Source organism: Pseudorasbora parva, chromosome 10 (assembly GCF_024679245.1).
Source record: "Pseudorasbora parva isolate DD20220531a chromosome 10, ASM2467924v1, whole genome shotgun sequence".
Taxonomy (NCBI): Eukaryota; Metazoa; Chordata; class Actinopteri; order Cypriniformes; family Gobionidae; genus Pseudorasbora; species Pseudorasbora parva.
Window position 1 is genome coordinate 10,199,428 of NC_090181.1, and position 121,896 is coordinate 10,321,323.

A 121,896-nucleotide genomic window follows, 5' to 3' on the forward strand; every position below is an offset into this window, starting at 1 on the left:
CTGAGCTGATTTCAGAGCCAATACTCTCAGTGAGCCAGCGGCATGAACAGTGAAGCTCAGAGCTCAGTGTCATGATTAAGAACAGAATAATGACGCAAGACACTCCTTACGGCTCACAGACTCCTTGGAATCAAACCAGCAGCCCAGACATTTAACTACTGGTATATTCGCTCTGTGCACTTAATCTTCAATGTAGATAAAGGCCACATGCAGAAAAAGAAAGTAGTTTAGTCAGTCGATTAAAAAATTACTAAATCACATATTTGTTCTCCAAATTAATGTAGAAACAACATAAAGACGGTATATTTTAAATACTTGTTTAATTGCATCTTTTCATGAAAACCACTATTTTATTTATTTATTTATTTTTAAACAATAATTACAGCCATTCAACATTACAGTGTAATAGAAACCTTGTTTAGCATTTATTAGGCTTCAAAAAATATAACAACTTTTAAATTATGTGAACTTAAAACAATCCTCACATGAACCCATTATAAATGTCAAATACCTGTGCCCTTCCTACAGAAATATACAGAAATTGAAATTCTCTTTTGACTCGCGCTTGAAGGATGACAGATGCTTAAAGTTAAACTGGAAAAAGTTATATTAAAACATTATATCCTATGTGAACTGACATACAATTGCTTTAAGACTGATTGATTATACCTTCTTTACTTTTTTCTACATCTATAGGTGATCCAACACAATAACAGAATTAGTTAATATCCAAAAGTAAACAAAAATGTCCTTAAATGCAAATGTTTTTTGCATTTAAACATTTATACACTATATTGCCAAAAGTATTGGGACACCCCTTCCAAATCATTGAATTTATATGTTCTAATTTCTTCCATGGTCACAGGTCTATAAAATCAAGCACCTAGGCATACAGACGCTTCTACAAACATTTGTGAAAGAATGGGTCGCTCTCAGGACCTCCTTGAATTCAAGCGTGGCAGCTTGATAGGTTGCCACCTGAGCAATAAGTCTATTCTAGAAAATTCCTCACTATAAATATACCACGGTAAACTGATAGTGGTATTATAATGACGTGGAAGCAATTGGGAACAACAGCAACTCAGTCATGAAGTGGTAGGCCACGTAAAATCACAGAGCGGGGTCAGCACATGCTGAGGTGCACAGTTCTCAGAAGTTGCCAACTTTCTGCAGAGTCAACAGCTACAGGCCTCCAAACTTTATGTGGCCTTCAGATTAGCTCAATAACATTTTACATTTACATTTAATAATTTAGCAGATGCTTTTATCCAAAGTGACTTACAAATGAGGAGAGCAATAGAAGCAATCCTACCAGCAATGGGCAACCACATGCAAGTCTCTGTTAGTCTAGCACAGTACACAAGATTTACTAATAGAATAAACTAATAGAATAAGTAAGTGCTAGTCTTTTAATTAGTCAGGTGTGTAGAGAGCTTTATGAAATGAGTTTCCATGGCCAAGCAGCTGCACCCAAACCTTACATAACCAAGCAATGCAAAGTGTCAGATGCAGTGGTGCAAAGCACGCCGCCACTGAACTCTAGACTAGAGCAGTGAAGACGTGTTCTCTGGAGTGACGAATCACGCTTCTCTTTCTGGCAATCTGATGGATGAGTCTAGGTTTGACGGTTGCCAGGAGAACTGTACTTGCCCGACTGAACTGTGCCAAGTGTAAAGTTTGGTGGAGCGGGATTATGGTGTGATCCCTTAGTTCCAGTTAAAGGAACTTCAACATACCAATACATTTTCAACAATTGTATGCTCCCAACTTTGTGGAAACAGCAACCCTTCCCTTTCCAGCATGACTGCACACCAGTGCACAAAGCAAGGTCCATAAAAACATGAATGAGCAAGTTTTGTGAGGAGGAACTTGACTGGTTTGCACCTAACCTCAACCCAATGGAACACCTTTTGGATTAATTAGAGCGGAGAATGCGAGACAGGCATTCTTGTCCAACATCAGTGCCTGACCTCACGAATGCACATCGAGAAGAATGGTCATAAAATCCCATAAAAACACTCCTAAATCTTGTGGAAAGCCTTGCCAAAAGAGTTGAATCTGTTATAGCTGCAAAGACTGGGCCAGCACCATATTAAACCCTACGGATTAAGAATGGGATGTCATTAACGTTCATGTGCTTGTAATGGCAGACCTCCCAAAACTTTTAGCAATATAGTGTAGTACTGTAGGCCTAAAATGCATAATTCCACAATTTCCAAAAGTGCTAACTATTGTTACTATCAATAGGTTTGGTGTCTCTTTTGAATTATTATGATTATTTTATTTTTTTAACAATGTTTTATTCTCAATGCAAGTGATTGTAATACAATCTGTATTTTCTTTTATCTTGTGTAGTTGTATTCATGTATTTAATGTCACAACAATTGACCTGCCTTTGGCTGCTTCATCTATTCTAAGTCAGAGATAATTTATTTCAAAATACTGCAGCTTGAAATTACCTGAATCTGTGATGAACACGACAAAAGATATGAAGAGCATTTAAAAAAGAAGCTATTTTTGCACAATTGTTATTTCATTATTTGCATTTAGCACTGTTATCTGCAGAGACTGTAAAAAAATATTATCTGCTGTCCATGTGTGTGTGTGTGTATGTGTGTGTGTGTTGTTTGCTACAGGCAGAGGGCACCAGTGTGCAGCGTTTTGGGGAAGACGTACAGCAACGCGTGTCTGCTTCACAAGGAGGCCTGCCGCAAAAAACGGCGCATTGGCAAGGCACATAGTGGAGCTTGTCTGGGTAGAAAGGCACTTGGAAAAACAGCTTTAACTTAAGTTTCCTTATATTTAACTGCACATTTATGAATTGTGTGTTGTGGTTTCTCTGTCAGTGAGCGGGGCAGAGTGTTCTCAGGAAGAGTTCGGGCAGTTCCCGTACCGTCTGCTGGATTGGTTCTTACTCCTTAGCAGAATGGGAGAGAGATACACACCACCGGCACCTTCGCAAAGATGCCTCACACACACACAGCGAACCCAGCTCGCACAGGTTACACCATTTAGATGATACATACTGCATGCAAGCTGCTTGCTTTTTATACAGCTTCATCTCACACGCACTACTCAAATAGTACAACATATGCACTAATGTGGTTAATGTTGTGTGTTTATGTGTATGTCTGTGTGATGCTTTAAAAAAGTAAAATAAAATAATATAACATAAAGCAAGAAAACTGATATTGGGATAGACATAACAGACCCCCAACAAGCAAGAACCAATGATGTTCATTCTTGTGTTACGCAGCACGTTTGAGATTCAGCAAGAACCAATGAGGTTCATTCTTGTGTTACACAGCACGTTTGAGATTCAGCAAGAACCAATGAGGTTCATTCTCGTTATGAAGCACGCTTAAGGGTGCGTTCACACTTGTCATGTTTGGTCCGATTAAAACAAACCCTGGTTCGATTGCTCGTTTAGTGCGGTTCATTTGAACATATGTGAACGCTGCCATCCGAACCCTGGTGCGCACCAAACAAGTGGATTGGGTAAAAAGATGGGTCTCGGTCCGCTTCCAAACGAACTCTGGTGCGGTTCGATTGATATATGAACGCAACACCGACCAAAGACATGTAAACAAACCAAAAACAGGACGTAATGTCACAAGATGCGACGCATAGTCAGCGTATTTGACGACACGGAAAGATCGGTGTATCAAAAATGAATAATGTACGTTAGCGGGCAAACGTAAAGCAACGAGGAAGTGCCTCATCAACATTTGGTCCGACGAGCACGTTTCAATAATGCTAGAAAAAAAGCACGAAAGGTTCACCTGGTTCTTCTCATCAAAGGACCTGTGTTGCCCATTTGACGGTACAGACAAGAGAACTGCCGTCTCTTTTGCATAAGAGACGGCTATCTCTTTTCTGCATACAACGGAGGAAATCCTGGTTCTGTTTTGAATGTTTTGAACATTTTATGAGCTCTTTGTGAGTTCTTAGCTGGTAAAAATAATGCCATATGTACACGCATAAAATGATCGCATTTAATCCAGCACATAGCATTGTTTTGAACGTTCGTAAGCAAGCTCCTACGTCATATAAGCCGACCAATCAGGTTGTGACCGTCTCCCTGTGCCTTTGATTTGGTAACTTTAGGTTCGCTGTTAAAAATGCCAGTGTGAACGCTAAGCGGACCAGGACTATATGTTTTGTTTTTGTTTTTTGGTCTGGACCAAACTAACCGAACTACAAGTGTGAACGCACCCTAAGCTTCAGCAAGAACCAATGAGGTTCATTCTCGTTACGAAGCACGTTTGAGCTTCAGCAAGAACCAATGAGGTTCATTCTCGTTACGAAGCACGTTTGAGCTTCAGCAAGAAACAATGAGGTTCATTCTCGTTACGTAGCACGTTTGAGCTTCAGCAAGAACCAATGAGGTTTGTTCTGGCACGTCAAGCAGGTTTGGTTGAGCTTCTAAAATTCAATCAGCTTTTTGAAATTCAATATGTTCATCATATAAAGTGATCCTCCTAATCATGGCCAAATAACAGAGATACCGATTCGCAGGGAACTACTATTTTCACAGTACCTCGGTTGGATCAGATTTTATTAGAAATATCTTCATTTGTGTTCCAAACATAAACAAATGTTTTATAGGTTTGGGACAACACAACGGTGACTAAATGATGACAGAAGTCTAACCCTTTAAATAACCTATGTCTTCATAAAAGCAGTTTATTCAGTATAGTGAAGCATCTCCTCCTTAAAAAATGTCTATAATATGACCTTGAGCTTGAAACGTACTAGATATACTTCAAAAGACTTTATTAATTGAGAATAAATAAAACTCAATGTGATTTTCTATAATTTATAATAAGGCACCAAATCGAGCACCAAATTATAGAATAGGGTATCTTCTTTTCAGTGAATTTGTGATAAATGCATCAAGTCCTGATTTTTTTTGTCTTTTATCTCACATGGTTTCTTCTTTTCTCCCATTCTCTTTCAGAGGAGGTTTGTTCTGTTGGATCGTAACAGGGACGGGAAGTTAAGCAGGAGAGATCTGAGAAAGCTTCACTATAAGCGGATGCCACTGGAGCACTGCGCTCAAAGATTCTTCCAGTAACACACACAAAGAAAATGACACCAATGCCTATAGACACACACAATCACCTCGCCACTGTGATTTTGTAGTGTTTTCTCCTGTCTGACCTTCTCTGTATTTGCATAATATTACAGCAAACCCTCCCCAGCATCCTTCTAAATTATAGTACACATGCCTTTAGGATGTCACCCACCCCTCTCTCTCATCCTCTTTCAATCTCTCTCTTCTCTCACTCATCCTCTTGATCTCTCTCTCTCTCTCTCTCTCTCTCTCTCTCTCTCTCTCTCTCTCTCTCTCTCTCTCTCTCTCTCTCTCTCTCTCTCTCTCTCTCTCTCTCATTCAGAGCTTTGAATGCTTATTGCCTTCCTACTGTTCTAATGTGAGTGGTGTCCTTTACGGCTGATAGCTGCAGAGAGAGACGTAGAGGAATGGAGAAATCAAAAACGAGACATAGCGGTAAAGAGAGTCCACTTGTAGAATTCAACAATACAGTATATTTGTGTGTGTGTGTGTGCAGGTCATGTGATAAGAACAAGAATAAGAAGGTGACCCTGAGGGAGTGGACATCCTGTCTGGTTAATCGGTCAGAACGCTGGTTTCAGGATTTCATGTGTAAGTCTATATAGTTGCATCTGAATATGAGAATCTCATGTGTAAGCATGCAAAAACTTACACGCACACACATCATTGTGTCTGTTCTTCCTCTTTCAACCGCAGCCGTGAAGATGGGCTCACCAAAGCTGTGTCCTGCTGTCCCAGACAACAACCTTTAAATGTAGATGTTTTATCTGTGTGGAATCATATTTTAAAGTAATGATGGAACAGAATCCTGATCCAGTCCATTACTGATTATCAAAATGATGATTATCAAAATATTCAATGATGTTTTTCTATATAATGATTATAAATCCTTTATACAGTATTATTTAAATGTACTCATTTATGTTAAATGGAGGTATGTAGGGAAAATATGAAAAATGGGGAAACATAAACCTTATCTGCTTGACAAATGAATACTAATTAGGTGGCATAACATTTATTTATTAATACATTTATTGGTATTAATAATATTAACCATTATAATGTATTTTTGCAAGTGTATATATGTGGCATAGCATTATGACCACCGTCATAATATTGGGTTGGTCCCCATTTTGCTCCAAAAACAACACTGACCTACTGAGGCATGGAGTCCACTAGACCCCTGAAGGTGTGCTGTGGTGTCTGGCACCATGTTAGCAGCAGATCCTTTAATTCCTGTAAGTTGCGATCATACTTGCTTGTTCAGCACATCCCACAGATGCTCGATTGGATTGAGGTCTGGAAAATTTGGAGGCCAAGTAAACACCTCAAACTTTTTGTTGTGCTCCTCAAACCATTCCTGAACCATTTCTGCTGAAAGAGGCCACAGCCACCAGGGAATACCATTTCCATGAAAGGGTGTACATGGTCTGTGACAATGATTGTCAAATTAACATCCACATGGATGGCAGGACCCAAGGTTTCCCAGCAGAACATTGTCCAAAGTCTCACACTGCCTCTGCCGGCTTGCCTTCAACCCATAGTGCTCAATGTTCCCCAGGTAAGCATTGCAGAAGCACTCGGCCATCAGACCAGGCCACCTTCCATTGCTCCGTGGTCCAGTTCTGATGCACACATGCTCACTGTTGGTGCTTTTCCCATAAGCAACAAACTGCGTTGTACTGTGTATTCTGACACTTTTCTATCAGAACCAGCATTAAGTTCTTGAGCAATTTGAGCTACAGTAGCTGGTCTGTTTGATCGGACCACATGGGCCAGCCTTCACTCCCCACGCGCATCAATGAGCCTTGGCCGCCCATGACCCTGTCGCCAGTTCACCACTGTTCTTTTCTTGGACCACTTTTGATAGATACTGACCACTCCAGACCAGGAACACCCCAGAAGAGCTGCAGTTTTGGAGATGCAGTCATCTAGCCATCACAATTTGGCCCATGTCAGTCTCACTCAAATCCTTTCACTTGCCATTTTTCCTGCTACTAACACATCAACTTTGAGGACACAATGTTCACTTGCTGCCTAATATATCTCACCTACTAACAGGTGTGTGATGAAGAGAATCAATGTTATTCACTTCACCTTTCAGTGGTCATAATGTTATGCGTGATTAGTGTTTGTATGGATATAGTACATGCTTGCTAAAAATATTTATGGGTTGTAATAGTTGCTTCACCCTTGCTATATTTAAAGTCTGATCAAATTCTAACATAATAAAAGTCTAAACATTCCTGTTACTTTTTTGTTGCTTTGCACATATTTGTCTGTGTGTTGGGACTCACTGCTGCAATCTAGTCAACAAAAACTGCTTTTTGAGGGACAGCGTGCATGTATCACACAAGCAATTACTGCAGAGAGAGAGAGAGAGAGAGAGAGAGAGAGAGAGAGAGAGAGAGAGAGAGAGAGAGAGAGAGAGAGAGAGAGAGAGAGAGATTGGGCTATAACCTTAAACAGAGGGATAGAGAGCAGATTAATTGAGGGGTGGTGTTTAATAGGAGAGAGATGGAGGGAGAGATGGATGGCCCACGAGAGAGATAAAAGACTACGTGAGCAGGGATGAGAGGAATAGATAATATGGCAGAGTGAGACAGAGAAAGTGGAAGGACACCAAAAGAGAGAGAGAATCTTGTAATGCACTCACAGAATGGGACAGGGAGGGGACAAGTTACAGTAAACCATTGCAAATGGAGGAGAGAAAATAGATTGAAGCATGAAAAATGGATCAGAAAGAGAGAGACGGTGGGGGAAGGGTGTGTGTGCGAGAGAGAGAGAGAGAGAGAGAAAGAGTTGCAGAAGGGTGTGATAAAGGGTGGGAAGAGATTGTTAGATGGAAAGAGAAAAAGAGGAGAGTAACTAAATGGCATCCCACCACAAAGTAACTTCTCCTTCCAGTACATCACTGATGTCTTCCACTTTTCCAAACGCTAAACGCTTCCAATCATTTCTGCCAAGTGTGAAAAATTGATTCTCAACATTTGAAAACAAGTAGATCGAGTTTTCCATGTATATACGACCCCAGGAAGTGCAGCACAATAATCAGATCTCATTACATTTGCAGCTTTTAAAGTGGGTTTGGTTTCCTGTAGCTGTAGTGCAGTCAAGAATCATCTCATCTGGCAGCCTCTTCTGCATTGTTTTTCTTTATGGTGCGGTTTGATATATGTCATCGTGTTGCCTGATCATTCTGTGTTGTGACATTTTGGGGTTATGATGTCTTTAATGTGTGCTGTTTTTCTGTCTTTGTGTTCTTAACACGCAAGTTTGGTCCTGTGTTGTCTTAGGAAATGTACTGCTCTGTGTAATACCTGCTGGGCAATGACAGTATATACTAGGCTATATTTATTCAGATATATACTGTATTTATTTCAAGAAAAACACTGTTGATAGATCACCAGGATCTCAGAGCATGAAAACTGTTAAGAGACAAAAATCAACTCAATATTTCATGTCCATATGTATATTGGGTAAGAATGTGTATGTCAATGGCACAATTGTCCAAGCAGAATAAAGTATAGAAATGCATAATAAGGTGTGCTGCCTGGCACACTATATCTATATCTATATATAGATATATATACTTTATCTCTCACCTACTGTAAATACATGTGTGTATTATTGATAAAACAATTTCGACTCTCTTGCAAAATATTTTGAAATGTAACTACAATTTGAAATAAGTTTTCTATTTTATTATATTTTGAAATGTCGAATTTTCAGCATCATTACTCCGGTCTTCAGTGCCACATGATCCTTCAGAAATCATTCTAATATGATGATCTGTTGCTCAAAAAATATTTCCTATTATTATCAATATTGAAAACATTGACACTTTTGTTTAAACCGTGATTTAAAATTATATATATATATATATATATATATATATATATATTTTTTTTTTTTTTTTTTTTTTTTTTTTTTAAATCACGGTTTAGAACGGCTGTTCTTTTTCTATATATACAGTTCAAAAGAACAGCTTTTTCATGCACTGTAAAAAATTATTTTGAAAAAAAGTTACCTGGTTGCCTTAAAATTTTGAGTTCACTGAAATTAAAATTTTGAGTTAATACAATGACAATTTTTTGAGATTCGACAACCTTTATTAAAATATTATTAAAATATTTTGTAAGTATTTTTGGGTAATTGTGTGTGTTTTATTTCTGATGATGCAGTGAAACATGCCAAATAGTGCTATTTTCATGATTTATCAAATTTTTATGTGGTTCAGATACAATAATATTTTGAGTTTCTATTTATTAAACAAATTTCCTTCATTGTATCAACTCAAATTTTTAATTTCAATAAACTCAAAATTTTAAGGCAACCAGGTTACTTACTTTTTTAAGTTAAACCAACAAAAAACAACCAAAATTTTTTACAGTGTACTGACCTCACACAAAAAAAATTGCTGACAGGAATGCACTTTTAATTAAAGTCTATTGGAACAACTGTATGTTTGCCCCATACACTTCCATTCCAGTGCAATTTTCTGTGCTAATGTCAATAGAAATTAACTTGTATTTAACCCAGAATATTCATTTAAGGGTGTGCATGTGTTCAGGAATGAGTCCTGTCTGTTTAAGGAGATAAAAAATCATTTTAATAGATCTATTTTCAGCAAGGTTTCAAAGCTTGGCAGATCTTTAATGAATGTGTTTCTAAGTCAGAAAGAGAAACGAGAGACAGCCTTTTATCTAAAAATTAAATGAAATGTGGTCTAGTGGGGAGACACGACCCCTGGGGTCAAATCAGACCCCCCTCAGCCCTCTTGGGACCCTCCCCCTCAATCAGCTTTAACTGTTTCAAGGAGAGACACATACATACCATCTCATTAACAGATCTATTGTCACATGCTCTGCTTCAGACTGTGACAGCACACTCACACACACACGTTTAAACCTTACACCCCATCTCTGGTCACATCTCTAGTGTCTCTCTGAGGCCACACAGACAGATATTTGACTGCTGTAATGGACGCAGATGCAGAAATAACAGTTCCTTATGGAATTGTTGTATGGATGAGATCATGGACATGTGTCATGTGCTAAACTCCCATTGGACGGAATATCATAGTGACTCTATGACCTGCCACAGTCATGACATCACAGGCTGGGAGGTCAAGCTAAACTCTGGGTAAAAGTGACGTGTTGATTGGTTAAAAAGACAATGTACATGACAGCTGAAGATTCATGAGTGATTTTTCTTATTTCTTTTATTTTCTGTCAAATGCTCTTAAAGGGATTAAATAAAAAAATTAAGATAAATTGATTTAGTCAAATTAACAGTAATTTATTAAAGTGATTTAGTCAACTAAAGATGAAAAATAATGCTAAATGTGCTAAAATAATGACATCATACTATTTTTATATAGCCTTCTCTCTCTCTCTCTCTCTCTCTCTCTCTCTCTCTCTCTCTCTCTCTCATTCTCTCTCTCTCTCTCTCTCTCTCTCTCTCTCTCTCTCTCTCTCTCTCTCTCTCTCTCTCTCTCTCTCTCTCTCTCTCTCTCTCTCTCATTCTCTAACTCTCTCTCTCTGGAGAGAATCCAGTTTTATATGGGCAGATGGACAACAGTTTGTCATCTGCTGTTAAATTTAGGATCACTATCAACAGACCACTATCACATCTTTCTCCTTTCTGTCTTTTTCTCTCTCTCCATCAGTGTTGTGTTATGCAGGAGTTTGCCCTGAGCTACAGAGATCTTCTCGTCATAACCACTGAACTGGAACAATATTGCATTTAATACGCGTACGATTGCGTATTAAATGCGGACTAATGGGCCGTTTTTTTTTTGAGCCACCTTTAACCAGCTCTGAATAATTGATAAAACTTGAAAATTCAATTACCTTAATTAAAGATACGTTGTAGGCTTGTGTGTGAATGCATGCTCAACGGAGACAGAAGCATCTAGCAAATATGGTGAATGAATTATTAAGAAGAACACAAGAGAACAGAAATTCTGCATGGTCGGGAAAAAAAACTAACCAGCAAAAGAGACCGACCGAGTAAGAGTAAGGAACACAGAGGAAGAGAAAGCTGGTGTGTGTGTGCTTTCATGTACATGTGTGTCTTTTTTAGTATTTCTGGCAAAATCCTAAAGATTAATCAGTTATAAATCAAAACTTCAAAACCCACGGCAATATCAGAGAGAGCCAGACTTCAGGCAGTTCAAAGGGATTTTGAAGTGGGCCAGACCCATTTAAAGCACTCACCCAGCTCTCCAGGGGGGACAGGAGTATGGGGCCCACCTCCAAACACCCAAAGATTTTGCACTGGCCCGAATAAAACATCACATTTTAAAATATAGATCTTTTGGGTAAGTTGGTGAGAGTCATTCCTGAAATATTGAAATCCTAAAGTCACCATGAAATCAGAATAGACTCTTTTGATTGTTACTTTTTTATTGAATATTGCATAAATGATTTATAGTTTATTTTTAAATTCACGTGCCCTTGTAAACTTTAATCAAAATATCCTCTGATGATGCAAAATGTCGAGGGGGGGGGGGGGAGCACGATCATTTGAAGATTTCTACTGATACAAAGCTAAAAATGCTAAATCGCTGAAGTAACCCTTTAAGATTTTGGTCAATTGGATCAACTGGGTCAAGTGGACAGCGCTAAATACAGCTGTAATCGGGGGCTAAAACTTGAGCTTGTCCACTTTTGTCCACAAAAGACCTCCTACTCTTGCTTAATGATAGACTAGAAATCTAGACGCACCCTAGCAGCAGCAAATCTAATCTGCCCGCGAGTGTCGTCGAGCAAATCTCAATACCCTTCTGAGCTGTAAACGCCAAACACTTGCCGGACCAATCACATCGTGTATAGGGTCGGTGGGCGGGGCCATAATGACGACAGCCGAGTTGCGTTTGTGTGCTTCTAGTAAATACAGAAACTGGCGAATTGCGGTCTTTCGAATCAGCTTTGACCGCGACTCTGGAAGACTTGGAGTTAAGCTTTTCTCTGAGAAAAGAACAAAGAACGGCACTGAAGTCATTCTTAAAAAGGGAAGTTGTGTTCGGAGTTTTGCTGACCGGATACGGCGAATGTTTAATCTGTCAACAAGCTCTGTTTCACCTCCGTTGCTCTGGTTGGTTGTACCGCTATCCTATCGCGTGCAGAGGGAGTTTGAAAGACAACCGTTTATCCCGCCCCTCGGATTGAGCCCTGTCTATGGTGAGTTTCCAGACCAAACATCTTGATGTGGGTCTGGCTTGTCAGGCTAGCTTAATGGCCTACTGCATAAACATTATGGGGAGTGCACTAGCCAGACAGGATTTAAACTTGGATTGAAGACCCAAGTATGGTTTGAAGATGAAAAACCAATGTTCTCTCACCATTCCTGTTTTCTAACACACACTTACAGTGTTCGCCATGGTCTTGCATGTTTTTCCATCGTCTCTGTTCACATTCATAAACTGCTCAAGCTTCTTTCATCCATCAAATCGAAAGATCTGAAAACATACACATACATTTACCCGACCATTGACCGAAGAAATCAGGACAGAAGTGGTTGAAAGTATAGACAAATGAGACAAATACCAGATGTAGTGTCTCCCTCATCTACTAAAGATGCGTTTGGTTGATTGGATTGCAATACCAGGTGTAAACTAGGCCTCTGATGATGTGTTTACTGGTGCAAGGGGGAAACTGTCGCTCATATGAGATCACAGCAATAGCAAACCCCGTTCAAATCAATTCTGGTTGGACAAAATCAACACCAATGTATAGTGTCATAAGCATGCAAAGACAATTGTTGACTTTTAAGAAACCTTCTTTTGGCAGCACTGTATTATTCACAGAGAAGGCAATCCCAGAATTCATTGCATCAAACTTTTAAACAAACGAACGATTCAAAAAGGCAGATGAGTCGAGATGTTGAATAGCTTAGTTCTATTTCATTCTATACAAAAAAAAAAAAAAAACAGAATGCACTGACAACTAATGAATAACTGATATAAGATTCTACAAAGTCTTTGTCCCAGCAAACAATTTTGCATTTAAAAGACGTCTAATAGCCGCCCAAACACAGCCCTGAGGCAAGATTTGGGGTGTCAGTAGACTAGTCATCTAGAACATGATCATGTAAAAGAAATGAAACTGAACACCTTGTAATCACGGTTGACTTCGCTTACATGATGGAATATCATACATCTCGCAAGTTTTTCTGGCAAAATGACAGCAGGTTATTTTGGCTAGAAGTGGGTTACTCATATGAGGTCTATAGTTAACTGAGATGGTGAAATGACGGCTATTACTTGCTGGGTTTTTAATATAAATACATTAGAACACCAAAAACAAATCATTTTAAATACTACAGATGAATTTAGGCATCACAGTAGTATAATGTAGAGTATGGAAAAAGATATTCATGTTGAGATTTGCTAAAGATTACATTTAACACTGTTATTACATTATTAGTGCTTTTAAAGATTAACTTTAAATGAGTGTTAGATGATGGATTGCCAGTTTCAAAGTGATACTGAGAGAAAAAAAAATCTAATTATGGTCTCAAAAGGGATCTAAAATGACAAATGGAACACTCTTGAGTTTCATGGACTATCATGTAAACCAATCATCACAAGTTTGCAACACAGTAAGGGCTCATTCACACAGAAGCAAAAAAACGTGAGACACGGGCAGTGCCATAGGGGAAAACCCAAGGTCTCGAGATGTTTTTTTAAAAGTTGAATTGAATTTACCTTGAGCAAAGTCCCTTTAAGACAAGTAATTTCACTTGGCGGCCATCTTTGAATGGGCATGCAAGTGCAGATCCTATCTCTTTGAATTGGGAAACATGAAATTCTGCAAAACTGTTTGCCAATCTTACGATTAAATGTTATATTTGAAATCACCAATGAAATCTGACAACAACTGTCTCATGAATTTTGTTTCTAAATGCTCGAATCATGACAAAAAAACTGCATTTTTCAGCCTGGACAAATGCCGTCTTTGTCCTTATTTGTCTTTATTTGTCATATTGGGCATTGCACTTTCTATTATTCATAAGTAATCAGAGTACACAATCTTCCTATATAGGCTGCATCTGAAAACCTAGGCAGCTGACTTCTTGCCTCGCTTCCTTATCAGGCAATGACTTGCAGGGTGGGAAATTCACTTTTTTGCCCACTAGCCACAGTGGCTGGTGGATACCCAATTTTACCTGCCACTTATATTTTTTACTAGCCACTTTTTCCAGAGTTTAAATTTATACAAGTGCATTAGCATAGTATGGGGTGAATTTGGGTTAACTGGGACACTTTTCCCCAGTCATTTCAATGGCAGAAACTCTCAGAATCATGAAATGAGTTACTCGACAAAGGTGCATTATTGTTACTAGTAACATCATTCTTTGACAAAAGCTGTCCAATCCATTACAATGAATGTTTTAAGTAGTAACTAAACAGTAAAAATATGTTCACTCCGTTTCCACTCCACAGTATACCGCCATTGTGGCTGGTATACTGTACATGGCAAAGTCACCCGCAAATTGGATAAGTAAGCAAGTTAGCAATTTACTAATTTCCCACCCTGCTTATTGTGTTTGCACACAAAAGCACCTCACATAACTGATTTCAGACAGACTTCTGAGGCAGAGTAACAGTTTTACGATCTACAGCGAAAAAGCGTGAGCTTTGGTGGCAATTAAACAAATATTTAATTAATACAGTAATAATTTCCCACTAGAAATAGCCAAAACATTGGTCAAAAACGTACATTTACACAAACTGACCGTCAACTGCAAATTTCAAACGCCATCTTTTCTTTTTCTAGTAAATGGAACGCACAGGATTGTGGGATATTAAAGGCAGCAAAGGATACGTCTATGCTACCTTCAAAAATCCATCAGATGAAGGTATCTCCGGAGGCAGGAAGTGGATTCGGATGTGCCTTGGTGCCTTCCCAAGGGGGTAATCTAGCGCTCGGAAAGCGTTCCACACCTAGGGGCTGCCATTGCTAACTAAGCCATCACCTGCTGTTAGCATCCCATTGACTCCTATTCATTTTTGAGTCACTTTGACAGTGAATAACTTTACATCTGAGACGTTTAAAGACTCCATTTGTCCATTGTTTATTTCTAAAGAAACACGACAATGCATAAAAGGCTCCGTTACCTTGTATCTTACACTATCGCCCCGCAGAAGCTGTTTTTGTAAAAATAGGCTAACGATTGCGTCATAACCAACGCGACTCTGTCGCACAGTTGAGAAATTACCGTATAGACCTGAGGAGACGCTCGCAGGCAATCTTTTACTGTCTATGAGACAGTCGGGGGGACGTGGAGACATAAAGTCTGATAAAGTCAAGGGGGAAGAATGGGGAGAAGCCCATAGTGAGCCAAAAGCAACGGGAGAAAATATTTAAACAACGTGATTCAGCTTTCATTTTCCACAACTACTAGAAGACCTACAGCTGTCAGACAGGCTGCTCACGTCACATCTACGTCGTCAAGCTCAGTCTGAGCCTGCGCAGTTCGCTCAGCCATCAGGAAGTGAGTGTTCCTATACTGACATCACTTAACGCCGTAGAAGTCAATGGGATCGCTCTGTCCATTTCTTTTACTGTCTTTGTGCCTTCCAACCTTGAAATGTGTCCTCCGCAGGCAGCATTTTTCAGTTTTCGGACGCAGCCATAAAGCCTTCTGACTTGTCATGCGCGAGATGCTGCAAAAGACGAACGCGCAACAGTCATGCACGTCCATGTAGCACGTGTTTACATTGATAAACAATGGGAAAGTAGCGCAGTAGAATGGAAAAACACTGAGTGAACATAGTGAACTAAGTGTGTCATTTGGGACAGGGCCATACTTCATATAGGCAGCTGCCGGTGTAGGCTGACAGAAGAAAGCATGGCAGCTCACTTGTTTATTCTCACATTTACCTATACTGAAAAGAGTATGTTGGTCTAAATGCAGGTTAGAAACTAAGGCCAAAGTTTCACTTTACACATCTCACCACTAATGACCAAGCATTATAACCCACGTTCCTGCAAACACTCTCCTTTTTAGAGCCAAAGCTTCCTAAAGCTGGGAGCGAAAAAAATATAATCACCAAGGACAACATGAATTATAATCTTACGGGTTTTTAGGTTGAATTTCCTCTTTCCACACTGGATTTAGCATGACTGTGACTGTCAAGAACATTGTAGATTCATTAGGACTCTGATTGTCAGGCATATCAGGTTCCTCTCGTCACTGCTGAGCTGCTGTCCTGATCTGAACCAAATCCACTGATGGCGACCAGCCACAGAAATCACTTTTTACTGGCCAGACATATCTATTGGTCAGGGAAATCAAATCCTGGATGAGCTTTGATTTTACTTGTGAGCGATGCTGGATCTGGGGCCACAAACATACACACACACACACACGCACGCACACAATGACCAGATGGGTGGAGTGTTCTCATTACTTCAATAGCATGGCTGAAGCACCCATAGAATACATTCAAAAAGGCCCAAGAGACATGCTTAACACACACACACAATGCAAATAGCCCTTTTCATTCTGCTGTGAAGGATGGACAGAATGTGAGGGAGGGGTGGAAGATGGAGAGATAGCATTGTGTGGAGGAAAGAGGCACAGTGTCGAGTTCGGGAAAAACACTTACAATTACATGTACATATTCAATCTCTTTGAGAAGAGCACTTGACCTTTAAAACAATACGTACACAAACGCACACACACCCACGCTTCAGGTGTGTGCTACGGAGGGACTTTATGTTCTGCGCTGATGTATTTATGACAAATATAGGCCAATATTTATATATCTATATCTCTAGTTCTGATAAAACAACTTTACTTTTATGAAGTCTATTTCAGTTCATATTTTCTTTGCATTATAATGTAATTTTTATGACACTTACACACATTTCCCCCCTAAATTCTCATGTTGAGGAACCCAGTCCCATGTCAAGGGCTGTTCTCATAAACGTGTAATACAGTAATTTTTAAAGAATAAAACAATTATATTAAAAAATACACAATTTTATTTTAAGACTGTTAAATTAAATATTAAATTAAAACATAAAATGAAAGAGTTAATAACATTTTATTTGCTGTGAAATATGACCCAAAGTTTTATTATTCATATCAAGTATATACTTATTGTTTATAATGAAGTTTATGATTTGGGTTTCTGAGAATTAATGGAAATTATGTATATTGTGGTTCCACAAATGTAATTAACACATCCCTGTAATCTTCAAAAACACACACGTCTCTGAACACCCTCCCCAATTCTCTCTGCAATTACTCCACACACACACACTATCACCCCTCTTGCAACGACAGACCTCACCAAGAGACTTTCTCCATCCTTCTATCCATCATCTATCTCTTTTCCCCTCTCTCTCTCTCTCTCTCTCTCTCTCTCTCTCTCACATACACACAGTTCACAGGCGCATGTGTCTGTTTGACTAGCGCGCCTCAGTTATCAGACTGCACTGATCTGGGTCGGGGGGAGAGAAGAGAGGAGAGAAAAGGAGTGGAAACGAGAGAAGAGAGAGGATAAGGGAAAAAGAGGAGAGGAGAAGGGTGGGAGGGCATTTCTTTTTTCTTTCTTTCCCTCTATCCTCAGGACTCCAGCAGGACAGGCGAGTTTCTGTGACTCTGAGCACCAGTGCAGAAGACATCAGACCCGTTTACTTCTGCTCTTCTTCACCTCTCCTCCATTCTTTCTTCAGAGTGGAGTTTCCCCAAGCGCTGGCTGAGGTAAGTGTGTGTGTCTGTGATTACATATCAGGGACTCAACTGGTAGAGCATGGTGCTAGCAACACCAGTCATGGTTCGAATCTTGAATGCAAGTTGCTTTAGATAAAAAATAAAATTGTTTAGTATTATTCTAAGTATTGTACTTTTCTTCAGTCTCTATCACTTTGTTACATGAGACTGTGATCATCCCCCGTGTGTCTCTTACTCATGTCTCTTTGACCACTAAATAGCCCATAAGTACAGCAGTGCAATAGTGTGTGGTTTGGGATGGTGGTTCAGTTTCGTGGAAATCCAGAACAAGGCAAAAAAAAAAGAAAGAAAAGAAACTCCTCACAGCGCAGATGAAAGTTAAAATGAATCAAAATATTATATATGAACAGTCACATTCAGTAAGAAAGAATTTTTGATTGTTTTCTAATTTGCATTTATGTAAAAAAAAAAAAAAAAATATATATATATATATATATATAGATAAATTATGTATATTAACACTATGTAAATTATATATATTTCATATATACTGCATATATTACATAATTTATATATATACATTTTATATATTTTTTATTTTAATATATATTTTATATATACATATATAATATATATAACATTAAAATCATTAAAAATTAAAAAATATAAATAGTTAAATATATTACAGAAATTGTACGTATTTAATATATAGCATATATATAGCATATAGCATATATATATAGCATATAGCATATATATATATATATATATATATATATATATATATATATATATATATATATAAATAACATTACAATTAATACAATTAAAAATATAATATAAAATTTATATAAAAAAATATTATAAATATAAAAATTTAATTTTGTTTATGATAACGTATATTCGGTACATATTGGCATGATATTGCTATGGTATAGTGTCCGTGACAGTCATGCATCTCAACTGAATTCAGCTTAATTCAATTTTGAGAGTGAGAGAGAGAGAGACTGAATAGAAAGCGAAAAAGCATGTTACTTGTGCAATGTGTTACTTGACTTTACTTGACTTGCAAAAGTCGGGCATTACATCTTGTGTTCATGGCCATATTTCCACTCTTTCCCAATCTTTCACTAAGCCCTCTTTCTCCCCATCTGAGCACATCTCTGTCTGTTTACCCCCCTACGGCCCACATATTTGCTCGAGTTCTCAGTTTTCATTCTATACCATTCAAGTTTGGAGTCCCTTTCTGTCTTTCCTTCTCTCTTTTCTACCTCTCCCCCTTCTTTTCTCTCTTGCTTTATATCTGGCTCCCCTGGGAGCAGTCAGGACCCCTGCAAAGAGCATGTGTCACATGACACCACAGCCACCAACGCCATCAACAAGCTCTCGAACAGATCGAGAGCGCGTGAGAGAGAGAGAGAGAGAGAGAGAGAGAGAGAGAGAGAGAGAGAGAGAGAGAGAGAGAGAGAGAGAGAGAGAGAGAGAGAGAGAGAAGAGAGAGTGTGTACAGTAATACGAGCTCGCCGAACACAGTAAACACAAGAGATTGAGAGATAAAGAGAGAAATAAAACTGGTGTGAGATTTACTGAACGGGCAGACTTAGTATAGAGACATGAGGAATAGTCAGAAATTACATTTTGCATAAAGAAATGAAGCTGGTTTATAGGACAAATCATTTTTTTTGCATTATGACTTTTCCCCTAAGAATTCCCATCATGTGTCCAGGCATCCCACTCCCATTATTTTCAATGGCAATTCTCAGCACTGTAATAGCCTACATTGTTTTTATTTTTTATTATCTTTTTTTTTAATTATTATTCATATAAAATTAAGCCTATCCCACAGCAAACACTGCCATAGTTTAAAAACACTTTGAAATAAGTATTTAAATAATATAATTAAATAATTTTAAAAACATTTAAAAGATAATTACAATTATTTTTAGCATTGCATATTGTTGTTTTTTTTCATTACTGAAAAATTGGCAGAATATAGCGTGTAAAAGTTTTACAATACAAACAAATTATTATTATTTTTAATGTAAAAAAATTATTTTGTCTTTGAGATTAAATACAATTCAAACATGTTTTTGACTTGAGATTCATGGAGGATTTAAGACCCATTTATTTCCTCTGCTCTTTCTCTGTATGTGCATTTAGGCAATTAGTCTTCCATTTTTCTTCTCTTCCTTCCATCCCTTCCTCCTCCTCCTGTCTTTCTCTCTCACCTCCTACGCCCTTGTTCGGCTCCTCCCTCCGTCACTCTCCATTTTACCTCTTTTTTCCCCGTCCCTTCCGATCCCTCTTTCTCACCTTCACTGTCTTTTTTCACCTTTCTTAATCCCTCTCTTCATCTTCCTGGACATTTTCCCACTCCAGTCTCCTTCTCTCTCTTTTCTCCTCTGTTCACACTTTCCTTGCATCCTTCTCTTCCACCCCCTCCATTTCTTCTCTGTTTCTAATGAGGGCCTGTTCAGCAGTCATAATCAGAGCAGGGGTTGGGTGATGAGAGAGCGCATCGCGTCTCATGCGCGTTCACTCCACCGCCAGTCATCTGATCTACAGGGCAACGTTTCCCCAGCGACAACCATGCATGTTGTTATGGGGACACTTTTCAGCACGACGGCTTTGATCGCTGCCTCTCTCTCCCCGGGGACGTGAACTCACATCACTGGGCCCATCAGCTGCAGATAAACACCGATTGAACATCTGAGACTTTCAAACTTCCTCAACTCTCCCTCACAGACGCCGTTCGGCGGTGTTCAGATTACCTCCAGGTGCTGTTTTGGTCGGTTTTGTTCTTTTAGTCGATGGGTTTTTATACTACCAAAGCAGCCTGCCGTTCTCACATAATGAGAGGAGTTGAATTCTATCTCCACAGTAAACCAATTTGATGTCGCTTGTTAAAAATAGAGACATAAATTCAAGCGAGTGTTTGCCAGGCGTCGCTGAAGTGCCGCTCTCGTCTCGCAGGCAGCGCGAGGCTTCTGTGTGGAGTGTCAAAGCAGTGTTAGCGGATAGCAAATTTTCTTTGCTCATATAAATAATTCCCTCTGAATAAAGGCAAATGTTTCTTGCTATCAATGAATCATCAGCTGGGATGAGGCTAACACTCATCTCTCTCTCTCTCTCTCTCTCTCTCTCTCTCTCTCTCTCTCTCTCTCTCTCTCTCTCTCTCTCTCTCTCTCTATCATATCTTGCCCTCACAACAGATGGAGTGTGAGAATCAACTGATTGACTGATAGCTCTGTTCTTCGCTTGTCAGCCATAATGAATAACCTTTGTGTTGAATGTCGGTTGAAACACCAGTGAGTTTGTCAGCACCTTGGAAGATAAATAACAGCACTGTCATCTATCACATCAGCCCCGAGTGCAGATGTGAGTTTCAGCCGTCAGAGTTGGATTTTGACAGGTTTTTAGAAGATTTTAATCTTAATTTTAATTTAAAGTTGGCAGTTTATCTCCAACTTCCACATCGAGGACAAGGCAGATGTTTTAAGTATGATTGATTAACTTTTTTGAAATGAGATAAAGTCAAAATTCTGCTGAATTATCAGCTCCTTTGAAACTCCCAGATGTCCTCATTTGTCTCAGAGCTTTCATAAGCCAAGGCATGGGACGTTTGTAATCTAAATAGATGGACTGACTGACAAGATACGGTAAATCAACGCTTCACTGCAGTCTGTAGTACGAATAGTATGCAAATCAGTGTGTGAAATGAATAGAACACTAGCAGGGCGAACAATATCTGGAAAATGTACAAAAATACATTATCCCAAATGTTTCCAAGAATGTTTAAATCTAGAGAAATAAGCGTACCTTAATTGTCTGTGCGTTGTCTATCAATAAAATACCCTCAATTTACGATTTTATCTAGTAGAAACTATGGAAACACGGCTTTCAGCCCCACCTTGCTTCATACTACAGTAATGTTAATAAATCTTTATTACATTAGCTCATCCATGAATATGATTTCTGCCCAAGACCTGTCAGATTCTTTTCCACCGGCTGTAGAGGTGAAGTCAACAACTCCCATGATTCCGAAAAGTCAAGGCATTATCAAGCTACGCTTGAATTTCGCGCTACACCTCTAGCAGCAAAAAATACATACTGTGCTTTTAAAAGCTTTCAAAAGACTAGTGAAAAACATTAAATTACATTCTTTATTTTCCAGGCAAGCGAGTGGCCGTTTTTGTTGGACAAGGATGGCTCTCTCCTGGTGTCTCTGCCTGGTCATGGCCCTTTTTTCTGGTCCCGACACCATCAGTGCCCTGGCACCTGAAAATGAAGTGACATTACACCCAACCACATGGCTGAGTGAAAACAGGGTCACACCAGTACATCTGCCTAAAGGACGCGCCCGCAGGTAAAAGACAGCTTGTGGGTCTGGTGGGACATAAGACAATAAAGCTTTTAATCAATAAAGGGAAGTTACACTAAAATTGGACCAATCGGAAAGGAATAAAAAAGAAACACTGGTTGTGTATGTTTTGTAGCTTCTAGCTCAACTTGAGAAGAAATTGAAGAGTAGAAGAGTTTAAATCAACATTTTAGTCTTCAAGAGAGAGAGATTTCTATAACTGCATAATCACTTAGCAGGGAATCAACTCGTCTAAAAACCACTGTAAACTGATATCTGTCCTCAAGAGCAGGGGGTTTCAAACACCCAGGAGGTTGCAATGGGGTAGAAAATGGTGGGTAGAAAAATATACAATATTAACTTAATACAAAATAAATATTTCCTGGTATTCATCACAGTCATGTTCTCACAGTCTTGTTTAGTTTTTAAGTTCTATTTGGACTGTGATAGTTTCTCAACATTCACAGGGGCTAGTCTGTGATTTTATTGAGGTCCATTAAAATCCCCGGCAGAACTAAAAAATACCCACAAAAAATACAAACACCTAGGTTGTGCCGTAAATTAATTACAATCCAAATCCACATCTCGGACTTCACAAGAAGTGATCAATTACAAAATCAATCGAGTCCTTTTTGACCACTGCCAAGCACCATACGATAACTGTTGAGCTTCACTATAATTCGGATGCATTTTAAAGATCTAGCCTACACTTTTATTACTGAAAGGCTGGAAAGTATTTACAAGAACAATATTTCATCACTTCTCAAAGGAAAAAGAGAAGATATTTGAAATGGGCCGTTAATATGGATGCTATTATATAGAGTGCATCCAGAAAGCTTTCACAGCACTTCACTTTTTCCACATTTTGTTGTGTTCCAGCCTTATTCCAAAATGGATTAAATTCATTATTTTCCTCAAATTTCTACAAACAATACCCCATAATGACAATGTGAAAGAAGTTTGTTTGAAATCTGGGCGAATGTATTAAAAAAAAAAAAAAACATGTACATAAGTATTCACAGCCTTTGCTCAATATTTTGTTAATGCACCTTTGTCACCAATTTCAGTCTCAAGTCTTTTTGAGTATGATGCTACAAGCTTGGCATACTTATTTTTGGACAGTTTCTCTCATTCTTTTTTGAAGGACCTCTCAAGCTCCATCAGGTTGGGTGGGGAGTGTCAGTGCACAGCCATTTTCAGCTCTCTCCAGAGATGTTCAGTCAGGTTCATGTTTGAGCTCTAGCTGGGCCACTCAAGGATATTCACAGAGTTGTCCCGTAGCCACTCCTTTGTTATCTTGGCTGTGTGCTTAGGGTCTTTGTCCTGTTGGAAGAGGTACTTTCGCCCCAGTCTGATGTCCAGAGCACTCTGGAGCAGGTTTTCATCAAGGATGTCTCTGCATTCATGTTTCCCTCAATCCTGACTGGATCTCTCCCAAGTTCCTGCCACTAAAAACATCCCAACAGCATGGCCAGCTCTAGGAATAGTCCTGGTGGTTCCAAACTTCTTCCATTTACAGATGATGGAGGCCACTGTGCTCATTGGGACTTGAGCACAGGGAAATTTACCCTTCCTCAGATCTATGCCTTGATACAATCCTGTCTCGGAAGTCTACAGACAATTCCTTAAACTTCTTTGTTTGTGCTCTGACATGCACCGTTAACTGTGGGACCTTATAAAGACAGGTGTGTGCCTTTCCAAATCATGTCCAATCAACTGAATTTACCACAGGTGGACTCACAATCAAGTTGGAGAAACATCTCAAGGATGATCAGTGGAAACAGGATGCACCTGAGCTCAATTTTGAGTGTCCTGGCAAAGGCTGTGAATTCTGCGGCTTTCCAGGCAGGTTTTTCAGTCCGTAAGTTGCGACTTCAAATCACAACTCACGACTTTGTAGTGTTCCAGGAAAAGTCACGCCAAACTGCCTGAGTGCCAGGAATTGCGGTAGCTTTAAACAAAGCATGGTTGACTGTATGGGGTTTATGCTCATTTACAATCATTTCTATCGCCAAAGGTTCAACTCCTTGCTTACTTGAGGGGAAAATTAGGAGAAAAAATGGTGCATAAGGCAAGAGAAGCTGTTATTCCTTTTATTTTATGTTATTTGTATATTTGGAAATGTTTTTGTACTTAATTAATTGCACTCAATGAACTAAAAACTAGCTAACACTAGTAAAGCTGCTGATAATGCATAACATTTGCAGATAAATAACGTTAGAGCAATAGGCAGGCTACCTTATTTGAATAAACAATTTGGTTTTTAATGTATGACTTCCATAAACACAGCAAAGGGGCTGCCATTGTTGTTTTGCGGGCTATGTGACTTCAGAACTCGTAACTGGAAGTGCATTGAGCTAGTACGAGTTCACGGGTTTGACTGCCGTTTTAGTGCACTTTCACAGGTAGAAGGTAGGAAAAATACCTGTTACAGGTTGCATGGAACGCAGCATATTTATGTACATGTGATAAAATTGCAAAGATTTTGAAAAAAAACTTCTTTCATGCTGTCATTATGGGGTATTATTTGTAGATTTTTGAGGAAAATAAATGTTTTATAAATTTTGGAGGCTGTAACATAACAAAATGTGACAAAAGTGAAGCACTGTGAATATTTTCGGGATGCACTGTACATTTAAACCAAGCAGCTTTATGTTTACTTCATGTAAATATGAATTTATTCTTATTATTCCAAACAAATGACATTTTATTTACAGCAGACAATCATGCAACTGACAATGTGAACAGTGCATTCCCGGTTTAGTAGGATCACAAAACTCACTGCTCCACTGTGAATTAATCGCCAGCCGAATACATTAGTTTATCACTGCCATGCAAATCCATAGGTCCACATGATAAACCATTATCGTTCAAATAGGGCTTTTTTCATTGGCGGAATATTTGTGGGGACCATAGACTGTAAAAAACAAAAAAAAACAACAATGATTGGATGACACACCTTCACTCTCTTCCATTGAAGTGTGAAGCCACCAGTGTCCCAACATGGCGCTGACAACTTGGCTTTAGAGTCTGCGCAGTAGTGTAGTGAGCGCAAAGTGGAGCCGCGATATCACACTTCTGCCTAAACAATCACACCCATCTCCAATCTCCTAATAAAATGACAAAAAAAAATCACTCTCACGGACATTTTGCTGGACCGTTCCCACCTGGTGGAATGAATTGCCGATTCGTGCTCAATTCGTGCTGCTGAGTCTGTAGCCATTTTTAAAAAACATCTTAAGACACATCTTTTCCAATTGCACCTGACCAATAAAGAATAGCACTTAACTATATATATATTTTTAAAAAACCTGATCCAGAATATGTTTTACTTACAAATGGAAGCCTAGTCTATGTCAAAATACAATATTTCCCTTGTAAACAGTTTGTGTTTCTAGTACAATGCAGCATCATGTCTGTAGTAGAGACATTCATATTATGCTAGATTTTACTAGCAACACAAACTATTTTCTTGACTTTCTGAAATCATTGATGGGGGTCATCATTTATCTCCTATCTGTTTTATTCTTGTAAATGGTCTTAAAATCACGAAACAGATTTCCCAGTTCAAACCCAATAGCTAAACCCAAACCCAGCAGCTAAAACGTCAGCTTTTTTTTTTTCCATTAGCAACACTAGCCAGTGAGAATCACAGTGAGAACTGCTCCCTCACCCGTAACAGAGGTGGTGTCAGGCTTCAGACCGAGCGCAAGAAAGAGAGAGAAGAACAGAGTGAGTTTCAGTGCACAGCCGCAGGGCAGGAGTTGCTGGTCATAAATCAAATTAATTAATCTATTAAAAGATTGTAACTGTGCCTTCCACACAAAAATCTCACTAAAAATTGCATTGAAAGGGTAAGGGATAGACACACCTGAATTACACCTGCCAGCAATCCCTCAAACTAATACTATGACCCTTTATTTCATTGTCAAGGTCAAAGTTAAACCCGATTACCAGAAGAATGAAATCAATATTATGATAATGTGCTATGCTGGTAAGCCAGCCGGCATGCAAATAAGAGATCCAAATCGCATTAAACAAACGCGAGTCTTAAATCTAATGTCTGACTATTTCCATAGAAAAATATAATGAGCAGTTGAAGATGCAGAACACCATTGACTGAAGGGAGCTAGCCACACACGCTTGTTTTCAAGGTCAGAGGAAGTGGCGGCTGCCAAATGGCTGGTGTTACCAGAATGCACAGAGGGAGGTTCACCAGATTCTGCCCAGTGTGATGTTATTCACGGAGGGGGAATGAATGCGTTTCCTGCTTGAGTGAAGCGCTCTACAGTGATGGTGCACCTGGCATCAGCTGTGATCTGTAAACATTAGGGTTTGTGGAGATGCATATCTAAACGGCGGTGATGGATCGATAGAAGCTTATCAGAGATCAGTCATTCTGGAGTCATTGCTTTTGTTTCTCTTCACCTTCATTAGCAGATCAACCTGTGCAAACAACTGCAGTCAAACAGTCCCCAAGGAAGCTCTGCGGCTTGTTATTTAAGGGCGTCGTCATACACTTTTTAGCATGACATTTCTTTCCCCTGAGGTCCGGTTAAATAATGTGTTTTTTGTGTGCTCCAAAACAGTCATAATTTAGCTTTAAATAACAACGTTTTACACACTCTCTGAAACTTATTATTAAAGCGATAGTTCACCCAAAAATACCCTCATGTCATTCTAAACCTGTATGCATTTTTCTTCTGCAAAACAGAAAATAAGATATTTTGAAAAACATTGGTTTGAAGATCAGTTTTGGTGTCTATTGACTTCCACTGTATGGACAAAAAAAAAAAAAAAAAAAACTTTACAAAACAGACATTTGAAAATATGTGAATTTTCAAGCGGAAAAAAGTCATACAGGTTTTGAACAACATGTGGGTGAGTATCTAACAACACAATACTCTTTTTTGTGTGTCTTTAAACAGCCTTCTACTCACAAGCGGTTTTGCTGGCAGGTACAATATAGATGCCAAATATTCAGGATACATAGACACATCGCTCAAACTATAAATGTCAGACTGAAATGATCAGGGAATTCGTTAAAATAAACTTCAACGTCTAGTTTCTAATGTTGAGATCCTTCTGAATCTCACAGAACCAGGAACAGCAGAGGATTGGACAATTGATACATCTTACCCTGGTGTTTAGAAATGATAATATGACTGAGCAAGTTTCTGAAAACTGAATAGGGGTTTACTTATAGGTCTTTTGAGTTTCTGATGTCAGAATCATAAATCTAATGGTTTTGTAACAAGCAACCTAATTATAATTGAGTCTTTTATGGAAGCCTGTTTCTGCTTCAGAGTAAAAATAATAAAATGGGTATTTTTAAAAATTAGTCACAATTGTGAGATATTATGTCACAGTTACACAGCTTTCCACTAATATTGGCACCCTTGATAGATATGAGCAAAGGCGGCTGTGAAAATAAATCTGCATTGTTTATCCCTTTGATCTTTCATTCAAAAAATTTACAAAAATGTACTTTCATTAAAATAAACCAATTTTTCTCTAGTTTACGTTGGCCACAATTATTGGCACCCAATTATTGCATCACCCTTTTCCCAAGATAACAGTTCTGAGTCTTCTTCCGTAATGCCTGATGAGGAGAACACCTGACAAGAGATCAGAGACCGACCGTTCATACAGAATCTCTCGAGATCCTTCAGATTCCTTCCATTGTCCTGATGGAAGATCCAGCCACAGCCCATTATAAGATTTCTAGCAGAAGCAGTCAGGTTTTGATTTTTTATCTCTTGGTATTTGCTAGAATCCATTGTGCCATGTATTGGAACAAGATGTCCAGGACATCCAGCAAAACAACAGGCCCACAATATTAAAGATCCAGTGTTATATTTAACCATGGGCATGGGGTACCTTTTACCTCTGTTTGCACTAAAACCATCTGGTGGGTTTGTTGATAGAAACAGGTCCCTTTTGATGTTCCAGTTTGACCACTGAATATGCTGGAGTTTGTTTTTAAATGAGTGAGGAGTATTTTTCCTGAAACCCTCCCAAACAACTTGTGGTGATTTAGGTGCTGTTTTTTTTAGGCTTTTTGACCCCAAGACTTAACTAATCTCTGCAATTCTCCATCTGTGGTTCTTGGAGTGTCTTTGTCCTCTCAAATTCTCCTCCTCTCCGTGCATCAGGACGATATAGACACACGTCCTCTTCCAGGCAGATTCGTAACATCTTTAGTTGATTAATTAATTATTCCTCTAATGTTGGAAACGGGGATTTTCAATGCTTTAGCTTTTTCTTACCACTTTCTATTTTGTGAAGCTCATCAATCTTTTGTGCACATCAGAACTATATTCTTTGGTTTTACTTATTGTGATGAATGTGTGACAAATTTGGCCTTTGCGTTTCTTTATTTATACTCCTGTGAAACAGGAAGTCATGGCTGGACAATTGCATGCTCGGTAGCCTACCTTTTGTGTGCTACAATTTTTTAATTTCTTTTTTTACACATGAATTGAAATATATCAGAGATATTTTACTCATAAGGATATATGTCAATAATTGTGGCCAACGTGCATTGGAGAAAAACATTTATTTCATAATGTGAGTTTCCCCCCACTTTCAGTTCTTTCAATATAAGGTTAGAATTTTGCACATTTTTTGAATGAAAGATCAAAAGGATAAACAATGCAGATTTATTTTCACAGCCGTCATTGCTCGTATACCAAGGGTGCCAATATTAGTAGAGGACATGTTAATCGATTTTCATCTTAATGCAAATCTAAAGAGTATTCTTGAATGAGACATGATTAGGTTGGTGCAAATTGTTAAAGTGACCCTTGTCTAATACACACAGATATGGTTCTGTTTCAGACTGTATTTCACACTAAAGAAGAAAGCTGATTTGCTGTCTGTTACTGTGAGCCCCTGTGCAGTGCCCATCGAATGGAGCTTGGCTGTTCGGACCTTGAAGGATAAACCACCTAAAAAAGCACACTGTGAGTTTGTGTGTGTATGTATGCTTATTCATGGACTTGTGTCTGCTTGAAGGTATATTTGTGCATGCATGCAAACACGTACTTGTGTGTTTGGGGAGTACTGGCATAGGCCTAACCAGGGCTAACAGACAACTCAGGGATTTTGTATCCAAAGGGCAGACGGGTTACATCCCTTCAGAGGCTCTAATGAAGAAGCGAAGCAGTCGCTTGAGGCTCACTGATTTAATTAGCAGGTGTAAAACTGCTGTTGTGTTGCTTTAGGGCCTCTGTGGACAGAATATTCTCCTCTTATCCATCTCCAAATCTCCAGGCTGTTCCCTTGATGAGAAAGTAAAACATTTTCAAACAGAAACAAAGAGACAACATATGCAAGCACAGTCTGGATGGATAAACATTAACGTCTGTTCCTAATTTTAACAGTACTTTAATAAGATTCTAATTGTTAACAATGGATAATAATGAATTGGGGTAAACTAAAATACAGCAATAAACTATTAACACAGTAGCATTTTTTTTTATAAATATAAGTTAACAGAGAAATTAAAAAAATAGGTCTAATGTGGTTTTGAACCCAAAAACACTGGAAAAAGATTTTCAATACTTCTTTCATGTTCCACAAAAGCAATAGAAAAGTGATACAGGTTAAAAATAGCATTTAATTTTGAACAGTTAAGTTAATTTTCAAGTTTAATTTATTTAATGTTAATTAAAAATTCTGTAGTTCATTGTTACTTAATATTTGTGCATGCTAGATATTCATTTATACAACTTTTAAATTTGTATGTTAAATTAACCAAGACTACCTAATGCATTAACTAATGTTAACAAATGAAACATTGACATTATAACAATTTAATAAATATTTATTATTCATTCATAATGCTAGACAGATTGCATTTTTAAACTATTTTGTTGCAAAATGGATTTTACAATTATCTCAAAAAGGTGTCATGAACTGGGTTGTCTGAGGTCAACTAATGATGTTTGTGTGGCTTTTACATTTAAAAACATCATAACATTTTCTACACTGGTTTTGAGGCCCTCTACTGAACGCTGGGTTCTGATGGGCATGCCACACTGGAGACTTGGAAGTAAACGTCCACGGCTAGGATTGGATAAGATTAGCATATTTAATGAGCTTCTGCTCCCTTGTCAGTTCAGTTGACATGAGGGAGAGGAGAGAATGTTTTGAAAGCGGCAACCGGAATGATTCTCTCAATCACAGGGTTGGTAAACGTCTTTATCAAACAAGCACAATCATTTTTTTCTCATTCATCCGTGATTGATTGGAAAATTATTTTTGTACCACTTGGCCCGCCCAATTAGTGGATATAAGCGCGAACCACACACACATACAAGTGCCCGTCTGGAAAACACATAGCCCTGGGACTAATGTTACACTGCAAAAAAAAGCTTTTCTTACTTAGTATTTTTGTCTTGTTTCTAGTCTAAATATCTAAAAATTCTTACATGAAAATCCAGAAACATTTACTAGTCAAGTAAAAAATTATTGTTTTGTTTTGGGAAAAATTACTCAAAATTAAGAGAGTTTTTGCTTAAAATAATATAAATAATCTGCCAATGGGGTAAGATAAGTAAACTGAAGATTTGCTGAAGATTTGCCATATGCCCTTGCTAAATGTTGAAAATGAATGCTGAAAGGGTTAGTTCACCCAAAAATGAAACCAAGCCTATGATGTACTCAACCCTCAAGTCATTATAGGTGTATATGACATTCTTCTTTCAGACAAATACAATCAGAGTTATATTTAAAAAGTCCAGGCTAACGTTAATCCAAGCAGTAGCCTAGTTGTCGTTGTGTTTGAAGTCCATAAAAAAATGCAGCTGTCCGTCAAATAACGTGCTCCACACGGCTACGATGGGTTAATAGAGCCTTCTGATTCGAATCGATGCGTTTGTGTAAAAAAAATATCTATATTAAAAACATTATAAAGGAAACCTGCAGTGAAGTCTTCCATTGAAACCCATGGCTGTTTAAGCCACAAGATGGCGCCAGCGTTAAGCATAGAAGAAGTACCGGTCAAGATAACTCGTAGTACCCGTATGAGCGGGTGTTATCTGGAATGCGCGATTGACCAATCAGAATCAAGTATTTTACAGAACCGTGTAATAAATAATAAATAATAGTTTTCTGTTTGAATTAAGATAATTTTTTTCACCCCATTGGCAGATTATTTATCTTATTTTAAGAAAAACTCTCTTCATTTTGAGTTATTTTTTCCCAAAACAAGACAATTACTTTTACTAGTCTAGTAAATACTTCTTGTTTTAAGAATGTTTAGATGTTTGAACTACAAACAAGACAAAAATACTAAGTAAGAAAAGCATTTTGTTCAGTGTACTATTACATATAAAAAACAAAAAAAAAACGGTTTACTCACATAAGTGTGCTGCACCATTCCTGTCGGATCCAATATAGAATGCAGAGCATTGTGTTTTAATCTCAATATGACTGCAAATCCAGTGTTGACCTGAGACGATTCCGCAGTGAAATGAAGCAATTGCGAACACGTGAACATGTCTTCCCCACGTGAGCTGGAACTTCATTAAAAATAAATTAAGGATCACATATTCCTAATATTATGAACCGCTCATCCGAAAGAAACCTATGCAGTGACTCTGTTCTTCCACAACCAGAAATAGTGCAATATCTTGCTATCTTCTTCGGCATGTTTATTGCTGCTAGCTAGCGTGATTCGAATGGCTCCATGAGTAAGTGGGCAGGGCTACAGAATTACACCTGCTTATTATTCTGTAGAGGCGGTGTTTCGCCACACTGTAATGTCTGGGGGCTGCGCATGATCGTTTGCTAAGCCTGGTGTCTATAAAAGCTTTTCTTTGACTAACAAGGAAGTTTTCAGCTCTGAAACTTACAGGATATTCTTATATTACCATGACCTTTTATATATATCAAAAGCTCAAGGGAAAGTTGATTTCTCAATTCATCACCCCTTTAATTCATATTTGGAAGACATCTGTATCGTGTTTTTAACAGTAGTTTTGTTTTATGACGATATGTCTCTGCACTCTGCTTTCATAATGTTGCGCATATACTGAAATGAAGTGGTAGTCTGGCAGGCAAAGCAGCATTATAAAGTCATAAAGTGACATATAAATCATTTAGACTGTGAACTCAGGGGTCCCCATCTACACCTTTAAATTATTCACTTTGATTACCAAATGTTTCCTCTAAAAGTGTGCTGACAAAAGTAACGATGGTTTGCATGAAAAACAGGCTTATGTGTGTATGCAGCCCAATGTTTTTTAGCTCTCTTTTGATAAGAGCTTTTGAATATGCTTGATCTTGATCTGAAATGCTTCGTTTCTGCAGGGAGCTCGAAGAAGAGCATGCCTGAGGTTTGGTGGAGAGGTTCTGGAAGAGAGGTCAGGATTTACACCTACACCGGCAATGCTGTAGACACCTACACCGGTCCTGCCTTCGCTCCAGCATCCATCTACATCCTGCGGCTGAAATCAAACGAGCATGACACGCAGGTTTCGGCATACCTGCACGAAGGTCATGGTCCCTCGGAGGCTTTCCCGGATCTGCCGCCAGACCCCAGAGTACACACACTCGGGGTGGGCATGACCAGTGTCACCTTAAACTGGGCTCCGAGTTCATCCATAGTTCTTAAAGACGGTCACCCACCACACCATGAATATTGCGTGTTAGTCAACCACAAACACAACTACCGAAGTCTTTGCGCTGCTCGAGAAGGAATCCGAAAGGAGATGCAGATTGTGCAGAAGAGACAGAGGAGGGACAAACAAAGCAAGGAGATTGTGTGGGCATCGCTTAAAGACTGGTGGTGGCGGCACCCGGATACCCTTGAGGATCGTGAATCATCCACAACTCACAAGTTTGAGGATCCTGGATGTGTATGCAGGGATGTTGAAAGTGTGTGCACGGTCTCTGACTTGCTTCCGGATACTCAGTACTATTTTGACGTCTTTGTAGTGGACAGAGTTAACGGCACGAGTGCGGCCTACACCGGCACTTTCGCCCGCACACACGAGGAGGCTCGCCCAGCGGTCACGTCTTTGCGGGAAGGCCAAGTCAAATGGGTCATCTTGAGCGGGGACGCAAGCAATCCACAGGGGGATCAGTTCCGATTTAAGCCTCGTGGGTGGCAACAAAATGGCCTCCTTACCTTGCACACCTGTAACGGCACTAGTAAAGTCAAGGTCACCGTCTCTACTAAAGGACGGACTTTGATGTCTCAAGAGGTGGGACACCAGCTGGCTCAGATATGGTTGCATGGTGCCCCATCATACCTCATCCAACTCCAGGCCTTGGCTCCAGGTCCCTCATCATCAATCCCTAAAGACAATTTCGGGAAGTCCAAATTCTGTCTCAAAATGCAAGCATCATCGGCGTACCACCGCCGAGCTGTGCCGGTGTTTCCCAACACACTGCAGATTAAGTCTTTCAACAAGTTGCGGACCTGCAACTCCGTCACTCTCGCCTGGATGGGGACTGAAGAACGGAGTCTATATTGCGTGTATCGGAGGCAGGTCCCACCTGGCGGCAAACACATCTTGACTGATCGCTGCATCGACCCGGAGTCTCGTCCAGCCAACGAGAGAGTCCTCTGTAAGTATTTCCAAGAGTTAAACCCCCGTCGAGCGGTCACTACGGCGGTGATCGGTGAACTGGAATCAGGGGTGCTATACGTGTTTGACGTTTACCTTATGAGACGCTGGGGGCTTCCAATTAAGTACCACAGCAAGACTGTGAGAACCAGGAGCGAATGTTGAGCGGGCATCTCAGAATCTTGCTCTCAGTGGAGAAGGACTCAATGGAGAGACAATACGCCACAGGGAAGCCAATGTTAGGCCAGAGAGGGAAATGTTGGGGGCCTAGATCTGGTGCAGTGGAGGTCGAACGTGACCACTGAAAGACATAAACACATTAATATGTCCACACAGCCACACAAATACAAAGAGAGGTGAGACCAAGCTCACACCAGCAAAAACTAATTTACTTTACGATGTATTAATGTTTGTGTCGTTGTTGTGCGTGATGCCGTCTCTGTTGTTAATTATACTGTATTGAGCGTCTGAATAACAGAAACTCTCTCGTTTCTTACACAAAAGAGGACTGTGCCAAAATATGCAAGAGAAACAGCCGGAGGGCTTTGAACACCAGTGCTAACCAGAGCTGTATCAGATCTCTCAATCTGCCACCAGTATCAGAGAAAGACACCAAGTATGGGAGCGGTGAGAGAGAGAGAAAGGAGCTGTGTGAAGTCAGTGTGTTGATTATGCTCTGCTAAAGCATGCAGCAGGGAAAACGCGTTAGCAATTCGCTTCATTGTCTGTGATGTGATTGTTGTGCTGCGCTTGTGCGCACTAATAAAAATGCAGTTACCAACCAGACATGAAAATGATCTGTAGATGTGTCACATTGTGACATTCTTCAAGGGCAACGGCTGCTCATATTCCTGAATATAAAATGAGCTGAAATGAGGTACACATGAAAGCAATTCAAATGAGACATTAGCAAAAGGCCATTCACCGCTGAGACAATACAAAAGTTTTACAATCAATAATATTGAATATAAAAATAATCAACAGACATCGAGAGCTCTTAATTTATAGAGAACTTATTATTCTGTAGTTCCACAGGTATCAAAAGTGCTCCAGTGGCTCCCTCTGCTGTTCAAATGAGGAAAAAACAATGGGACAGCTGCTGGATGTCCCCCAAAAGAGTGGTTGGGATTTTGATCCAATGACTAGAATCCAGTTGATTCACAAAAACATTAGTTCTACAGGTAAGATCATTACGCCAGGGATAGTTCACCCAAAATTGAAAACCCTTTTCCAAAGAAGAGGAAAAATTCATAGCGACAGTTACTGAGGATGATGTTTGGGTGAATAAATAAAAAACATTTTATTGAGCACATTTTTGGGTGAATTTGGGCAAAGTCAACTGAAACATTAATATTCATTAATAAAATGTGTGTATTCAAACCTACCAGAAGACTCTAGAAAGAACCTGTGCATTAATATTTTATCTTCATAAATCAGACATTAGCAAGCTATAGGAAAGAAAAAAAAATCCCTAATAAAAGTTGAGGTTGAATGTCATTTTGGACTTTAATAATTCTCCTTCACCTTTCTGTCCTTGCTGCGAATGACTGGCCATAGGGAGGCAACACAATTGATTTAATTAAACCAATTCAGCAAAAATATAAAACCAAATATGATCAAAAAGTTGTTTATAAAATAGGCTGTTGTGGCTTTATTGTTCACTTTTTCCCCCCAACAGCTATAGCAAAAATATGTCAAATATGATAGAATCACAAAAAAATGATTCTAATTTAAAGGCGTCATGAACTGAGAAAACAAAATTGCATTTCCTTGAGCTTTTGACATAAAGGTAATCATACTATAAGAACATCCTGTAAGTTTCAGAACTGAAAACTTATTAACCTTGTTAGTCCAAGAACAGGTTTTATTGTGACCAAGCCCAGAGAATGACTCCTTGTGTAATGTGCTGATCTAGACAGATGAAAGATCGCCTCTGCAGAAATGTACACCTACTTCATCTTTGCAACTTTGACCACGCCTACTGGTGTGAGTGAGTGAGTGAGATGATGAGGTGAAAAGAGCAATACAGGATTATAACTAAACATATTACCTTTTAAAAAACCCTAATGCTTTGAATGTGGTTATTTATTATTAACAATGTGAATGTCACAGTTTATCATTATTTACTTTTTATTGGGTGCATTTCACTGTGGTAAATCAGTCAGAACTTTGCAATCAGAATTTTATGATGTGAACTTAACAGTAATGCGACATGTAAGTAACTCTGTAAATTCGAATGCCTGATCCGTGATCAGTGATTTCTGATATATAATGATTCATGTACAGTCAGATGTTCTTTGTCTATGTGTCAGTAAATCAAACCAGGGACTAAACTCCTTAACTTCACATTGTTGCTCAGTAGGGTCAGGATGAAAATATTCAGTTATTTAAACTGTGATTAAATTATATATAGAACGCTTCCTTCGCAATTGCTGTCAATCAAACAGTGCATCAGTGGCTCGCACCTAAACTCCCATAACAGTCAACGAATCTCTTATTTAAATCCTGTTTGCACGGTAAAGCCGAGTGCACACAGTGTGATTTTGCCCACGATCTGGCCGTCTGAGACAAATTTTGCAAATCCTAAAAGATTCCTCAGATCCTAGGCTAAAATCTGAAGTCTTTGATCGTTAGTTTGACATGTTCACCGGCAGCCGATTAATGACCGCTGCGATCAGATTTTACCTCAGACGAAATTCTGGCAGTGTCAGAAGATTTGGCGCACAATCCTGTAGTGTGACAAACATTCATTAGTGTACAAAAAAATCGAGTTACAATGACGAGATTGCTGGATTCATGCATAAAATGTCTGTGATCGGCTACAATGCTCATCACCGCAAACCTTTCATTCCACGATTTCAATATAATGCAAAGATCTAAATATAATGCTGTAATAAACACTACTTGAGAGATGTAAAAATCATGCTAAAAGTTTGAGAGCTCCACAAATGCTGCTTAGCTATTTCATATGCAAAGATGTCAGCCAATCACAGCAGTGGGCATTTACTGAAGTTTTACAGCATACACGCCCCTTCAAACACAGCATTCAAACCAGAGGATAAAATCAGGGTTGGAAAAATGCCCTTTATTTCTAAATTATGACAATTTCTTATGTACAAATTATACTAGCATTATAAGTGCACCACAGGAAACAAAACCAAAATGCAGTTCATGACCCCTTTAAATTTTTAAAATGTTTTCAAATGAAATTTGGACTCAAAACCATCTAATTACTGCGATACAGCCACATGAATGTACAGTACTGTCTGTTACAGTGTCAAAGACAAAAAGAAAGACACCATATTATTCAAATAATTACCTTTATTTTTTCAATTGCCATTCTCATTAATGTTACAGAGGTAAACATTTAGGGGGAATCTTAGATACAGCAGTGCTACACCTGCCAACAGCGGTCACTTCGACACACGCAAAAGCAAACACACCCATCCAGCACTGTCATCTCCACCAGATTCAGAGCAGATAAACCATTATTTCCACATACGAAACATGTCCCCTTGCAAAAGATCTGCATTCGTATTTAAAAGACCAGCATGGTCTGTCGATTTAGGAGACATGGCTCTTGAAATCTGCCCACTCGAATCAGCAGCAATAAAACTCAGACAGCAGAATGTCTACTGGAACTCTAGAAATCTCTGTCGAATAACAAAGATACTCTAGAAGTCAAATATGGCTACGACTTCTTCAACTCTAGATTGTCCTTGCCGAGCTGAGTGAAGAATAGTTGGATCTGTCTTAGAGGCGGAGGCGTTAGGCTGGGGTATGAAGAGATGTCTTTCTGCGACATCCCTTCGGTATGGCTGTAGAGGAATCTATCTCTCTGATCATCAAACATTATAATGTCCTGTACACTCATAATACATGCTTTGAGCTTGGTTACTCTCCAGATAGAAAAAAAAAAGTCAGTTAAAAGCAATACTCACTCACTGAGATCAACACGTTAATCAAATCTGAGAAATGCAAATGTTCAGTTAGAGTCGGTACAATTTCAATAAATGCTGTTACAGTGAAGCTGCCACATCAACATTACAAACCTGTAAGAGCCACATTCAATATCTGCCAGTAAAAGGGTACGTCAAAATGTGCTTTACCAGTCAGAGTTAAATATTTAAGGATTTCCTGGCACCAAAGGAACCAAATGGCCATTTAAAAAAACTAAATGAAAGAAATATTCCTGTGAAATCTTATAATAACCCTGTGAAACGCTGACACACAAAAAAAACGATTTTTACAGTACGCTTGTTTGAACAAACCCTGAAAGCTCTACGGTCTTTGTGTGCGTTTCTGTATTATATATATATATATATATAAAAATTAATATACAGTCCTGTCCATCGCTTTCCGAGCTCTGAATGGCTCACATGACTGAAGGTGCGGTCACATTTACCATTTTTTTTGCGGGCGAATTCGACTTATTGCAATAGAAATCTGTACAATTGTGAGTTTTGCGTGAGGGTGGGAAACTTCCCCATGCAGGTGTAGCTCATGTTGAAGTCGGTCACACAAATAAACCCTGCAGACCAGCAGAAAACGGCTAGTCTGAAAGCAAGTAACTTCGCTACAGGATTTACAATGGAAAACCGACCCACATAATTTCACCCAACTTCCACAAATATGCCCCCACCTTGAAGCGAATTTTCACAATAACATGTTTTAAAACGAAACTTTGAATCCTTTTTGCACACATCATTATGTAGGCTGTACTATTGTACTGTCCCGCACTCGTATTGCAGATATACTTCCAGAATTTCAGTGCATCTCTGAAAAACGGGGTCATGGAGGTTCTACACTGAAGCTCTGCTGGGAATAAGACCTTGGAGTCAGTTTGAATGCCATGATCACGGAATCATGATTAAAAAACTTAGGAATTCTTACACACCTATCGTCTGATTGTGGATTTGCATCACGATGGAACATCCGTCCGAGATACAGACAGTATAATCTTCCATAGCAGGTTCCAAAATCCAATAGTCTTGAACAATCCGGTGTGGGTGACATTCAGGCAATTTAAAACCCCTGCTTGTATGAACCTGCATAGAAACTCCATGTAGGCCTCATAGAGCCGTCTTTAGGGAAAACCAAAAGTTGTTACTCCATACAGTACAGCATGTACAGTACATCTACAGATGTAATGGATAGACAGTTTCCTGTATTTGGCAGCCATATGAAAGCTGAATAGTCCAATATACAAAAATAGGGTTTTAGAAAATTTCAAACAACAACATGAATAACAATACTATTAATAATAACAACAGTTGTCATAAATATAGTCCACGCCCAAACGGCGTGTCATACAAAAGTCCAGCAGACGTATAAAGCATCTGTCAGTACTGAAGAAAGGTTGCGTCAGTGCTGAGGTGAGTTTGGTTCAAGGAGGGGAGGGAGATTGTGTGTGTGTGTGTTTGTGTGTGTGTGTGTGTATGTGCATGCTTTTGTGTTAAAGCCCTGGTCTGCTACTGCGTGCCGTCGTACCGCCTCTGTTGTGGGAACGTGCCGGAACAGACACTGGGAGTAGTGATAGAGAGAGACAGAGTGTGAACAGAGTGTTTAAAGGTACTTTTATACTCTTAGTTGTTGCTTTCTTACCAAAATGACTGGCATTTTACGCTATCCATGGTGAGTTTCTAAATACAAACTTTGTAGTACAAATGCACTGCAGGTCTGTAAGGAATATTTCCTGTGAGATTTGTGTAAGGTTTAGTAAGTTATATCTAAAGAAAAAGTTTTGCATTTGAGCAGGGTACTTAATGATTAATCACTGATATTAAATAATAAATTGACCAATCTGAATATTAAATTACTTCCCTTCTACATTTCAGTCTTTCATCATTATTATTCAAGTAAAGAAATGATGTAATATTGATCAATATAAAGTACTGAGAATGTGCACATTTGTGAAGCCCAAGCATCCCAGGTAGAGAAAAAAAGCATACTTCAATGCTCTAAAAATACTTAAATACAAGCACATTTGTAGTACATTCTTATTTTTTGTGCTAAATAAAATTGTGACAGTTATACACTAATTAAAAGTATATTTCTACTTCAGTAGTACTTTAGTGCATTTAAAAAATATATACTAAATACCACTAATACTTAAAGCTACACTGTGTAACTTTTTTAGTTTATTCTTAGCTAAAATCACTTAGTTCTTTCAAAAATATATGTGCTTATTAATGTATATTTACTACTTTCGAGTAATAAAGTATTCTCGTAAGTTTATAATATGCCATTGAAAATACATACGGGTGAGGGGTTCGAATGCTGGTCGCCATGTTGCCCCTCCATCTTGAAAGTACATTAGCCAAAGAGGGACATACCCGTAAATTCAAGCTTCGCCTTTCGCGTTTTAACACTCAATGGCACAGTGTCGAATGTGAAGAGGGGGATTGCCGTGTTACTCTTGGACTAAATCGGCCACCGTAGGAGTTAAAACGAAATCAGAATTGAGAGGAACAGAAACTATTATTCACTGGATGGTCATATACCTTTACACCGCTAGATGGGGGAAAATATCACACAGTGTAGCTTTAAATAGATTTTTAGTGTATTGAAATAAAGTATACTATCGCAAAAATATACAGAGGAGTTTTATTAGTGTCTTAAAAGTGTGCTTAGACTTAGCAGACTTTTATATAGTAAAAAAAGGTTCAATTAAATTAATTGTTCCCAACTGTGGTACTTAAGTACACTTAATTAACACTTAAATGTATTTAAGTATAGTCAGATAAAGTAAACTTAATTAACACTTAAATGTATTTAAGTATAGTCAGATAAAGTAAACCAAATATACAGAAGTGTTTTATAAGTGCATTACTTACAAGTGTGCTATGAAAAATATGTGGGCAATTCATTATACATACATTTAGTATATATTTATATTCTTATAAATATTCTTTTTATTTATTTATTCTTATATTTTAAATATTTCATAAATCTATTTTCTATGTCTGATGTGTATATTTAAAAGTCTATAAATGATGGGTTCACGTGTACTACAAGTGGTAACTAAATATATTTTTAGATACAGATATAGTATGTTAAAATCACATTTTAGTTCATATTCATGGTGTCTCAAAATAGCACAGTTGAGTACACTTAGATGATCTCAAGAACATCTTAATATGTTCTCTTAAGAAATACTAAAGAATACTTTTTAGCATAATATACAAAATGTGTGTGCGAAAATAGAGCACTTTATAAGTACATTATGGAAGTGTACTGAGCATAAAGTGTATTTAAGTGCATTGTTTTTTTTCCCACCAGATATATAAATCTTATTACGGTGGAACGGCTGCTATTATATCCTATTGTAATTTTTATTTCAACCTTTGATGAATTAATCTTAATCTTGAATTATGATTCATCTGCTTTTCAAAAGTATGGGGTCAGTACAATTTTGTTGAAAAATGTTTTACACTTTCCACAAAATATTAAGCAGCAACTGTTTTAAAAATGTACAATAATTAAAAATGTTTCTTGAGCAGTAAATCAGCATATTAGAATGATTTCTGGTTGGTCATGTGATGGGTTTTGATCTTCTTTCAAAAACATGAACAAATCTTTTGAACAGTAGTGTATTTGTAAAATGAATTGACTGGTATTTACTTCCTTGTATCTATTTAACTATGTATTGCCACATTTTTTGTACATTACAAAGTTAATTTACAAAGAAAAAAAACCTACAACCTAAGTTTATCAGACTTTTGATGCCTTACAAAGATCCCTGTTGGTTTCTTCAGGAAATGCAAATCCAGTTTATTTTGACAATATACTATTATGTTTTTACTGCATCATTATTTTTTTACCTTTATCTTGTAATGCAAAAAAGCTGATTCAAACCGATTCCCACTTACCCGAGGACGAAGCTTTTGCATCTGGCTCCTCCTCATGCTCAATGGGGAAGTGGCCTAGGGGATGATGGGAAAACGAGTCTATGAAGGAGGAGCTGCTGATGCCCAAACTGATTCCAGTCACACCAATTCCCAGAGAATCTGCGCTCACGCACCCAAACAGAGTCAATGGGACAGGTTATAGAACTGTTCATCTACCAATCTGAGGTGTGTTTGTATGCACCCACCTACACCGACAGACGCTCTGCCAGGTCGTCCCTGTCCGATGTTGTCTATTCCAGTAAATGATCGGCGATAAGGGGTGTCTGACTGCAAAGCAAGGTTTGCCATGATCAATACACCCATGAACACATGATGAGGGTCATGATGAAGTGTTTATGTATACGTGTGGGAGAGATTCACCCTAAAGGTGTGTGTGGTGTTGGGTCTGGAAAACACGTCCAGCAAGTGCATTTTGTCTCGGGGCTGCAGACTGACACCCTCGTCGGTCACTGCACTGTGTGCACGACTGGAGGTGCCTCTCTGCTTCTGCAAACACACGTTTACACACACACACACACACACACACACACACACACACACACACACACACAAGTGTACATATATAACATTGAAAAAATTAAGAGACTGAACTTCACGTTCAGAATTCAATGTTAAGTTGGTCACTTTGTTATGTTGCTGTCTTGTTAAACTATTTTAAATGGCTACTTTATTTACTTTTTTAACTTCAGTCTACACTCCATACACTATAATGACAAAGCAAAAAAAGAACTGTGACATCTTTGCAAATGTATTAAAAGGAAAAACTGGAATAAGTACATTGCATGAGCATTCAAAGCCTTAACCCAGTACCTAAAACAACTTTAAATGTTTAGTTCACCCAAAAATTAAAATGTCATTAATATCTCACCCTCATATTGTGCCAAATCCATAAGACCTTTGTTTATCTTCAGAACACAAATTAAAATATTTCTGACGAAATCCAAGAGCTCTCTGACTCCTTCATAGACAGCAATTTAATGAACAATTTGAAGGTCCAGAAAAGTTAAAATAGTCCATGTGGCTCCAGTGGTTCAACCTTTATTTTTGAAGCGACTAAAATGTTTTTTTTTGCGCACAAAAACTAAACAAAAATAACATTTTGATGTTATTTTTACTTTGATTCCAATTGACGGGAGCACAACTTTGCATGTGTGTGGTGCTGACGCAGGAGCTGGCCAACATAAACTGAAACACAGACGAGGAGAAATTGTTGGAAAAAAACTAAAAGTAGGCGCACAAAGTATTCTTGACAAACCATGACTAAAATGAGCGCTAGAGATTTCTTTGTAGCCACCATTTCGACCCAGCGTGTAATGCAGCTCGCTGTCACCGAGCTTGTCATTGATTGATGATATAAAACATCTGACATTAATGACAACTTAGATCTTACAGCGTGACATAGCTTACAGTGGGGATCATGGTCATACAGTCTGTCTGAAGCAAAAATCATAAAGGACTATTATAAATCGCACAGTGTGCACCTCTGGCTTAAAGGGGTACTTCAGTGCTGGGAAGATGAATCTGTATTTAAACTGGGTCATCAGTGTAGTAGAAATGTGAAATTATTTTTGAATTTGGTGCCTTCTAGACTGAGAAAAGACAGAAAATGTATTTTTGTCTCATGGGGATGAAAGACTACAATTCCCAGAATGCTTCGCTGCCCTGTGAGGCCATTCCCAAAGCCACCGCTACTGGATTACTGTGACTGAGTTGGAGAAGACACTACAATTAAAAACTGAACGTGTCTGTTCAATATAATGAGTGAGTCGCCGCGCGAGTATCACAGCACTGAGCACTAACTGCAGGAGTCAGATAAATGAGCTGATGAGCTCTCGTGATGAGAGCTGAGGTAATCGCGACTACACTCGCGGCATACATTCACAACGCGAGTTCAGTCTGCCGCGTTTCAGTTCATGCCTTTGCAAGTTAAACTTTCATAGAAATTAATTTGAGAAGTTAAAAGACTTACATTGCTCACCATAGCTCCATTTAAATGAGTGCCTGTAGCTGCGAGGTGAGCTCTGAGTGTGATCTCCATCCCCCATGCGCGGGTTCAAAACATGAGGAAATGGCTCCCTCTGCTGGCTGTAGTCTATAGCCTTTGGTCAAACATTTCTCCTATGATGCAAATATCGTCAATTTGCGCCATAGGAGGAACTTTTCAAGAAATAAAATGCATAAATCTCTTGTCTCAGGGGGATATGAGGGGGGAAGCACAATCATTTGAACTTACTCCAGGGTTTCTACTAATACAAAGCCATATGCTAATCGCTGAAGTAACCCTTTAACTCTATTTTTTTTTTAATGTGTCTTCACAAAGGAGAGGCTCAAGTCTAGGCACTCTACCATAAAGTCCAGATCGGTGGAGTGTTGCAGTGCAACTTCTCCCATTTCCATATATGATCATGGAGCTCAACCTGAGTGACCATCATCTTCTTGGCCATGACTCTAGCCAAGGCTCCATCAATTGCTCAGTTTGGCCAGGAGGCCAACTCTAGGAAGAGTCCTGGTGGTTCCAAACTTCTTCCATTACGGATTATGGATACTACATGCTACTGTGGACCTTCAATACAGCAGAATTTTTTGTTTTGTAGTCTTCCCCACATCTGGTCTTGATACAGTCCTGGCTTGATCTACAGGCAGTTCCTATGACCTAATGGCTTGGCTTTTGCTCTGATATGCATTTTCAGCTATTAGAACTATTATTGAGAGGTGTGTGCCTTTCCAAATCAGATCCATTCAATTAAATTTGAACAGGTTAACTCTACTCGAAGTGTAGTAATTACACAAGTGAAATAGAATGCTCTGAGCTAAGTATCAATTGTCCCACAAAAAGTGGGATTACTTATGCAATGTAATCATTTCACTTTTTTATTTTTCCAAAGTTTGCAAAGTTGTCACAAATGTTTTTTGCTTTGTCGTTATGATGTATGGAATGTAGATTAGTATGAAAAAGTAGTTTAAAGCTGTTGATTTAACACGCTAATTTAATTCATATTAAAATATACAGCATTAAAATTATTAACGCATTTTGCACACCAGACCTATGTAGTTCATCTTTCATAAAGTTGATCATGTATCAAGGATTATGTAACACTGAAGACTGGAGTAATGATGCTGAAAGTTCAGCTTTGACATCATAGGGATAAATTACATTTTTAAATACATTAAAATAGAAATGTTATTTTAAATTGTAATATTTCACAACAATATAGTTTTTACTGTATTTTTCATCAAATAAATGCAGCCTTGCTAAGAGACTTTTTTTTTCAAATATATATATATATATATATATATATATATATATATATATATATATATATATATATATATATATATATATATATATATATATATATATATATATATATATATATATATCGTATCGAGCCTAAACTTTTTATAAACTTTAAATGGTAGAGTATTCACTCCTAAATGCTGACAAAACTATATATACACAATTACATTTAAATAAAAATGTTGCTCTTCCCCAGAAAAAAAAAAATGCACGAAAATATTGGTGACTAATTTTGTAAAACAACTAAACAACATTTACTAACGTCTGGTTGCACCTGTATAAGCCGCGAGTGCTGTCCGGAGTAGGTGTGGTCTGTGTCTCCTGTGCCAATAGGAGGGAGAAGTGTGTTTCTACTGAGAGGCATTGGAGGAGAGGTCAAACGATCGCTGGCGGTCGTCCTTAAACACACATACAGTTACACACTATTGTAAGAAAATCATTTTTGAGAAACAAAAAGAGTACTTGGAAATATAATACAAATTGCTCTTACAATCTTGTGCCTCTAACCACTTCTTCCATGGAGCCAGTTGTGATGGGCTGCGTTACACTGGAGGTCAATGGCATCAGAGTGCGAGGAGGTGGGTTCCGTCGCCGTGCCGACTGCGGGGGACGAGTCAAAGACGAGGTGCTTTGTTCCAGTGCGCGACGGGCCCGAGGTTTACTGGTGGGAATGACACTAGACCCGGGACGATGAGACACTTTCTCCTCAGAGTCCCTACAGTCAGAATGACAGAAAGAGGATTAAAGGGTTACTTCAGCGAGTTAACATATGGCTTTGTATCAGTAGAAACCCAGGAGTATATTCGAATGATCGTAACGAAACATTCAGTTTTTAATTTTAGTTTCTGTTCTCTAACTAAACTAAACTAAACTTTGAAAATGAATGCGGTGGAAAAGTGATCCAGTGATCCAGTAATCCAGCGGTGCTTTGGGAGTGGCCTCGTAGAGCAGCGAAGTGCAAGTGCATTATGGGAGTTGTTGTCTTTCATCCCCATGAGACAAAAATAAAATAATTCTGTCTTTTCTCAGTCTAGAAGGCACCCAATTCAAAAATAATTATACTACTTTAATGACCCGGGTTTAAATAGAAAGCTTAATGCTAAATCACTGAAGTGACCCTTTAATCAAAGAGAGTATGATTCATTTAGGGGGCTTTCACATTAAAACTACCACACTTTGAGTTCAATTGCTATTTGGTGTTAAAATCCTTATTAATGCCAAAAAATACTCTCCTTGTTCGCTTAGGCAGCCAAGTTTATGGCCCTATGAATTCCGTTTTATTTCCCCCTAAATTCCGTTAAATTTGTTTTCCAAATTCCTTTTTTTCCGGATTACATTTTTTTCTGTTTTCATTTTTTTGGGCTACATTATAATGGTTACATTAAATTTGAATTATTGATATTAGTAATTGATTTAAAGGTGCCCTAGAATGATTTGAAACAATATGTTCAATTGTTCTCTGATATCTACATAGAGGGTATGTGGCTTATTTAAAGCAGCACTTGGCAACTTTTGCTCTCGGGGTCCCCCTACAGTTGGGAAAAAATAATGTCCTCAACTACTGTCGTAAGATCTGTCATCCTACAACAGGGGATGCCATCGCGCGTGCATTTGTTGACATGACAACCCTGATAGCCCTGAACTAGTGATGCGCGGGTCGTCTCATAACCCGCGGACCCCGTATGTCTATTTAATGGTCGCGGGTGCGGGGCGGATTGTAAAAATATATACCGTGGTGCGGGGCGGGCCAAATAACTTCATAAAAGCGTCCCCACGGGTTGGTGGAGCACTAACAGTTCCCCTGAACACTGCAGGAGGAGTTCACATGTCGGTGTAATTCTGGCATCGCGTGTGAAATGAAACAAAGTTGGGCTCGCACATCCGAATTTAAGGAAGTGTGGGTGTTGGTGGAAGTGACGTATATGCCGTAAAGCTGTCAAATTTTGTAGTTCTTTTTGTTCTCGGGTTACTACCCGAAACCCGAAGTTTAAAAGTACGATGCGATTAAAAACGATACAGACCCCATCAAGCTTTGGCAGACGTGTCATTCAACCTATTGTAAGTCGATGTTTCATCACAAGAGTCTTGAAAATATATTATGAAGGTTGAAAAGTTACCTAGTGCTGCTTTAAGGGGAAACATTTTCCAGATACAGTTTTACAGGTCCATTTACAACCCTATAAATTGTCCCTAGGATGTAACGCTCTGTTTTTGCCTTATTTGGAAGAGTCATTAATATTAAAATCAGAGCTCTGCTCTGATTGGCTTATTTCAGCAGCTCACAGCACAGCGAAGCGGCTCATGAGTCCTGACCGTCCCGACAGAACACAGACCAACTGAATGACACCATGCAGAACATCTCAAATGGAGATTGCTAAAATGCAGTTTCCTTGTTTATTGGTGTTTTCAGATCATCCACACGCGAGAGAGATTGCAAATGTTTAAGTAAAACACCGGATAGTATATTTGTTCTTTTCACAGAAAAGCTCTGATTGGGGGGATTAAAATTACTAAAATCTGGCAAGCGCTTGAACGCTCTTCATTGCTTTAGACTCTTTTTTCGTCAACGATATTGCATGTTTATAAAATTAGTGACTGTGATGTACTCGGAAATACAAGCATGCAAAAACATCATACTTAAGTTCTCAAAAATAAAAATATATATATATTTTTACAAAATTAATAGCCTTGTCAAATGACTATCGTTTTAACTATGGTGGAAAAGGTGACGTTTGCTAGAAGGATCAAGTGAACGATCTGTAAGCAACGTATCTACGGTTGTATTTTGTAATACAAAATAATAACCTTTGTCATTAGACACACTATTTAGTTTCGTATGGTACTTTTTGTTTAAACAGTCAATAAGTGGATAAAATCGCTACTTACTGCTTGCAGGAATACAGTTGTAATTGCCACTTTCTTCAGTTTAAGACACTGAGCGAAGCTTGGTTGAAATGGGCCGAACAAACAAACGATCTTGATTTAAATTGTTGTGGTATCTGATTATAATAAACATCAACCATGACTATTGACATTTTTTATCTGTGGGAAGGGTAAAAACCGGGAAGGGTAGGCTGTTCTCGCTATCCTCGAGTGTCGCTTGTTTACCTACTGCAGTCCTGAAGATTCGGCTCCGTCAGTTCCACCTGACAATGCTCATGTTCGGACAGATGTTGGGGGCGTGCATATAAATGATCCCCAACGATTGCATCACGGTTGGCCTTATGTTGAGAATCTCTTAATTTTCCGTGGTGTTTTTCATGCACGAGATTTACATATGAAGTAGGAGGCAATGGTGTTTGAGACTCACAGTATGTGATGTCCATGTACTGAACTCTTATTATTTAACTATCTTCTTCTTCTTCTTCTTTCGGCTGTTCCCTTCAGGGGTCGCAACAGCGACTCATCTGCCTCCATCTATTTTTATCCTCTGTATCCTCTTCTCTCAGACCGACTACCTTCATGTTATTTTATAAATAATAATAATAATAATAATAATAATAATAATAGGTAATAATACTACCTTATTATTTAACTATGGCAAGGTTAATTCAATTTTTCATTCTAGGGCACCTTTAAATCATCAATCACTTGTGTATGAAATACATTTTCCCCTCCTCAAATTCCGTTTAATTTTGACCATAGCATAGAACAGCTTTTAGAACTCTTGTATATTGTTTGTTTGATATTTTTTCCTATAGGTGGCACTGAAGGCAAAATACTACATCAGCCGACCTTTAGCTTGAACCAATGATTGTGGATCAACAGAATTAAACACTAAACTACAGCGCAGATATTTGCACAGTAAAGGTCGTATTAGTTTGTGTATTGTATTAGTTTGTCCTCTGTGGTGTTCATACTGAGTTATTCGGTCCAGAGTTCCCAGGTTCCTTTGCTGCAGTGGAATGCCATGTATCGTGATGAGGTCATTGAGATTGTGTTGAGCAACCGCCGCCCCAACAGGCACTCGACTGGTCTGTGGGAACACACACAGAAAGAGCGAGAAGCAGGAAAGAAAAAAAAGTTACGATAATTCAGGTTTTAATTTTATTGCACAAGTCTGTATATATCTCAGTGATTAAAAAAACAGCAACTGACATCCATCATCTGTACAGCATGCGATGATGTGTAAAACAGGCAAAAAGACACTTAAAAGAAACATACAGAACAGAAACAAAACTGAGAGCGGGAACAAGCATTATAAACACCTCCACAAGACCAAAAAAATGTACGCAAGCTTAAATAAAAGTCAGACATCTTGAAGGGATGTTAAAACATTGGCCAGTGATTTAGGAGTTTAAAAAAAACAAATCAAAGATGAACGTTGAAGGAGAAAAAGAGGAGAACCGGGACACAGACAGAAACACTCTCGCTCGCCCTCTCGGTTTAGGTGTTGTTATCAGGGTAGAGTTACATACAGTCGATGACTTTCTCTGCTTTTTGGATTTCCGTCTTGACTTGTGCTTTGAACCCCATGACTTTGAGCTCTTTGGAAAGAAAATGGAGGGAAAGTATAGAAATAGAAAGGTATAGAAAGAGAAAGGAAGAATACAGATGACAGATGGATGATTGGACAGAAAGATAGAAACAGAGACAATGAGGAAAACACAGAAAAAAGGAGGTCAAAAGTTAATGAATTGCAAGCCTGAGGAAAAAAGCTGAAAAAACAAATGCTGACAGCAGTGAAAAACAGCATTTGTGGGTATTTTACATGTGTAAAGACAGAAAGGACACAAAGAAGCGAAAATCTAGGCTTTCCACAAAATTTCCACAGTTCTGTCAGGACCACAATCGTCAAATATGATTGATTGACTATTAGCATATAGTTTGGATTGGCGGCTCCGTTCTGGGCAAGAACTTCCTGGGCATCTATGCAGCCTAGCATGGATAAGAGCAGGGAGAGCAGCAATAACCCCCCTTAGGGGAAACAGAACAGAACCAACATGATGTATTGCAGATATCATTAATCTTCATATTAAATGTACAACAAAATTTAGGAATTTTAGCCTGATTAAAGAGGAATTAGAATACCAAATCCTGACTGGACGAGAGCGGGAAATGAGCTCTGGAGAAACGCGACAGCTGCTGATAGTACTGAAGAGATAGAGATATTTATGCATGTGGTGATAGACGTCGTATTCCTATAGGTAGCCGTGATCAGCTGATGCGAGTTTGACTAACATGACCCGCCACAACTGACGCTATACACTTGATATTTAGCTAAATTAATTTCTCTGACTTTAGTTATTTCAATTTTTTTGAGATAATGCAATTATTTAACCAATTTAAATGTTAAGCAAAATATAAATGTCTCCTTTATGAATTACATATGTAAATATCTAATTACACAATGAGTTTAAAGTTTGAGTTCAAATTTGAAAAAACAATTTCCAACAGATCTCCATAACTTTTTAATTAATTTTAAGAAAAAAATAGCTTAAACGTTTGAGATAAGAAACCTTGGGAAATCTTGTAAAAGTAATTTTATGATTAAAACGAGAACAAATATCTGCCATTGTGTTCATAAAAATCAACCTTATTCAACTGCAAGTCATTTTCATACTCAATTTTGACAGATATTTGTTCTTGTTTTAAGCATAACATCACTTAATTTTGTTCAATTTCTCAGAAGACTTATTTTTTTCATTTTGCATGTCCAGTAAATGATTTAAGTATGTTTAGAATTTGTACTGTAATCTTTTTTTTTTTTTTTTTGCAGTGCATGTAATTTAATTTTGCAATTAAATTTAAGGGCTTATGAAATCAGTTTTTCTGGACTGCTTTATTTTAAATTTTTTGTAAATAAATTTAACTTTTTTGCATTCTACGGTAAATTCAATTTCTATGAATGGATCCTACAATTCAGTCCACATTTGCTGCATCAAAGAAATCATAGGGCCATAATTTAATGGCATGATATTTATTTAAGGCTTTCTGCTGCAAGCATTTTAAGGCCTTTTTAAGACTTTTTTAAGACCCACGTAAACCGTGTAAATAGTCCTGTGGCTGACAATTTTTTTTGTATTATTATAAAAATGTCACATAAATTACCACAATTATGCATATAAATGCATATAAATAGCCAAATGGTGTTAAATATATGCCCCGTTTCCACCTATATTACATGGAACAATTTGTCCCAGGAACTTTTTTTCCCCCTAGACCTGTTGCTGTCTCCGTTTCCATCGCGGTCTAAAGTACCGTGAAGATTACGGTGAAGTAAGGACTGCGTGGAACTTTCCAGTTCCCGCTGGATTTTGTCCTCCACACATACGCTTAATAAAGCCTGAACCTTGTCGTCGGTCCATCTGTCATATTTTTAAACTCCATTGTTGATTTGAATAGCAAACAACTCTTACTGCACGCACCGCAACAGACTTTTAAAAATGGTGGTTGAAATAAAATGCTGCGTGGAGTCAACAACAGCGGTCGAAACACACCGATTACCACTGCGGTCGAAACACTGAATCGAAAATACAATAGGATATACTGTAATAGCCTTTCAAGCAGTCGAAGCGCATAGTACAGCAACTTCCCATATTTTTTTCAATCAATTACCCATACACTATAGAAATTTCAGGATTTTTTAAAGATTTTGAATGACTTTTCCAAACCTGGAAATCACAGTTTTTATGACTGTGGGAATCCTGTTATTTAAATATATTTGGAGACTATCATGAAGCAGATGGCAGGGGATGGAAGGGTTGCAGATATCTGAAATCAGCGAGACAGGATTTCAGATGAAATCAGTGTTTCATCCATCTGCCACAAAAGGAAAAGGAGCAACCCAAAAGAATTTGCTCCAAATCTGTTCTAAAATCTCTGAAGTGGTTGACCAACCTGGGCCTGCAAGCTGGCCGTGAGCTGCTGTGTTCGGCTCTGTGACAGCGGAGGAAGCGCTGCTGAGACATTGGACAGCAGCAAAAAAGGATTCTGGGTATCAGGGCACGCTGGGCTGAGGGCCACGGCATTCTTCTCATCATCTGATAGACAGAAGTTCAAAGAGAAATTATTCTTCACCACTACAAGACTCAATGAAACACTTGATTCTGATTGATCAATCACAACACTTTTGGCTCTCAAATAGTATTAAATAATGACGAGCTAAACTGTATATTTCTCACTTCACGCATAACAGAAACTCAATGGCTGAATCCGAAATAGCTCCCTAACCCTCAATCAATATTCCCTATGTTAAGGTCTGTTTACACCAAGGAAGATAACTATAAAGATAACGATAAAGATATAGTTCTAAAAATCACAGGAAAAAAATAAAATAAAATCACACCACAGCTATAACGATAATGGCACAGAGAAACGATATCATTGGAATCACTTTCAGAACAATTTGTTTTCCAGGTGATGAACGATAAAAACATTAACAGCCAATCAGAATCCATCCAGCTGTAACGAATGAGCATTTAAATGAACAGAACAATGTTGTCCACTGGTGTGGACACTAATATAGTTATCTTTAAAGTTATCTTTCTTAGTGTGAATGGGCCTTTAGTCCACTAATACAGTTCACCTAAGGGAGTCAATGAAACTAGTGAGCGAATTCAGACAGCCATTGAGCGTACAATGTGGGATAGAATGAGTGCACTCAATAACACTACAACAAATGGCTGTCCTATCAAATAATGCCCTATTAGAGAGCATATAGGGGTCGATTTCAGATTCAGCCAATGATTTGTCCATTTATTAATTTATTTGGTGAGCTGTGTAGTATGAACGATAATTGACAGTAGGGATGAACAATTATTTCTAATTGCGATTATAAATCCCCCGATTATGTAATCATTCAAAGCCATGATTACAAAAAAAATCCACTTATATTATTCTGCATGCTTAAGAGGTGTATTTAGAGCATGCCATGTTGTGAAAGGTGAATAACGACTACTACTTCAGAGTAGGAACTACCAGTGACGAAAGAGTAACATTACGCTGACTGGTAGAATGCACGCAAAATAGCACCCGCCATTTTTAAAAATCCGTGCACACAACCTATATAAACAAACTAACATGTAAAACAGTGATACATGGACCTCTCAACCCTTATACTAAGGAGACAATCAAACGCAACTTTGAGGGGAGCAAGCGAAACATAATTATGTATTTCTGCTCAGCTAGTGACATTGGACAGCAACCACACAGCAAACGCTAATACTTTTTTATATGATGTCTACTTTCTTTGTATAACAGTTCTACCTAATTACATATTACACAGGACTGTTCAAAAGACTGTAAGCTAATAAAAGTCAAAATAAAAGTCACAACAATAAGCGTGGCTTACATTACTTCAGAGTTCCTACTGGCGGAGCGAATGCAACCAGAAAAATGACCCTAGGCCGGGGAACATTAGTTCTCGGGGAACCACCCTGATGCCTAGAAGTTCCTAGAACTACCGGTGTGAAAGTCTCTAGCATTGGATGCATATTTTTACTTTTTTTATTATTATTTAAAGTGTTACTTCAGCGATTAGCATATGGCTTTGTATCAGTAGAAACCCTGGAGTATAATCAAATTATTGTCACTCATTCACTGTTATGACTTTGGGAATGGCCTCACAGGGCAGCAAAGCATTATGGGAATTGTAGTCTTTCATCCCCATGAGACAAAAATACATTTTCTGTCTTTTCTCAGTCTAGAAGGCACCAAATTCAAAAATAATTTCACATTTCTACTACACTGATGACCCAGTTTAAATACAGATTTATCTTTCTAGCGCTGAAGTACCCCTTTAAAGAAGCCAAACCAATGTATAGTTGACATTTGAGCATTAATGTTAAAGAAAAGCAATAAAAGTTTTTCAGGAAGAGTTTTCAGCTTGTTTTTTAAATTTATTTAAATAAAAAGATTATACTTAAAAAATATGGCATGCAGTTGCCTCATACAATGTTATAAAACTATTTAAAACATCATACAATGTCAATTGTGATAACAATTTAAAGGCAATAATCAATAATTATGATTTTTGTCATAACCGTGCAGCCCTAATTGACCGTATAATGTACATTCGGCTGATCATTATGACGAAATAAACCCCTTGGTTGATGTCCTGGTCATGTACGCTGAAGTTCAAAAGTTTGGGGTCAGTAAAAAAATATTTTTAGGACGCATTCAATTGATCAAAAGTGACAGTACAGACTTTTATATAGTTACCCAAGATTTAATAAATCATGGCTTCCACAAAAATATAAAAGCAGCACAAATGTTACATCAGAATGATTTCTGAAGGATCATGTGACACTGAAGCCTGGAGTAATGATGCTGAAAATTCAGCTTTGCCATCACAGGAGTACATTACATTTTAAAATATATTTAAGTAGAAACTTATTTTACATTTCAATATTTCACAGTATTATTGTTTTGCTGTATTTTTGATCAAATTAATGCAGCCACTCTAGAACTGTTCTGAACTCCTGAAAATGAACAGTAACTTCGTTTTGGCCTGAAATTTTGTTCAAAATTACATCACACCAGTTCATTCTTCGATTTCACTTGAAGTACATCAGGGCCTTAAGAGACTTCATTGAAGTAATATTTAAAAAAAACTTTTGAACAATAGTGTAAAAAAAAACACCACAGCAAATCACATTATGTATTTGAAATTCATCCTACCTGACACAAAACCCTCCCAATGCCTACGTACAAGCTCCTCCATCCAGCCAATGAGCTCACGCCACACATCATCAAACAGCAGATCAAGCACCGCCTCCCGACGACAGCGATAGGGCGAGACAGGGGGCAAGCAGCGCCTTCGCCGTCTGTTCACATACTCGCGTTCCCATTCCTCGTCCCTAGATAAACGCATATTATCTACATATCAGATGAATGATTCTAAAATAACACTTCCCAGCACCCATCTGTCACACACACTCACAGATCCCTGCAGTCGAAGGCGAGATACTCTTCTATCAGCCCTTCAGCCTCAATAACCCTGGGCATCTCATCTCCATGGTTACTGCTGGGCGTGACACTAGGGTGGGTCACCTCCACAGAGGGCCGACACAAAACAGCCCTCCGACCCTGCACACACAACCTGCACCAGGCACACATTGGCATGAAAATGAGACTTTAGAGAACACAATTTCATACGCACACATCAACAAACTGAACTCACTCCTTGGTTATCTCTTTGCTCTGGCCAGCACTGGAGGGGATGGGCGTGTGAGCTGGTGTGGCGTACCATTGGAATCCTTCATCCGTGGGACACACAAGCTGCGTTCCGAGGATCCTGTCACACACAAATGCCCCTAACAGGTTTAATAACCAGGCACGATTTTTGGTTAAACTGATAATCACAATTATTTTGCAATTAATAATCATGATTGTTGTGATGTGAGAAATAGCTTTTTATGTTTCATTCGAATTATTGCACTTTCACTGTGATGTATTAATCACTTTTTGTATTGCCAATGTGTGAACAGCTTGTAACGAAACTTTAAAAAAAAGTGACATTTACGTGCGCTCCTGAGAGCCTGTCTTCCATTCTGTGACACATGAAACTAATGCTTATGCTCATAATGCCGAAAGAGCTATTATGTACTGTAATGTCAATGTGCCATACAATTCTATTGTATTACTATAGTGTCACACAGTCATAGTCAAATATACATTATAATCAAACATATCATTACAGTGTATCTATAGACATGATGGCAGTGAATTGCAGAGCTGGCGCAAACATCCACGTGGCTATAATCAAATGCTTTCTTAACTGCTGCTTTCTCAACGGTGTCATTTTTGTATTTTTTGTTTTGTTTGTTTGTTATTGAGAGGAAAGCGTGCAGCACATATTTACATATTCATCTAAACGTTGATCTCAGTAGTGTGGACGGCGTCTGGATGTTTGTTAACAGTATATCGATGCAAAGGTACTTCTAACTTCTTTTTACTTCTAAGCAAGAACGAAAACGAACTTTGCCATGAGTATACGGGCAATTAATCACGTTTAGTGCGTTAAGTGTGAACAAGTGCGAGCTTCAGAAGCACGTCCCAGAATGCCACTTCTCAGACAGCGTGTGAATGCTGAACTGAGCTCTCTTTTATGTCATCTGGCACTTAAATTACATATTCACGCAAGATTAAGTTAAAAAACAAAGAAACAAGAAAACACCTGCGTTGGCTAGTATCCTAGTAAACAAAGTGTTATATCCTAAGCGAACAAACATTTGAGAAATAAAACCCATGTGTGAGAGTATATTGGATCCGTGCAGCTCTTAAAGTGACAGCAGCTTAATATATCTGCTACTGTCTTTGTTTTAATGTTAATGTCAAACAAAGTACAAAAACTATGGGAGAAAAAAATGAATCACTCCAAAAATGAAAATGATCCCATAATTTACACACCCTCAAGCCATTCTAGGTATATGACACTCTTCATTCAGACTTATACAATCAGAGTTATATAAAAAATGTAAACTGTATGTAGAAAAGGTTATAAAAACAAAGGAAGTGTTACGAAGAAAGAGACAAACAAACTTCGCACGTGAAATACACTGCAGGTCGCCACAGAGCAGCGCCCCGGAAGAAGGATTTAGGTCCTATTAATTTTACATTATAACGTGTTAAATATGGATATTTTTTGTACACAAACCCATCTCTTCACTTCATAAGGACTTCTTTCACCTCCTGTAGCCATGTGGAGTACTTTTATAATGGATGGATGCACTTTTTTAGGCTTCAAATGTTTGGGCTGCCATTCACTGCTTGGATTAGCCAGGACATTTTTAATTTAACTCAGATTGTATTTGTCTGAAAAAAGAATGTCATATACACCCAGGATGACTTGAGGGTAAATCATGGGCTAATTTTTATTTTTGGCTGAACTATCCCTGTAATCTATTATTAATCTATATTTAATGTATAAAGTGAAGACTATACAGTGATATTTTTACCTGAGAATTAGTGTTAGACTTAACTGAAAAACTAAAATCAGTGTTAATTTTATTTGTATGCTTGTTCTATTGTATTCATGTTATTGCTTGTAATTTAATTATTTGTTCTTATTTAATTACTGGCAGTTGAGTTTAATTGTCTTTAACAATACTTGAATTTGAATGAGTAAGACTTGTAGTTTTAGGTGTCAAAAACTTATTTAACAAGGTTATGGAAAAAAAAAAACAGCAAAGACAATAACTAGGCCCATTTTATTTATTTATTACTTTGGTAACATTTTACAATAAGGTTCCATTAGTTAATGTTAGTTAATGCATGAACTAACAATTAGTAATACATTCCTTACAGCTCTTATTAATCTTTGTTAACATTAATTAAGTGTTCATTGTTAGTTCAGGTTTATTACCTAATGTTTACCGATACAACTTTTCATTTTAATAAAGTATTAGTAAATGTAGAGAATAAGTAAGATTAATAAATGCTTTGGAAATATTTATTAACTAATGTTAACAAATGAAAGCTTATTTTAAAGTGTTACCATTACTTTTGTGTTGCCAGTGAACATTTTGGCAGGGCAACTAAAAATTAGAAAAAAATCCTTATCGTTGAGGACACCAACCACAATAGCAAACAATAGTTGAGATTCATGTTTTGATTTATTACAGGTCCTCATAGAGGTTTAGTCTCTGCAAATAGCACATGCTGTGAACACGGACTGGCTGTATATAGCACTTTCATTTGAGCGGAGTATCACAGTGGAGATCTGATAAGGTTTTCAGGATAAATATCGCAGAAGATTAATCATGCGGCCCTAACCAGAGACGGCTAACGCATTACTAATGTCCACAGATCTGAGCATGTGCATGTATTCGTGTGCGAACCGTAGATGAGGGAATCGTGAAGCCCACTCTTGACACTCCTCCTGCAAGCCTTTGAGCTGAGTTTCACACTTCCTCTCATACAACAGTTCTTCGATCTCTTCAAACATTTGCTGGACCTGCCTGGAAGCGGCTTTATCAAATTCCTACCGGAAAAGAAGAGAAAAAAAGACATGAACTTGCAGATGCTGTGTAAAGTTACATGATGACAGTCACAGTCATCATTCTACGACTCACATCGTAGCCCCAGGAGAAGACGGAGCTGCGTTCTGTAGAGATGCCAGTTCCTGTGTAACTATGGATACCAGACCAAGACTGAGCGGTGTCATCTGTGGTGAGTGTCTGACATCCTGATCTGATGGATGATGCAGAGGACTCCTCAGACCTAGCAAGAGAGAAAGAGAGTCATTATTTCATAAATTAAAATGTCAGATTGGAAAGAGTGAATATAATACACAATAATAAACATTATCTGGCAATTCACAATATCTAAACATTGATGAAACCCTATCCCTTCAATATATTCCTGTACAGACACACACATTCAACCTGCACTCACCTGCTGTATGAGGACATGTCCTCCTGTAGATCATGCAGGAGTCTGGGAGGATGCACAGTATCATCATCTGCCTCCTCTGGAAGAGGATGCTGGTCCAGACAACTGCGGGACAAACCACGACTACAGAGACAGCGACAGAGAGAGAGAGAGAGAGAGAGAGAGAGAGAGAGAGAGAGAGAGAGATAGATAGATAGATAGATAGATAGATAGATAGATAGATAGATAGATAGATAGATAGATAGATAGATAGATAGAGATAGAGGGGGGGGGTCACTATTTACATATATATATATACATACACATCTCAGAAATCATATACATCTGTATATCTATTCATCCATCCATCCATTTAAAAATAAGTCTATCTATCTATCTATCTATCTATCTATCTATCTATCTATCTATCTATCTATCTATCTATCTATCTATCTATCCTTCCAAAAATGTCTACCTATGTATTTGTCTATCTATCTATCTATCTATCTATCTATCTATCTATCTATCCTTCCAAAAATGTCTACCTATGTATTTGTCTATCTATCTATCTATCTATCTATCTATCTATCTATCTATCTATCTATCTATCCTTCCAAAAATGTCTACCTATGTATTTGTCTATCTATCTATCTATCTATCTATCTATCTATCTATCTGCCCATCTCTATATCTATCTATTCATCCATTCTTCCAAATATGTATACCTATTTACCCATCTGTATATCTATCTATTCATCCATCCACCCAAAGATATATCTATCAATCTGATGTCTACCCATCTGTATATCTATTTATTAAAATATACATCAATCTATCCATACTAACACACTTCTATACAAAAATCTAGGAAGAAATACATTTTTAAAGTATCCCCTGAGTGTTTGCACACTCTACTAAAAAGCAAATAAACCAAATGTTTTTAAGCACCAGTCCACAGTAACCTAGTGAGTTGGCTATCTATGCGACAAAGATAACAGAATGGAGTCTAAGCAGGCAGCTTGAGATCATTTCTGTGTGATTTATACGCACATCTCTAGGCTGTGAGATACAGGCCGACGGCTGTATCGTGAAATCATCCTCCTGATGCTGTTACAGGCGCATCTCCTCCATCAAGCCTGTGATCCGAAGCCGAGCCTCCTGTGTCCGGACCCGACCGCTGCTGCTGCACCGCCTCTGCTCTCTCATTCTTCACGAACAGAAACCACACAGACTGGATCACAACTGAGCAAATGAGAAAATGTGTAGTATCCAGCACTGAGCTGGGCCGAACCTGATCTATCAAACCTTGAGTGAAAGAGAGAAATGAGTCCGAGAACATGAGACGGAAATCTGATTATTCCACCATATCGTCGCCTGGTTTATTAGGAAGCGTTTATCGGAGAGAAAAGCAGTTGTATTCTTCATCCATCCATGATTATCTACTAAACAACAATAACAAGACTGTCATGGAGACCGAGGTGCTCGAGCTCACTGTTTTATGGGAAATGTAGTCAATGTGGTTTACGCTAGCATGACGTGTATACTGCTCTCTAGTGCATGGGAGTATATTCTTATATTTATTACCATGATAAAATCATTATTGAAAATATGGAAAATTTAGTAATCCATATTTTAATATGAATTACTAAATGTGACCCTGGACCACAAAACTAGTCATAAGGGTCAATTTTGAAATTGAGATTTATATATCACCTGAAAGGTGGGCTGTTAGGATAGGGCAATATTTGGCCGAGATAGAACTATATAAAAATGCAATCTGAGGGAGCAAAAAAATCTAATTATTGAGAAAATCCACTTTAAAGTTGTCAAAAATGCATATTACTACTAATAATACATTATATATATAACAGGGACATTTACAAAATATTTTTACAGAACATGATCTTTACATAAGCATCGTAATGCTTTTTGGCATAAAAGAAATATCAATAATTTTGACCCATACAATGTATTGTTGGCTATAGCCACAAATATACCTGTGTGACATGGTTTTCTGGCCCAGGGTTACAAATGTAAAGAATATTTTTTATATAACTGTTTTTGTTTCTTAGATAATAACCACCACTGTTTTCAAAGTGGCACAAAGTTCAGGTAAGTTCACAAAGTTCAGATGAGTATCAAATCCTCATGGCTGTCATACTTCATCACACCTTTTGATAACACACTAGATATATATACTAGTATTTCAAACATTATTAATTAGGTATTACATGTGAATTTTGTAGCCTCTATTACTGTAATTAATTCAGCAATACTGGTCATTTGAAACATGTGTCTTGCATTGTTTCCTGTTGAATGAACTGATTGTTAAAAGTTATAAATTAAAAAAGATCCTACGGTTGTGTTTTGGTGATTAAACCAAATGTTCTCATTACATATTACAATCATCTTGTATTTGAAACAATGATTATGTGGACTGAAAATGTGTATAACTATAATGAAAGCATTAGACCCGGTTTTGAAAGAATGACTAGCTGTAGATTTTTTTTACTAAGATTTTTGAAAATGTATACCTTGCTTATGAAAATAGTACATATGAAAATAAGAAAAGGATATCTTGGTGATCTTGTCATCTGTTCGCAAAATGTAGTACACAGCTGTAGTTCACCGTACTCACACCTATTTGTCTTTGCTGCTGTTACCTTTGACAAAACAAATTTGTTTGGAAGTCACTTTTTGGAAGCTGAATTTTCCATGTTTACAGTTAACAAATTACAGTTAAAGGGAGTTCTATCAAAATTATATCTTGAAGAATATGCATAACCAAACAGTTAGGCATAGTATGGGGAAAAAATACTATGAATGTTAACGGGATACTTCTACTGTTTGGGTACCAGCATTCCACAAAATATCTTCTTTTGTGTTCAGCAGAAGAAAGAAACTCATTCAAGTTTGGAACAACTTAAAGCTACACCCCATCTAGCGGTGAAAAGGTATACGACCATCCAGTGAATAATAGTTTCTGTTCCTCTCAATTCTGATTTTGTTTTAATTCCTACGGTGGCCGATTTAGTCCAAGATTAGCATGGCAATCCCCCTCTTCAAATTCGACACGGTGCCATCGAGTGTTAAAACGCGAAAGGTGAAGCTTGAATTTACGGGTATGCCCCTCTTTGGCTAATGTACTTTCAAGATGGAGGGGCAACATGGCGACCAGCATTCGAACCCCTCACCCGTATGTATTTTCAATGGCATATTATAAACTTACGAGAATACTTTACTTGAAAGAAGTAAATATACATTAATGAGCACATATATTCTTGAAAGAACTAAGTGTTTTTAGCTAAGAATAAACTAAAAAAGTTACACAGTGTAGCTTTAAGGGTGACTAAATGATAAGTTTTCATTTTTGGGTGATCCCTTTAAGATACACCATTGCTATTTAATGAATCAGAAACAGGAACAGAGCCAAATGTGATGATTAGAAATCATTTATAAACATAACATATCACAAATCAAACAAAGCTTTTTTATTTTTTTCAGTCTTTGATGTTCTGGTTAGCTGGACCAGGTCTTAGTGATTTTCAGGTGGTTGAGTTGGTCTGCGATGTATTTGTGTTCAGGAAACTTGGCTTGTTGTGCATCTTTGATTTTCTGCCACATCCACTCCCGCCTCTGCGCTGCGTGGCCTCGCTCTTGTTCCAGCGTCATGAACGGTCGGCTGATCCAGTATTCATTCTCCGCTTCCTGTTCCAGGCGTTTAATCGTATTCCGTTTCATCTGCCAGGTGACTACTCGTGGTCGACGGTACTTCCCGATCCACTGCTTTCCTGGGATCCCCTTTCGCAAAAGTGCCAGAGTCAAGAACATCCTGCAGCTAATGACAGATTACACGTGCGTATCTGTGAGAGAGAAAAAAAAGCACCAAGAAGTTCAGATCCAATGTTAGATCAGAAATCAGGGGCCTGGGCCAGTTGTTCAAAAGTAATTGTATTGGATCAAATCTTTCAAAAAAGAGAAAAAGGACTCTGAAATCAGATCACGTAATACAATCTTGGTTTCTGGATCAAATGATCAGTTTATGTTGTGTAAAACTTTTTTGTAAGATTGGGATAGCTTTGATACCCAAAAAAAAAAAAATCAGGATTATACTAATCCCTGCAGAACAGGGATTACAAAAATGTAATACAACTTTAAAACTGGTCAAACATACAACATTTGTATCATGTAACACACACACACACACACACACACACACACACACACACACACACACACACAAGCTCTTGACTAGTTTAACTGTTAAGTAATAAATCAAAAAACATTACTCCTTTCAGTAGCCAACACTTAAGCAAAAGAGATTTGGCACCATAAAAAAAAATCCTCAAACAGCTGTAAATATCAAACAAAAACTAGGGCTGCACGATTAATCGAAATCGAACCGCAATCGCGATTTGGCTTGTGTGCGATTATGAAAGCTCAAAGGCTGCGATTTTAATTAAATAAATAAATGTCCAGTGTTAGCGAAGAGCGGTTCTGTAATAAACGCTGCTCCGTCTTAAAGTAGCTTATAACGTGCGTTTGAAAAAGTAACACGAGTCAAACATCTTCACAAACTAGTGAAGCGTTCATAAACCTGTTCAACAAAAGACGTTTAATAACATGTTTTACCTCGTTTATATCGTCAGTCGAGTGTGTGTGAGCTGATGTGGCTTCTCATCAGTGTAAGGCAGACGATGCGTTCTTTTATAGTATTCTATGCCAATCAGCACTGCATTATAATACACTTTATTATTATGAAAATACCATTGACGGCTTGAAGAACTCAAATACTCCATATTTTGCTGCAGTCGTGTTTATTGTCATCATGCTTAATCAAAGCATCTCTATCTTCTGTTTACACAGCGTTAGCTTCACATCATGGATTTCCTGAAAACAAACGCCAATTACTTCTCTGACGCAAATGTGGCGTTTTCCGCTCGAGGGCGCCCTCTGGCTTTCAGTATGAATTAAAAACGTTTGGCTAATCAATAATAAAAAAAATAATATATATATATATATATATATATATATATATATATATATATATATATATATATATATATATATATATATATATATATATATATATATATATATATATATATTACAATAACTCTTTAGGCTTAGACCTTTTTAATGTTTTTTAGTCATAGGCTGTCTGCATATTAATAGGTAACCCAGCAGTTTTTTTTGTTGTTGTAAAATAAGTTTTCTTTAAAATATTACAAAATAATAATAATAATTAGCATTATATTGTTATATTTATTCTGACATACTCTTTTTTATTTGTAATTATGAAAATTTTATTGTAATGGTAATATTTCTTATTTTTACAAATATTTTTAGCAGTAATAATAATCATAATAATTATTATTAGTCACATTAATATAAAAACATAAAATGTTATATACACACACTTTTCATTTGTAAAAAATAATAATAACAATAATCGCATTTTAAATCGCAATCGCAATTTTACCCAGAATAATCGCAATTATATATTTTCCCCAAATCGTGCAGCCCTAACAAAAACATTATATTTAATTTAAAGTGTTTTTTTAACAGTTTTGTAAACTACATTGGAACAAGAGGTGAACAGGTCAAAAGTTATTTTTGAGTGAACACAGTTTCTCCGGTGAACGTTAAGCAAAACTTTTCTGAGAGAACGCAAAAGCATGTTTTTTTTCTTCTATCATCATGTCCCTTTAGGGGCTCCATAGAGCACTAGTAATCCAGATTTGGTATCTGAAAAGGTGTGTGTCTGGATCAGGGTGATCCAATCCAGTTTTGCTTTGATAAACCGGCAAACTAAATAAAGATGGATTACCTGGGGCCTATTGCACAAAACTAGGATAAGGGATTAAGCCAGGATATCCTGGGCCTGGTTTTTCAAAAGGTTTAATCCGGATAAAATTGATCCGGATTTAGTAATCCTTTTTGTGCGATCCGTGATCACATAATCCAGCTTACTTTTGGAGACAGTTTTTTAAAGCAACATCGGATTGGATCAATCTGATCTGGATAGGAACTTTTCAGGATCACTAAATCTGGATAACCAGTGCTCAAACATGATAGGAAATCACAAAGTAGAACTATATGTAAAGAGCAACAAGTAGAATAGCCAGTGTGAGGTCAATATAAGTTTAATTTTATTTGAAATGAAAACACACACATTTAAAAAAAAACTAAAAACAAGAAAAAAGCCCACTCTGAGCAGTCCGCTCATCTGAGACCTACAACACAAACACTGGACATTGAGGATATTTATAACAAGTATCAAGTATAGATGTACTGTAATCTTTGCATGCATCACTAATAAACATTCTAAAAACAAAAATATTTTCGATTGTGATGAATATATATATATATACATATATACACACATATATATATATATATATACACACATATATATATATACACACATATATATATACACACATATATATATATATATATATATATACACTGAAAGGCTGAATACGTTAAAGCCTACCTAATCACTGAAACCTGACAGATGAACAAATAAAATTAAAACATTATAAATAAATAGGATATCTTGTAAGATACTGCATGATCCAAATATAGTATTATTTGATACATTTTTAAAGTTTTCATTACATTTTGGGCATGAAATCCACGCTGAATCCATCCTTCTGATGGGATCAGTTTAATCCAGATTTTTGGGATCAAAATGATCCAAATCCTACAAAAAAGTTCTGAAAAACCCAAACTAAAGGTTGGATCCGGATCAAAACCAAGATTGGATCATGTGATCTAATCCGATTATGTAATCCGTTTTTTCTTTTGAAAAACACATTTTCAAGATTTGATCCAATCCGTTATCCAAAATCCTAGTGGATTACTTTTGAAAAACTGGGCCCTGGTGATCTAGGCTCAATTTATCCACTAATATACTTATTTTTCTTTATCATTATCGTTAACATGTCAGCGATGTACTCAATTTTGCGTACAGATGACAAGATCACCAGGCTACACTGGCTATTCTACTTGTTGCTCTTTACATATAGTTCTACTTTGTGATTTCCTATCATGTTTGAGCACTGGTTATCCAGATTTAGTGATCCTGAAAAGTTCCTATCCAGATCAGATTGATCCAATCCGATGTTGCTTTAAAAAACTGGCTCCAAAAGTAAGCTGGATTACGTGATCACGGATCGCACAAAAAGGATTACTAAATCCGGATCAATTTTATCCGGATTAAACCTTTTGAAAAACCAGGCCCAGGATATCCCGGCTTAATCGCTTATCCTAGTTTTGTGCAATAGGCCCCTGATCCTGGACAGCAAAACATGGGATTTCCAAAGTCAGCTCATTCTGACCCAGATTTAACATTTTGAATAACTGTCCACAGAACATTACAAATGTACACAAGCTGATGAGAGTAAAAAATAATAATTATTGATTATAACATTTTTTAAACTGTATTAAATTGACACATGTAAACAGACTGTACTATAAATATAGACTGTGCTTTGGGAATATTCAGACTTGAATTTAACAGTAGACAATGATCTACATTAATTAAAATCATGTGTTTAAACAATTAAAACGTTTTGACAGTATCTGATATAGCCTAAATTGACTCATAAACTCTCAAGTCTAAACAGACAAATTTGACCTTGACTTACAATGCTATTGAAATCAAATCAACAACATTTCAAATATAAAAGAGCAACGGTATATAATTATACATCATATACAGCCATAAGTCAATTATAGATATGTACACCCTCGCAAAAACATATTTTAATGTTTCTTGCATCCAGCTTGCATCTCATCATAGACTTGCATGCAGGTTGTACCACCGTTCGTACAACAACGACGAAAACTAAATGTGCTTATAGATTTAAATACCGGGGGATTACAAATAATTCACTCCTTACAGCAATAATTATTAAGACATTTTTTACTTACATTATATGCTAACCAAATGCCGATGCCAGCATGCCGCCGCAGACTGAGTATAACACACTTGCTGCTGCTGAATGTCAGTGATGCGTTTGTGGCACCGCCACCTACAGCACCGGAGGGAGTAGTGCATTGTGCTCTGCTGGCTGATAAACTACTAAAACCTGGAAGGACAAACACATTCAGTCAGTCAGGATTGAGTTGTTCAATTGTTCAATTCAGTGTGTAGTCCTAAAACCTGACCGAGACTGCAAATTAAATGACTTTTGCATAAATAATAATTAAACAAAATTAAATTTTGATTTGAGTTGAAATAATATATGATAAGAAAAGATTGCAGTGAGTATAGCGCAGAACTTACTCTGATTTTTTTTATTTCCCCATTCGGTGATCAGCTTTTTCCCCGTTAAAGAGGATGACATACTCACCCTCAAGCCAACCTAGGTGTGTATGACTTATATATATGATATATATAATAGCATTGCTCTTCCAAGCTTTATTATGTAAGTGAATGGCGGTCCTGATTTTGAAGTCCAAAAAAGTGCATCCATCCACCAGGTTAATAAAGGCCTTCTGAAGCGATGGTTTTTTTGTATGTATATATATATATGGCATGCATCAGGTCAGGGGTCACTCTTTTGCTGTAAGTTGATATGTACAGCCATAGACATGATGTCTATGTACAGCCATCTGTCGGAAGCTATTTAGTTTTAATTATACAAACCCCATTGATTCATTTCAGAAGGCCTTTATTAACACCTGCCAGTGTTAATAATACTTTTGAAGTACTATTAATTAACACACCGGAGTGGAGTACTTTTATAATGGATGAATGCATTTTTTGGGCTTCAAAATCTTGTCCCCATTCGCTGCCATTATAAATTATATTTTTTGAATATAACTCTGATTGTCTTTGTCTGTAAGAAGAAAGCCATACGCACATAGGATAGCTTGATTGTGAGTAAATAATGTGGTTTTCATTTTGGGGTGAACTAAGTTTAAGTTTATTTAGGTTATAATATATCCCATAGGCTATACTGCTTGGTGTAGCCTAATGATAATACCAGTTTGCTATTTGAACAGGTTTAATAAAGGTTGATAAAAATGTTTTGCGACTAACTATATTAATTGAATTGAATTTTGTTATTGGCTAGACTAGAGAACAAAGAACACTCGATTCTTGGACGTCAAAAAATATTGTATGCTGTATGCCATGATTGCCCAATCAAAAAACAATAATACAAAAATAAAATATAAATAAATAAAATTTTAAAAAAAACGTCATCCGTGAAACAAAAAAATAATCACATGCACAGAAGTCTGTCCAATTAGAGCCGAGTACCATGGCCCGGAAGAGTACTCCGTTTCATGTTTTTATGGTCCTCTCCAGGTCTTTGATGTTTCTGTGCTCCGGCTCCGGTCGTGTTTTGGTCAGGAGGAGGAAGAAAGATGACAGCCAGAAAGTCCGGGTCGCGATTAGAGTCTGAAATAGAGCGCTGTCGATCAGAGACACAATGGGATAAGATACCAGAACTTGTGCGACAGCTGTCTGCGAAACTCATCTCAAACGGTGTGTGTGATTTCTGTAACGTTACATATTCTTACGGCTAACGCGTTAGCTATGACAGTGTGTGCCTCAGGCCTGATGGCAGAATCCGTATTTGATTTATTCCTGTTCTATTAACTACACATTCAACGCTTCTTTGAATTAATACTTTGATTTCAGGGTATCTACAATATGATGATATCGCCATTTTTGCTAGTATTTCGCTCATATGCCCGCCCGGTACACTTCCTGATTGCTCATACAGTTGTGTCCATTCATCTTCATCATTTCTGTAATTCTTATTTTATCAAGTCTATGAAGGTATGAAGAGTCATTATTTGGCTTATTATCTTGTGAAATTGTAATGTCAAATTATTGGAGACACAGATTCAGTTATTTGTTAAACAGCTATTTAAATGTTGTATATTCAAACTTTAAATTCATTAACTCTCTCAGATAAAGATAAGTAAGTCACAAAGTAATAAATTCAAATAGTAAGTAATAGAAAAGGATAGTACACAAATATCTTCACTAGATATCAGTTAAAAGTAGAGAAAATGTCCTGTTTTTAGTGCTCTTTGTGTTGTTTAAAAAAATACCCTGAAGAGACGCATCAACGTTACAAAGAAATAAATTTATGTGTAATATTTGTAATTCACAGTAATTTAAGTTCCATAAATATTGAAATATAGTAAAAGAAAATAATAATATAAAATGCAACAAAAAAAAGAATACTGTAAAAATATGTATAATATTAGTACTATTTTTTGTTGTTGTTTAAATATAGTCAAGACATAATTAAGTGAGGGAAGGTTTCACAAAAATTACATTTTACATCAATATAATTTGTGAACGTCTGAAAGATGCATTAAGATTAAAATGTATGAATTATAGGAGTGTTTCCTAAACATTGGTTTAATGTCTATAATCAGTCTAAATTCATACAATTGTGGATTAAATTGCTGTTGCCATCTTTACATTTGCCCTGTTCATTAAAAGGTACATATTTACATATAAGCAGTATGATAAATTAATCTCACACAAACTGATTGAAAGACGTGCATGTAAGGTAACAGATTAAACCACACGTGATTGTTCTCGGAGCTGCGCGTGTGTTAATCCTGGTAAGAATGTGGTCAGGTCCAAGACTGGGCTTTATGTAATGCTATTTTTACAGTCAGTGTTTATAGTGCAGGTGACATCTCCATTGTTACCGTTTGAGTCAGAAGAGAAAGATGAAAGGGATGGTTCACCCAAAACGGAAATTTCTGCCATGCATGAGCTTGCTGAATGTCATTATGATAAAATATAAAGTTCAGACAAATATCATATGACACATTTTTCTCAGTGTAGTCTTGATTTATGATTTGTTAGGTTTTCTGTGCGAGCTTCTTAGAGTGAATTCAGGTGCAGGACTGAACCTCTGCTTCTCTTGTAGATGATCTCGGGGAACTTCTGCTGGGGGAGGCCAAACTCCAGCAGTACCTCAAGGAAAACCCCATCAAGCAGGGAGCCAGTCCCCGTGGGCCCCGACCCCGGCTCCAGGAGGTACGGAAACACCTGACGGCTGCACTTGATCGGGGGAATTTAAAGGTAAGCCTGAACAGTCAGGGACAACTACCGTACCATTAAAAAACCAAATAAAAAAACAAAACTTACCTTTTTTTTTTACATGAAATAAAACAAAATATATTTCAAGTGGTTAACTAAAGAATTTAATTTTTCATTTATTTTAAAGGTGCATTATGTAGTATTTTTGCAGTAAAATATCCAAAAACCACTAGGCCGGTGTTATATATTTTGTTCAGTTGAGTACCTACAATATCCCAAATGTTTCCAACTATTTGTAAATTGTGAGAAAATTGCTATTTTAACCAAGGACCGGGACGTTTCAGCATAGCGTTCAAAGTCGCCTGTCAATTGCCTCATATCTGCGCTACCCTCGGTTTTCCTGGTTTTATTTGGCAGGAGCGTTTTACTCTTAGCAGTGTGAACAAGTGAACGCACGTAGTAACGTCATAACATCATTTTCAACACACTTAAATGATAAACAGAGCTGCATTACCTCATAATCATAACCGGAAGAGCGGATCAGTGCAGGCGCCTGCGAATGTGTCCCGTCCCGTCATAATAAAAGTCCTGGTTGTTGCGAGCCGTGTGTTTGTATAACAATCGCTCCAGCGGCCGTGCTCAGCTCCACAACACTCTGTCCTGCTCTGCTTCACACTACAGTAACATTAATAACCGCATCCATGAACATGATTTCTAATAACCGGAGTCCTATTTTCCACCGGCTGTGAGGTGAAGACCACATGTCCCAAGATGCTGCGCTCAAACTTTGCATCATCAAACTATGCATTTGCTTTGAATTGGCACCCTCCAGTGGACGGAAAGTTGCATAGTGCACCTTTAACTTGATCTACTAAAATAAATAAAAATGAAATAAAAACTATTTAGTAAAATGTATTTAGTAAATTTAGTAAAATCTGTATAATCTGTATTTAGTAAAATCTGTAAATAATAAAAATGATAAAAAACACAACAAAATTACTAAAACTTAAATTCAAAATTAAAGGGATTTTTTTTAAAGATATATAGTACAATATATACTATTAATATTAGGAATTTAATGAAAAAGTGCCTTTGTTTATGGATTAATTAAGTGCTAATTCATTCTCAAATTTACTTAAAACTAAGGCCCCATCGACACGGAAAAGTGCTTAGCTGTATACATAAAAACAATTGTGTGGTATCAGCATTTCATCCCGATGGATCAGGCGTTTTAGGAGCCTGAAACATTTTTTATTTTAATTTTAAACCGGATCTCAGAATGGATATATCTGAAACCGACACCCTTGCGTTTTCGTGTGTACAGTCAGTCCGTATATTATTTTGTGAAACAGTGATTTCATCACACCACGTCCGCATGGTAAAAGGGATACAGCTATGACCACTGGGCATGCACACATCAATATAATATTTAATTAATGTATTACTGTATTTGCATTATTGTAAGGGTAGGTTTAGGGTTGGGGTAGGTTTAGGCGCTAATAAAACACAATATTTATCATTTTATCATAAAATTTTGCCTTACTTCCGACCGTTGCTGTACCCCTTCGAGCCACAACTCTTCTCTGTTTTTAGTGTATTTTTGTGGCAGAATTACAGCCGCACATACTGGTCTGACATGTATACTAGATTGTTTTGAGTAGTTTCATGTATACATAGATATTTCTTGAGACAGCAAGGGAAAAAAAGATAGGATAGGAAAACTCTGTTTATCTGTGGTTATGTGTTTAGCAATGTACTTATTATATTCTTGTTCTGTATCTAAAAAAAAAAAGTGAGGTACAAATAAAAATATAAAGCAGGATGCGTCGAGAGCTCTTTGGGAGCGAATGATAATGAGAAAGACCCGCTCTTAACACAGGTTTCTGAGATTTCATAATGCTTATGCTCTTTCCGTTACGTATGTGGGCTAAGGCAGTCCTGTTTTACATGCTTAAAACAATCATACCAAATGCATTTGAGTGTGTTGAAAGTTATTATAATGTTTCTCTGTGCGTTCGCTCGGTGACTTGTTCTTTGCAGTAATCTAGATTAATATTAGAATATCAGATTAATAAAAACAGGATGAGAAAATGACTGTCGCTAAATGACATGCGATTAATTAAAAAAATCTATTTAATGATGGAGAAAGCTCTCTCTGATTATGCTATGTTATAGCCACTTGACAAATTAGAGTTTCCTCTGAGGCATGGTAAAAACGTTCCTCGCGGTGAATCAAGAAAACGAGCGATTCACTCGAATCAGACTAACCGTGTTCTGCTGTATAACAATGATTCATTTTCTGGTGATAAATCTGTATCCAAACAGTTGCTCGTCCGTCTAATAAAATCCATGCTGTAAAGCGTCTTTGATGTTTCTACGGAAATTAAGAGTAGCACGGATATGACATCATTGACAGGTGACGCACACGGTCCATAAACACTGATTAAAATGGCTGATTTCTCTGGATTTAAACATTCTTGGAAACATTTGGGATAATGTAAGCACACAGGTCAACAAAATTAAGTAACATTGTTCTTTACTGTAAAAAAAATATTTAAAAAATAGGTTACCTGATTGCCTTAATTTTGAGTTCATTTGAAATAAAAAAAAATAGTTAATTCAATGAACATTTTTGAGATTCGACAACCTTTATTCAAATATTATTAAAAGATTTTGTAAGCATATTGGGTAATTGTGTGTGTTTTATTTGTGATGATGCCGTGAAACATGCCGAATTGTGCTATTTTCATGATTTATCAAATTTTTTATGTGGTTCAGACACAATACAATTTTGAGTTCCTATCTATTAGATCAGTTTCCTTCATTGTATCAACTCAAACTTTTAATTTCAATAAACTTAAATAATTAAATTCAATTAAATACATTTTAAGGCAACCAGGTTACTTACTTTTTAAAGTTAAACCAACAATATTTTTTTAACAGTGTTGTGGTTTTCATTTAAGAATCTTACATATTGTGCCTTAATTAACATGTTGTCATAATGACTTACTGATTATATTGTTTCTACAATGAGTGTGCTATATTGTGGCGGTCTGTGTCTTTCTCTTTCTCCCCCAGCCTGAATACATGCAGGAGGCCAGTCTGATCATGGCTAAGCTGTGCTATGTGGAGGCTGATTTCAGGGAAGCGCTGAATCAGTATGGCCGTGTGAATCTGGATGAGATGCAGCTGGTGGGAGCTCCAGTGTACAGACTCTCCATGATCGCAGAGGCCTATGCCACCAAGGGTAAATAATCAGTGCAGTAACTCAGAAATCAATGTTTTCTGTTTATAGTTACATAGCAGAAACGCTATAAGTGTGAAAGCACCATACGCTGCTTATGTATGCACTGTGAAACAGACTTGTAACTTGCTTTGGTAAGGAAGTTTCGTCCAACTGAAACTTCAAGTTCCTGCAATCAAGGACATAATTCTGCTCTCACTGAAAGCAAACTGCTGCACAACACAACAAAATCACTGGCAATCACAGCAGTGAGCCACTTGATATTCAATATGCAGCCGTATGGAGTGGACTAATAAGATTTCAATATACATACAGTATAAAATCTATAGATGACACTGTTCAAAAGATTTAAAAAAATAATACTCTTATTCAGCAAGGACACATTAATTGATCAAATGTAAAAGTAAAGACATTTATGGTGTTACAAAAAAAATCTGAAAGAATCCTGAAAAACAATGCATCACTGTTTCCACAAAATTATAAAGCAGCACAGCTGTTTTCTTAGCCTGACAAGCCAGACCCACATCAAGATGTTTGGTCTGGAAACTCACCATTGAAAGGGGTCAATCCGAGGGGCGGGATAAACGGTTGTCTTTCAAACTCCCTCTGCACGCGATAGGATAGTGCTACTACCAACCAGAGCAACGAAAGTGAAGCAGAGCTAGTTGACAGATTAAACTTTTACCGTGTTCGGTCGGCAAAACTCCAAACACATCTTCCCTTTTTAAGAATTGTTCATTGTTCTTTTCTCAGAGAAAAGCTTAACTCCAAGTCTTCCAGAGTCGCGGTCAAAGCCGATTCGAAAGACTGCCTTTCGCCATCTTCTGTGTTTACTAGAAGCACGCAAGCGTAACTCTGTCGTCATTATGTTAAGCCCCGCCTACCGACTCTATACACGATTTGATTGGCCTGACCAGAGTTTGGTTTTTACAGCTCAGAAGTGTATTAAGAGTTGCTAGACGACACTCGTGGCAGATTAGATTTGCTGCCGCTAGGGTGCGTCTAGATTTCTAGGCTACTGTTTTCTATATTGATAGTAATATTAAATATTTCTTGAGCAGCAAATCAGCATATTAGAAGGACATTATCATGTATATGTGCTAAACATATGTTTAGGAGTACATAAACAAGGGTTTAAAATTAAGTAAAATTAATATTTAAAAAAAAGTCTCATTGGATAAAAAAAATACGGTATCACTATTGAAAATCGGCTTTGCCATCAGAGGAATAAATTACATTTTGAAAAATATTAAAATAGAATTTAAATTGTAATAATATTTCACAATATATTTACAGTATTTTTGATCAAATAAGTTCAACCTTAGAGTTTTCATTTAAAACATCTTGCTGACCCCAAACTTTAAAATGGAGTGTATATAATCAGCATATTTAATTATAATATAAACAAAGCTATGTAATTTATGAAATATGTAATTTAATTTATTATTAAATGTATTTCATTTTAATGCTTTTTTTGTTGTTTTTTTACTGTATTTTTTCACGCTTACCCGTGAAGATCAGTAAAGAGATATCCTGCGATTCACATTTTGACCTTTGGGTGGCAGCATTGATGTAAAATGTGACGCTTTGCAGAGAAAAGTGTTTGCAACTAAATCCTTTGCTCTGAACACACTTTTAATTCCGAGCACAGTGAATGTGTTTGCCAAGACCGCAGCGTGCGGTCTTTGATCAGAGTTCTGACAGATCGGCGGTACTGTGGGGCTCTGGGAGAAAACTGCAGGGTGGCACAGAGCCTGTCTCATCCAATCATCTCATAGCATCCCTGTGACTGACAACTGCCTTTATGGGGGGGCAGCTTCCTCCTTTGACCCTAATCATCCATCTCGCCCCAGCTACCATACATGATCACGCGTGTGTGTGTGTGTGTCACCCCGCTGGCACTTCCTGCCACGTCTCATGTGTATATTAAACCCTCGTCCTAAATTATAAAAATCTCCTTCTTGCCGCCGTGGGCTGCTTGTCACAGCCTGTCCTGAGGCGTCAGATTTACTGCGGCCGTTATGCAGGTCATTTAAGTGCCTGATCACGGTAATGGGGCTTGTTTTGGATCTGGTTTGTATAACGGGCCTTTAAACCTGTAAGAAGGGGGATATGTGTGCGTTTAGAGAAACACAGCATTTTAGAGGAATAGATTTACAGAATGTATCTGTATCAGAACCGATGTCAATGTGCCTTTTCCAGACCTAGTCTGGTCTCCACTGTAGCAGGTCTATATAAGGTAAAGAGATTTCACAGCATGTACCCACACTCTCTCTTGCTCTGAGTTTTTTACTCTTTGGGCATCAGTGTGGAACAATAAGACCATAGAAAATCCCTCTGCCCCTACTTTTTTTATTGATTTTTTTACATAGTATAACAATTTCAAAGATAGGTCATTATGAGAAAACTACGTTTCTTGCTCCAACAGAGCTCCCCATCCCCCCTGCATCATTATCACACATTATACACACATATACATATATGCATACATGCACACATATACATAAAAAAAAAAAAGATGAGGGAAAGAAAGGAAAAAATAAACAACAACAGTAAGATAAAAATGTACATATTACATGTGGATCTATTTGCTCTATGTATGTCAGCACTCGCTGCCAAATAGTGAAAAACATTTGACTACAGCCTTTAGTGGAGTACCAAATCTTCTCTAGTGCAAGATGAAACAGAAGATACTTAATCCAATGACTAAAAGTAGGTGGAAATCTGTTTCTTTCACTTACACAATATGACGTCTACTTATTAAAGTTGAGAAAGAAATCCTATTTTTTCATTATCTAAACAAAACTGTAGTTAAGCCTAAACAAATATCTAAAGAAATGTATTTTTGGAATATTATATTTTGCTCTTATCATATTTTATGAAACGACATAAAGCTATTGTCACTATATAAGTTTGTTCTCTGCCCAGCAATTAAAAGCAGTGTCTGTAATCGAAGGAGTATACACATTTCACATGATAGGGGCCTGCATTGAGAGATGAGTAAGTGAAAAAAGCTCGTCTGAACTGATTCCAGTTTTTAAAAGATGTTAGAGCAATTGGATTTAAAGAGTGTCTAGACACTGGGTCTCTGCCCTCATTTTTAATCAAGTGTTATTTTTTCCTTAACTAGTGTCATTTTGCACCCATATGATATTGGTTCTTGAACTATTTTAATAATAATAATTTTATTTGTAATGCACTTTATATTAAACAAAATCTCAAAGTGCTACAGATTTAAAACAATAAAAATATATAAAATGAAAAATGAAACATAAATAATTAATATGAAGAAAATTTCTATTTTAGCTCCAAGCTCCATTGTCCATAACAATATTTCTAATACTAGTAAAATATATGTTCCTTATAAAATGGCCAAGGTATTTTAAAATGTTTTTTAATTAATATAACTTTTTCAGGTTTAGGAATCAGATTTTATGGGCCATAATTTGTTAGTTTCTAAGTGGAGGAACATACTACTATTAGAGAGCATTTTATTAGATAATAATTAGATGATTAGTGCCTATTTAATGCAAGATGAATCAATAGTTTATCAATAGAGAAAAACTGTACATTTTACTGTGCATGTCTGCTGAAAAAAATAATAATAATGAAAAACAAAATAAAATAATATATATTTTTGTTTATATATGAATATATAAAATATAAATATATGTAAATTATATCTAAAATAATATGAATTACTTATAAATAATATTTTTTGTCTTGCTTGCCCTAAACTTTTGAATATTACTGCAGATGCTTTACCCTTTAAGTAATATTTTATGCCAATCATTCCACTCTTCTTGTTCTCTGACTTACTGAGACTACAGAGTCAGTGCACTTTTAATCAGGATCTCATCATTACCTTCTTGCTCATGATGGATTATTCGGCTCCCTTTTCATTTTGGAATCATTTTGCGACTCGGTACCAGACCGTTTTCTTCATCCTGTGATATCCGCTTATAAGTCGCTATCTATTATTGAAGCAGTTTGAAAACTAGTTTGGAGGGCTTCAGTTTCTGTTTCCTGTCACATTGCCATGCTGTCATGAAAACTTTATCTGCATGGAGAACCCAATACTAACGGCAGCCAAACAAACAACTCTCATCATGTTTACCGGCCACCTGAGCGCCGGGTCCGGCCTGTTTTCCCTCATGCTATGAGGGATTTAAGATGTGAATTAGGAAGTTGAAGCCAGTAGACCAAGATTGGCCACAGATTATATGACCTCTCTAAGGAACCGTGGTTGTATCTTTACCGCGTTACTTGGCTCTCATCTGACCCAGACGATGCAAGGAGATACGGCAGTGGAACAGACATCAGCTAGTGCTAAAACATTTAAAGCGTTTCTGGTTTGTCTGAGGTCTTTGATTTTCTCACACATGAATATTTTATTGTCTTACTTCCTCTGACCTGCAGCAACAAACAAACTCCACTTACATGAACAGCATATCACGGTCAGTTTGACCCTTTCTGAATGAATATCCTCAAAGTTAGGATCAAACAATAACAATGTATTTCATTGGTGTATTGAATTAGAATTGACAGAAGCGCTGTGAAATTCAAGCTATGCTGCTACAAAAGTGAAATGAATACAGTAGAAATTGAATGGAACTTGTATTTTGAAAGGAATATACACCGATATTGTGTTGGTCCCCCTTTTACTGCCAAAATAGCGCGATCCAATGTTTCCCAGCAGAAAATTGCCCAAAGCATGCTTCTGCTGGCTTGCCTTCTTCCTATAGTGCATCCTGGTGCCATGTGTTCCCCAGGAAAGCAACACGCACACCCAGCCATTCACGTGATGTAAAAGAAAACATGATGCATTAGACCAGGCCACCTTCTTCCATTGCTCCATGCTCCAGTTCTGATGTTTGCGTGTCCACTGTTGGTGTTTTCTGCAGTGGACAGGGGTCAGCGTGGGCACCCTGACCGGTCTGCGGCTATGCAGCCCCATACGCAACAAACTGAGATGCACTGTGTATTCTGACACATTTCTATCAGAACCAGCATTAACTTCTTAAGGAATTTGAGATACAGTAGCTGGTCTTTTTGATTGGACCACAAGGCCCAGCCTTCACTCCCCATGTGCATCAAGAAGCCTTGGCCGCCCATGACCCTGTCGTCGGTTCACCACTGTTCCTTCCTTGGACCCCTTTTGAGAGATACTGACCACTGCAGACCGGGAACACCCCAGAAGCGCTGCAGTTTTGGAGATGTTGTGACCCAGTTGTCTAGCCATCACAATTTGGCCCTTGTCAAACTAGCTGAAATCCTGACGCTTGCCCATTTTCCCTGCTTTTTTTAACACATCAAGTTTGATAACAAAGTGCTCATTTGCTGCCTAATGTATCGCACAAACACTAACTGGTGCCGTGATGAAGAGATAATCAGTGTTATTCAGTTCACCTGTCATAATGTTATGCCTGATCGGTGTACGTCAGAACTTTGACTCTGGTATTTTACCAGCCTTTGGTAACTCAAAAACAAAATCGATATCTCAAGAAACAAGTAAACATATGAAATGTAAGGACTGTCGATCCATTCAGTAAATGTCAAATTTTGTGATTAATCCTAAAATAATCTTTAATCTTAATCTCTCTAGTTAACACAGTTCATGTGGACAGTGTGCATATAAGAGAGAAAATAGATATTGATTATTTTATTGTTAAGTTTATTTAACATTCTATACAATGTAAATGTTTTTTTCTTGAATGAATTCAAAATTCTGCTCAAAATCACAGCCAATCATATCTATTTTTCAATATACAGCTGGGTGTAGTATGTATAACCAGTTCAGAAATAGTGAAAGTATAAATTCTATATATTATATAAAAACGTATATTAAAGCTGCTGCAGGCCGGCGGCTTCAGGGCAACTGTGCAAGACAGTCTATTTTATTTTTTTATTAATTAATTAATTAATTAATTGTTCATTCGTTCATTTTACTTTTAAGTGGGCCTACTAGTTTTCCATAGTTATGATGTTGTATTTGGTTAATGCTTTAATTCATATTCAATAATGTATTTAATTCCTGATGGTATTGTACAATAATACATTTATAGTACTGCTATGCAAGTTAGCATCAATTATTGCCATTTTTCACCCATCAGATAATCTTTATTAAAATGAGCTGTCATAAGTCGTAAACATCCTTCTGACAGAAGAATCTGGCAGAGCGCTAGGAGAGCTGTGTACTTTTTTTGCTGTTGGCATGTGTAAGACATCTAATACTTCTGCTGTTTGTTCATAGGTCTTTGCCTGGAGAAAGTGCCCATGGCGTCCCCATCACTGTCCAATCGTAATGCAGACAAAGACCAGGAGATCATCACTTGTTATGAGAAGTCTGGAGACATTGCCCTGCTCTATCTTCAGGAGGTAGAAAAGGTATTTCCAAATGTTCTCACTACTATTTTATCATGTTTTTTTGTCAAATGTGGATCGATTTTTGTAGATGAGGACAGATTTGCACAATACTGCTGCAGAGGGTCAGCTATCCGTGAGACTAATCTCTTCTTGTCCCACCTGTGAAGTTTAAAACACAATCAAAGCCTTTCAAGTCAAAGTTCATTCTCTCATAGAGTAAGATTGTTTTCACACCACTAATTCTCTGTTGCAATAAAAGCGCACAGATTCATCCCCCTGCGCTGCGTTTAGTATTTACTGCTTGTGATTTAGCTTTAGTGGGGAAGGGAGGGAGAGTGGAGAGACGGAGAGAGAGTGAATGATGGCAGGAGAGGAGGATGGCAGAGCTTGTGTTCTGCTGCAGTGTTGACGCTGCATTTTTGTGGGTGCAGCCGAAGTTTTACGGTTGACCTTCATGCGTGGCACGCTCGTACCCACCTAACCGCCGTCCTCTTTAAAGTGTTTTTCAGGTATAGCAAATCTGACTCAGTGCTTCCTTTCGAAGATATGGTCTGAATGAGCTAAATAACTAATAGAAAGTGACTGGAAAAAAAGAGTTTGAGCTTGTTTCAGTAATGATTGACAGTATTTGATGAGATGTCCTGTCTTCAGGCCCTTAGTGCTGGCATTCAGAACCGCAGTCCCAAGCCTGGCCCGGTCACACAGGAACAGGAACTTGGCTACTTCCTGGAGACTGGACTTCAGAGGGCTCATGTTATTCATTTCAGAAACGGGTGAGTATGTGTGTGTGTGTGTGTGTTTGTTTGTGTGTGTGTGTGTGTGTGTGTGTGTGTGTGTGTGTGTTTATATTGTCAGTAACTAGGGCTGGGCGATATAACTGAAAATATGTTTTTCAACCTTTTGACAATATTTGATGTTTCAAAAACGGTTTTTAAAAGGGATGCATTTAATTTATCAAATGTGACAGTAAAGACATTTATAATGTTACTAGAAATATGTATTTCAAATAAATGTTGTTCCACAAAAATATTAATAAGCCAACCGTTTTCAACATTGAAAAAAATCTAAAAGGTTTCTTAAGCAGCAAATCAACATATTATAATGATTTTTAAGGATCATGTGACACTGAAGACTGGAGTAGTAATGCCAAAAATTCTGCTTTGAATTTAGCATTTTTAAAATATTAAAATCAACGCATTAATAAAGCGTTAATGCAAATTCATTTTAACGGCACTAAATTTATTAACGTGCGATTAACATTAATCCAGAATCAATTTCTGAAAGAAGCGTTTTCTATTTGATCTGTGGCGTAGCCAATAGTTGGAGAAATTGAGAACAGCCATAGACGTAAAGGATGCTGCCACAAACATCAATAAGGGAAGAAAAGGGTTAACATTAATATTACTATTCTAAACCAAAAGTGCTGTTATTGCCTACAAGCTACCATATTGTCTGTTTAACTTTTAGACTCCAGGTCGAAAGAAAAATGCGTTTTTACACTGAGCACATTCTCTGCAGTCCGAGCATGATGCACTGCAAGCTCGCTCATATCCGAGGTAAATCATTAACACCATCACCACTACAGTACGTGTTTTATTGAACTAAATACATTACAATCGGCTAAAACTAATACGCAGGTTATTTTTCGGAGCAAGTCCGTGATTCTCGCACTATTCATGTGAATCGCGCCCACAGTTCGGCGCACACACACAAAATACTGGCAGTTCAATAGGGAACACGCGCATCTCTTAAAGGGGCCACACTATATTCCTCCCCGTGGAATATGGACCTCCAGGTATGGTGGGGTACTGGTGCTCTCTCAGGTCCGCATGACAGCTTTCACATTACCAATTTTTCATACGAACTGTGCCCTGTACTGAATTAAACTGCCAGTGTAAAAACTCCCTTTATTTATATTCTTAAAATGAGAGAAATCGCTCCTTATTGTTAATTTTTTAGCTTAAGAGACATGAACAAGTTCTTTGATAAACATCTGTGACCTTTGATATGCGTCTAGTCTTCATGCTCTGTTGAGTATGGTTTCACTAATAATAAACGTACATTTGCATAAAGCATGCATATTTGTCCATACCCATGTTGATTAGAGTATTAAAAACTAAATTTCAGATACATTTACAACTGATAAAAATGTGCGATTAAGTTGTGATTAATCGCGAGTTGACTCATGACAATCATACAATTAATTGCAATTAAATATTTTAATCGAGTAAAAGCCCTAATTAAAATATTTAAAATATTTTTTATATACAAAAATTATTGTAATAACTGCATATTTGATGAAATAAATTCAGCCTTGTTGAGAATAAAATACTTCTCAGACAGGTTTGTTAAATAGTTTGCCAGGTCTACTAGGTAAATAGAAATCCTAGCCTACTTGTTCCAGATTAAGCAAGTCAGTTCTCAGCAATATGGGGAGGAAGAAAGATCTTTCTGAAGATAAAAAACATAAAATGGTGCAATGTTATGCAAAAGGCATGAAAACAACTAATATTGTGTGGAAAATTAATGGAGATTGCCACAAGAGAACTCGGTCAGATAAAGGCTTAAGGAAAATTGAACAAAAGGTATTTTATTAAAAGGGCTGCTCTAAAAAAAGCCACTGTTGAGCAGCAAAGAGGTATTTGAAGCTGCTGGTGTAAGTGTGCATAAAGTTGCATGTCAGCCACCTCTTATCAAAGCTCACAAAGAAACGTTGACAGTGGGTGTAGAAATACATAAAGACTCATTTTTAAATCGTTTTATTCTCTGACGGATGGCATACTACAATGGACAGTCTAGATGGCTGGATTTCTGGATTGTTGGTGAGTGGCCACCAAGTTCCAACAAGACATTGGCAAGGAGCTAGCGCTGATGATTTGGGCTGGAATATTGGATAGTGAGGTGGAAGGTCATCTCAGATATGTGTTTAAAACTGACCATTTTTTGCTATGGTATTAAAATAAAGATAGTGGCTTCTGAAATCAAAGAATTTTCATTTAGGACAATGCACTATCCCATGCTGCAAAAAAGCTCACAGCAATAAAATTGTATTTTTTACACCCATTGTAAAAAAAATATTTGTGAGCTTTGGTTACCTGTTTGCTGCTCAACAGTGGCTTTTTATAGCTGTCCTTTTAATACTTTCCTCAATAAGACTTTATCTGACCGAGTTCTCTTGTGCTGTACATTACAATCTTATGATAGTTTGATAATTTCTATTCAGTTTTCACACAATATTAGTTTTATTTTTCTCTTTCCTTTTGCATAACATTGCACCATCAGGACTTTCATCTTCAGAAAGATCTTTCTTCCTTCCCCATATTGCTGAGAACTGTAACTTGTTTAATAATGTGGAACAACCTCTTTAAATAGGTTTTCTATTTACCCAAGTTGCCAAAGTTATCTAAAAACAAAGATATGAAGGAAAAATAATAATAATTTGCTATGCTTTGCTTTTTATTCTGGCCCAAAAAAAATTCTGAAAAGATGTTTCTTTAGAAATTGATACATTTTGGATGGTGATGCAAACAAATCATTATTAAATAATTGAAACTGATAGTTTGAACTGATTATGTTAAACTCTAACATGGCTTTGCAAAACTAGTTCAATGTCATGCTTTTCATGAAACTTAATAGTCAAATAAAAGGAAATGCATGGTGATAATCAGTGTAGATAACATCTGCAGCTAGATTTAGCTCAAATAAGTTATGTATATTATATAGAATTCCATATATCGCTCAGCCCTGTCAGATATATAGCACATTATGATTCACAGCCCATACAGGCTTCCTTTAGGGACACCCGAGTCAACGCTGTCCATTCATATACAATTCCTTCAGTTCGTACATCCCTTGTTTTCTCTCTCCACCCCTCTTTCCCTCAGACATGTGCTTCAGTGAGTGGTCTAGGAATCTGCTGAACTTTTTGTCTGCCGACTAACTCCCCGTTTGTCTTTGTGCCTTTTTTTGTTTTCAAATGCTTCATTAACCCTCTGTAGTTGTCAGCGTGTGCATGTCTGTGCGTCTCATGTTATTTATGTGTTCTGATGCAACACTCTCCCCCTGCACCGCGGCCTCTGCACCATGGAGCCGTGTGTTTGACGACTACTCGTACGTATCCCTACACATTCTTCATGTAGAGTAGTGCCTTGTTTTTTGGTAGCAGCTTCACACAGAAGCCAAGAAAACCTAGTGAGCTGCCTACATAAACAGTCTTTTTAGGCAGCACAGGCACACTCTCAACATGAAAGCTTTATGATTGTGCTGCATTCTACTTTTTTTTTTGCCACATTTTAAGATGGCATTGTATGTATCATTAATAAGAAAATCCCTGAATGCATTGAAACAATGCTGTCCAAGATGGTGGACAATGCAAAAGATTTTGATTATAAATATATTTAATTATTTAAAGCCAAAAAGTATCAATAAATAAGTAAAAATAAATCCATTAAATGTGCACCGTGTAAATTTTTGCGACATCTAACAGTGAGGTTGTGAATTGCAACCGCTCACCCCTCCCTTTGAAAGCACATAGAGAAGCTACTGTAGCCAACACAGGCGCTCTGTAGAGAAGTGTTTCCGTTAAGGGCTACTGTAGAAACATGACAACAAAAAATGGCGACTTCACTGTAAGGAGACCCTACGGTGTATGGAGATAGAAATTGCTCATTCTAATGTAATAAAAACATAACAGTTCCAAATGTAAGGTCTTTTATACACCACTGAAAACATAGTTATGTATGTTATATTGCATTTCTTATTTTCAGTAGATTATGGGATTAAATTCCCGTTAAATGTACTGCAGTCACTGATGAAAAAACAATAAGCGGGATGTCAAAATGTGAAAATGTATTGCACAAAATGAAAAAAATACTGCAAATAGAAATATTATAATTTTTTATACAATTTAATTGACATTAATTTACTTATTTAATTTATAAATTTTTAACTTATTAATTTAAGTATTTAATTGACATTAATTTACTTTACATTTTTTGATTCACGCTTATAATAATGCATAACTGTTTTTCGTTTTTTTTTTCATTTTGTGCAATGTATTCATAAATGTGTTTTTACATTTTAAAATCGCACATATTATTATTATTATTATTTATTTATTTATTTATTTTTGCGGAAATTTGACCCCATAGTAGATCCTCATAAATATTACACACTGCACCTTTAAGTTTAATCAAATGGACTGAAAATAAAGTATATGAATAAATATTAAGATAGATTATACACTACTGTTTAAATATTTGTGTGCCCTAGAATTAAAAATTGAATTAACCATGGCATAGTTGAATAACAAGAGTTCAGTACATGGACATCACATACATTGAGTCTCGAAAGACCGCCTTCATATGTAAATCTTGTTTGTGAAAAACACCACGGAAAAACAGGCAATTCTCGACATAATGCCACCTGTGACGCAATCACTGGGATCATTAATATGTACGCCCCCAAAAGTTTTATACGGCAGCGCATGCTTCACGCGAGGATAAATGGCAGATCATGAAATAGATGTTATGTTCAAGGCTGTGCAGGGGACGTGCGGACTTTTCATAGCCATCCCACTGAACAAAACTGTCAACAGGCATGTTTATCTATAACCGGTTACCGCAACAATTTAATTAAAAGTTGTTTGTTGGCCCATTTCAACACGGACAGCTTTTCTAACCTGGACAATAGCAGGCTTCACTCTGTGTCGGATACTGGAGAAGCGCCAATTCAAACTATACCCCCGCAAGCATTAAGTAGTGATTTTATCCACTTATTGACTGTCTAAACAATTTATGATTAAACTGGAGTTTCTTAGTGAGACAACATTAACAATAATATCCCCTGTGTTTTCTAGATCCAACGCAAGATGCTAGTACAGTAACAATAGGAAACTCCAAGTAGTATACATCTGTATGAAAAATGTCAAACTTAATATTATTTCCTGCCAGTGTTGTCATACAAATCTACAAAATACAACCATAGATACATATGGCAATCCATTTTGTCGGATAGAATTATAATTTAGCCTATAGTTTGCTTAAAGATCACTCACTCGATCCTTTTAGCTAACGTCATCACCACCACTTAAGTTGAAACGGTAGTAATTTGACAAGGCATCGTCAGTTTGTTTAAAAAGAAACTGTAGGCTAACTTACTGTACTGTACAAACAAAATATTTGTGCGCTAATGTTACCCAGCTGTTTAGAGTTTGTGATTCAAAGTGAAGAAGCTATCATTGTAAAATCAAACGGTGATGCATTACAGTGATTAAAATGTTCTTTAAATGCTAAAAACAAAGTTGTGACTGCTGACGATATTAGTAAACGTGTAAAGTTAATGTTATATGCTAGTTCACATGTACGCTGAAGTTAAAGTACGGACTTTACATTTTGCAGGTCTTACTGAAAACTTACCACTCAAAAGCGTCCATTTCCTTTCTCAAAACAATTGGTTATTCCTCAAAATCTTTATCTTCGTCAGAAACAGAATCTGTGTGTTTCTGTCATTGAATAAAGATGTGTCATTGAAAGGAGCCGGGCAGTGAAACAGCCAATCAGAGCTGAACTCTACATTAATATTCATGACCCTTCCAAATAAGGCAAAAACAGAGCATTACATCCTAGGGACAATTTATAGGGTTGTAAATGGACCTGTAAAACTGTATCTGGACAATTTTAACCCTTAAATAAGTCACACACCCTATATGCAGATATCGGAGAACAATTTAAAATATTGTTTCAGCTCATTCTAGGGCACCTTTAAAAGTAAAAACTACTCAAATGACTTTGAAATTTACATATGTATTTGGCATTTGTAACTTGCATTGCATTCAAGCCGTACATTTGATCTGTTCATGCATTTCCTGGGATTCAAACTGATGATGTCCTCTGGGTTGCTAGCGCCATGTTCTACTTTTTGAGCTGCAGGAATATCCATTTTTTTCACATTTTTCTCAACATTAGTTTATTTTTTGCTTATTAATGTATTAAGCTGTTATTTTAGCAACGTACTAACTTTATAGAAATCAATTGTGAGACGAGTCACAATGGCAACAAAACAGCTTACTATTTTTTGAAGCAAAACAAATCAAACAGATAGAGGGAAATGAAAAGTCTAGATAGTGCTTTGATGCCCAGGTGAACTAAACATGGAGAATCTCAAAGGTGGATTAATCTCTGTCAGAAAAAATATGATTTTGTTTACTATGAGAGACCTTCTGATTGCAGAGAGTAACATCTAGTCAGTGGTCTTCATCTTGTTGGAGGCATTGGGAAATCGGAAGGAGTAGGAGACCTATAGTTCATCCTATATCCTAATCTTTTGTTCTAACCAGAGGTACATCTTTTTGCAGCACTAGCTTGAAACTTGAGGTGGCCTTACACGTGTCAATTCAAGCTTGTGTTCATGAGAATGTCCATCATTATTTATTTGCGCAGTGCGTGTGTGGTTGGGGAGGGATCAACCATATGGATGCAGGTGGGGCATCTGTCAGTGCTTGTAATGCATCTGTGTGAAATATGACCACTGCAGTGGTGCATTGTGGGTAATGTATCTGTTAGGCTCATAAATGATTGAAAACAATGTCTTTAAACCTCATGCAACATGCAGTTCTTACAGGACAACAAATGTTCAGTGCTCAGTGTTCTGTGTGCTATAAAAACTCTGGTAGTAAAAGGAGAGCTGTTTCCATTCTGTGGCTGATATAAAAATGTTATGCATGTCTAAATAAATAAAAACCAATATGTTTAATGACATGGAAATAAAACAGTGACATTGCAATGTTTGGAAACATATAAAGACCTAGGTTTAAAATCATTTAAATGCATGTGACTTTGTTTTTTAACTAATTCTGTTTCTCTCTATCCTGCTCACTTTCATCACTATTTCGACACTTCTGTCTCTCTCAACACGGCTTCTGTACTGCGTCTCCCTGTGTTCACATGCACCTCTGCACTGCAAGCTATATTCTGTTCTTTTCACACACGTCCATTCATGATGTGTGTGTTTTCGTGTGCTGTCAGTTTGTGGGAATAATGCAGTCTGATGAGAATATTAGGTGTTAATTGTGACTTGCACTGTATCCAGAAGTACTGTTATCGATGTGCCTTACTGTCCCTGATAAGCGACTGCTTGATGCTAGAGCTCATTAAATCATGGCAGAGGTCTGACGTGTCCTGAGGGTGTCTGTGTGTGCGTTTCCATGTGTTTGTGTATGAAGTTTGTACTGAGTCGATGTGAAATTTGTTGATGTCAGCCGTCAGGTTTCTTCAGCTCTCTAGAGGTGATTAATGGATCGCTTTTCTCTCTATTTCCCGGTGCTGCAGTAACCTGACCCGTGGTGTTGGCCGCTTCAGAGAGATTCTCCGAGCCGTTGAGACCAGAACCACTCAGAACCTGCGTATGGTGAGTTGTGCGCATTGACGGCTTTTTCTTGTTGTCTTTAGAACAGTATTTTTGAACCTTTTTTGACCCCAAAAGTCCTCTCATTATCCAAGACAATGTTCATAGATTCCCATGCAGATTTCTGGTACTTCTGCTGTGATGACAAAGCGGCTTCTGTTCAAACTTTTCAATTTACAAACCAGGAGTGTAAATGTATTACAATAATTAAATTAAATAATTATAATAATCCATTCATCCATGGCTTTTTCAAGCCAACTTCAAAGTTTGTCTGCTAACTTTTCAATCTAATAAAATAAAATAATTATAATTATTATTTTTATATGACCTTTCCATTTGATTGTGATTATGGGAGACATTTTTTAATTACTTTTTATTCACAAATATGGCAGTTTATCTACAGTTTCTACTCAATAAATTCATTTTGGCATTATTAGAAGAAGAAAAAGTATATTAATTAAAAGCTATTTAAAGATTTTTCTGAGTGTAGAAATTACCTAAAAGAACCTCTTATAGCCAGGTTTTCTAAGACTTTAAAGCCTGAATCTTAAATAAAACTGACAGGTGTTGAGGGAACAACAGCAGAAAAAAAAGAGTAAATTTTGTTGGTTTTCATCTTAATTAAAACATTTTAAAATCTTGTTTCTTGTCTTATTTTAAATAAAGTTAAATTTGGTTGTCAATTCACCTTTAGTGCTTAATAGACACACTGACACACTGTTCAGTAATTTTACGGGCGTGACAACCACATTCTACAACCAAATTACATGAAAACTGCAGTTAATGACAACCACATTTACAAAGATTCTATGCCCTGTGGGGTTAGGGATAATGACATATTTGAACATGCATCAGAGGTATGTCACTCTGTGTGTTTGTGGTGCAAGAAAAAGATAGAACTTTCACTCATGCGTGTTCTCATGGATCTCATCTCATGGACCAACTTATGGATCTTCCAAGAGAAAGAAAAAAACAGAGCAAGAACAAGACCATAGTAAACCGAGATCAATCCAAATGCTTAATGTTGAAAACAAGACCAAAATATAGTTCCACACAAACTGCCTACTTTATTAACTCCATAAACTAGATTGCTTCATTAGTCAAGCTCAAACAACAAGCCTAACATTTTTAGAATAAGTGGACGGTCTGCGAAGATGCCATAGCGGATACCAAACATGGCACATGGGAGAATGTTGCTGTTGTTAACACGTTATCAATCATCACAATTTTGGGAGCGAGTCGTGTTCCGTACACACACGGAACGTTTTAGTGGATTCACTTATGTATTTAAATGCAGTTGTCACTCCTAAAACTGTAGTTCGTATGTGGTCTCCACGTCATGGTAAGTTTGCTGAGGCCCCCTGTTTGAGAACTACTCTGAAGGTGTATGTTTATGTGTGTTTGTGTTTAGACTATTGCCAGGCAGCTTGCAGAGATCCTGCTAAGGGGCATGTGTGAACAGAGTTACTGGAACCCACTGGAAGACCCCCCTCACCACTCCCCTCTGGATGATCCGCTCAGACAGTCCCCACACACCAAGGACTACGCCCTCAGCCGCCGCCCACGCATCTACTCAGGAGAGAAGTAGGACATATCTCCAGCTCTCCTAGCCTGTGCATTTCTATACTGTCATGCCTAAAGCCTAAAGTATAGTTGTGATTCACACATTAATGCCCGGTTTCAAAGGCCACGATATACTCATGGTGAAGTTCTTTTTCGGTCTTTGCACAGGGGTAAAATTATGTTTGAAATATGTGAGCAATAGGGCTGTACTAGAATAATCGAATATTCGAATATTCGTTCGGTGAGGTGGCATTCGATTTTCAGTTTTGAGATTCGAATATTCTTTTTTTTTTTTCAACACGTGACTTCCGTCGCGGACTCATTCTCACTCATGCATGAAATAATAATAAATAAATAAAAAGCACCGCAACATGCTTTCAATAAAAGCATCGCGCATTTTAAAGATTTAAATTAACAAAAAGTCAGAATAAGACAAAATAAATCCCTTATATAGAATAAAACTAATTGTAATAGATATTACATTTTGTGTCATTTTAAAAACAATTCATTTATTCTTATTCAACTGTTTATAAGCATGCTACTGTGTTTTTTATTTATTACAGTTCATTGAAATCACTGTGTGTTACTAATTTAATTTCTGTTTTGGGATTCATTTGTTTTAAAGAAAGGTTCGTTATTAATACCTTATTAAAGTTCTTGCTCTCAACAGACTTTGTGTTTTGTATCACTTGTGCACTGTGCGTTTTCGGAGCATAAACCTGCCCGTGTAATGCGTACCGGAAACTGTTCTATTTAAAAGATTATTAAATGTTTATTAATATTTAAAGAATGTGTGCAATTTGGCATAGCTTTTTTATATTCAGTGTGGACAAATCCATTAGATTTCTTGCTCTTGTTGCATCTTGCCAGGTTAGGACAGTTTCCTGCTATTATTTTTATGATGTCGCATTAAAAGGGGGGAGAATTTGCTGGTAGAATCAGATTTCTGGTAGTTTGTTTCTTGTTACTGTATTCATGATAGCCTTTCTCTCTCTGTCTAGTTTGTTTTGCCCACAGGAGAACACAGAGGAGGCCTTACTTCTGTTGTTAATCAGTGAGTCCATGGTGAGTAGCAGTAAAACTCCTGTGACCCTTTGAACGGCTGTGGTTTGACCACCAGCACAGGAACTAGAACTTGTAAATGAAGTTAGCACGGCTTGTTGCTGCAGGTGTTTTACCATGGAAGGGCCATTATAATAGCACTGAAAGCAGAGCTGGAGAATGTATTTAGCTTTAACTCAGCAGAATTAAACCATTAGCTCTCTTGCTCATGTGGCTTTTTCTTTAATTTTCTTTAACTGATGGTTCAACAGCTCAGGGATTGACTGTGATTATGACAATGTTCAGTTATGATTTGAGTTTATTTTTTTTACCTTGGCACAATGTAATCAAGTAGGGTTTTATTTCATAGAAATATTTACTTCTGCAAAGTGAGGATAAGGAAATAAGCTGTTAAATATTATCAGTAGCATCTATTATTGATACTGTAGATTTGGTATATGCTATAAGTTCAAAAGTTTGGGGTCAGTTTTTTGAAAGAAAGAAACTAAAACTTAATTGATTAAGGAAGCATAACATTAATCAAAAGTAACAGTAAATACATTTATAATGTTACAAAATATTTCTGTATTAAATATCTATAAAAAATCCTGAAAAAATGATCACATCACTGTCATTTATATAGATCAGTACAACGTTGATAATAATGTCACTGTCAAGAAATGTTTCTTGATCAAATCACCAAATATGCATATCAGAATTACTTCTAAAGGCTCATGTGACACTAAAGACTGGAGTAATGATGCTGAAAATACAGCTCTGCAATCAAAAGGATAAAATTGCATTTTAAGATTTAGGAAAATAGAAAACATAATATTCATAATATTTCTGGTTTTATTGTATTTTGATCAAAAACATGCAGCCTTGGTGAGCATGAGAGATATCTTTAGAATTTCTTTTTAAAAATCTTAACAACCCCAAACATTTGAACGGTAGCGTGGAGTGGGAATGTGTATTCTAACTTCTGTATTTATCGTAGGCTAACAGAGACGCCGTGTTGAGTCGAATCCCTGAACACAACAATGACCGAATCATCAGCCTCCAGAGCGCCTCGCTGGTGTACGACCTGCTGACCATCGCGCTTGGCAGACGTGGACAGTATGAGATGCTCTCAGAGGTGAGGTCCTGCCCACACTCATCGCTATGGGAATGTTTAGGAATACTCCCTCAGCGGGACGAGTTAAACCTCCTGGTGTGGTTGCTGTGGTAACGAGACCAGACATGCACTCTAGACTGGACTGTGTGTGTGCAGGGTATTCTCACAAAAATGCGTATAAATAGTACGAGTGTGCAATATTATATTATATTATATTAATTATATTGCTTTTAGTAATTCAAAACAAATTGCTCTAGTATTAGATCAGCATGTCACAGTTTTGTTTAAATCTTTAAAGGCACAATATGTAAGATTTTTGGATTAAAATATCCAAAAAACACTAGGGGCGTTTTCACACCTGAAAGTCCGCACCAAGGTCCAAACCAAAGTTTGTGTTTTGATACATTGTATCCGTTTGGTTAGTTTTGTTTGCTTTCACATTGCAGTTCTGCAAGCGCACTAAAGAACTTTACATGACGCATTGGCGTCCTGTCGTCATCATCTATGTGGGCTGCATCTTAACATTGATTGGTTTGTTAGCGGACGTGCGTCTGACGTCAGTGTGTTGTCAATTCAGCGGGTAACTTTGACAAGAATGAATGAACAGACGCATATCATTGCCAATACTGTTAATATTATGGCATTATCTGTCTAACAAACTAAAAAGTCCTAAAATCCGGACCAAACAAAGTAGATGTGAAAGCACCCTAAAACAATGTTAAATATTTTGTTGACTTGTGTACTTCCATTATCCCCAGATGTTTCCAAGAATGTTTAACTGAGACCGTGTCTGTGCTAGGGGTGTCCATGGTTAACCGATTGACCGATTAACCGTTAAAAATTGCGTAACCGAGTGAAACATTTTGCTTGGTTAAGTGGCGTCAATGACGTGCCTTGAATATAGTTGTAATATATTTTTGCACCCCTAGAGACCGCCAGAGCGCTCCCAGACATTTGTAATATCCACAAGAAGAAGTCATGACCAGCTTTCTAAGCGGGCAAAGAAAGCGTGGGAGCACTTTAAAAATGAGAGTGACGGGGCAAAATGCAAGTATTGCAATGCAGTGCTTGCCGCATTTTTCAGGCTATAAGTCGCTCTGATGCGACTCGTATGAGTCGCATCAGTCAAAATATGCGTAATGAAGAGGAAAATAACATACGTCGCACTGGACTAAAAGTCGCATTAGGCCAGAGCGGGAGCCGCGCGCGCTGTGCATAACGGATCAGAAGAAAGAAAGTTTGAAGTGAGAAACTTGTGAATGACTAGAGAAAAGCAGACGTTACTTTAACTGTAATGAAGAAAACAAAAAAGCTAATGGCGGACTGAAAGCAAGATGGCCAGAGCTGAAGGGACGAGTCCACAGATGCTTGAACTCTGCCGGGAGAGGCTCAGCAGCCGCGCGAGTCAAACGCTGTGTGAATCATTCTCGGCTGCATATTTTACTAACGTTACATGCTCTAATCGTGCAGACGCCCTCGCGGCCACTCGCATTGCTCGTGAACTGGAGCGCATCTCATCCTAATTTAACGAAACTCAGCGTACGCCTCGCAGACATGAAATAGATCTTAAGAAACTTGAAATGTCTTTTAACAATTTAAAACGAAAAGAAATAGGCTACTCTCTGATTATGTAATCCATGATGTGCATTTCTCTATATAGGCGCGCTCACTACGGAGATGGTGGTCGTCAAATTAATAAGATAAAAATAACCCTGACGCACACTATGGTTAACCGAGTATTAACCGCTAAGGGCCTCGGTTAACGGTTAATGAAAAACTTGAAAACGTGCAGCCCTAGTCTGTGCATTGCCTATCAATGGCATCATACCCACGTTACCCTCGATTTCTGGTTTTATTTTGTAGAATCCATTGAAGCATATTATGTGTTTTATTAGACAGGTGAGCAACGGTTTGGGTACATTCATTGACAGAAAATAAATCATTGTTATATAAGTCAACACAGTTAGTCTTATTATTTAAATCTCGTTTTCTTGATTTTACCATGTTTTACCATGACTGATGCCTAGCAAACGCCCAGAGTAGCATTATAACATAACACACTCAAATGTATCTAATATGATAACCACGCTGCGTTACCTCAAATACGATTGACCGGAAGAAGCGGAAGCAGTCATCTGTGGCATAATAAATGCTCCGCTGCTCTCGAGCCGTGTGTCGCGCTTATCTCTCATTAGCAATCGCTCCGGTGGCCTCCTTCCGCTCCGGCGGCTTTCAGCCCCGCACTGCTTCATACTACAATAACTTCAATAAATTATTAATACATTAGCTCATCCATGAATATGATTTCTTCCCGAGTCCCATAGAATTCTTTTCCACAGGCTATAGAGGTGAAGACAACAATTCCCATGATTCATAAAGCTAAGCCTTTGTTTTTAATAAGCGACCTCTAGTGGTCAAAATTACATATTTTGCCTTTAAGTAAAGGGCATTATTTAATAACTTTCTACTTGGATTAATTTTTAGCCACGAACATACCTGAAATGTTTGTTTTCAAAAGCCTGGCCTATTTAAGACAGAACAGGCAGATAAAAAAAGCCTTTTTGGTGTGTGTGTGTGTGTGTGTGTGTGTGTGTGTGTGTGTGTGTGTGTGTGTGTGTGTGTGTGTGTGTGTGTGTGTGTGTGTGTGTGTGTGTGTGTGTGTGTGTGTGTGTGTGTGTGTGTGTGTGTGTGTGTGTGTGTGTGTGTGTGTGTGTGTGTGTGTGTGTGTGTGTGTGTGTGTGTGCGCGCGTGTGTGTGTGTGTGTGCGCGTGTGCGCATGTGGTTTGTAGTGTGATGTTTTCATTATTGTACCTGGGCAGAATTTTCTCTTCCGTCTCCATCTTTTGAGCATGCTGTTGTTGCTAATGTTAGACTCGGCATAACTTTTGCAATCACAGGCCCCAGGAGTCTGCCATATGTATTGTGTGTGTGTGTGTGTGTGTGTGTGTGTGTAGCTGTTTGGTATATAGATCTAATTGTTCGATGAATTGCTCTCTGCTAAGCTGCTAGTGTGATTAACTGTAAAAGCCTCAGAGACGTGCTGAAAGCTTGTGGCACTCTGGGTAATCTACAGTAGGAGACATGGCCTGGCTCTGTGTTTGACCTTTGTGTGTGTGTCTGTTAGGGTCATAATTATTGTTCTCAATTCTTATCTGAGGTTACCTTAATGTGTCCTCTCCACAGTGTCTCGAAAGAGCCATGAAGTTTGCCTTTGAGGAGTTTCATCTCTGGTTCCAGCTCGCTCTCTCCCTGATGGCTGCTGGCAAGGTTGGTTTTCCTTTTTAAAACTCTATGTACCCCAAAGTTTCCATGGCCATTAAAAACCTGGAAATCTAAGGCAATGGTGTAGTTGTGATTTTCAAGGCCTATAAAAAAAATAATGAAAATTGATAATAATGAAAATGAGTAAACATTTCTTTAACATATTCTTTTATATTATATACACTGCCGCTCAAATGTTTTTGATCGGTACGATTTTTTATGTTTTTAGAAGTTGTCTCTTATGCTCACCAAGGCTGCATTTATTTTATTAAAAATATTTTAAAAAACTGTGAAATATTATTTAAATGTTTTATATTTGAATATATAATAACATGTAATTTATTTCTGTGATGTCAAAACTGAATTTTCAGCTTCATTACAGTCTTCAGTGTCACATGATCCTTCAGAAATCATTCTGATATAATGATTTGCTGCTCCACAATCATCTTTGATTATCAATGTTGAAAACAGTTGTGTAATTTTTTGGGGGGGATTATATGATGAATAGAATAGTGTTTATCAGAATTTTTTCTAAAATCAGGTGTTTTCAGGCAGACTGTCTGCACTATTAATTGCAAGTGATCAAATAAGTTTTGTGTGTCCAGAGATAACCAGCCTATCTGTATGGGTTGCTTTTGACATAGGCGTACCCACATATGTGATAAGGCTTTCAAAAATGATGCAGGAGAAATAGAGGTGCATCATCTCACCCTCCAAATATGCACCCTGTCGAGTTGCAGTACAGAACTCCGTTTTTCTTGTCCGGCGGAGGAGTTCTTCACCTTGACTTGGCTGGGTGTTTATTTGGAGAGCTGGTATATTGTGATGTTCAATGCTGTAGTCGCAAATGAAACCTTTGGACATACTGTTTGAATACCCTATGACTACTTCTGGCATTTCCGGTGCAGGTCTTGATGCCATCGTTGACGCATTAATAGGGACCCAAAAGAATATTTAAAATCCAATTTGAGCAGCCGTAGCGTCCAGACTGATACACATCTGTAAAAAATCTGATTGGAATCGCATTTCAAACCACCTCCAAGTGAGGCTTGAATAAGATTTTAAAAAATCTAATTCCATATGTTGTTGTTTTTTGGTTTTGCTGTCCAGACTTTAAAAAACTCATCTGGATAAATATATTTTTTTCCTATACAGCCTTATATACTATTTACAAAATATAACTAATATTTCATTAGAAATTGCTGCAATCTCTGTGTTTGTGTGTGCGTAGTCTGCTCGAGCAGTGAAGGTGCTGAAGGAGTGTATGAGATTGAAGCCGGATGATCCCACCATCCCTCTGCTGGCTGTCAAGCTGTGCATTGGAAACTTGCACTGGGTAATGAAAGCGGAATCATGGGAACTATGCACAGGCTCAACCGGAGAGCTGACACTGACCTGTTTATGACTCTGTAAATCCATTACTGTTAGACCGTCCACAAACAGTGAGATGGTGATGACATGGGGTGTGTATTTGTGTGTTTTAGCTGGAAGAAGGAGAGCGCTTCGCTAAAATAGTGATTGATATGGGTGAGAAGGCGGCTGAATTCAGGGCCAAAGGCTATCTAGCTATTGGTCTCGTCTACAGTCTAAGAGCCACAGATGGTGAGCACACCTGCACTAGGACACACTGTATATACCATTTATATACCATTATAATAAGGCATATAAGTAATATTTACTGTATCCTCTACAGCACACTGTATATTTTATATAATCCATTTATAATACTTTATACATTGTTTCTATACTCTATAATACTTGTATAACTATTTTCTCCTTAATAATTTAAAATGTCCTGGGCTTCATGGTTGAGAACCACTGGTCTTAACCTTTTCTGCATTCGATTTGTACTTTGCCTTTTCTCAGTTTTTATATAACACACTCTTTAAGCACTCTGTACCTTTCTTTAATGCCTTTTGTAATGCGTTATGTTTTCTCTACATTCTATAACATGCTCTATACCCTTTCTATAATCCATTTATACTTTCTAACCTCTTCCTTTTCTTATATAACACACTCTTTACCTCTCTGTAATGACAATTACATAATTTATAATGCGCTCAACCTTTTTTCTTTATAATCACTTCATAATGCTCTATACATTATCTCTTCCCTCTATTACATGCTCTATAATCCCTTGATACCCTTTCTCTAACATTTAAGGTATCTGAAACCTTTTCTGAAACCTGAAGTTTTCTTAGTTTCTTGATTTATTTTGTCCTTACCATCTTCTTACATCTCTGTTGTCTATATTTACAGCGTCTCTTCGAGGAATGCAGGAAGAGTATCAGAAAAAAGCACTCAGCGCTTTCCAGAGGTGATTTTCAGACTCTTTTCATCTCTCTCTCTCTCTCTCTCTCTCTCTCGCTCTCGCTCTCGCTCTCGCTCTCTCTCGCTCTCTCTTTTTCTCACTCTCCCATTCTCTCACACTGATGAAATACTCTGTTTCTCTCTCTCAGGGCACAGAGTCTGTCCCCCACTGATCATCTGGCTGTTTTCTACCTGGCACTGCAGCTGGCTGTATCTCGACAGGTAGGAGGATCAACATCTGCTCCTTAGACACAAGTAGTGAGAGTTAAAACATCTCAACATTCAGATGATGAAGTCTGACTTTGTTGTGACGATACATTTCTCCTCCAGTTTGCATTATGATTCCTATTAGGGGTGACCCCTAATAGTCGAAGATTCGGTGCATCGATATGCAGGACCGGATTCGACCACTGATCTCATGGTCGAATCTTCGCAGGTGTTAAGAAACGAGGATCATACCATTTTGCCAATATGGGGGTGCTCAATATTAGTGTTATAAAGACATGTCGCGGCGCTGAGCGATCGCCCCTTTAAGGGCACTGAGCTTCGCACTGGACGCGCCTTTAAAATTTGAACACTCAACGCCTGTCCGCAGCGATTAAATGTATATTTCCCTCAAATCGTGAATGTACATACTGATTTCACCCTGTGCTACAAGATACACTCATTGTGTAGCTCTTCTTTCAAAAGTCGATTCAAAATTGAGCTTGTGCGTATATAATGTTCACGTCTGTCTGGTGTGAGAGACCTGAGACACGGCGCTGAGCTTCAGTCCGGTGTGCGACCCCCGTTAGGCACAATCGGCTTAAGAACGTGCATATAAACGCACTCAAAGTGTTCTTTTCCTCTCTAGGCAGGTATTCTTTTAAGGTTTATTTATCAAAATGTTCTGTTATATATTTGTGTGATGTTCTGTGTTTCGATCGCGGCTTTTAAATGTTATGAGAGAACATTAAATTTAGGAATGTGTAGTGTAGCCTAGTTTTGATCACTTTATTAAAAGTGGTGGCTGTGTGCCGTGTGTAAAATAAAAATAGTCTTAGCCTCCTGCTGACTAGTGTCCTGCCCTACCCAACCCGTTTATACCATTTATTTTTTTCCGGTCTATGGTTTACACACATATATAGATGATTCAACTATTGGTCGACCATAGAGATTTTTGAAAATTCTGATTCGAATGTGTAAATCCTTAGTCGGGGACACCCCTAATTCCTATAAGTATTCGCATACGACCACTCAGAGCTGGGCAATATGGCCAAAATAATATGATATTTATCACAATATTCTATTCATACCATTAGTGAGACTACATTACATACGCACTACACACGTTTGTTAGACCTCAGGAAAAAATTTACCGAAGGAATAAGCTACCTTTTAGTTTAGGGCTAAATTAAATCTTTTTTATTGTCCCCCAAATTTTTAATTTTATGTTTTACGAATTAGCACAAATATATTATCAAAAATGGTGACTAAAGAAAATTAAAACAAATTTACATAAATAACAATTTTGTCAATCTTTTAATGTTCAGTTAATTTACAACAAAAACAGCATTTTTATTATGAATTATAAATTAAATATGATGAATTAAAACATGGATCTTGGCATGATATGTGTTAATATATAATAAGAATAATATTAATGAATGCATGCTAAATTAAGTTTATCAAAATTGTGGTTTTAAATTTTTCAATAAATATCAATACTGATTAACCTCCCAAGCCTAGCCACATCTCACACAAGTTCTTGCCAAAGCAAGATTGATTTGTCCTTATTTCCCTCTCCGTCTGTCTCACTCCCCAGATGTCAGTCTGTTATTTTTTCCTTCTCATTTCTCGCTCACCCTGTTTAAACAATCATCATATAAAAGCATCTCTTGTGTGTGTGCATGTCAGATTCCAGAAGCTCTCGGTTATGTGCGCCAGGCGTTACAGCTGCAGGGCGATGATGTTCATTCACTGCACCTGCTGGCCTTGCTGCTGTCAGCTCAGAAACACTACCACGATGCTCTCAACATCATCGAGATGGCCCTCAGCGAATACCCTGAGAACTTCATGTGAGTCCAACACACTCAAAGTTGCTGTCACGCTTTATCTAACCTCTCCAGCTTCTAGTTGGATGTAGCCTTGTTTTTGGACTGCGCTGAGTTGCTACAGTTGTCAGCAGCCAATCAGAGAAAGGGAAGGAGTCTATTCTTGGATCAGGGAACCAATCAAATGATTCCATGCTTTTTTTGCACAGCATTTGTAAAGCCTTACACACACACACACACACACACACACACAGCAGCAGGCAGTGTTTAGACATTTAGAGGCATGCTACAATGTCCACTCTAATGAGAATGTTTGTGTTCGCTGTAGCAGCTGGGATAGATGGGTAGATATCTGCTGCTGGCATCTTCAATTAGACGAGTTAGAAGTATGTGTGCGTGTGTGTGCTGGATGTTTGGAGCACTGGGCAGTCCCCACGCAAATTCCCTTCACATTCGATTTGATCAGTCTCCTCAATTTCTGTGTGTGTGTGTGTGTGTGTGTGTGTGTGTGTGTGTGTGTGTGTGTGTGTGTGTGTGTGTGTGTGTGTGTGTGTGTGTGTGTGTGTGGAGTTGTCCTTCTGGCTGTGCGCTTCAGCCACTTACGTAATAGAAAAAAAATACAACAGCTTTCTTTTTCCTCCAATCCTATGGCCCTCTTTTTCACCCAGTTTTTCCCTGAAGGGGTTTTGTGTGTGTGTGTGGGCATGTAATCCCTACGTTATGGGGACAAAATGTCCCCACAAAGATGGCAATATCCGAAATCCTTGTCCTTTTGGGGACATTTTTTAGTCCCCATGAGGAAAACATCTTATAAATCATACAGGATGAGTTTTTTTTTGAGAAAGTAAAAATGCAGAATGTTTCCTGTGACGGGTAGGTTTAGGGGCAGGGGCAGTGTAGGGGGATAGAAAATACGGTTTGTACAGTATGAAATCAATTATGCCTATGGAAAGTCCCCATAAAACATGGAATCACTACGTGTGTGTGTGTGTGTGTGTGTGTGTGTGTGTGTGTGTGTTTCCATGCAATTTGCTTCATTGCCTTGAATGGAAATGCACCAGAACATCCAGCCTTCCTTATTCCACACACACAGACACATGTGACAAGATTAATTCAGTGCTTATGTGGGCGTCCTAGCGGTGTAGCGTGCAAATACAGCAGAGATGAAAGAGCAGCTGATGAGAGTGTGCCTTCAGCGCTTTGAATTGGCTGAACTCAGATCAGCGTGGCCTTCTGAGACCGCAGCGCATATATAAAGCTCAAACTGATCTCGGTTCAGACTGCAACGACAATGAGCTGTTGAAGAGAAGCCTCAATATATCTGCTTCACACACACACACACCAGCTGGATCTCCTCACAAGCTGCCATATCTGATTATGGAAATGCCCATCTGCACTCTCGATGGTGGGATGTTCACTCAGTGCAAGCAGATCTACTATCTGCAAAAATGTGTGTGAAATACAGGTGTTACCAGAGGATTCTGTGTGCACTCATTAGCAGAGATTTGCAACACTAGATAGGACACAATACACCCCAAACACTCATACACATATATACAATATACAACTTACAGCACAGAACTAAATATAACAAATAAATAATTTGAATTATTGGATATATATTGGTTTATATTGGATTTAATTGTGTATTTCTCCTGTTTTAATGTTCAGATCATCTTTGCAGTCATCTTATGCTTCCAAATGTATTCTAATGTAATGCGTTTTATTCCTGTGATGGCAAAGCTGAATTTTCATCTGCCATTACTCTAGTCTTCAGTGTCACATGATATCTCTAAAGAAAAGAAACTTCAAAAGAACAGCATTTTTTTTTATAGAAATCCTTTCTAACGTTTAATAAATCTTACTGACTCTTAATGATTTTTTTATTGTATTTCAACAAAATTGTGTACAATTTTGGGTGCGTCTCAATCAGGTCCCTAGTTCAGTTGTCAGGGCACTGATCAGGGAGTCAGCCCATTGACTTATGTCCTGATCACTGCCCTGACTAGTGAGCTAGGGAGCTGATTGAGACGCAGGGTTTAAAATGATGGATATTTATGGACTAACAAATCTGAATTAATTTCTCTATACACAACATACAAATGATATACTCAACATAACACTCAATATAACACAAATAAAAAACACAATACATCATACTTTCAAAATATACAAAATGGCACACAATATACCACAAATACGCAACGTACAGTTGAACACCGTATTCATGATTTATATTTGTTTTTTTTCCCTGTTGTTCAGATTTTTTTTTTCCTCAGCGTTCAGTATTGTATCATAGAGAGAAATCTTTATATATATAAGTTATCCCAGCTGAAGAGGCAGAATCATTTTGACCCCGATTAAAGTTTTGCATTTAATAGGGCTTTCTGAGATTTACACTGATTAATCTTTATCTGTGTTCAATAAACTCAGCTCTTCTCTGTTTATTAAATACTTTCAGATGAAAGGAGAGTGAAGATAAACTTTTTTTTATTTGTCTCTGTAGTCTTTTATTCACAAAAGTTAAGTTGGAGACGTTGTGTCGAGGCCCAGAAGAGGCGTTACTCTCCTGCAAACGCATGCTGCAGATTTGGAAATCCTGTTACAACCTCACCAACCCCAGGTAAACACACTCACACTCACACACTAATAAATAACTGATAAATGTGTCGTCACTTGTGAGACTTGTAAGTGAGTCAGTAGCAAAGACTTTTATATTGAATGGGACTGAAACAATGTTTTAAACAAGGACAATATTTTTTACTTTAAACAACACCTTATAAGACGCAACCGACAAATACTTTGACTTGCGCTGTCATGAGAAAAGGCCTTAAACGTTCTAAGACAAAGACATTGTTTTCCTCAGCAGACATTCAAACTGTTTTTTTCATTCCGAATATAAGACTGACCTGAAAAATATCAGATGCGGGCAACACGCTTAGTCGATTCTCTCTCTCTCTCTCTCTCTCTCTCTCTCTCTCTCTCTCTCTCTCTCTCTCTCTCTCTCTCTCTCTCTCTCTCTCTCTCTCGCTCTCTCGCTCTCTCGCTCTCTCTCTCTCTCTCTCGCGCTCTCTCGCTCTCTCTCTTTCTCTCTCTCTCTCTCTCTCTCTCTCTCTCTCTCGCTCGCTCGCTGTTGCTAAAAGCAAGTGTCGGCACTCACCATCACACATGAAAACAGCACAGCATGTCTCTCTGACTGTGAGGAGCTAACCACACCTTTATTAAAAATAAATAAAAGCACAGCTCGTACCAGTGCTGTACAGTATGATTCAGTTCTGCTTTCTCTCGCTCGCTCTCACGTTCTAATGGCTGAAATCCCAACCCCCTGCTGTCAGAACACTCCAGCTCTTCCTGTCAAACTGTCCTGAACTTCCGTACCTGGTGACAATCCACCAGAGACCAATTAGTGTCTGGACACTGTAACCAAACTCTGCCACTGCCACATATTCAGAGTCCCGCACTCCAAACCCTGGGTAGCGCCACTGTGTCAGGACCACTTGAGCTCTTCCACACCTAAACCTCACTGGTAATAGATCCTCAGACTCATTCTCGAACACCAAACAGTTGCTCCTCCATCAAAGGTTGTCGGGCGCCTCTTCAGGAGGAAGAGACAAAACGTATATAGTGACATATGAAGCACAGCTCACACGGAAGTCACTTCCAAACCAAACAGCTCTCTTTTGGTCAACACAGTACATTTGCATAAACAACTTCCCTGATCATTGGAATTTCTTTTGACTGGATTTAGTTAAAATTTGCAGAATATCAGTAAATGTGACTGCATGTTTAGCTTTTGGAATCGAAGCCCCACCCTTTTACCCCATTAAAGCCCAGTTCATTCACAATGCTATGGTACCAAACACCTCCATGTTTTCCCTATTTAAATACAGTTACAAGAATAGTTGAACGATCAAGTATGGTGACAAAATATAAAACGTGGTGCTTTTCTAAGCGGATTAAAAAGGAGAACTATAATGTATGGCGTAATAACACTTCTAAGAGTGCTTCGACTCGGCGCAGTAAAAAGTCCCGTCTGAAACATCCTCCTCATTTCTGTCAATAGGGGGGAGGGGGAGATGTGAGGGAGGATGTTTCAGCCGGGCCTTTTTTACTTTTTTTAAAACATACTTGATCGTTCAACTATTCGTGTAAAACATGGAGGTGAAAACATGGTGTTTGGTCACTTCTAACTGTGACCAAACATGGAAGGGAAAACATGGAGGGGAAAACAGAGGTGTTTGGTCACTTCTAACTTGATTTCTGTTTGGTACCATAGTGAATGAACTGAGCACACACTAAGACGAGAGAGGTATATCAGCTCGTTTTATTTAAGGGAATAACATATTGTTTAAAGTGGTGAACCCTTTGAAGGATCTGCTGCAAACATCTTGGTGCCTGATAACACAGCACACCTTCAGGGGTCTAGTGAAGTCCATTCCTCGTTGGGTCAGGGCTGTTTTGGCAGCAAAAGGGGGACCAACACAATATTTGGAATATTCGGTCATAATGTTATGCCTGGTTGCTGTATATGATTATACAATTTTTAGTTTTTAATTTAAACAAATAATAATTTAAATTGATTTTACACACTTAAAGCAAGTCTGGGCACTTTTAAATTGGACCAGTATGCAACCACTTAGCAATTCTCTTTCACCCATTCAGAGCACACAGGCAACGACCTAACATCGTCCTGATAACCACCCGTAACACCATAGCATCCTGGCGCCCAGTCTCCTCGAGCTCGCGTTTTCTGATTTTCTCTATTTATTCTCTTCTTTCGATGCTCCTTTTCAGTTGAACAGTGTTGCAGGAGCATTGTGGTCGTCTGTGCCAAAGCAGTGTGCCGTGAGATGCTGAGTGAAATTTCTGAGGGTTTCATCATTCTGTGTGTGTTGATGTGCAAGGATCACGTCGCCTGTCTGGGTGCTTGACCGAGTCTCTAATTTGAATGTCTTAATTGCCTCCTCTTATCTTTTGCATGTATTTCTGTGTGTGTGTGTGTAGTGATTCTGGGAGGGGGAGCAGTCTGTTAGACAGAGCTGTGGCTGACCGTCGTCAGCTGAACGCCATGAGCCTACCTGACTTTAGTGACCCAGAGACAGGTGAGCACACACACACACACACACATCTCTGTAATTATTGTGGTAACTGTTTTCCCCTGCCTTTTGTGGTGAGTTTGCATAACCATGACAACAGACATCAGCTGCTGTTATTTTAACTGTATTATACTGTCTCTCTCTCTCTGTATTATACTTTATACTGTCTCTCTCTCTTTCTCTCTCTCTCTCTCTCTGTCTTTCTCTCAATCTCTCTCATTGTAATGTACATTTTAACTTTTTGAATTTCTAGAGCTGTAATCCTTAAGGATGGGTCATATTGAAATACTTATATTTTATTTTCTGTGAATACACACTGTATAAATAATGCTTTTACTCTGTTTTCAGCTAAATTCACATGAATTTGTTCCCAGTATCTTGTGCAACGAGTGAAGTAATTAGATAAAGAGAGCTGGGATGAGTGCAGGTGTTTATTTGCTGCGTTTGCACAGCAGTGATGGTGGAGGGTTTCTCTGCTGTGTATGCAGACAGTAAACATGTCATCTAGTCTCCGTGATTCAGCAGTTACTCATTTTCTTTACAATCTGATCCTCCTGCTCCAGCGGTTGAGTACCGGTTATTCACTTTTTTATTTGTTTCATTATTTTAACCTTTTCCATTTATTTTAGAGCTGTCAACCAATTAAACTTTTGAATTAAATTTAATTGACCCTTCACTAAGCCCCGCCCTCCTTAGTTACCGTTGCTATGCCTGTCAAGCTTTGCGCCTGGCACTTCTATTACAGTATGTATGCGCCGGTGTCAGACAAGGAAAGAATTAGTCATTTTTTGGCAAACAGGTGAAATATCTGAGAGAACAAGACAAAAGGGACTGCAGTATGCATTCGTGGGATATATCCATGACATACTATGCAACCGATTAGAGAATAATTTCATTAAAATTGAAGCTAAAGCCTATAGTCCCAGCACAATCAGCAGCCGCCTCATACGTATGTTCAGGCACAGCAGGGTAAGTGAAATGAGAAAATAATCAAATAATTATAAATTAAACAGCTTATCAATATATCTTAGGGAATAAACACAAAACATTAAGTTAGCCTGAACACTTTGCAATGATTCTCCCACTTATATTTAATGTGCCGGCTAACGTTACTGCTAACATGTTGTGTGTCTAATCTACGCCTTGGACCAGAGATACTGACCTGAGCCATACATCAAAAACCCCAGCTACTGAAATACACCCTTATAACAGAAAGTCACTCTCTCAAACATGGGTTTTTATTCATTTTATAAAACACAGCCACTGCAACGATCCTTATGATGATCTTAATTTGCACACTATTTGTCTAAACAAAATACAATACAAAACGAATAAATAAAGCTACAAGACAGTCCTTTTTATAGTCTATATACTGCATCATATGTAATAACTTGCGTCAGTCAAAAACCTCATGTTTTATTTCAGATCGTTGGAGCAAATTTAGGCTAACGTTTTTGTTAATCCTGTGGACATTTAGTTGTGAATGCGGCCTCACACACTGCTTGATTCACTCCTGCTATTTCTCACCTTGGGTTTTAGGTTTGGGGAAGGAAACAAATTCCACCCTCCGTCCAAACTTTTAGGATACCAGGTATCAGATTTGCACAATCCATACACACAAGTTCACATCGGCATGTTTCCCTCACTCGAAGCCTTGGCAGACGTTCCGCACTTATTTACGGTTGCTAAGCGGTTTTCGGACGTGGCTTAGCGAAGGGTCAATTATGTTTAATGTAGTTAAGATGCGTGTTGAATTAACGCTTCCCTATGACAGCCCTAAATATTTAATGTCTTTTTCCTTCTGTATTCTTTGTTTTGTTTTGTTTTATATCGCATCCTTTTCATTTTCTTATATTTATTCCTAGCCTCTCATGCCTCTTCCTCCCTCTTGGGGTCAGAACCTGTATCTCCTGTTTTTCCATCCTTCTATTCTCCACCTCCACCCAAGATTGAATCCACTCAGAGGCGCAGCAGCCATGCTTTCTGTGACCACGCCCCCCACCGACGCTTCTCCTCAGCCAGTAATTCACTGTACACCTTGTGTTATTCAGCCATAGCCTGGCATGAGTCTCCTCTCACTAGCCAATCCCCTGCCACTAACTGCACTGCTCTGCCTGAACAGCCCCACCCACCAGCCCAATTCATTTGGGATTTGGTTAATTGTGTTTGGTGGCCTGTTTGCTGCTGCGGTTTGAATTGGTATTAAAGCAGAGTTTGCCTTTTCGGAGGCGTCTTTTTAAAGATTCCAGTCTTTAAAGACCATCAGGCACTAATGGAATTGTAATATGATCTGAACCATTCCAAGAAGCAATTTTAAGGCTGTGTTTAAAAAATGTTCTTGTTGAAAATACAGTGCACTGATGGCAATTAGAAAAAGAAAATGCTATTATGTGAATACGCATTCAAGTACTTAAGTACTGTTGTTTCAAGATCTGCAGAGGAGTTAGATGTAGCCTAATTATGTTGTGTCCAGTTATGGCTTGTGTCAGCTGTAAAAAGACATTAATTGAGTACAGGGCTGTTATAAGGCTCAAAATGTCACTGGCAGGATGATGTGATTGATGGTGTGGGTTCAGGGATCCAGTGGCCCATGAGACTGACACTAAGCTCCTAATCTCCACTGGCTCCTGGGGAACCGAAAGACAGAGAAAGCAGTGACATGCTATCAGCTAGCCGTTTAAGACCCAGGATCATATCCACACTTGTATCATCAGAGAGAGAGAGAATACATCAGGAGATTTCCTAGGTTACTCAAACTCACTCATACTGCCTTTTGTCACCTTTCGCTTCATCCAAGAATGCTTTCCTCCTTTGCCCCTGTATATGTTTTATATAAACATCTGTCTTGAGTAATCCAGTCAGGCAAGACAGATTGCTGTTTACATCTGGTATTTTGTGACAAGATTTTGATTGGGGGGGGTTTATACACTACCACTTAGTAAGACTTTGTGGTCACACTTTGGATTAGGGTCCACTATTAACTAACTATTAACTATGAACTTTGCCTTAATAAACTCTGAATCACGGCTTATTTATAATACAATGTAATATAGTAAGGTAGTTGTTAAGTTTAGGTATTGGTAGAATCAAGGGATGTAGAATATGGTTATGCACAATAAGGCATTAATATGTGTTTTATAAGTATTAATAAATAGTCAACATCCTAGTATTGTGCTTGCTAATAAGCAACTAGTAAATAATGAGAATTGGACCCTAAACTAAAGTTTTACTGATTATTAATTAATACTTTTATTCAGCAAGGACACATTAAATTGATCAAAAATTGACAGTAAAGAAATGTATAATGTTACAAAAGATTTCTATTTCAAATAAATGTTTCCACAAAAATATTACACAGCACAAAATTTTTCAACGTTGATAAAAATAGTAAATGTTTATTAGCACTAAATCATCGTATTAGAATGATTTCTGAAGGATCATGTGACGCTGAAGACTGGTGTAGTGATGCTGAAAATTCAGCTTTGCAATCACAGGAATAAATTACATTTAAAAAAAATAATAAAATAAAAAACATCTATTTTAAATTGTAATAATATTTCACAATATTAATGTTTTTACAGTATTTTTGATCCAATAAATGTTACCTTGGTGAGCATAAAAGACTTCTTTCAAAAAAGTATATCTTATCAGCCCTAAACTTTTGAACAGTAGTGTTTCACTTACATCAGTGTCAAAAACAGACAAAACAAGTTGGCAACTGTTGCTTCCAAATGTACTTTGAAAATTACATTTGTGACATTGACTGTTAACATTAATGTATTTTTTTCAAAACAACTTTTCATGCAAATTGATATTCTGAAAATATAATTTTTCCTGAAAAGTCTATTAATGGGATAGTTCACCCAAAAATGAAAATGAGCATATGTCTTTCAGACGAATAAATGTTGATTTATATTTTTTAAAAATCCTGTCCAATCCAAGCTGTATAATGGCAGGGATTGCTGCTCTGTTTTTTTTAAGGCCATAAAAATGCATCTGTCCGTCAAATAACGTGCTCAACCTGGCTCTGGGGGGTTAATAAAGGCCTCCTGAAGCAAGTTGTTACGTTTGTGTGAGAAAAATATCCATATTTAAAACTGTTTTAATTAAAGTTCAGGTCGATCGCCTTCCATGGAAAAGTGTTGAAAGTGCCTTCTCGGAGTTCAAGATGCGTATACAATGTCTGGCGAGCGTAACTGGCAGCGTAAGCCTTTGAACTGCAGAGGCACTTTCAACACTTTTTCCATAAAATGAATACAAAATGCAATTGGACAACTTTACTTTATAAAGTTTTATTTTTCAAAATAAATATTATTATTATTTATTTATTTTACTTACACAAATGCATCAATTGACGTAGCATTTTGTACCATAAAAACTGTGTAGATAAACAATACTGGCAATTCCACATTCTATTTTAATAAAAATATACATTACCTCACCAGAACTCTACAACAAAACTACTAACGTTATATACTGTATAAACCAAATGGCCGTGCAAACCCAACGCTTAGTGATAGCGTTCACAGGTAACGTTGGCTAAAGACAACTGCAGTGCTTTTTAATCTGGTCGTTCAAGCTAACATAAATAAATAAATTATACTTGCATCCATGGGGGATGATCCACTTCAGCCAGTCTGGCCATATCCTTTAGACGCCATACTGTGGTAATGCTGTCCATGTTTTCCAAATAGTCATCTGGTCCCAAGTGCTTTGAGCAAACACATGGATTCTTGTTTGAATCTACCGGTGTTTTGATATCTATGGTTCAGAGCAGCCAACCACTGATTCTTTCATTTCTTGATTTCCGTTGGTATTCTGTGAAGCATGATGGTAGTATAAACCTTCAGCTCACTATCACAGCTCTTTACTACACACGGAACCATGGCTAATCGCACAGTAAATCCACTACATAATTTGCCAGCTGCAACTCTGCATTATCTGCAACGACACAAACTTAGTGCCGGTCGCATTGGAAGTTACCTATCTGAGGACTACTTTCAGGCGCTGCGTAATATCATCATGCCGTTGAACCCATGGTACGACCGCAAACTTCCATGATTACTACGCAGGAATCAGAAAATAGTTCCTATTTATATCGGTATACAAATCTAAACTTTTTATTTTCTGTGTTTTCACAATGTAACTACAGAATAGTCAAGTTTTAAATAGGAAAAATATTATCTTTGAAAAAATATGTCTGGTCGTTTTTGAGAGCGATGCTAATATATGTATGCTAAAAGTGCTACCACAAGATGCAGAGATGGGCTGAATGGATTAAAAAAACGGTAAAACTCAACTGTTAAACTTGGAACTTGGAAAATGAGCCTATTTTCAAAAAAAGTGGAGTGTTCCTTTAAGCCTGAATTCAGCACTGTCCACATATAATCAGAGCACCCCAGAGCATTATTAATACCAGGTGTAAACTTTATTTCTCTCTGTCTGTCTTCTGTGAGGCTGTGCATGTGATCTGTTGAAACTATTCTCGCTGTGCAGTGTATGTGCATCAAAATCATTGTATTAACTAACACACATACAGCCCGACACAGATCGTAGATACAGGGCCATTACCTGCTCAGGACTCATGACACTTTGGTTTGTGGTATATAGAAAGTCAGACAGAATCAGTTTCTTTTTTTCGGTTATATTTCTCTCTGTATCTGCGTCTCATTTTGAAGGCTGAGTCCTCCGGAGGTCGCATTCAAAGGCTGCATACTTTATCGAGGCGGTCTTATTTGTAACCAGATTGCAAAGAAAGAAAGAAATGACAGTATTTTACACCCACAGCACAAAGAACAACAGTCAGTTTTATTATGGTTACTTTCCATAAATAAGACCTTCTTGATGACATCAAATGTGACCTCCGGAGGACGCAGCCTTCTAAATGAGACGCAGCTTTCTGTAAACTTTCTGTTGTTGTGTTTGTTGTTGTTTTTGTTCCAAATTTTTATGAGTAATTGCCCCCTTTTTGTTGTTCTTTTTGGTTTCCAAGGCAACCTTCCAGATGCTTTCTTTCATGGTTTTGACTCCTTTTTTGGGGTTTGTAAGTAGCTCTTGCTGTTACTGCTCTACCTCTACACACACTTTTAAACACACACCTGCTTTTTTGCCACGCTGGCCCTCTCCCCCTTTCCAGAGTGCACCCACCGCCTGTCTGTTGAAAGACTCCAACACACTCCGGCATAGTGTTCAATGGGCGCGTTGCGTCTTAACCTTTTGTTTTGCCCTCTTATTGTGTGCCCTCTCCTGGCGTTTTGTGTCCCAGGCCTCTTTGTGCTGGAGAGAGAGACATAAATGCACTCGTTTGGCCTCAGTTCTTAATAATTAAAGAGACAGTTGTATTCCTCCAGGCCTTTCAAACAGGGTTTAACACAGCTTAAAGCCAAACACTTATGGGTACAACTTAGTTTTAATTATGCTTTTTTATATATACTGTATATGTAATTACTATAGTTATCATTATTAATGGTATGGCAAGTATCACTTAGAAACTCGCGCAGCATTTATGCTACAGAGATGAATGACACTTCAATCCTGTATATAATATTAAAATGTTTTTAACTTTTTTCAATTATATTTTATTTATATATATATATATATATATATATATATATATATATATATATATATATATATATATATATATATATATATACAAAACAAATTATATAAATATATGTACAGTATATACATACAAATATTTCTTAAATATATACATGTATGTGTGTGTGTATTCAAATATATATATAATTATACATGGTACACACATATTATGTAAACCCAAACTTTTATTTTGGATGCGATTAATCACTATTGCATTTTTTATATATATATATATATATATATATATATATATATATATATATATATATATATATATATATATATACATTTGTAAAAAGTGTAATATTGTGAAATATTATTAGAACTTAAAATAACTTTTTCCTATTTTAATGTATTTTAAAATATTATTCATTTATTATTTTGGAGAAACCATGATACATTTTTCCTGGATACTTTGATTATTAGAAAGTTCAACATATTAATAATATTAATATTAGATATGTCTTTAACATAACTTTTCGATCAACTTCATGCATCTTTGATGAATAAAAATATAATTTTCATAAAAAACGGGAAAGACCCCAAACTTTTAAACGTTAGTGTATGTGTAATTACACACTGTTTGTCTCTAATCACAAAATCCCTATCTATAAAAGTTCTACAACATTGACCCTATTTGCTTTTCAGTTTAGTTTGCTTTATTGTAATATGAAGCGACAGTTTTGTGATTTTAAAAAAAATCTATAAATTGTTCTAAATAGATTTGGTGTTTCAGGAGAGCAGTGACCTTGTCTGAAATGTGTTCTTCTTTTTTTTTTTTACCATTAATCCAAAATTAGACTTAAGCTATATTAATTCATTTTGATAGTCCGCAGTTTAATCCCAGTTTAAGATAATTGTTTCATTTTATTTGAAACCTGAGTGAAGTCAACCGCATTTAGAGCGACTTTTACTGATCCCTTTAATTATTTTAACAGTTATTATTTATATGTTGATTTGTCATTAGGGACATTTGATATAAAGTGTGTGTGCGGTATCTGATGGAATAACACCCAGGTCCCTGGACCGTAGATTACGAGCTCTAATTTCCACTAGTGTCTCATATTTAGCAGCTGTTTCTAAACTCCTGGCTCTGTTAACAGAGCGATGAAACGTTTAAGAGGACGGGAGCAGTGGTGTCATGGCCGTGCTGAGAGGTGCTCATTTAGAGCCAAATGCGATAGACACAATATCCGGAAAGAATCGTAGCCTGTAAAAATCTAAGGTTGGTATTGTGTCCCACAAAAGTGGAATTAAAGGATTTTAGGGATTCGACTAATTAATTGCAATAAGATTGAAAATATTCAGAATTAAGTAGGCAAATTTAATGGAGAAAAAAAATTGCCCTGTTTTTAATAGAAATAAATTCATAGTGTAAAATATTTTAACTTACTGGTAATTATGAATTTGAATGTGCCTGTTTGCAAAAAAAAAAAAAAAAGTTATCGTACATTTTCTAGGATTACAACGGGGGGTGATTATAAACAAATGTAGACTTGCCGTAATTTACAGTAGGTTCTGGTGAAGAAAGTACTGTCTCTTTAAAAACATTTCTGCTTTTTAAATGTGTGTGATTGCGTGTGATGATGCTTTCTTACTCTTAGCATGTGGCTCCATGGTCACGCTCTTTCTGCAGCCTGGTCTGATGCATCATGGGTGTCTGTTTGAGTTTGCGTGTGCACACGCATGTGCTTAAAAGAGATGTGAAGTTGCTGACTGTTCATCTAGAAAGTTCTTGTCAGTCATCAACTTCAGCCCTACAGAGTGACGGCAGCTCTTGGACCCATCGACAGCCTCCCCTACTTCAGTCAAGTATAAGAATCAGTAGAGACTTGAAGGGTAGTTGACAGAAATGAATTCGAAATCATTTACTCATGTTGTTGTAACATGTATCCTTTTGTAGGAAACAAAATGAGAAGTTTAGTAGAGTGTCTATAAAAAATGAATGGGGACAGATGCTGTCAAGTTTCAAAATGACAAAACAGCTTGATAAAAGGAGCATATATTTAGAAAATAATGGTTTTCTTAATGTAATATATTTTAAATAGTGCTGTCAACGTTAACCCGTGCAATATTTTTTAGTTTAACACAAAAAATATTTAACGCAATTTTATGTAGTAATGCCACAGTTACACTAGACTGAGCATGCATAATTTCTTTGGACATTGCAACAGTCGTGATATGACCTCGCTCTCTGAAGCTTTACTGTAAAAATATTGTTCTTTTAATTTAGCCAAGTGGCCATGCCGTGACGCATCGATCTTCTACTGGTCACACGTCATCGTGTGATGTGAATTCGCAGCTCAGAGTTCACATACCCTTTAAAGGGGCGGTTACACTGCACTTTTCGTTCCATTGACTTCCATTTAAACGCATGTGAATGCATCAGAGCCGAAAAGTTTCACATTTCGCTGCGTTCCAAAGTTCAAGCTTTGTGAACTCTGAGCTGCGAATTCCCATCATGTGACATCGTGTCACATGATCCTTCAGAAATCATTCTAATAGTCTGTGCACGACGAACACAAATTTAACATCCGTCAAAAAGGTTTGGAACGACATGAGAGTAAGAAATGTGACAATTTTTACAGATTGTATATCTTTAAAATTGTATACAAGTACAGCATCGGGACAGACATTAAAGGGTTAGTTCACCCAAAAATGAAATTTGTCATTAACTCCTCACCCTAATGTCGTTCCACACCCGTAAGACCTCCGTTCACCTTTACACACAGTTTAAGATATTTTATATTTAGTCCGAGAGTGTATCCAAGTGTATGCACACTATACTGTCCATGTCCAGAAAGGGAATAAAAACATCATCAAAGTAGTCCATATGAGACATCAGTTAGTTCATTAGAATCTCTTGAAGCATCAAAAATACATTTTGATCCAAAAATAGAAAAAACTACTTTGATGATGTTTTTATTCCCCTTCTGGACATGGACAGTAAAGTGGGCATTGACTGCATACGCTTTCGGACTAAATATAAAATATCTTAAACTGTGTTCTGAAGATGAATGGAGGTCTTACGGATGTGGAACGGCATTAGGGCGAGTCATTAATGACATCAATTTCATTTGTGGGTAAACTAAACCTTTAATGACTGTTTGCTTGTGTGTTAAATTTCTCGGTTAAAAGTTGTTCATTCTTGTGAGTTTTTTTTTTTTTTTTTATGGCTGTGGTATAGGACATTCATGAAGAGATCCCCTGGTGGAAGCCTTTCAAACTTAGTACAGATGGGGTCAGATTCTCAGTGTTTGGTCCAGGGATCCATGGCTTTGTCCACTGTCGCCATAGAAACGCTTAACATAGGAGCAGCAACTATGGTTTTGACTCAACAGGCTCATTTCTAAAGAGAAAGAAACTGAGATGTACTGGGATCGATTTCAGTATGAATGTGTTTTATGTCCTGCTGGTCTGGTCGATAAAGTCCAGCCTATGACTCATAGAGACTCTTGAGGATCTTAATATGTTCCTCTGAACCCCGACAGGGACTTTAATGACCACACTGATGCCCAAACCACAGCTCTGCCGGGCACTGCACGTCCAGACAAATAGGGGCTCTGTGATCGCTGAACTGCAGGGGGCAATTTCATTTCAGTTCATCCAGTTCAGGAAACTGATGTGGTGTCTTCAGTTCATCTCCTGAATCTGGCAAATTGAAAGAGAGCTGAGGCCAAATTTAGGGGTCTGAGTTTATTGGTTAAAACAGTTAAAGGAATAGTTCACCCAGAACTGAAAGTTCAGTTACAAACCCAAATGACTTGCACTACTGTTCAAGAAATTAATACTTTTTTTATTCAGAAAATGTATAAAAGTATGATGGGTCCTTTTAAAGTGGTCTGCATTTTTAAAGGGATCATGAACTGCATTGTTTTATTGTTTTTTAATGTTAGTATGAATTTTACACCAAAAATGGTCATAATTTATTTTTTTCCTACCCTGATTTAATCCTCTGATTTGAATGCTCTATTTGAAGGAGTGTGTGTGTGCGTGCATGCGTGTGCGTGTGCACATGTTTTTCTAGCCCGGTGGGCACTTCAACCTGAATGCACACAGACTCATGGGGACTCGTGTCACTGTGGGGACCTAAATTGAGGTCCCAATGGGTACAAAAGCTTATAAATCATACAGAATGAGTTATTTTGAAAATGTAAAAATGTAGAAAGTTTCCTGTGATGGGTAGGTTTAGGGGCAGGGGCAGTGTAGGGGGACAGAATATATGCTTTATACAGTATAAAAACCATTACGTCTATGGTAAGTCTCCAGAAAGATAGCGTGCGTGCGTGTGTGCGTGCGTGTGTGTTTGTGTGTAAAGGCCCGTTCACACCAAGGACTATAACGATAATGAAAAATGTATAATTTTACAAATAGCTATACATTTAAAAGCTTTTGGAACCCTGAGAGTTGAGTCCACCGTGTTGACTCTTTGCCATGATATTTTTGTCCCTTGTGTTTCCTAAAGGCCCTTCATTCTGATATGTCTAGATGACTGGTGTTCACTTGTCGTCATTTTTTTAGAATCAACATTAGAATAAAAAAATCATTGTTAAAGATGATTCTTTTTATATGTATTATGGGAAAGTTATTAAATTTGACACACCGATAGAGACCCTCTGAACCAAATTTCTCTAAGAGTCTCTAACTCAATCCCTGTAGCGCTACCTACTGTCCAACTTACACTCACATTTATGGCAGCAATTTTTGAGCCATAAAGACTATTTTTCGGGCATTTTTAATTTTCTTGGAAAAATCTTGATTGAAAGTTGTTTTGTTAAACTGTTTGACGCAGAGTGCGCAAAAATAGATAGGAGGCTACATTTCAGCCACAATTTTGCGAATTCTGATCGTGATCGCCACCTAGGGGTCAGGAGATATTAAAAATGTCTCTTTTTGCTTCACAAAAAAAACAAAACTGTGGTCTTTTTAGATTCAGTGCAGCATGCCAAGTTGAACGATATCTGGCATCGTCCATTTTGAATTTTTCTGTAAAATTGTATATATTATAAAAGCTTTGGTGTATCCATGCCCTTAACCATGATAGTACTCAAAAGGTTTTGGGACAGCACCACATAGTGGTCAATAGTTATAATGGAATTTCCAAAAATGCTAATAACTTTTGAGTACATTGGCCTATTGTAATGAAACCATTACAATAGTCAGCCAAACTTCCTGTCCGCCATTTTCTCCATTCGCCATTTTCACTTTTTCAAACTCCTCCTAGACCGATTGTTCGATTTTTCTCCAAAATCGAGTCAGATCTTCTTTAGACCATGCTGACAGAAAGTTATGGATTTCTTGCCGATAGAAAAAAAACGTTTTCGTATACCACAGCAACACATTTGAGACATGATGCCAAAATGTCTCTGTGGCTATATCTCAGCATTGCTTAGGAATATTGACACCAAACTGCGCATGTGTCATTGTCACCTCACTCTGACCACAACGCATCAATTTACTCACAGCACCTATTCGTCGAAAGTGATAAACCATTAAATCAAATTACTAGTGACCATTTTGCCTAAATCATCTTATGTCTTTAATTGCTCATTGTCATGGTCTGATGCTCCCAGCTATGTTGGCATGACTTGCGTGTTCTTTGTGCTATAATTGCAGCTTGCGGCTATATTTTTTTGTTGTATTAAAATTGTAGTAATTTTGAAATGTGCTTGTCATTTTTCTTTTATTTTTTTAGTTTGAGAAATTTTAGTACTTAAACATATTTTATTTCAGTTGTCAAGACAACAGTTCTCTTTCATTTATTTTGTATTTTATCTCATATTTGTTTCCATTAACAATTTGTAGTAGCTTTAGTTTTAATTTTAGTTAAGTTAACAATAACTACACTGCTGAGAACAGGGTTTAGTTATGATCAACTGCTTTTTGGCCTTCGTGTGAAAATAAACATAATGCTATATCAATGTTTTCACTCTGAAAGGCATGACCTCTAAAGGCTGATGTGGATTAATGACATGTATGGGCTGGCCATATATGTAGATGCTCCAGTGTCATCGCTGACTGTCCGTCTCTCCACTGCAGGCTCCGTCCACGCCACTTCCATAGCAGCGTCACGGGTGGAACAGGCGCTGTCTGAGGTGGCCTCCTCCCTCCAGAGCAGCGCTCCAAAACAGGGACCCCTCCACCCTTGGATGACCCTCGCCCAGATCTGGCTGCATGCTGGTATAAACCGCACCCATAGCACTCATTTGCATCTAGTTGACAAGCCACGCCCACATCATATTGTTACACTGCATATTCTGTAGCCTTGCTATAAAATGCCTACTTAATTTATAAACAAACTGTAAGAGTACACCCCATTCAAATATAGAAAGCGTATTCCTCACTGCTTTCTGAACCCAGGTTGTTATTAATAGCTGCCTTTGTCCAAACAAATACATTAGGAAAACCACATCCAGCAGGATCGAATTACCCATCTGGATACTTTTGCTTTCTTTCTACAATCACCATTTACAGATAGACAAGCAATTGTGCATATTTGTGAATGTGGCTGAATTAAATGCAGTTAAGTTTAGGAAAGCTCTGCATCTTCATGGACATGACGCTAGCAACTCTAAGGTCATGGGTTCGATTTACATGCCCAAAAATGTTTTTTTATGCTCATACCTTGGCCTGTTGACTCTTGAAGTTTTCATATTTTGTGCATTGGTTCATTCACAGCAGCGACTACATCTGAATGCCACTTCAGATGCAGTGCAGACATGGCTTTTGTTGATCCTGGTTTAATTTGCTTGGTAACAGCCCGTTAGTGTCTTACTATTCTATTTGAATGTATTGTTATAATGGTTGGTTGGTCTATTTTTTTCTAGGCTTGGTTGTGTTTATGGAGCGCAGTATAACATGTTTTAATAATTCTTTTATTTATTATTTTTTATGACTTATTTTTCTTATATTTTACCTTTATTCCACACCGCTGTCTCCACTGTCCGTTGAACGGCTCGTTTGCTTCCTGCTTCTATGAAGCCCATCCCTCTGAAAAAATCCATTGGTCTTCAATTGGTTAGATGGCCAAATGTAGTTTCCTGTATTTTTATTGGCTGAAGTGCCAAGCACAGGTTGTCTGGAAACGCCACGCCCCTTACCATTACGGGCAGAAGTCACATCTGCGGTGACTAGCAAGGGTTTATGATGTCACCAACCCAGGAAGAGGCTCGTTGTAGTCCAAACCGGCCATTTTTGTAGGCAATAAACTGCCATAACTTTAAAAGACAATATCTCTGTTTCCATTGTTCTTTCAGCGGTGATCTTTCAGTAGGTGTCAGCACATCGGTGTCTGTCATTGAATGAATCATTCAAACTGCTTCAAATTAGTTCAAAATGTCTGATTTATAAAAATAAAAAAAATAGGCTGGTCACTGTCATTATGAATGGGCAAGGCAGAAATTTTGCCTTTATAATTAATTGAAATAAAAGTTCAAATTCAAGTACTAAAATCACTGAAAACTAAAACCAAAATGCAAATAAACACTAATAAAAATGTCAAAAGCACATAACAAAATGACTAAAACGAATTAAAATTAAAACAATTTAAAAGTAGTCAGAATATGAGTAAATACTATAATAGTACATGAGTAATATTAAATCTGGGGGAAATTGAGATACTAAAATTGGGAAAAGTGTCTCCCAAATAAAAATCCTTTCATTTGTTTTCTCAGGATAAGGCAATCAACTCGGTTACTAAGACTAGTTATTCTTTAACCAGCTTGACTGTCTTTGAGCCAAGTAAGGGAACCTTAGCAGAACTTGGCACGATGAGAGAGGTGTCAAGAGTGAAGCCTGCTTAGTAATCACTTTCCCTGAGTTTGTTGGCTGGATGAAGAGGCAGCCATCAGTTCCTCTGTCTCATCACTGTTTTTGAACTATTAAATGACTGAGGCTGATAATGTAGCTGACAGCCAGTCTGAGAATCCCATTTCTTCTGTGACTCGAGATAAGAAATATACCCAACAATCGGCCCTGCCAACAATGCTTCTTTCTCTTTTTACTCTTTATCTCTAATTTTTCTGTCTCTCTCTCTTTCTCCACAGCGGAGGTGTATATTGGAATGGGAAAGGCGGCAGAGGCGACAGCGTGTACGCAGGAAGCAGCCAACCTGTTCCCCATGTCTCATAACGTGTTGTTTATGAGGGGTCAGGTGGCAGAGCTGCGGGGGAACGTGGACGAGGCCAAGCGCTGGTACGAGGAGGCGCTGTCCATCAGCCCCACCCACGTCAAGACCATGCAGAGACTGGTGAGCACTGTTTCTATCCACTAACACAAACCCTTTTGCAGTTTTACATATTCCTTAAGGCATGATTTCGCATGTTTGTGCAGTATAAAAAAACATTATGTCTGTGAAGAGTCCTCACAAAGATGGTGAGCTAGACGTGTTTGTGTGTGTGTGCTGCTGTCTCAGGGGAGGTGTGTGTGTGTGTCTTAATAGTAAGCAGAAATGTCATGTCTCATAAAGGAACTCCCCTGTAGTAGACAGCAGCAGGATGAAGTATTGCTCCCGTCTCTGTCAAATCTCTCTCGCGTTGACCTTCCTGTGTTTGTGTGTGTGTGTGAGTTTGTGTGTGTGTGTGTGTATGTGTATGTGTCTGTTAACGTGTTTGACACGGTACTAACAGTGCATTATTCCTTTATTTGACTTTTTATCATTTTAATATGTGTCTTATCTTATAAATACCTTATAATAGTGTGTATTCATTGCTGTAATTCATCCCAGGGGTGTTGTCGGGTTGAGGTCAGGACTTCCTCCACACCAAACTCACTCATCCATGTCTTTATGGACCTTGCTTTGTGCACTGGTGCGTAGTCATGTTGGAACAGGAAGGGGCCATCTCCAAACTGTTCCCACTAAGTTGGGAGCATGAAATTGTCCAAAATTTCTTGGTATGCTGAAGCATTAAGAGTTCCTTTCACTGGAACTAAGGGGCCAAATCCAATCTATGAAAAACAACCCAACACCATAACCCCCCTCCACCAAACTTTACACTTGCCACAATGAAGTCAGGCAAGTACCATTCTACTGGCAACCGTCAAGCCCAGACTTGCCCTTTGAAATGCCAGACTGAGAAGCGTGATTCTTCACTCTAGAGAACACGTCTCCACTGCTCTAGAGTTCAGTGGCGGTGTGCTTTACACCACTGCATCTGACACTTTGCATTCCAATCTGTCATGTAAGGCTTGGATGAGCTGCTCGGCCAAAAAGTTGACTCTGCAAAAAGTTGGCGACTTCTGCACACTGCACCTCAGCATGTGCTGACCCCACTCTGTGATTATACGTGGCTTACCACTTTGTGGCTGAGTTGTTGTTGTTCCCAATTGCTTCCACTCTGTTATAATACCACTAACAGTTGACTGTTGAATATTTAGTAGTAAGGACATTTCACGAATGGACTTATTGCACAGGTGGCAACCTATCCCGCTGCCACGCTTGAATTCATGTTGTTTGTTTGTTTAGTTTTTTTCCCCATCCAAATTGTTACAAAACAATATTATTAGGCAATATTAGGCTAAAAGGTATGTACAGTTGTTGGGAGGGTTTTAATTAATCAAGATCTTGATCTTATATTTCCTGACACCTGAATTATAATTTTTTTACTAGCTGTTGTAAATCCTCCTTCTCTTTTGATTTGTCTCGCTCTCTCTCTTTTGCAGGGTCTGATATTGCATCAGCTGCAGAGGTACAGTCTTGCAGAGAAGATCTTGCGTGATGCGGTGCAGGTGAACAGTACGGCACATGACGTGTGGAACAGTCTGGGCGAGGTGCTGCAAGCCCAGGGCAACGACACCGCCGCGACCGAATGCTTCCTTACTGCCCTGGAGCTGGAGGCCAGCTGCCCCATCTTACCTTTCACCATCATTCCCCGCACCCTCTAAGACACTCAGAACAAATACCTCTGTCCGAGGGTCGTGCATGAACCACAGCCCTTAATCACACACAAACGCCCAGCCCTGAAACTTCTCTTCTATCCTGGAATGCCTTTCCCACACCTCTAAACTTTTTATCTGATCTCAGATTCGGATTAGCAGAAAAAGAACTCCGATGGACACGTTTATCAGTGTGGACTTTTCTACACTGCTTCACTCTCGTTCTTTTTCCCCTCCCCTCTCCCTTCCTACTTTCTCTGCTAGAACGTCCTCCTGCTTTGTGCATCGTAGTGGTGCCGTCCATCTTAAATCCCCGCTTCCTTCAGCACTCTCATTGGTCAGTTTCATGCCACTGTATAATTGGACCAATGAGAAACCTGTACAAGCTTTTGTCACAGTGAAGCGGGTGATTGATGCAGCGGTTTCATCAAACCACAGTGCTTCCTTTTTGCCCGAAACATGTCCTGAAACATACAATCTCGAGATTAAAGTAGCTGTGTCGTACGAACCAGTAATAACACTGACGCAGAGCCGGTCAAAAGTGTCTAATATGTGTGCTGTGTGTTAAATGGACGGTCAGAGTGTGTGTGTCCTTTATATGTGTTATTATCCAGAATATGTGGCGTGTGTGCGTTTATTTTGAATGGAATACTTGACGCTGTTACAGGGGATCACTGTTACACACACACACGCATAATAAAGATTGTGTTTCCATGCTGTTGTTCCTGAGGGCAGGTGTGTCAACCTTGTTATGACTCCTAGAGAAATATTACGCCCCCTCTGATCAAACACTATTGTTTATATACTGTACAAAACCTAAAGCAAATGGAACATATGCCAAAAGAACAACTATTCTAAAAGCAAATATTTTATCTTGGTTCTCGTTAAAAGAGAAGATAAATCTAGTTTTGGACATTTCGTTTTGTTTGTTGGTTTATTTTTCCACATGTATCATGATTGAGAGGTTAAGATTTATATTATTGATTTATCAGAGAAGTGTTATATTAGATGTTTATTTATCTGTGTCCAAGTGGCCGTGTGTTAGACGGGTGAAGACATGTATTCGGTGTGTGTGTGTGTGTATGGTGTGTGTTCCTGAGAAACAAACTTGAGGGGTGTTGGACTGTTACAGACAGACACATTGAACTCTCAGATATGCAAACTATCTTCATAATGGTCAAAGTGATTTCAGCCATGTAAGAGTGAGAGAAAGGGGAAGATTGTATGTGTGTACTTGAAGTCTTAGCAGTGTCAATCACAGGGGCAAACACAACTGGAAAAGCTGTTTTATGATGTCAATAAATGATCAATTGTGAAAAGCCTGTTTTTGTTTGTTATTCCTTTTTTCAGGATGGCTAATATCGATTTGAGAATTTTCTTCTTTCATCCAATTGCATATTTATATCTTGCAATTGTGTCTTTTTCATAGTTGCGACTACATATCTCAAAATGTCACTTTTTCTTATTCTAGGTAGGTGGAAATGGGCTTCAATACAAACCGCAGTCTGTTCTCAAGGGGCAATAGAGATATCTTCATGTGTGCACCATTAAACTGGATGTGTTATTCAGGTAAAAAACAAATATGTCAAGTGAAATCTGCTTTTGTTACTATTTTGCCCCTTCCTGATTTTTCCTATTGAACTGACTGTATTTAGCCTGTAAAATTTAATAGAACAATGGTAAATGTGTTAAACCACACCTTAACTCCCTTTCACACTGACCGCGA

At 37.7% G+C, this 121,896-nt stretch overlaps 5 protein-coding genes across 14 annotated transcripts in view; 3 read left to right on the forward strand and 2 right to left on the reverse strand.

Annotated features, from left to right (window-relative positions):
* sparcl2 (SPARC-like 2) overlaps positions 1–7,262 on the forward strand; it is a 10,877-nt gene extending 3,615 nt beyond the window's left edge. The window contains exons 5-9 of the mRNA XM_067454523.1: positions 2,637–2,755; positions 2,847–3,001; positions 4,961–5,073; positions 5,574–5,668; positions 5,774–7,262. Coding sequence (XP_067310624.1) covers positions 2,637–2,755; positions 2,847–3,001; positions 4,961–5,073; positions 5,574–5,668; positions 5,774–5,829 — 538 coding nt within the window. The 3' untranslated portion in view covers positions 5,830–7,262. The remainder of the gene's footprint in view (positions 1–2,636; positions 2,756–2,846; positions 3,002–4,960; positions 5,074–5,573; positions 5,669–5,773) is intronic.
* A 10,228-nt stretch (positions 7,263–17,490) lies between these two features.
* Positions 17,491–34,495, forward strand: ndnfl (neuron-derived neurotrophic factor, like). Of its 3 annotated transcripts, XM_067455113.1 has the most exons (5): positions 19,812–20,547; positions 20,983–21,148; positions 21,945–22,136; positions 28,971–29,095; positions 32,448–34,495. In XM_067455113.1, coding segments are annotated over exons 2-5 (1,746 nt in total). In that variant the 5' UTR covers positions 19,812–20,547; positions 20,983–21,146; the 3' UTR covers positions 33,875–34,495. The 3 variants fall into 3 exon arrangements, with proteins under 3 accessions (XP_067311215.1, XP_067311214.1, XP_067311216.1); XM_067455114.1 differs by lacking the exons at positions 19,812–20,547; positions 20,983–21,148 and adding an exon at positions 17,491–17,800; XM_067455115.1 differs by lacking the exon at positions 20,983–21,148.
* A 2,517-nt stretch (positions 34,496–37,012) lies between these two features.
* fam149b1 (family with sequence similarity 149 member B1) lies at positions 37,013–59,744 on the reverse strand. 6 transcript variants are annotated; one of them, XR_010908011.1, is made up of 17 exons: positions 59,282–59,744; positions 58,256–58,375; positions 57,934–58,081; positions 57,700–57,842; positions 55,041–55,154; positions 54,801–54,959; positions 54,539–54,717; positions 51,758–51,900; positions 49,336–49,404; positions 48,778–48,893; positions 45,408–45,632; positions 45,180–45,315; positions 41,980–42,105; positions 41,805–41,886; positions 41,581–41,718; positions 38,607–39,232; positions 37,013–38,524 (listed from the first exon to the last, which is right to left on the reverse strand). XR_010908011.1 is itself a non-coding variant. In XM_067455117.1 (17 exons), exons 2-17 carry the CDS (start codon positions 59,326–59,328, stop codon positions 39,165–39,167), a joined length of 2,013 nt encoding a protein of 670 aa, XP_067311218.1. In that variant the 5' UTR covers positions 59,329–59,438; positions 59,537–59,744; the 3' UTR covers positions 37,013–39,164. The 6 variants fall into 6 exon arrangements, 5 of the variants coding, with proteins under 5 accessions (XP_067311218.1, XP_067311217.1, XP_067311219.1 ...); XM_067455117.1 differs by having other exon boundaries at positions 37,013–39,232; positions 59,282–59,438; positions 59,537–59,744; XM_067455116.1 differs by having other exon boundaries at positions 37,013–39,232.
* Positions 59,745–61,667: 1,923 nt separating this feature from the next.
* Positions 61,668–66,251, reverse strand: mrpl57 (mitochondrial ribosomal protein L57). The gene is made up of 2 exons (XM_067454524.1): positions 66,173–66,251; positions 61,668–62,094 (listed from the first exon to the last, which is right to left on the reverse strand). Exon 2 carries the CDS (start codon positions 62,060–62,062, stop codon positions 61,751–61,753), a length of 312 nt encoding a protein of 103 aa, XP_067310625.1. The 5' UTR covers positions 62,063–62,094; positions 66,173–66,251; the 3' UTR covers positions 61,668–61,750.
* A 1,305-nt stretch (positions 66,252–67,556) lies between these two features.
* Positions 67,557–121,490, forward strand: ttc7b (tetratricopeptide repeat domain 7B). Of its 3 annotated transcripts, XM_067455131.1 has the most exons (22): positions 67,557–67,736; positions 69,151–69,305; positions 72,342–72,510; positions 78,761–78,894; positions 79,525–79,646; positions 87,201–87,279; positions 88,688–88,860; positions 89,841–89,904; positions 90,878–91,015; positions 94,178–94,261; positions 95,487–95,591; positions 95,740–95,857; positions 96,515–96,572; positions 96,715–96,787; positions 98,462–98,622; positions 101,105–101,221; positions 103,603–103,700; positions 105,560–105,715; positions 109,687–109,737; positions 116,337–116,477; positions 118,343–118,545; positions 119,958–121,490. In XM_067455131.1, the coding sequence occupies exons 1-22, from the start codon at positions 67,616–67,618 to the stop codon at positions 120,177–120,179; spliced, it is 2,742 nt and encodes a 913-aa protein (XP_067311232.1). In that variant the 5' UTR covers positions 67,557–67,615; the 3' UTR covers positions 120,180–121,490. The 3 variants fall into 3 exon arrangements, with proteins under 3 accessions (XP_067311232.1, XP_067311230.1, XP_067311231.1); XM_067455129.1 differs by lacking the exon at positions 105,560–105,715 and having other exon boundaries at positions 67,558–67,736; XM_067455130.1 differs by lacking the exons at positions 105,560–105,715; positions 109,687–109,737 and having other exon boundaries at positions 67,559–67,736.
* The last annotated feature ends 406 nt before the right edge of the window (positions 121,491–121,896 follow it).

What these genes read in the sequence shown, in the direction of transcription:
- ndnfl (XM_067455113.1), top strand. An exon ending in CCTAAAGGACGCGCCCGCAG is followed by an intron (nt 22,137 to 28,970) that starts GTAAAAGACAGC and finishes GTTCTGTTTCAG; the next exon opens with ACTGTATTTCACACTAAAGA. An exon ending in ACCACCTAAAAAAGCACACT is followed by an intron (nt 29,096 to 32,447) that starts GTGAGTTTGTGT and finishes TCGTTTCTGCAG; the next exon opens with GGAGCTCGAAGAAGAGCATG.
- ttc7b (XM_067455131.1), top strand. Translation starts at nt 67,616, where the DNA reads ATGACAGCCAGAAAGTCCGGGTCGCGATTAGAGTCTGAAATAGAGCGC. An exon ending in GTTATTCATTTCAGAAACGG is followed by an intron (nt 79,647 to 87,200) that starts GTGAGTATGTGT and finishes CCGGTGCTGCAG; the next exon opens with TAACCTGACCCGTGGTGTTG. An exon ending in TACAACCTCACCAACCCCAG is followed by an intron (nt 101,222 to 103,602) that starts GTAAACACACTC and finishes GTGTGTGTGTAG; the next exon opens with TGATTCTGGGAGGGGGAGCA.
- fam149b1 (XM_067455117.1), bottom strand. Translation starts at nt 59,328, where the DNA reads ATGATTTCACGATACAGCCGTCGGCCTGTATCTCACAGCCTAGAGAT. An exon ending in GACATGTCCTCATACAGCAG is followed by an intron (nt 58,082 to 58,255) that starts GTGAGTGCAGGT and finishes CTCTCTTGCTAG; the next exon opens with GTCTGAGGAGTCCTCTGCAT. An exon ending in TGCAAAAGCTTCGTCCTCGG is followed by an intron (nt 39,233 to 41,580) that starts GTAAGTGGGAAT and finishes CACTACTCCCAG; the next exon opens with TGTCTGTTCCGGCACGTTCC.
- mrpl57 (XM_067454524.1), bottom strand. Translation starts at nt 62,062, where the DNA reads ATGTTCTTGACTCTGGCACTTTTGCGAAAGGGGATCCCAGGAAAGCAG.